This window comes from Aegilops tauschii, chromosome 2, assembly GCF_002575655.3.
Source record: "Aegilops tauschii subsp. strangulata cultivar AL8/78 chromosome 2, Aet v6.0, whole genome shotgun sequence".
NCBI lineage: Eukaryota > Viridiplantae > Streptophyta > Magnoliopsida > Poales > Poaceae > Aegilops > Aegilops tauschii.
Window position 1 is genome coordinate 624,968,296 of NC_053036.3, and position 117,554 is coordinate 625,085,849.

Genomic DNA, 117,554 nt, shown 5'->3' on the forward strand with positions numbered 1-117,554 from the left:
ATGTTTGCAGATGTTGTTTACCTTCTCTCTGTCAGATTGCATGACTTGCCTTATCTCTGCTATTTTAGTCATACTTTATCTAGTATTTCCGTTAATAAAATCATATGGTAAATTGCTCATATTTCCAACAGGTTCCACCACAAGGAACCTAACCATCTGAGCTACGCTTAGTTTGCACCGTCAACGTGTTTCTGACTGCTTGCTGGATGACCATTTGGCTTTTCTCTCTCTGAAAGAACCAAAACTCCATCCTATCAATGAAACACCAGTATTAAATTTTAACTAACACTAGTGCAGTATGGTCCAACACAAATGGTTAAAATTCCCTTTTGTTGGCACAGTTTCGAACCATCGTCTTGCGAAGATGTGCGATAGAGGAGAGTTCATAGTAGATGGTTGCCTTTATTAGCAACATAGATGCTCAAGCGGCGGCGGCGGTGGTGTGCGCGGAGGGGAGGAGGACGGCCTGAGGAGGAGGAAGGAGAGGGAGAGAAGGAGGACGGCGGGGACGGCGAGCAGGGTGGGGCGCTTCATGGCCGTCCGCCGGATCTTGCCTGGGATGGGAGGCGACAGCATGGTGGGAGGGAGAGGGATGCCCTCTGTTGTTGCTTCGCCTAGATTTTGTATGTCCTGTATCTGAACTCGAAATCCAGTTCAGTATTCGTGAAAACTTCACAAACAAATTGAATAGAGAAAATACCAGTATTTGAATACTTCTAGCATATGTTGTTTTGAGCATCTATAAGGTTATACTCTAACGAGTATTTGTATGAAAATATGTTGGAGACGGGGCGGATACAAGCAAAACAAATGAAACCTGGAGCTTTAGATCCCTTGTTGGATTGAGTTTTCCATCAAATGTAACAAATGAAGAAAACACAACAAACACAGCTTGCTGCAACTACATGCAAAACAAGAATGCAACACCGAGCGATACTAATTTGACCAAATAATGCAACTGTATCACAACATACAAAATATTAGCTCAACGAAACACTAACACCTTGCGCGTCGGTGTGTCCTGCTAATACGTTGAGCGAATGTTTCACGACGTAGGCACATAACACCCAAATCCCTGGTTTGTGCAATTGCGTGTGCCTTCAAGTTCAAGATATTGTCCTAGATGGCATCACAGTTGTATAATCCAATAAGGTAGAGACCATGTCAAACTTGTGGTTTACTTCACTGGAAAACATTAATGCACCATGACACATCTTAGGATTGGTCAAATCGTTTTAGCTTACTATCTCACATAATACAAAGCTCACTGGTAGCTTCCCAAAAGTCAAGAACCAAATCTTGGATCCTCACACTTTGAGACATGGGGCAGGTTCCACTTGAAGCTTTTCACTGCTTGAATCCGATGTTGTCTTCGTGCGGAGTTCTTTGGCCTTTCCATAGAGGTACATACACAAACCACTGAAAACCAATGCACTACCCAACAAGCTACCATATAACAGTAAAATGTAAGTGTAAACGTTAAGACAAGCAACTATCAAGCTATGATATTTGATGTAATTCTAGTGAAAATGTAAAACTAAATCACAACATTCGTTAAGCTAGATCACTAGATGGCCATAGGGGTCACTACATTTACACAACTCATCAATTATACACAGGGACTGAGCTAGAGGCGCTGGGGCCATGCCCCCCCCCCCCCCCCATGTGATCATTTTCTCAAACAACCACCTCTTTATTAGCTCAAAATAGTCTAAAATCTTGTGTTTGCCCCTGTATACATTCACTGATCATATTGGTTATAAGACACGCTTCACACGTATGTACATACATGATAATAAGCACACATATATTTAAACACTATTTTCTTGAAATTAAATAAAGGCAGTTTTATATTTGTAATAAGGAGTTCTCCCTAGGCTATTTTGTCTTCAAGTCACACTTTACAATTTTGTGTAACTTTGTTGGATAATGATAGTTACATTGAGAATACGCACACCCCGGGGGCAGATACATTATGTTCGATTATAATACCTACATACGTACAAGAAAACAAAACTATTTGAATATGAGTCTGAATACTAGATGAAAATATATGTACCTCCCATGCTTTCTCCTAGTAATAACGCCCCAAGAACCATGGTGAAGAAAATCGATAATGTGCTGAACATTGGTGGAAATACAGGGCCCCACTTTTCCACAACATATAGATTCAACCAATACTTAGCGGTTGTGCCAAGTCTAGCCTACGTTCAAAATCAAGTATGTGCCACATTATTTCCTATTGTTTTCAACTATCAAGTTAAGACATAAAATATAGAAACAAATGCTTTTAATATTCAACATCATGAAGCAGTTGGATCTCGAACCATATAGGGAGTCCTTGTAAGCAAGTTTTTACAATTTTGAACTTAGTTAACATTTAACTATTAACAATGATATGCCCATTGGGATCCTTTGATTCAAAGGATTTTCATAGGAATTTTGAAGGATTAGAATCCTTAGAATTTTTTCCTATGTTGGTTGTTGATTCATAGGATTGAATCCTATAGGAATTTTCCATAAGGATTTCTTTGTACAACTTCCCATAGGATTTCTAGCATGCACTCAAACCTCTTTGAAAGAATACTTTGTTTTTCCTCTGATGCAATCAAACCAAAATCCCATAAGATTGAGATGAGCATGCCATTCCAATACTTATTCCCATGTTCTTAGAATCCTGCCAATCAAATAGGCCCTGATTCTGGTAGATAGAATAAAGGTTGAATACACCACAAAATAATTTGTAACCAATCTTTTCCTTACAAGTTCTACTATATCTAGAATCAGAAGCTATCTTGCTTGGGTTGCTTGATTTTTGCTCGGTAAACTAATATTAGCTTATACGTATAGTGAAACTATCAATTAGATTTGACAAAGTAATGAAAGTTCAAGCAATAGCAAGGGATTTGTAAAATTGAACACATTCTGGAAAAGACTTACCGAGTAGACAATTGGTAATAGTTGAATGTTCCATCTTACTTGCCAAGCAAGTTTGTCCCTTCACAAAAATATTCCTATGGCACATATTTGCAAATCACCAAGAAAACAGGTCAGATGCCCAATGTTTCCATGGGTACACCTTTAAGTACCCTTCATTATCGTTGGTCAAGAACAAGGATACAAAAATTCAAATAATGTTATGCCTATTAGGGGAAATCATAGATACAAGCCTTAGTACAAAAACACGGCACATGGACGAAGTTACTAGTAATTGTAACTATTCAGTAGAGGAAAGCCATATTGGGCGCGGGGGGGGGGGGGGGGGGGGGGGGGGGGGAGCGCCCCCTAGGATAGTTCATCGACCATATATGCCCGACAAAAGCATTGATGAAGAGCCACATATATAAGAGCCTTTGTATCCAATTCTTTCCACTTCCCTCAGCAGATTTGTCATACATATTCTTGAGTCAATGGTTAAAAGTTATAGTAGTATTTCCATGATAATAATCTATTTTGTTAACCAAATTTATGAGAAATAAAATTCTTGACCTTTCAAGGATTAGGGAAAATGGCAAGATAAAAATGACACCTAGAATGCTTCTATAACAGAGCAAAGAGAATAGAAACATGCCACCATCAACTGCTACCTTGCCTAACAACATAGTTCCTGTGTTCAAGAGCTCCACAAGGACAACACAGACAATTGGTTTCCACCTGCTTCCTGTGCATCAGTTTCATTTACAATAGTAGAAGTAGTGCACATTCACCCAAAGAAAAAAAATACATTTTATCCCAATTCTAAAAGTAGAACATCGTCAACATTCGTACAAAAACATTATATGAGATCCATATATAGATGCACGAAGTGGATAGACAGTTTGTTGTGACGCACATATATACAGAAAAAAAGCCATATCCCATGAAGAACGTGTCCCTTTACATGGATACATGGGGCATACTCTTAATCTAGGTCTCCTTTTTTCCATTGATATAAACATTCACACTAGAGGATACACCGCAAGTTGTTGCACGAATTGATTGATGAAATTTTTGGTCCATGCATGAGAACTAAAATAAAAAATACATATGACTTATTATATTTGATTATGTATAGTTGTAAAATATTTATTGAGTATAAGTAGAATAATTGAATTGAAAACATTTTCCCATGTATGGTTGAATGTTGTGGTGGTTTTTTTCACTTGCAAGATTGCATGTTGAGGTGGGCTGTATCCCATTTATAATTATATGATGAGGCGGCATGCTTGCATGTTGAGGTAAATAAGTTAGTGGGGATGTCTCTTTTAGGTATATAGGATTAATCTTAAACTTTTTGCAAATATGAGAACTGAAAAGCAATTAACCTCGCACTGTATATTTAGTTGAGCTTGCAAATATTGAAATGCACTTTCCCACTTTATTTAGGTGATCGAACTGAGCTTCTGAGAATGGATGATATTTCCAAATGTAGGAAATTACTTCGCAGTGGCTGAAATCCAGCTGCTTTCAAGCAAGCAAAAAAAAAAACTTTGCACGAAACAAAGTATGCCTAGTAGTACTGGACATAGATTTGGTGAACATGTTGGTTCGGTGGAGACCCCTTATGAATAGTAAATTCAAAAAAATTGCTAGGAAAAATTGAAACATATGTGGTTGGCTGGTATACTCGTGTATGAAGTTTCATGAAGAAATGACATCCGTGATATGCTGGGCAAAAAATGACAAATCAACTATATTTGAAAACACTGTTCAAATGAATAGCATGGTCGGATTGCATTTTTCTCACTATAGAATACCTCAGGTGGCATTCCTTTACAAAACTTCACACGAGAATAGAATAGAATGGCCCGTCAAGTTTGATACCCCAAAATTTCATCTTTTGTTTCTAGTATTTTTTCCGAATTTACTATTGAAGTGGGCGTGTGTAGAATAACAACTTTTAAATTAACGTCCTAAACTCCTAATAACTACTATGTTCACCGTACACAGTACACTTTATACCGTGGAGATGGATGGTGGTGTCCTGCCCGTGGACAGTAGTAGCGCACGCCACGGTCGTGCCATGGCCAACGCCCTTTGATGAAGTCCAGCTCAATCCTGTGTCAGCTCCGGTCGTCGCCGGCGGGCGAAGTGCCAGGGAGCGCAGCTGGCCGGGCGAGCGGGAGGCAGCCAGGGCGAGGGAAGAGACGGGCAAGGTGGGGGTGAGCTTGGATGCTGCCATGGAATTGGCAACGGTGCGAGAGCCGAGAGGGAAGAGACGGGCAATGTGGGGGTAAGCTTGGATGCTGCCATGGCAACGGTGCAAGAGGGGAAGATATATAGCGGGGTATACATATCAAGTGACTCAGTAACTATACTAGTCGGTGGATATATGGGTCGAATTAGTAGTCAGGGGTCGAACGTGACAGGTTGAATTAGTGGAGTAGTCCAGTTTTGGGACCATTTTGAGAACCGCGTGTGCATGCATGTGCACGGTTTTGGTCCAGAAACCGAACACCGAGCGCAGGCAAGTGGTAGGTTACAGTGCCTCGTATTTGATTGACGCCAAATCGTTGATCATAGCAGGCGCGCTCATCGTCTGCAGGCACTTGTTACTGTCAATGGTCCATCACAGTACGTACCTAGCACACGTCGGCGACGGCGGAGGGCGGGGGAGAAGATTCGGCGACCGATCGCAGGGGCGGCTAGTGCATAGTCGCCACCGGCGAATGGTGGCAATTACAGTGACAGATAGTCTGAGCCAGCACGTCGACCAGCCTCAGTAATGGTTAACTTGGATCATTCCAGAACAAATTATGAATTTGGCGTTGACCGCTAACGTGGTTTTTCCAGCAAGTACAAACGTAGATGTCTACAACACGCACATGCATTCTCCCGATGCACATGCACACACTCTACCCTTGTGATCACCTCCGAGATATTGAGCTGACACAATATTATTTAAATTGATGAAGTCACCATAAGCATTTTCATAGTCGACGAAAACGTCTCATTCCACTAAACGAACATCGCCGGAAAGCCTAGAAGAAATCCCGAAAAATGCAACCACCAATGCAAAGTTTAGGATTTAAACCCTTGTGGCTAGTTCCACCACAAAGAACTGAATCATCTCAGTTCACACTATCAACGTGTTTTTGGTTGCTGGCTGAACGACCATCTCTCAACAATATCCTATCAATGAAACACCGGTATTCGATCCATTGCCTTGTGAAGGTGTGCGATAGGGGAGAGGAGAGTTCGTAATAGATGGTTGCATTTACTAGCTTGTAGACTCATTTTTTATTAAATATTATGTCATGTCACAAATATGTCAATTGATATTGTATGAGGATGCATAATACTACTTACATTACTCCCGTTATAATTAGTTAACAGAGAGTGGACCTAAGAGCATGGCTAATAGTATAACCAACAGCCGGCTATATGAAGTTGCCACATCAACTATAGCCAACCTAATACCTCACTAGTACAATACTTACTTATACTAGTATATTATATCATTAATATGTGGCCCACTACTTTTGTCTCATAAAGAGTGTTATAGCCTCCGGTTATAATTCTATAGTCTGCTTATCTTCTTTCTCATCCTGGTTCTCTCTTCTTCAACTAAGTATGAATATTATATTTAAATCCTTATAGTCCATCTACATCACCTTATTGTACTTGCTCTAACTGTTTGGATGCCCTCTGGGCTCAGCACTCCACTAACTCCTCATGTGGAATCAGGCAAATGCCCCAGCTTGGATTTATGAAGTTGTGTTAAACCGTTGTATAATTTGGAGGAGTTCAAGAAGCTGATAAGTGAAAATTGACTAGTTCAGATGCCTTCAACGAAATTACATACGAGTGCCACTGCAGTGGGTCAAGCTGGCCTTTCTTACCTCGACTGGACCCTCACTCGTCCAGTTCTTCTCGTGACTCCACCCCACAAATAATCCTAGCCCAGCCGAGGCAACCCCGACGACGCCCAACCACCGCCCGGCACACTCTTCTCCTCTTGAAGCAAGCCCGACGAGCATAGACCGGCTATCTCCCTCTTCGAATAAGAAGATCCACCGCCACCCCGTGCCACTCAGCTGAGGCCTCGACTACACCCATCAGCTACCTGGGTGTACCTGGTGAAGCCCAGCCAGTCCGTTTTCAACCTGTCCTCTCTCCTCATGCAAAATGGGCCCCTTTTCCCAGGCCCGAGCTATGCAGCACAAGCCATCCCTTCCTCACCGACGGATTGCTAGCCCATTTAGTGGGAGATGAGCTGGACTTGGCGTCCACGGCATGGCTCGTGGACAGAAGTTGGGGCACATCCTCAAAAAAGAAGAAGGACAGAACTTGGCGCATGACACCAAGCGCTAAATCCAGTGAGATATGGAAGTTGTTTGACTTTTGAACAAGCCCTTATGTGATAGAGGATTTATAGCACGCATAGACGGGGGCACGCGGGTTGTAGGCCGCACAATTGCGTCAAGTTTCGAAAAATGGTAAATGTGTTCATGGCTTAATTACTCTATGCATGTAATTTTCATGCAGCGTTTGGTAGAGACTGCATGCCCACCGACCCCACCTCCCATGATTTTTATTTTGACTTCTATATTTGAATCTATTATATATGAACCAAAGGTTCAATCTATAAGGTTATATATTATATTTGAATCTATTATATATATATATATATATATATATATATATTTGAATCTATTATATATATATATATATTTGAATACTTCTCGCATATGTTGTTTCCACCATCTATAAAGTTATAATCTGACAAGCACTTGTTTGAAAATGTGGTGTAGATGCTTAGGCATCTCCAACACCGACACGTAAACCACCTCCATCCGTCCGGACTCGGCACTTCGGACCCCGGAGGTCATCCAACGCTCACCCCCATCTGTCCTTGGCGCAGTTTGGATCATGATTTCCGCGCAAACCGGAACCAAAACGTAGGGGGTTTGCGGGAGTCTGGACACGAGCGACGTTGGACTCTGACCCCCTGGCCCACCCAAAAGGAAGATGGAGCCCATGCATTTGTGGCTACCCGGACTGCTTCCATGCCGAAATCCCTAACTATTTTTTCCATCCCCCGTCGCTCTCCACCCAATTCCGCCCTTTTTTCCCACCCTCTCATTCCTTCCACTGTCGACGAATGGAACCAGAGGAGAACCTATCTGAAATGGCGGTGGCAGAAGTGCCAGAGGATCTGAGCATCACGCTCGCCCGGAAGATCAGCTCGGCTACGCGACAAATTCGCCGCGTCAAAGCGATGTTCGCAAAGGAGGAGAAGCTACGAAGCAGTTGGGCGCCCTTGGGCGTGGTGGTTGCAGACGTTGTGGAGGTCACGGCCTTGGCCGCGGTGCCCCGATGAGCGAGCCCATCGTACAAACGGCACCATGGCCGGAGCATTAGAAACCTCCGTACTTCTACACCGCCAAGCAGCTCGGAACCGCCGCCGGGAAGGTGCCTTACATCGTGGATGTAAACGCGGCGCCGCTCTTCTCCGAGTGTTCTTCGTCGCAGCTCGTCTGAGCGCGGACGGGTGCCCGCACGCTGTTCGCTGCAATACCTAGAGGCGGGGAGCCGCCATACAATGACCCGGACTGGGAGATGCTTGACATCATCCACGAGGGTTGCGGAGGAGGTGGAGGTGGCTATGAGTACGGGCAGGTGGAAGCCTCGGATCCCACCCAGTCCGATAACTGCACGCAGCAGCAGTCCTATACCAAGACGAGAACGCAATAGTCCTACACCCAGATCAGCGTGGGCACACAACAATAGCATCATTGGACTGTAGGACAACAGCAGGATGAGGAGGAGGATGGCGAGGACGATGATCCGGATGATACTGTCGGCGATCTGAAGAAGAAGGTTAGAGGAGAAAGGTTCAACATGCGGGAGGACAAGCTGTTGTGCGATGCATGGTTGGCCACTAGCCTCGATTCGATACATGGCATGGAGAAAAAAGGGCACAACTTTTTGGAACAACATTCACACTTGGTTCATGAACACATGCATGTCGTCTCCTACTCTGACGCGGTCATCCGCAACCATGAATCAAAGTCCCTCAACCATCGATGGTATACCATCCAAGAGGGCGTGTCGAAGTATTGCGGGCACTTGAAACATCTCATCGCACGGTGACCTAGTGGCCGGCGCACAAATCACCGAGCAAGTAAGTTGATCACTAGCCGGATATGCATAGTATTGTTGATCACTAGTCGGACATACATACTTTTGTAGCCGGATATGCAAAGTTTATTGATCAATAGCGTGATATGCATAGTTTAGCTGAATATGCATAATTTTGTTGATAAGTAGCCGGATATGCATAGTTCTGTAGCAGGATCACTAGCAGGATATGCATAGTTTTGTTGCTCAGTAGCGAGATATACATACTTGACAATGTTTAACTTTGTAGCCTTCTCGTGCTTGTTTGGTGTTCAAGAAGTTGGAGAAGAAAACTTTCACTGTCATGCATTGTTGGTTGAAGTTGAATGGGCAACTGAAGTGAAACCTTTTCATATCCAAGACCACCGCCCAAGTCACCGAGGAGCAAACCAGTGACCCTACCGACTCAGTCCAAGAACCGCCGAAGAAGGTTATAAGAGGGTTTCGGGAAAATCAGTGGGAGGAGGAGACGGCGAAGCGAGAAGGTGCGGCGGCCAAGAAGGCGGAGGCTGCCTATGCGGCGGCGACGACACCTTGATTGGGGAGGAAGGCTGGGATTGCCGGTCATGTTGATGTTCTTATGGATTCGGGCATGTAAAAACTAAGCATAATTGCCTCTTTTTGGTTGTGATCGGGCATGTGATTCGGTGATGGTATGATCCGTCGCGCCGTGTGGATTGGACTATATTTGAATTTCGAATTTCCCTTTACTAGAGAGCATATACATGATAGTATTGGATGGCCACCTCCCATATCCTTCAATGCCGGGGAGAATTTGCGGGTCGGCGTTGGATATGCCCTTAGACACTCTTTTTACAAGCAAAACAAATGAACTTGAAAGTTTTGACTTTCGATCCCTTATTGGGTTGATCTTTCCATATAATGTTAAAAAAATGAAGAAAACACAATAACAAACACAGCTTGCTGCAACAACATGCAAAACAAGAATGCATCACTGAGAGATACAAATTTTACCAATAATGTCATTGTATGACAACATACAAAGTATTATCTTAACAAAACACTAACACCTTGCGCGTCAGTGGGTCCTACTAATACATTGAGCGAACGTTTCATGATGTAAACACATAAGACCAAAATCACCAATTTGTGTGCATGTATTGTGAAGTTGAAGATATTGTCCTATATGGTATCGCAGTTGTACAATCCAATAAGAAAGATACCCTATAAACTAGTGGTTTACTTCACTTGAAAATAATAATGCACCATCACACATCTTAGGATTGGTCAAATCGTTAACAAAGTGGTATCAACTTCTAACATAAAGCTCACTCGAGACTAGCATCCCAAAAAATCAAGGACCAAATCTTGGAACCTCAAACTTTGAGTCATGGGTAGGTTGCGCCTGAAGCTTTTCATTGCTTCACCCTGATGTCATCTTCGCACGGAGTTCTCTGGCCTTTCCATAGAGGTACATATACAAACCACTGAAAACCAATGCACTACCTAACAAGCTGCCATATAATAGCAAAATGTATTACTTATGGAACAAAAGAGTATGCAAGTGTAAACATTAAAACAAGAAATGATCAAGCTATTATATTTGATGTATTTCTAATGAAAATTTTAAACTAAGGGCCAGTTCGTTTGGGTGGCTTAAAAATAAGTTGCCTCTTCCCAGCTTAAAAAATAGTTGCCTCCAAAATTTGTTGAGAAATAGTCGCCTCCAAAATTTGTTGAGACTTATAATTAGTTTAGAAGCCCCAATAAATAAGAGAGATGGCTTATGGGAAAAGTTGGGAAGCAGGTGGCTTATTTTTTAAGCTGCCAAAAGAACTGACCCCAAATCACAACATTTGTTAAGGAACATTTTTTACTCTCTCTATACCAATCCACTAGATGGCTATAGCGTCGCTACATTTACGCAACTCATCAATTATACACAGGGACAGAGCCAGGGAGCATGTTGAGGTCATGCCCCCTTAGCTTTTGTCTCAAACAACCTCCTATTTATTATCTCTAAATTCTTGTGTTTGCCCCCTCCAAAATTTTATATCTTCCCATTGCCACCCCCTTGTATCACATTACTAGCTCCGTCCTGATTATGCATTCACTAATCATATTGATCACAAGACACACTTACATGTGCATACATCATGATAAGCACAAATATATTTAAGCACCATTTTATTGTAATTTAATAAAGGCACTTTTATATTTGTCACAAGAATGAGCTCGCCCTAGGCTATTGTGTCTTACAGTCACACTTAATAATTTTGTGTAACATTTTTAGATAATGGTAAGTACATTTAGAATACACACACCCCAGGGTAGGGACATTATGTCCGATTACAATACATGCATAAATACATATACGAAAAAGCAAAAGCTTTGAATATGAGTCCGAGTATTAGAACAAAATACACGTACCTCCCAACTGTGATGCCTTCTCCTAGTAATAATGCCCCAAGAACCATGGTGAAGACAATCGATAATGTGTTGAACATTGGTGGAAAAACAGGTCCGCGCTTTTCCACGGCGTATAGATTCAACCAATAATTGGCGGCTGTGCCAAGTGCAGCCTACATTCAAAATCAAGTATGGACACATTATTTTCTATTGTTTTTAACTATCAAGTTAAGAGAAAATATAGAAACAAATGCTTTTAATATTCAACATCATGAAGCAGTTGGATCTCAAACCATATAGGAAGTCCTTGCAAGCAAGCTTTACTACTTTGAACTGAGTTAACTTTTAACAGCGATATGCCCATTGGAATCTCTGATTCAAAGGATTTTCATAGGAAATTTGGAGGATTAGAATCCTTAGTAATTTTTCCTATGTTGGTTATTTATTCATAGGATTGAATCCTAGTTCTGAATTATTTCTTTGCACCACTTCCCATATGATTTCTAGCATCCACTCAAACCTCTTTGAAATAATACTTTGTTTTTCTATGATGTAATAAAACCGAAATCCTATAAGATTGAGATGGTCTTCACATTCCAATAGTACGTCTTTCCTATTCCCATGTTCTTACAATCCCGCGAATCAAACATTCCCTGATTCTGGTAGCTAGAGTAAAGGTTGAATATACCACAACTCTAATGAATCTTGTCCTTAAAAGTCTCCTATGACTACAATCAGAACCTATCTTGCTTGTGTTCCTTGATTTTTCCTTGGTAAACTAAGATTAGCTTCTACATATAGTGGAGTTATCAGTTAGATTGAACAAAAGTAATGAAAATTCAGGCAATAGCAAGGGATTTTCTAAAATTGAATGTATTCTGGAAAAGACTTACCGAGTAGACAATTGTTAATAGTTGAATGTTCCATCCTACTTGCCAAGCAAGTTTGTCCCTCCTCACAAATATTCCTACGACACATGTTTGCAAACCACCTAGAACACAAGTCAACGTTGATGACCAATGTTTCCATGGGTACACCTTTAAAACTTTCACCTGCATTATTAGAAATTCTTCATTGTTACCAGTCAAGAACAAGGATAAAAAACTCAAATCATGTTATGCCTATTATGGGAAATCTAAAGGAAATATGCCCTAGAGGCAATAATAAAGTTGTTATTTTATATTATATTTCCTTATTCATGATAAAGGTTTATTATTCATGGTAGAATTGTATTGATCGGAAACTTAAATAAATGTGTGAATACATAAACAAATATCATGTCCCTAGTAAGCCTCTACTAGACTAGCTCGTTGAACAAAGATGGTTAAGGTTTCCTAACCATAGACATGTGTTGTCATTTGATAGTGGGATCACATCATTAGGAGAATGATGTGATGGACAAGACCCACCCGTTAGCTTAGCATAATGATCGTTCAGTTTATTGCTATTGCTTTCTTCATGTCAAATACATATTCCTTCGACTATGAGATTATGCAACTCCGGGATACCGGAGGAATACCTTGTGTGCTATCAAATGTCACAACATAACTGGGTGATCATAAATATGCTCTACAAGTATCTCCGAAGGTGTCTATTGAGTTGGCATAGATCGAGATTAGGGTTTGTCACTCCGAGTATCGGAGAGGTATCTCTGGGCCCTCTCCGTAATACACATCATAAGAAGTCTTGCAAGCAAAGAGACTAATGATTTAGTTGCAGGATGATGTATTATAGAACGAGTAAAGAGACTTGCCGTTAACGAGATTGAACTAGGTATGAAGATACCGACGATCGAATCTCAGGCAAGCAACATACCTACAGACAAAGGGAATAACGTATGTTGTCATAACGGTTCGACCGATAAAGATCTTCATAGAATATGTAGGAGCCAATATGGGCATCCAGGTTTCATTATTGGTTATTGACCAGAGACGTGTCTCGGTCATGTCTACATAGTTCTCGAACCCGTAGGGTCCGCACGCTTAACGTTCGATGACGATATTGTATTATATGAGTTATATGATTTGGTGACCGAATGTTTTTCAGAGTCTCGGATGAGATCACAGACATGACGAGGAGTCTCGAAATGGTCGAGAGGTAAATATTAATATATAGGACGATAGTATTCAGACATCGGAAGCGTTCCGAAAGGTATCGGGTATCTATCGGAGTACCGGAAGGGTTACCGGACATCCCCCGGGGAATATATGGGCCATATGGGCCATGAGAGGGGAGCAAACGAGCCCACAAGGGGTGGGACGCCCCCCTATGGAAGGAGGTCGATTGGGATAAGGGAAAAGGGGGTTCAGCCACCCCTTCATTCTCTCTTCCCCCTTCCCTTTTCTCTCTGGTGAATTATGGAAGGGGGGCGCCACTTGGGGAAACCCCAAGTAGGAACCCTGGCTGCCTCCCCTCTCCCTCCCACCTATATATATATGTGGGGGGTGCCCCTAGCACACCCAAGGCAATTGCCTAGCCGAGTGCGGCGCCCCCTCCACCGTTTACCCCCTCGGTCATATCTTCGTAGTGCTTAGGCGAAGCCCTGCGAGGATCACTTCACCATCACCGTCACCACGCCGTCTTGCTGACGGAACTCATCTAATACCTCGACAACTTGCTGTATCAAGAAGGCGAGGGACGTCAATGAGCTAAACGTGGAGGTGCCGTGCGTTCGGTACTTGATCGGTTGAAGCACGAAGAAATTCGACTACATCAACAACGTTGTTTAACTCCTCCGCTTATGTTCTACGAGAGTACGTAGACACACTCTCCCCCTCGTTGCTATGCATCTCCATGGATAGATCATTGCATGTGCGTAGAAATTTTTTGTTTTTCATGCAATGTTTCCCAAACAGTGGTATCAGAGCCAGGTTTATGTGTAGATTTTATGCACGAGTAGAACACAAAGAGTTGTGGGCGGTGATAGTCATGATGCTTACCGCCAACATCTTATTTTGATTCGGCGGTATTGTGTGATGAAGCGGCCCAGACCATCCTTACATGTCCATGCACATGAGACCGGTTTCACCGACGGACATGCAACTAGTTTTGCATAAAGGTGGTTGGTGGGTGTTTGTTTCTCTTACTTTAGTTTAATCGAATTTGACTGCAGACGGTCCTTGAAGAAGGATAAAATAGGAAACTTGACGAAACACCAGTGTGGTTTGATGCGTAGGTAAGAACAGTTCTTGCTAGAAGCCCGTAGCAGCCACGTAAAACTTGCAACAACAAAGTAGAGGTCGTCTAACTTGTTTTTGCAGGGCATGTTGTGATGTGATATGGTCAAGACATGATGTGATATACGTTATTGTATGAGCACGTTTTGTAAAAGTTATCGGCAACCGACAGGAGCCTTATGGTTATCTCTTTATTGTATGAAATGCAAACGCCATCTAATTGCTTTACTTTATCACTAAGTGGTAGTGATAGTCGTGGAAGCAATAGTTGGCGAGACGACAACGATGCTACGATGGAGATCAAGGTGTCAAGCCGGTGACGATGGAGATCATGACGGTGCTTTGGAGATGGAGATCAAAGGCATAAGATGATAATGGCCATATCATGTCACATATTTTGATTGCATGTGATGTTTATCTTTTATGCATCTTATTTTGCTTAGTACGGCGGTAGCATTATAAGATGATCGCTTCACTAAATTTCAAGGTAAAATTGTTCTCCCTGAGTATGCACCATTGCTATAGTTCGTCGTGTTGAGACACCACGTGATGATCGGGTGTGATAGAGTCTACGTTCACATACAACGGGTGAAAGATAGTTTTGCACATGCGGAATACTTGGGTTAAACTTGACGGGCCCTGAGTTTTATATAAGGCAGATGCCCTAACAAGGAAAAAGGAGTTTAAACTACAAGGGCACTGGAAAATATCAGATCTAACTAGTCATTGGTATTACTGAAGAGGAACAAGGAAGAACAGCTCCAAGAGCTTCGAAGAACTAGGAAGAACACTGAACCCTAATGGTGGATCTGGAGTGAGGAGAAGAGGAACTTACTGGTGCTGAGGAAGCAGTGGAAGATCGCCGCATTTCTTTGGTGCGGTCAGGTTGATGCAGCGGCCGTTGTTGAGGCAGAGGCGAAGGTCGACGGCGGCGGCAGAGCTCGAAGGTTGGTTGGCACGAGGAAGAAGAAGATGCGAAGAGGCACGGGGGGGGGGGAGTGAAAAGGACCCCTTGGCCTTATTTATAAGGTGAATGGATAAGTGGCAGGCGCGAGAATCGAGGAGCCTGAAAAATGGGATATGTGACAGCTCTATTGCCTCGATTTGTCGGAGGCCCATTAATAAAGGTGAGTTATGCGAAGTTCCTAATAACAGATGACGTCATGGCGATTTATCATGGTCCTGGAAAGTGACGTCATGGCGGTTTACAAGATTTTGTGAAGATGATGATGCGTTGAGGATTGACATGAACCAGTTCAAATCAATCTGGGGCCTAATGTTGGGGATATTACTACTGGGCGTAAACCGGCCAGGAGAGGCCGGGTTAATCCCATAATGGTTCACTGTATCTAAAGCCCATGAAGACAAAGACGGTGACGATTTATGAAGGCCCAGGGCCCAAAGCCGGTTTAAGGCCTGTAGACATAAACCGGCATTGATATGTAAACTTGTGTTGTAAGATAGAAAGAGCAGAGACCGAGCCGGACACGTTTATGAGCCGGCCTTGGGATTCTGTAAACCGACGGGCGTCAACCCATGTATATAAGGGGACGACCCGGTGGCAGTTTAGGACGACAGACAACAACTCGAGACCCAGGCAAAGCGTATTTGCTCCCTGGTCATCGAAACCCTAGCAATTCCACAACAACTGGATTAGGCTTTTACCTTCACCGCAAGGGGCCAAACCAGTATAAACTCTCTGCGTCCCTTGTCCGCTTTAACCCCTTTAAGCTAACCCGTAGCGATGGCTCCACGACTAAGTCCTTTCCTTAGGACATCTGCCATGACAAAACCATGACAGGTTAAACTTGATGGGCCTAGCATGTATAGACATGGCCTCAGAACACATGAGACCGAAAGATCAAACGTGAATCATATAGTACATATGGTCAACATAGAGATGTTCACCATTGATACTACCCCATCTCACGTGATGATCGGACATGGTTTAGTTGATTTGGATCACGTATCACTTAGATGACTTGAGGCATGTCTATTTAAGTGGGAGTTCTTAAGTAATTTGATTAATTGAACTTAATTTATCATGAACTTAGTCTTGATAGTTTTGCATGTCTATGTTGTAGATCAATAGCTCGCGATATAGCTCCCATATATTTTTGATATGTTCCTAGAGAAAACTAAGTTGAAAGATGGTAGTAGCAATGATGCGGACTGGGTCCCTGATCTGAGGATTATCCTCATTGCTGCACAGAAGAATTATGTCCTTGATGCACCGCTAGGTGACAAACCTATTACAGGAGCAGATGCAGACGTTATGAACGTTTTGCAAGCTTGATATGATGACTACTTGATAGTTTAGTCCGCCATGCTTTACGGCTTAGAATCGGGACTTCAAAAATGTTTTGAATGCCATGGAGCATATGAGATTTTCCAAGAGATGAAAATTGGTATTTCAGTTCATGCCCGTGTCGAGAGGTATGGGACCTCTGGCAAGTACTTTGCCTACAAGATGGAGGAGAATAGCTTAGTCAGCGAGCATGTGTTCAGAATGTCTGAGTACTACAATCACTTGAATCAAGTGGGAGTTAATCTCCCAGATAAGATAGTGATTGACAGAGTTCTCTAGTCACTATCACCAAGCTACTAGAACTTCGTGATGAACTATAATATGCAAGGGATGACGAAAATGATTCCCGAGCTCTTCGCAATGATAAAATTAGCGAAGGTAGAAATCAAGAAAAAGCATCAAGTGTTGATGGTTAACAAGACCACTAGTTTCAAGAAAAAGGGCAAGGGAAAGAAAGGGAACTTCAAGAAGAATGGAAAGCAAGTTGCCACTCCCATGAAGAAGCCCAAAGCTAGATCCAAGCGTGAAACTGAGTGCTTCTGCTGCAAAGGAAATGGTCATAGAAGCGGAACTGCCCCAAATACTTGGCGGATAACACTACAGGAATCAGCTATTTTGCCGTCTGCCACGGCGGACGGCAAAGGCATGAACGGTGGGCGGCAAAGACCTTTGCCGTCAGCCGCGGACGGCAAAAGGCTCCGGCAAAGTAGGCTACGGTAAACAGCTACTTTGCCGTCTGCTTCCTGGCGGCTGACGGCAAAGGCCCTTTGCCGTCTGCCGCGGACGGCAAAGAGAGCGGACGGCAATAATTGCGCTGTTAGTCCGTTAAGTGGCTAACGGCAGGCCTTTGCCGTCCGCCGCTGACGGCAAACTTTCTAGTGCCTTTGCCGTCCGCTGCTGACGGCAATAACAGTTTGTTTTTTTTTCAAGCCAAATTACCTAAACAACACTAAAAAAAACTACTCGGCGTCGCTATCAAGGTCAATCACGGCCGGGCCGTTGCCGCCGTCATCGTCGCTGCTGGACCGGTTCGCGACGTCATCCGAATCCTCTTCCTCCTCCGCTATCGCCGCCTGCGGCGCCGCCATCGCCTCGGCCGCCTGGATTGCGGCCGCAATCTCGGAGGCTTCCTCGGCCTCCCACGCCGCCGCCGCGGCGGCTTCTTCCGATGACCGCGCTAGGGCCGCGAGCAGTCCGGGCGTGTCCTCCGGGTCGCCGTCCTGTCGGAGCGCCGCCACCTCCGGCGGGATCACGGCCTCGGCCGGGGCTAGTGGGGCGGGGCCAGGAGGTGGGGCGTGCCCGCGCCCGCGCAGGCCGGAGGGCCCGGCTTCGCCTGTGATGTCGCCGACGGGGAGCCCACGGGCGGCGCGCTTGAAGGCGCCGATAACGTCGTTGAACCGCTTGCCCTTCCAAAATCGGCGGCGGTTCTTACGGTTGAAGCGCCCACCGGGGTGCGCGCTCAGCTCGGCGTTCGTCGCCGGCGGGCCCTGCGTGGGGTAGCCGTCGGCGGAGATCCTCCACGGCCGCGGCACCTTCGCCGCCGGCGGCACGAACAGCCCGAACCGGAAGAGATCTTCCGTCTGCCCTTGTGTCAGGCTCGAAGGCCAGACGCCGCCCGGTGCCGCGCCGTCGGAGTCCGAGTCGCTGGACGCCATCCCGCGCAGATCGGTGAAGAGAACGCGCATGTGAAGAGGGAGAGGAGGGATGGACGGGCGGTGTGACCAAACTCGCCGCGCAGGGCGGGTTTTATAGCGCCGGGAATGAATGCGCGGCAGGTGAGGCGCCGTGGCGGGGCGGAGCGGGGCATTAAACTGCGGCAGGGAGGCGACGGGCCGCGGCAGCGGTGGCGTGCGGCAGGCGCGGTCTCCGACGGCGCAACGCGGTCTCCGACGGTGGCAGCGGCGCAAGATGGGACGGGGCGGCGCGCGGAAGACGAGATCCCATGCAGCCGCGTTGACCGCGAGCTGCCGCGTTGATCGCGGGCGAGTGGATAGACCACGATGGTAGGCGTGTGCGCAGTGGCCGGCCGAGTCGGTTGGACTACTAAATATCTACGCGTGGGCAGGCGGGTTGGCCAGACGAAAAAACTAAACTAAAAGTAATCTAAACTAAAAAACAGAAAAAAAGAAAAAAAAAGGAGAAGAGGGGTGGGGCTCACCTGCGGCAGGGGTGGGGCGCTCGCCGACGGAGGGCGCTCGCCGATGGCGGGGCGGCGGGGCGCTTGCCGACAGAGGGGCGGCGGGGGTGGCGCTGGCCGGGCGGAGGGGTGGGGAGCGACGGGGCGGAGGGGGCGACGGGGCGGCGGGTGGGGGGGCGACGGGTGGGGTGGCGACGGGGCGGCGGCGGGCGGCAGCGGCGGCGGCGGTGGGGTGGGATGTGGTGGCGGGGCGCGTCGGGGAGGAGAGAGAGGTAGAGAACGGAGAGTAACGGGCGGGGGGGGGGGTACGGGCCGTTAGGTACTCTCCTCTTTGCCGTCCGCCTGTCTTTGCCGTCCGCCTTTTTGCCTCTTTGCCGTCTGCTAGCAGACGGCAAAGAGGTGGGGCGTTAAGTTTTTTCCAAACGGGCGGGGGGTGGGCCACCTCCCTCTTTGCCGTCTGCCAGCGGACGGCAAAGAGCTCGCGGATGGCAAAGAGCTTCTTTGCCGTCTGCCATTTCTTTGCCGTCTGCTTTTAGGCAGCTGATGGCAAAGAGCTTCTTTGCCGTCAGCTAGCAGACGGCAAAGAGCTGGCAGATGACAAATTAGCTTATTCCAGTAGTGTAAGAAGGATGGCACAGTGAACAAAGGTATATATGATATACATGTTATTGATGTGTAATTTACTAGTGTTCATAGCAACCCCTAGGTATTTGATACCGGTTCAGTTGCTGAGATTAGTAACTCGAAACAGGAGTTGCAGAATGAACAGAGACTAGTTAAGGGCGAAGTGACGATGTGTGTTGGAAGTGATTCCAAGGTTCATATGATCACCATTGCACACTCCCTCTACCTCCGGGATTAGTGTTAAACCTAAAATAAATGTTATTTGGTATTTGCGTTGAGCGTGAATATGATTAGATCATGTTTATTGCAATACGGTTATTCATTTAAGTCAAAGAATAATTATTGTTCTGTTTACTTGAATAAAACCTTCTGTGGTCATACACCCAAGGTTGATGCCAAAAGATGCAAAGTTGATAATGATAACGCAACATATTTGTGGCACTGCCGTTTAGGTCATATTGGTATAAAGCGCATGAAGAAACTCCATGCAGATGGGCTTTTGGAATCACTTGATTATCAATCATTTGATACTTGCGAACCATGCCTCATGGGCAAGATGACTAAAACTCCGTTCTCCAGAACAATGGAGCGAGCCAATGACTTATTGGAAATAATACATACCGATGTATGCGGTCCGATGAGTGTTGAGGCACGCGGCGGGTATCGTTATTTTCTGACCTTCACAGATGATTTGAGCAGATATGGGTATATCTACTTAATGAAACACAAGTCTAAAACATTTGAAAAGTTCAAAGAATTTCAGAGTGAAGTAGAGAATCATCGTAACAAGAAAATAAAGTTTCTACGAGTTACGAGTTTGGCCTTCATTTAAAACAATGTGGAATAGTTTCACAACTCACGCCACCTGGAACATCACAGCGTAATGGTGTGTCCAAACATCGTAACCGTACTTTATTAGATATGGTGCGTTCTATGATGTCTCTTACCAATTTACCACTATTGTTTTGGGGTTATATATTAGAGACAACTGCATTCACGTTAAATAGGGCACCGTCTAAATCCATTGAGACGACACCGTATGAACTGTGGTTTGGCAAGAAACCTAAGTTGTCATTTCTTAAAGTATGGGGTTGCGACACTTGTGTCAAAAGGCTTCAGCCTGATAAGCTCGAAACCAAATCGGAGAAGTGCGTCTTCATAGGAAACCCTAAGGAAACAATTTGGTACACCTTCTGCCACAGATCCGAAGGCAAGATCTTTGTTGCCAAGAATGGAACCTTTCTGGAGAAGGAGTTTCTCTCAAAAGAAGTGAGAGGGAGGAAAGTAGAACTTGATGAGGTAATTGTACCTTCTCTCGAATTGGAAAGTAGCACATCAGAGAAAATCGTTCCTGTGATGCCTACACCAACTAGAGAGGAAGCTAATGATGATGACCATGAAACTCCAGATCAAGTTACTACTGAACCTCGTAGGTTGACCAGAACGCGTACCGCACCAGAGTGGTACGGTAACCTTGTCCTGCAAGTCATGTTGTCAGACAACGGCAAACCTACGAACTATGAGGAAGCGATGATGAGCCCAGATTCCGCGAAATGGCTTGAGGCCATGAAATCTGAGATGGGATCCATGTATGAGAACAAAGTGTGGACTTTGGTTGACTTGCCCGATGATCGGCAAGTCATAGAGAATAAATGGATCATCAAGAAGAAGACTGACGCTGACGGTAATGTCACCATCTACAAAGCTTGACTTGTCGTGAAAGGTTTTCGACAAGTTCAAGGAGTTGACTACGATGAGACCTTCTCACCCGTAGCGATGCTTAAGTCTGTCTGAATCATGTTAGCAATTGCCGCATTTTATGATTATGAAATTTGGCAAATGGACGCGAAAACTGCATTCCTTAATGGATATCTTAAAGAAGAGTTGTATATGATGCAACCAGAAGGTTTTGTCGATTCTAAAGGTGATAACAAAGTATCCAAGCTCCAGCGATCCATTTATGGACTGGTGCAAGCCTCTGGGAGTTGGAATATACGCTTTGATAGTGTGATCAAAGCATATGGTTTTATACAGACTTTTGGAGAAGCCTGTATTTACAAGAAAGTGAATGGGAGCTCTGTAGCATTTCTGATATTATATGTGGATGGCATATTGGTGATTGGAAATGATATAGAATTTCTGGGTAGCATAAAAGGATACTTGAATAATAATTTTTCAATGAAAGACCTCGGTGAAGCTACTTAAATATTGGGCATCAAAATCTGTAGAGATAGATCAAGACGCTTAATAGGACTTTCACAAAGCACATACCTTGACAAAGTTTTGAAGGAGTTCAAAATAGATCAGTCAAAGAAAAGGTTCTTACCTGTACTGTAAGGTGTGAAGTTGAGTAAGACTCAAAGCCCGACCATGGCAGAAGATAGAGAGAGAATGAAAGTCATTCCCTATGCCTCAGCCATAGGTTCTATAAAGTATGTCATGTTGTGTACCAAACCTGTTGTGTACCTTGCCATGAGTTTGGCAAGGGGGTACAATAGTGAACCAGGAGTAGATCACTGGACAACGGTCAAAATTTATCCTTAGTTACCTAAGAGGACTAAGGAAATATTTCTCGGTTATGGAGGTGATAAAGAATTCGTCGTAAAGGGTTACGCCGATGCAAGCTTTGACACCAATTCGGATGACTCAGAGTCTCAATCTGGATACATATTGATAGTTGGAGCAATTAGCTAGAGTAGCTCCATGCTGAGAATTGTAGACATAGAAATTTCCAAAATACATACGGATCTGAATGTGACAACCGCGTTGACTAAACTTCTCTCACAAGCAAAACATGATCACTCCTTAATATTCTTTGGGTGTTAATCACATGGTGATGTGAAATAGATTATTGACTCTAGTAAACTCTTTGGGTGTTGGTCACATGGCGATGTGAACTATGGGTGTTAAATCACATGGTGATGTGAACTAGATTATTGACTCTAGTGCAAGTGGGAGACTGAAGGAAATATGCCCTAGAGGCAATAATAAAGTTGTTATTTTATATTATATTCCCTTATTCATGATAAAGGTTCATTATTCACGCTAGAATTGTACTGATCGGAAACATAAATACATGTGTGAATACATAAACAAATATCGTGTCCCTAGTAAGCCTCTACTAGACTAGCTCGTTGATCAAAGATGGTTAAGGTTTCCTAACCATAGACATGTGTTGTCATTTGATAGAGGGATCACATCATTAGGAGAATGATGTGATGGACAAGACCCATCCGTTAGCTTAGCATAATGATCGTTCAGTTTATTGCTATTGCTTTCTTCATGTCAAATACATATTCCTTCGACTATGAGATTATGCAACTCCGGGATACCGGAGGAATACCTTGTGTCCTATCAAATGTCACAACATAACTGGGTGATCATAAATATGCTCTACAAGTATCTCCGAAGGTATCTGTTGAGTTGGCATAGATCGAGATTAGGGTTTGTCACTCCGAGTATCGGAGAGGTATCTCTGGGCCCTCTCCGTAATACACATCATAAGAAGTCTTGCAAGCAAAGAGACTAATGATTTAGTTGCAGGATGATGTATTACGGAACGAGTAAAGAGACTTGCCGTTAACAAGATTGAACTAGGTATGAAGATACCGACGATTGAATCTCGGGCAAGTAACATACCTACAGACAAAGGGAATAACGTATGTTGTCATAACGGTTCAACCGATAAAGATCTTCGTAGAATATGTAGGAGCCAATATGGGCATCCAGGTTCCGCTATTGGTTATTGACCGGAGAGGTGTCTCGGTCATGTCTACATAGTTCTCGAACTCATAGGGTCCGCACGCTTAACGTTCGATGACGATATTGTATTATATGAGTTATGTGATTTGGTGGCCGAATGTTGTTCAGAGTCCCGGATGAGATCGCGGACATGATGGGGAGTCTCGAAATGGTTGAGAGGTAAAGATGGATATATAGGACGATAGTACTCGGACACTGGAAGCATTCCGGAAGGTATCGGGTATTTATCGAGGTACGGGAGGGGTTACCGGACACCCTCGGGGAATATATGGGCCATATGGGCCATGAGAGGGGAGCACACCAGCCCATAAGGGGTGGTGCGCGCCCCCTATGTCAGGAGGCCGATTGGGAGAAGGAAAAGAGGGGGTTTGCCCCCCCCTTCCTTCTATCTTCCCCCTTCCCTTTTCTCTCCGGTGAATTATCGAGGGGGGGCACTTGGGGAAACATCAAGTAGGATTCGGATCCTACTTGGGGCGCACCCTGGCTGCCTCCCCTCTCCCTCCTACCTATATATTTGTGGGGGCGCCCCTAGCACACCCAAGACAATTGCCTAGCCGTGTGCGGCGCCCCCCTCCACCGTTTACACCTTCGGTCATATCTTCGTAGTGCTTAGGCGAAGCCCTGCGATGATCACTTCACCATCACCGTCACCATGCCGTCGTGCTGACGGAACTCATCTACTACCTCGACAACTTGCTGGATCAAGAAGGCGAGGGACGTCACCGAGCTGAATGTGTGCAGAACGCGGAGGTGCCGTGTGTTCAGTACTTGATCGGTTGAAGCATGAAGAAGTTCGACTACATCAACTATGTTGTTTAACGCTTTTGCTTATGGTCTACGAGGGTACGTAGACACACTCTCCCCCTCGTTGCTATGCATCTCCATGGATAGATCATTGCGTGTGTGTAGAAATTTTTTGTTTTCCATGCAACGTTTCCCAACAAAATCATAGATACAAGCCTTAGTATGAAAACTCTGTATCATAATTTGACATACCTGTATGGGATACCAAAATGCATAACATATGCAATCACCCAACAAAAGCAAGGTTCCCCTCATATGATGTTGTCCTCCTGCTACTCCATTAGAACTCTTAGTGATGCCTTTTATAACCGGGGTAAAGAGATGCAGTTCCTTTCCGCTGTACAGGCTAAGCAGCAAAGCCCCACCAAAACATAACAATGCACCAACCACCTTCGCGCTGCCCTCTTTGGATTTGAGGCGCAAGCTCTCCATACTGCAAAATATATCTTGAGAGTTGTAGTTTTTAATATCCAGTAATTAAGGTAAGTAACTAAGTTATTTATACACAGGGACGAAGTTACTAGTAATTGTAACTAATTAGAAGACTAAAGCTGGATTTGGGTAGCTCTAGTAGATTGGAGGAAAGGAGTCCGAGTATGTTTTTGTACGGTGGAGGAAAGGGTTGCTTATTACCCAAGCAATATTGACAGGACAAACGTGAAGAGCGGAGTCAAACTTGAGAAGATCACACCATAGGAGGCGCTTGTGTCATGTAGCCCATAGTAATACATTGCCAAAGGCAACGAGTATCTGTACAATGTAAGGATAACACTATCAATATCAATATACCTTATTCCTTAATAATATACTCAAACAAAAAGTAACTAAATCACATTTAACATTTGGTCTATATAATTGACTATGAAATTTTAAACATAAGTTTTGCATCAACCTGTTAATATTTTGTTGTGGTTACGGAGAAATAAAAAAGGCATAAGATATTTGAATAATATGGCACACAATTTTTCCATTTGTTTCGAGGAGGATTTGAAAAAACTTTTAGCATATGGGGGTTGTAGACCAGTCGGGTTCCATTTAATTTTTGGCATGGAGCCAAAGAGTTGACTAAGTTAGTTGGCTAATGTATGCTTGGTCATTTTCAGACCAACGTATAACCAATTCGTTTGACTGATTTTGATGGAAACAAAATATAGAGTTACCAGATAAAAAGAAAATAATAATTTTATTTTAGTTCAAATGTATATAGGATAGTTCATCGAGTGTATATACCCGACAAAAGCATTGATGGAGAGCCACACAAGAGCCTTTGTATCCAATTCTTTCCACTTCCCTCTGCAAATTTATCATACACAATCTTGAGTCAATGGTTAAAAGTTATAGTAGTACTTCCCACGATAATAATTTGTATTGTTAACAAAATTATCGAGAAACAAAATTCTTGACCTTTCGAGGAGTAGGGCAAATGGCATGATGAAAATGACACCTAGAATGCTTCTATAACAGAGCAATGAGAATATAAACATGCCGCCATCAACTGCTACCTTGCCTAATAGTATAGTTCCTGTGTTGATGAGCTCCCCAAGGAGCACACAGACAGTTGGTTTCCACCTGCTTCCTGTGCAGCAGTTTCAGTCACAATATTAGAAGTAGCGCACATTCCCCGCAAGCAAAACAAATGCGTTTTATCCCAGTTTAAAAAGTAGAACATCGTCAACATTCGTACAAAAATCTCCATATAGATGCACCTAGTGGATAAATAGTCTGTTGTGACGCACAGACACGGAAAAGATTTCCATATCCCGTGAAGAACGTGTCCGTTACATGGATCTAAGCATCCATTTTTTTTCATCGAAATAGCATTCACATAATCAGTCATAAACGTTTGCAAATATGAGCACAGAAAAGCTATGAACTTTCCACTGTATATTTTGTTGAGCTTGCAGAAATTGAAATGAACTTTCCCACTTTGCATCAGAATGGATGATATTTCCAAATGTGAGAATTAACTTCTCAAAGGCTGAAATCCAGCTGCTTTCAAGCAAAAAAAAACTCTGCATAAAAAAGAATATCCCTATTACTGATACTGAGCGTGGATTTGGTGAACATGTTGGTTCCACGGAACCCCTTACGAATAGTGAATTCAAAAAAATAGGTGTGTGTGCGTGTGTCCCTCCTCCTGGGAGGTTGTACCTGTACTGCTGTTCTCTTCCTGTTCAATGAAATGAAACGCAAACTCTTTTGCGTTTTCTCGAAAAAAAATAGGGAAAATAAAAAAGCTGATTTTATTTTCTAACATATGTGGCCGACTGGTATACTTGGGCATGAAGTTTCATGAAGAAATGACATGCATGCAATTCTGAGCAAAAATACTACTATATTTGAAAACACTACACTAGTAGAAAACAGGGCTTCGGTCACAGCTCAATATACACATTAGTCCCGGTTGCCGTAGGCCTGTTTGCAAATTTTTAGAATCCTCAAATTCTAAAAAGAAAAAAGTTATGCTCAAATTTCAGTTTTTTTGAATTTTGGTTAAATCTGGTCAAACTATGGTCAAACTACTTATTCAATAAGTATTAGTGTTACTAAATAATTATTCAAGAATATTAGTGTTACTAAATAATTATTTCGGTTTTTTTTAAATTTTGGTCAAATCTGGTCAAAGTGTGGTCAAACTATGGTCAAACTACTTATTCAAGAAATATTAGTGTTACTAAATAATTATTGTTTTTTAAAATAATAGTTTCAAACTCAAACAGTGAAACGTGTGACTTAATGCTCAAGCTAAACTCCTGAGGGTTAATAGGATTGAATCTTACTATTGTTAGGAAAACAACAAGTGCAGACTTGGAAACGAGGGGGAATAGAACACGAAAGTTAAGCGTGCTTAGGCTGGGGTAGTGAGAGGATGGGTGACCAGCGGGGAAGTTAGATGATTTGAAATGATGAGGGGTGATTAGAGATTAGAGGTTAAATTGATCAGTGATGAGGGGTGATTAGAGATTAAATTGTAAAAAAATCAAAAATTGGAAAATCAGGAAAAAAATTAAATTAAAAAAATCGTAAAATTTCCTTTAGTCCCGGTTGGTAAATTGTAAAAAAATCAAAAATTTGAAAATCAGGAAAATTTTAATTTAAAAAAATCGTAAAAAATCGTAGAGGTCCAGACAGCGGTCACGTGGAGGGCCTTTAGTCCCGGTTCGTAAGGGGGGGCCTTTAGTACCGAACCTTTAAGCAAGGTCGGATTGCATTTTTTCACTATGGAATACGTTAGAGGTGGCATTCCTTTACAAAACTTCACACGTGAATAGGATGGTCAATAAAGTTTGATACCCTAATTTTTCAGATTTTTTCTAGTATCTTTTTTAGTTTACTATTCAAGTGGGTGCACGTTGAATAAGAGTATCTACAACCGTACATATACCTAATACAAGTTACCAAACACCCGTGGGGGCGTCCGAGCGCGTCTGCGAATGGCTACCAGGCATACCCCAAATTTCATCACAAACAACCACAATAGACATATCGGATTACCATTTTCATACAAACTCATGCAACGTCATATGATCTACATCTACTGCTATCAACTACTAAACTACTAGTCCTCATCGTCGGAGATGTTGATGATGTTGGTGCCGGAGCCGCCGGCCTCATCGTCATTGGTGGCCGGGCACACGGCCGGCCCGTCTTCCTCCTCAAGCTTGGTGAAGAGCTCGGCGATTCGCCTCACCTCGTGCTCCGACTCGAAGGACTCGAGGAGGGCAGTTGCTCCGCCATCTCCGTTTGGGCCCCCTCAAACTCCGCCATGGCGTAGGCCATGTCGAAGCGGCAGAGACCGGATCCGCCTCCACCGCCACCTCCGGTTCCTCCTCGAACGCATCATCCTCCGGCTCCGGTTCCTCCTTCTTCATGGCAGTGTCGTCCTCATCCGGCTCCGCCGGCTCTAGTTCCTCCTCCTTCATGGCAGCATCGTCCTCATCCGGCTCCGCTGCCTCCTCCTTCTCCTTTGGCTCCGGTGAATCCGATGAAGGGCGACAGTGATACGAGCAACACGCCAGGACCGGATCTCCTTCGGCAACTACAAGCGATGCTCTGGCGTCAATATGGTGTATGTGGTGATCCTCTGCCCGGCCATGTCTAGCGGCTACGACGAGCAAATGAAAGTTGGTGGTGTGGGTGGGAGGGAGATGGAAGGAATGGGACGGGCTAAGGTTGGGTTGCCACCGTCCGACTTAAATAGTCAGACTTGCTCCCTCGGGCGGCATGCTGTAGCGGCGCCACGCCGCATGGAAGGGAAGCAGGCGGCCGTCAGAGCAACGGTCTCTGTGTGTCACCGCGTGGGCCCTTACGGTCAGTCCTACGTGTCGCCCACGTCCGGGCGCGTCCGAGCGTCCCCATATCTGCCCTAGATATGCGCTAGATACGAGGAGTGCCTGTCAGTCCGGGTATTTGTGCCGGATTTGCTAGACGCGACTGCATGTTTGGGGTGGGTACGAGGGGCTGGTTGTAGATGCTCTAACAACTTTTAAATGAAGTGTAATAACTGCTAAGTACACAGTACACTTTAGGCTGGCCATAGTGGGGGTAACATAAGTAGTATCATGCACTTGGGACTCGCAAATATGCTTATGTGGCAGGTAATTAAAGAAAGAGAAAAGTATGTTTTTGTCCCTCAAGTTCCCACAAAGTATAGACATGATCCCTCAAAATTTTTAGGTATACATTTGGTCCCTCAAGTCTCAAAACCGGATAAGCTTGGTCCTAAACCAGATTTTGAGCATGTTGACCGGGTTTGACCACCACAAAACCGCCCGATGAATAGTAAATTTGAAAAAAAAAACTTCAAAAAAATGACAAAATTTTTGCAAGAGCCCGTCCGATCTCATTTCAGGACAAAATTTTCGTCGCACCTTGCGCACTTAAGCATATTGGACCCCAAAAAGTTTCATAATTTTTTGATTTTGTTTTGATTTTTTTCGAATTTACTATTCATCAGGCAGATATTTTTGTTTTCTTTTTGCCACGAGCTCCTCGCGTGCCGAAAGAGCCTGAAATTTTGTTCGCATCTTGCGCATGTAAGCATATTCGACCCCAAAAAATTTCAGATTTTTTTGAAGTTTTTTTTCCGAATTTACTGTTCATCGGGCGGTTTTGTGGCGGTCAAAACTGGTCAATATACTCAAAATCTGGTTTAGGACCAAACTTATCCAGTTTTGAGACTTGAGGGACCAAATGTATACCAAAAAATCTTGAGGGACCAAGCCTATACTTTATGGGAACTTGAGGGACCAAAAACATACTTTTCTCTTAAAGAAAAGAGATGGTTATAGTAACATAAGTAGATACCGTAACATAATAAATATGATGCTACTATGTGTCATGCATGACAATAAATGAGACCACTTATGATACTAATTTATGATACTATGCACTATGGGTGTAGTATTATACACAAGTATCATATACATGATACTAGTATATGATACTCCCCACTATGACCAGCCTTATACACATCCAAAGGGACTCTTTACCATGGCCATGGATGGTGGTGTCCTGGCCGTCGACACCAGTAGCGCACACCACGGTCGTGCCGCGGCCAACGCTGTTTGATGAAGTCCAGCTCAAGCCCGTGTCAGCTCCAGTCGTCGGCGGCGAGCGAAGGGCCGGGCCAGCGTGAGGCGTGGGGGCGAGGGAGGAGATGGGCAAGGTGCGGGTGAGCTTGGATGCTGCCATGGCAACGGTACGGTGCGTGTGCGTGAGGGGAAGATGGCTCGAAACGATGGATCTGGCGGGGTAATATATACATATCCAGTGATACAGTGAATACACTAGTCAGTGGATACATGGGTCGAATTAACAGTCGTGGGTCGAACGTGACAGGTTGAATTAGTGGAGTAGTTCATGCATTTTGGGCGTATATTTTCGTCCAGAAACCGAACCCCGAGCGCGGGCAAGTGGTAGGTTACGGTGCCCCGTACGCCGTCTCCCGGCACCACCCATGCAGTCGACCGTACTAGCGCATGGTGGCGACGGCGGAAGGCGGGGAAGAAGATTCGGCGACCGATCGCAGGGGCGGCTAGTGCATAGTCGCCGCCGGCGAGTGGCAGTTACAGTGACAGATAGTTTCCGCCCGCAAGTCGACCTGCCCCAATAATTATTAACTTGGGACATTCGAAAACAAATGAATTTATAGGGATAAATGTATATGCATATTACTATCTACTATAAATTACATACGAGTGCCACCGCACTGGGTCGTAGAAGAATACGAATTACAGAGGCTCGGGATAGTTTGGGACTATGTTAAATGGTTCCAACTTAAGTATGCCTAGTACTACATGTGTCTTTTGGGAGTGATCCCCTTTTTTATCTTGCAAGATATTATCTTTATTTCAAATTATAAGACATTTTGTATATTTTAATATGAACAATATACAGACTGAAACAAGTGAACAATCACACTAAACTATATACTTTTGATTCATAAAAAAGATTAAACTCAAAACATCTTATAATTTGGAACAAAGGAAGTATCTTGAATGACGTAACTCCGTTGAAACCATAACGAAATGCGCCATATGCATTCCCCTAATAAAATAATAATAATAATAGTAATAGTAATAGAATAACAGCCTTTGATCTGTAACTGCTACGTAGAGTTTACACCCCAACGGAATACTGGATCCATCCATATACCTTGGTCCTGGATGGTGGTGTCCTGGCCGTGGACAGCACACACCACGGCCGTGCCAGCTCCAGTCGACGCCGCCGGGAGGAGGGTTGAAGAGCCCGGCTGGCCGCGGGTGGCGGAGGAGGGGAGCGCGCGAGAGGTGGAAGCGATGGGGAGAGAAGAGTCGAGCAAGGTGTCGGTTAGCACATACGCTGCCATGGCAGGGCAACGGTGGGAGGGAAAAATATGGATATGGCTGGAAACCATTAGTAGTCATGGACGACCTGGATTTAGTGGCTAGCACGTTCTGTTCTCCCTCCCTGTCCCTGGTGAGTAACAGCGCCCACATTTACGCCACCACACAATAACACAAGCAGATGTGTAGCTAGATAATTTTTTCAATGTGGACGTACCAACCATATCTCTTGCTTGCTCGTAAAGGCTGATAGAGACAAGGAGAGATACAGTAAGCACGGCGACTATGTCTCGCATTAAGCCAGAGGATAGAACATCTCTCGCTGAAGGAGTCTGTTAATTGGGCCGGCCCATTCGCTGGCAGTTAATGAAGAAAAGAGGGGAAGAAAAATGGAGAGCAACTAGTCAACGAGCGCTCCTTCGGGAGCCTCGCAACGATCAGCGCTACTTGACGCGCTCTCAGCCATTTGTCCCGTGTCGCGCTCTGGACACTCCCTCCAGATTTTATTTTTTTATTTTATTTTTCCGCGTGCGTTTTTGGCTTTTTAAACGGGTTTTTTCTTGGTTTTGGTTTTCCCCCGATCTTCCTTAGCTTTTCGACCAAAAAAATGTTCGAAAAAAAAATTGCACGAAAAAACGCGCTTTCTTTTTTTCCCTTTCGCGAAAGTCACGGTTTTTCTTCCGCGAGAGGCACGGTTGTGCTTTAGCGAGAGTCACGGCCGTGCCTTTCGGTAACGAAAAAAAACACGTTTCTGTTTTTTTTTTCTTTGCGAGAGTCACGGTTTTACTTCCGCGAGAGGCACAGTTGTGCATTCGCGAGAGCCACCGCCGTGTCTCTCGGAAAGGGAAAAACAAATCACGTTTTCTGTTTTTTTTTTCTTTCGTGAAAGTCACGGTTTTGCTTCCGCGAGAGGCACGGTTGTGCTTCGCGAGAGTCACGGCCGTGTCTCTTGGAAAGGGAAAAAATTCGCGTTTTCTTTTTTTCGCGAGAGTCACGGTTTTGCTTTCGCCAGAGGCACGGGCGTGCCTCTTTCAGAAAGGAAAAAACGCGTTTTTTTTCCTTCCATGAGAGTCACGGTTTACCTTCCACGAGAGGCACGGTTGTGATTTCGGGGGAGGCACGGACGTGCCTCTTTCGAAAAGGGAAAAAACCCATGCTCCCGGTTTGGTTTTTTCGTCTGGTGTTTTTCATGAAAAAAAGTTCGTCAAAACCTATTAACATGGGATCTAGTTTTGAAGATCTCGACGCGAGGAATCCAATGGTGAAAACGGTTTGAGATTTGGACACACGGTTTAAGAGATAAAACGTTTTGAATAAACGGATCTACGAAAAAAGGGAAAACTTTCAGGTTGCGACAAGTGGCGCGCTGCATGTGCGCCACTTATCGTGACTTGGGAAGGTGGAATGTTCTTTGCAACGAGTACTCTTTAATTAGTGATTTTGAGAAAAATGAGGGAGACGATACAACGTCTCTCGCTAAAGGAGTCCGTTAATTGGGCCGGCGTCATTCGCTGGCAGTTAATGAGGAAGAAAGGGGACGAAAAATGGGGGCTCTCCCGGTTCATAACCCGAATTAAGCCTGGATTTTTACTGTTTATTCTCAGTTTTTCCAGTTTTTTCTCTCTTTTCTCTATTTTTTGTTTCTCTTTTGGTTTTTCTTACGTTTGTTTTCGTTTTCACTCTACATTTTTTTATATGTCAAAAATATTTTTTTAATAAGTGATCAATATTTTTTGTATACACGTTCAACATTGTCCGAATGCTTATTCAACTTTATTTAAATACCTGTTCAACATTTTTTAAATACTTGTTCAACATTTTTTAATATGTATCCAACATTTTCTAAATACTTGTTCAACATTTTTAATACTTATTCAACATCTTCAAATACTTGTTTAATATTTTTTAAATTCTTGTTCAATATTTTTAGAATGCTTGTTCAACATTTTTCAAATGCTTGTTCAACATTTTTCAAATACTTGTTCAACATTTCTTCAAATCCTTGTTCAACATTTCCAGAATGCTTGATTAACACTTTTTTCAAATAGTTGGTCAACATTTTTCAAATACATATTCAACACTTTTTGAATGCTTGATCAACATTTTTCAAATACTTATACAACATTTTCCAAATTTTTTTGTAGAGTGTTTTTGTAATATATATTTATAATATTTGAAAGTATAAACAAAAATGCAAAAATAAAGCAAAAAGCATAAAAAACAGAAAACCAGGCTGTGGCTTCGCGCGCGTGGGCCAGCCCATGTTGCTCGCACCCTTCAGCGAAGATTGCCTTGCTCTCGCAGAATGCGAGATATAGGGGCTCACTACATAAAGAACTGGATGAGAGCATCTACATACCGGACCCCTAAAATTCCCCTAGGGCGGATGGGCCGGTCCGACACCACTCAAACCCAACCCAATCTAGGGTGGAAGTGTGGAGGCCCTGACGGGTTCGTCACGTTGGATCCGATAGACCGGACTCAAGCCAATTCCGTTCAAATTGTTCCCAACCTTCTCCGACCTATCATCTTCCTCTCCTCTCTTCCGCCTCGCCCGCGTCGGCCCATCCCTAGCTTCGTCGTCGTCCCGACCCCACGGCACCACCACCACTGGCAGAAAACCCCTCCTTGCCACCCCCGCCGCCCCTTAGGTTGCCGCCGCGGTACGTCTTGCTCCTCCGGTCAGACATCTTGCCCTCTGTGTGTTCGACAAAAGGTCACGATGGATTCGTCGGATAAGGAGTTTCACAACAATGAGCTTGATGCATTCATCCAAAAAGAGTTTGTGGATTTGTCGAATTCGTTGGACAAAGAGGTCATGATGATGATAAGCACCCAGGAGCAAATGGAGAAGAAATCGGAGCATATTCTAAACTATAAGGGTTCGTCTCTAGTTCCGCCGCCGTCCCAACCCCACAGTGCCACCACCACCAGCACAAAAACCCTCCTCGTCATCCTCGCCTCCCCTCACAGTTGCCGCCACGGTACGTCCTGCTCCTCCGGTCATACACCTTGCCCTCTATGTGTTTGACAAAATGTCTGAGCTGTTTTTTTTAATTGTAGGTACATCGTCGGGTAAGGAATTTCAGAACAATGAGCTTGATGCATTCACTCAAAAAGAGTTTGTTGGTTTGTCGAATTCGTTGAGCATCCAGGAGGAAATAGAGAAGGAAATGAATCATATTCTAAACTACAAGGGTTAGATGAAGGGGAGGAGAATTGTACGCCGGGATAGGATTGTTGGCACACAACTGCTCTACAAGGACTACTTTCAACCCAAACCAAAGTTCCATGATGGAATTTTTTTTTTGGTGTCGCTTCCAGATGAGAAAACCCTTGTTCCCGTGCGTGGTGGAGGGCGTGGAGGCACAGGATCCCTACTTCAGTCTCAAAAAAGAATTGATGTAGGGCTAAGCCCTGATTTACCCGGATCTTCACAAATTGGAGTTACTTTGCAAGAAACAAAGTATGTCATCTACTTTCAAAGTTGATATAATAACAACTTTTAAGCTGTACTCACACGGTACACTTTACACACCCAAAGGAAATAATTGGTCCATGCATATACCTTGGACTTGGATGGTGGCGTCCTGGCCGTGGACGGCAGTGGCACACAGCACGGTCGTGCCATTGCCAGCGCCCTTCGAAGTCCAGTTCAAGCCCCTATCAACTCCAGCCGACGCCGCCAACGAGTGAAGGGTTGGGAGTGCAGCTGGCCCGACGAACGAGACATAGCGAGGGCGAAGGAAGAGATGGGCAAGGTGGGGGTAAGCTTGGACGCTGCCATGGCAACGATGCGAGAAGGGAAGATGGCTGCTGGGGTATACATATCGAGTGACAGGTTCAGTTCACTGGCCAATGGATACATGGTCGAATTAGTAGTCATGGACGGGAGACATCAGTTTTGGGTCCGTTTGTCCACAGTCCACAGACCTCAGTAATCATTCTCCCTCTGCTATTTGAATACGGTCTGCATATATTGTTTCGAATTCTACTCCCTCCGTCTCATAATGTAAGACGTTTTCTGACACGAGTGTAGTGTTGAAAAAACGTTTTACATTATAGGTCAAAAAACGTCTTACATTATGAGATGTGATAGAGTTTACCTTGTTGTCTAGGTATTCATCATGTTTATTTCATCGCATTAGTTCGTTCATGCACGTAGTCATGTCCAACCAACTTAGCTGCGGCCATGTAGTCGCCTGAAGATGAGATCATGTGTACATGCAAACTAGTACTGGGTTAGACAATTAGAAAATAAATGCATATAGATTAGGGAAGATGTACTTGAGCACGACAGGTTAGTCATGTCAAGTTGTGAGCGTCACATGGCGTCGTGTGTGTGGCACAAATGTGTGTATGTGCCGTTGCATTAGCAAGTAGTCTATCTGCATGGATGTGTTAGCTAGCTAGCTGCGTTCGCTGCGGAGCCGGAGCGGCTGAGTCGCGTGGCAGATCGACGAGGAGAAAGAATCGGGAGCAATCAGTTGTGGCTTGGTCCTGTGCGTGCATATCCAACGTTCTGCAGACTTGGTTGCTACTCAAAGTGAAGCTAGCCGGTTGAGTAAGAGTCGGAAGTAGTTGCGGGCTTTGTACGTGCGTCTGCGTGCGTGGAGTTAGTGGGTGAGTGGCTGCGTGTTGGCTGTGTAACACTGGCTACTTAAGCCCATGTATTTGCATTGTGTCAGGTGTGGGAAGAAATAGAGAAAAGGCAAAGTTGTGTGTGCCAAGAGTCTCTGTGCGTATCTTCTTCAACCTCTAGACTTGTGTTCTTCTATCTTTCGTGTGTGAGAGTCTTCTTCCTCCTCCGGCTGCGCCAACATTGAGATGGAGGGAGTACAAGGTTATGCTCTAATGAGAACTTGTGTGAAAATGTGTTGGAGATGCTTAGGCATGCACGTCCGATGAGGCACTTGGGCACTCCTTTTGCATGCAAATCAAATGGAACCTGGAGGTTCCAATCCCTTGTTGGGTCGAGTTCTCCATTAAATGTAAGAACCGAATTACTTTGTGTACGATGGTTTTCCATCCGATTCCTGTATGACAAGAGAAGGGCCCGCTTCCATATGTTGTGGCCAACAACACTAGATCAATCTGATCCTACAAATGTCATATGAATTTTCATCATATGTGTAGTAACTCTCATGTAAGAAATGCAGAAAACATGATAGTAAACACAGCTTACTGCAACAACTTGCAAAACCAGAATGCAACAATGAGAGGTACTAACTTCACCAAATAATGTTACTGTACCACAACATACAAAATACTAGTTCAACAAATTACTAACACCGTGTTTGACCATGTTTCCTACTAATACATAGAGGGCACATTTTGTGACGTAGACCCATAACACCAAATCACCAATTTGTGCAATTGCGTGTATTCTCAAGTTGAAGATATTGTCCTAGGTGGCATCACAATACTATAATCCGATAAGATACATACCTTGTAAACTAGGGTTTTACTTCATTGGAAATCATTAACGCACCACGAAACATCTTAGGATTGGTCAAATCATTTTAGTTTACTATCTCACATGTTAAACATAGTTGGTTTCAACTGCTAATTTGAAGCTCATTAGAAGCTTGTTTCCCCAAAATTAAGGACCAAATCTTCGATCCTCACACTTCGAGTTGTGGGTAGGTTGCGCCTGAAGCTTTTCATTGCTTGAACATGATATCGTGTTCACATGTATCTCTTTGGCCTTTCCATAGAGGTACATATACAAACCACTGAAAACCAAAGCACTACCCAACAAGCTGCCATATAACAGTAAAATGTATCACTTACGGAATAAAAGAGCATGTAAAGATTAAAATAACTAACAATCAAACTATGGTATATGATGTAATTCTAGTGCAACAATGTATAACAAAATCACAACATTCATTAAGCTACATTGTTCAATATTTCTGTTTCATCATACGTTACGGTACAATTTTTCACTATCTCTATTCCAAACCACTAGGTGGCTATAGGAGACACTGCATTAACAAAACTCATCAATTATATATTGATTGATCATATGGATCATAAGGCATGCTTCACACGTAGGTACATACACCATGATAAGCACAAATATATTTAAGCACCATTTTCTTGAAATTAAATAAAGGAACATTTATATTTGTCACAAGAATGATTTTTCCCAGTGCTATTGTGTCTTCAAGTCATGATTTATAATTTTGTGTAACTTTATTAGATAATGATAACTACATTGAGAATATACACACCCTAGGGATAGAGACATTATATTATGTCCAATTATAATACCTACACATACATAAAAAAAAGCTTTGAATGCGAGTCCAAATACTAGACAAAAATACACGTACCTCCCAACTGTGAGGCTTTCTCCTAGCAATAAAGCCCCAAGAACCATGGTGAAAACAATCGATAATGTGCTGAACATTGGTGGAAAAACAGGACCTCGCTTTTCCACAGCATAGAGATTTAACCAATACTTGGCGGCTGTGCCAAGTGCAGCCTATGTTCCAAATCAAGTATGTGACACATTATTGCCTATTTTTTCAACTATAAAGTTAAAAAATATGGAAAGAAATGTTTTGAATATTCAATATCATGAAGTAGTTGGATCTCGAACCATATATGATGTCCTCATAGGCAAGTTTTTACAATTTTGATCTAAGTTAACATTTAACTTTTAAGAATGATATGCCCGTTGATTCTTGTAGCTAGAATAAAGGTTGAATACACCACAATCTCTAACAAATATTATCCTTACAAGCTATCCATATCTATGTTGAAAACATATCTTGCTCGGGTTGCTTGATAAACTAAGATTAGCTTGTAAATGTAGTGGAATTATCAACTAGATCTGAAAATGTGGAAAGTAGTGGAAATCATGCAATAGTAAGAGATTTCTAAAATTGAGCAGATTATGGAAAAGACTTACTGAGTAGACAATTGTTAATAGTTGAATGTTCCATCCTACTTGCCAAGCAAGTTTGTCTCTTCTCAAAAATATTCCTATGGCACATGTTTGCAAACCACCTAGAGCACAGGTCAACACTGATGACCAATGTTTCCACGGATACACCTTTAAAACTTTCACCTGCATTATTGGAAACCCTTCGTTATAGAAACAAGACTTAGTCTAAAGCCACCGTATCAGAATTGGACATACCTGTATGGGGTACCAAAATGCATAGCATATGCAATCACCCAACAAAAGTAAGGTGCCTCTCAAATGGTGGCATCCTCCGGCTACTCCATTAGAACTCTTAGTGATACCTCTTATAACTGGAGACCAGAGATGCAGTTCCTTCCCATTGTATAGGCTTATTAATAAAGCCCCTCCAAAGCATACCAATGCACCAACCACCTTCGCGCTACCTTCCTTGGATTTGAGGCGCAAGGTCTCCATGCTGCAAAATATATTTTGAAATTTTATTTTTTAATCTCTAGGATTAAGGTACATAACTAAGTTGTTTATTCGCGGAGACGAAGTTACAAATTAGTAGAGGAAAGCAGGATGGGGGGGGGGGGGGTCCATCCTACATTGGAGAGAAGGAGTTATGGTGTTGTACGGTGGAGGCAAGGAGTTTTTACCCAAGCAATATTGAAAGGACGAAAGTGAAGAGCGGAGTTAAACCGGAGAAGATCACACCATAGGAAGCAGTTGTGTCATGTAGCCCGTAGTAATACATGGCCATAGGCAACGAGTACCTATACAATGTCAAAATATCACTGTCAATATCAATAAACATTATTCCTTAATCATATACTCAAAGAAAAAGAAACTGTATCATACTTGACATTTGGTCTATATAATAAACTATGAAATTGATTAAACAGAAGTTGTGCATCTCAACCTGTTCATTTATTTTGCAATTACAAATGAATAAAAAAGGCATAAAACATTCGATAAAGAATCTGGTACACAAGTTTTCCATATGTCCGAGGAGGATTTAAAAAAGTGTTAGCATATGGGGGTTAGAAACTCATTCAGGTTCAGTTTAAGCTTTGTACTTGTGTTGAATGAATTAGTTGGCTAATGTATGCTTGGTCATCTTCGGACCAACGTAAAACCACTTCCCCAATTCGGTTGATTGATTTTTTATGACAAGATACACATATATAAACATTGAACAAAATATAGAGTTTAGAGGATAAAAAACAAACAAACTACAAAACTAATTATATTATGTTAGTGCAAAGGTATATAAGATAGTTCATCGAGCGTATATACCCGACAAAAGCATTGATGAAGAGCCAACCAAGAGCCTTCTTATCCAATTCTTTCCACTTCCCACTGCAGATTTGTCAAACATATTATTTAGGCAATGATTAAAAATTATATTATTATTTTCCATGAAAATAATATGTTTTATTAAAAATAATAAAGATAAAAAACTCCTCACCTTTCGAGGAGCAGGGCAAATGGCAAGATAAAAATGGCACCCAGAATGCTTCTATAACAAAGCAATGAGAATACAAACATGCCGCTATCAACTGCTACCTTGCCTAGCAGTATAGTTCCTGTGTTGAAGAGCTCCACAAGGACCACACAAACAGTTGGTTTCCACTTGCTTCCTGTGCGGCAATTTCAATCACAATATTAAAAAGTAGAACTTGTCAATCTCTATTTCATGCCAGAACCACATATGAGCTACATATAGTTGCACCTACTAGATAAATACTCGTATTACGTTGTGAAGCACAAACACAGATAAGATTGCGTATCCCATGAAGGACGCACCCGGTACATAGATACATGGGGCATACACTCAACCTAAGTATATATTTTTTTCATTGACATAAACATTAAGATAATTGGCCATAGGTTTTCACAAATATGAGCACAAAAGAGCACTGAGTTTTCCACTGTATATTTAGTAGAGGTTGCAGAAATTGCAATGTACTTTCCCACTTTACTTAGGTTATCAAGCTGAGCTTTGCAGAATGGATGAGATTTCAAAATGTGCGGACTAAGAGCATCTACAGCCGGGCAGCCCAAATCGGCCTCAAATGCCTGGGTTGCCCGCCCGGTCACTGACCAGTCACGACTTTTTGACCCAGACGGGTGCCTCAAATGTCCGGGCTGTCCGGCACGCCTCATATCCAGCCCAAATATGGGGCGGATATGAGGGATCCGGGATTGTCCGCCACGTCAGCCCGGCCCACCACGACCCCACGCTTGTCCTCACATTTACCCCCAATCCGGAAACCCTAGCTCACTCCGCTCTCGCTCCGTCCCTTCTTCTCCCCTCCAATTCGATCCATCCGACAGCTCCGGCGACCATGTCGAGCGCTGGCAGCCGCTCCGACTCCGACATGGACATCGACGAGGAGCTCGCCCTCCGCATTTCCCTCAAGAGGTCCAAGGTGGACATAAGGGGCAGTTCCAGATTTGTAGCGTCGCCTCTCCCCCGCCGGCGCAGCGAGGACACTGACGCTGGCTCTTCCCGTCCCGCGCACAGCTCCGCAAGGGTAGCGCAGTCCGCCTCGACCCCATGCCGTCCCCTGCCCCCTCCCCCCGCCCCGGCTGCTGCTCCCTCGCGTGGGCAGCGTTGGGTGCTTGTGCCCGCCCCGCCGGCACGGACGCGCACTGCCTGCCGCGAGAGGCAGCGGGCGAGGGAGAGGGACGGCAGCGGAGAGCTCTGCCCACCGCCGCCGCGGGTTACCGGCGGAGCCCGACGAGGACGAGCAGGTTCTCACGTGGGTCTACTGTCGGTCGCTTACGACGGCAGAGACGAACGCTCGGCGGCTCCACCAGAAGAACGTGAAGGCTCTCTGGCTTGCCATCGAGCAGTCTGAGCGGGAAGCGAAGGAGAAGGCGACGGAGGCGGCTCGGCTGGCCAAGCTCAGGTGCCAGCAGAACCGGGCCGTCTAGCTCCTGAAGGGCCTCATCATCGTCTCCTCCTCCTCGTCCGAGGACCACGGCTCCTCGTCTGACAAATCGGACGATCCTCCACCAGTCGCCGACGACTATAGCTGCGTCGGCGACCAGAAGGGGAAAGGGCCGTCTCGAAAGTGGTGAAGTTCAATTTCATTTCAAGTTTTAGATGTAGTATAAAGTTGTCTGTCGTTTATGTGAACTTTGGTGGACCTTTGAACAGCCGTTCGTGATCTTTTGGTGAACTATTGTGCTATCCTATGTCTGATTATATGTCCGGTCAGCTGATAAACGTAGTTTCATCGACGTTGCATGATTTAGTATGGATATAGGGGTTCGGATATGAGATACACGGATGTGGACGATGGGATTTGTGGGGTGCCCGGTCAGTGCCCGCGGACGCGTCTGCGGACGTTTGAGAGGCCGGATTTGCCAAATCCGGTTGTAGATGCTCTAACTTCCCAAGGGCTGAATTCCAGCTGCTTTCAAGCAAAACAACATAAACTTTGCACAAAAAAAGTATGGCTAGTAATTTCGAAGTTGATAGAATAACAACTTTTAAGCTATAGCTGCTACGCACACGGTACACTTTATACACACCCAAAGGAAACAATGGGTCCATGCATACCTTGGACTTGGATGTTGGTGTCCTGGCCGTGGACGGCAGTGGCACACAGCACGGTCGTGCCACGGCCAACGCCCTTCGAAGTCCAGCTCAAGCCCATATCAGCTCGCGCCGACGCCGCCTCCGGGTGAAGGGTTGGGGAGCGCGGCTGGCCCGACGGCGAGCGAGAGGTGGCGAGGGCGAGGGATGAGACGGGCAAGGTGGGGGTAAGTTTGGACGCTGCCATGGCAACGGTGCGAGAGCCGAGAGGGAAGATGGCTTGACGGACTGGAAGGGATGGAGCTGGCGACGTATACATATCGAGTGGCCAATTAGTAGTCGATATATGGGTCCAATTAGTAGTCGAACGGAAGAATTCGGTTTTTGGACCGTTTGTGAGCTGCATGTGCATGCATGGCACGTTTGTCGTCCAGGAACCGAAGCCCGATGAGCAGGCAGGTGGTGGGTGCATACTTCCGTGCTTAATTGCCGCCGAATCGTTGATCGTATCAGGCGCGGTCGTCGCTTACCGACACTTGGTCCACGCATGCACCCGACGACGAGGCGAGTCGTCGGGGCGGGGGAGAAGATGCGGCGATCCATCGCACAGTGCTAGTGGCCACCGGCGAATGGCGATTGCAGTATGTACAGCCGCCGAGAGACAGATAGTCTCTGCCAGCACGTCCATCGACCGGCCCCAATAATTGATAACTTGGCCCATTCGAAGCTCAAAGCAACCGAAATACTCTGTACTATCAATGACTTACACCGGTGCTAAACTGTAACTGATACCAAAGGGAACAATGGGTCCATTCATGTACAATACTAGTACATTGTTTTTTTTTAACACAGTACAAGGCCATATACACATACATAGACTCAGCCATATAGACGCACGCAAACCAGCACATCCGACATACTAAGCCGGCATCACATTTTGAGATTGACAAAGCCACTATAGACACCTCGTGGTCGACGGGAGCGTCTCTCCCCACTCAACAAATATCACCAAAAAAATGAAATAAATTCAGAAAAATACGATAGCTAATGCCAAGTCTAGAACTTGAATTTTGATGGGCTTGTTCCATTGTTATGAAACCTCTCAAGTTCGCCATTGTAGGCTTGGAGTTGGATGTCATGTCATGGACGGCCTCGATCTGAGAGCTCTTTTGGTCCAAGAACCGAACCCGATGCACAGACAAAGTGCTAGACTAATGACAGGTACTATAGGATCTTTTAATTAGTACCTCCAAATCATCGATCTAGTAATCTCTCTGTTTTTATTTACTCTGTATATTAGATTTGACGGAAGTCAAACTTTTCAAAGTTTGACCAAATTTATAGAAAACAATACAAACACATTTCATTTGTACCCCTGGCAAACTCGAACTTACTATAACAAATCTATATGATGTGAAATTACATTAAAAAATGAATCTAATGGTATTGACTTATTAGTGTATATGTTAATATTTTTGTTTATAATCCTTGTCAAAGTTTATAAAGCTTGACTTTGATCAAAACTAATACGCGGACTAAATAAAAACGGAGGGAGTACCTCCAAATCGTCGATTGTATCAGCGCGCGATCTCTTCTTCCCGTCAACATGTTCCAAACTGCAGGCGGGCTGGACGGGGATGACCATTCCATACGGCACATAGAGCTAGTTGCAATCAGTGCTACAGGGTGAAGCTGATTTAAAATGGACTTTTATCTATTGCGGGGAGATGTAAATTAAATTTTCTGCCTTAACACACATTATGTCAACATAACAAATTTTAACAAAATATAGGACAACTGTTTTGAAAGTTTGAAATTCACATGAAGTGCAGCCGTTGTGGAGCTTGGGATGGGGCAGGCTGGGTGACGACGTTGTGATCCCCGTCGAAGAGCAGCCGGATAGGGGGAAGGATAAAGCACGTAACATGGAACCCAGATCCGGTTTCGCCGGCAGCGGAGCTAGCCGGATCACAGACATCAGGGTGGTCGCCGCCGCCCTACACTGCGTACAGTGTGGTCGCGAGAGTGGGCTTCATGTTCGCATCACAAAGCAAAAAATTTATGTTCTTTTTACGACGGCTAGGGTTTTCTTCTTTGGATCCCTGGAGGCACCCCACTCGCATCTCACTTGGCGTACATGGGCTTCGATGCGCGTCAAATTATTTGCTTGGCTAGCGATTCAAGACCGATGTTGGACGGCTGCATGCCTCTCTCGTCAAGGGCTGCCTCATGCTCCGAGCTGTGTACCGTGCGACCAGGCTCCTGAGATTATGCATCACTTGCTCATCGGTTGTTCTTTTCGGTGCGTGTTCTGGCATGGAACTCTCTCCGCCTACATGTTAGCAATGTCCATGTCGGCTGGAGAATGGAGATGATGAGTTCCTTGACTGGTGGGCGTCATCTACGGCGGCTGCTGCAGTCGGTCTCTGGAGAGGCCTTGCCTCGCTGGTTATTCTCGTTGCTTGGTACATCTGGAAGCACTGAAACGCCCTCCACCTTCGACAATGAGCGTCCTACTACTGTGCGCCTGCTCCAACTCATCTGCGATGAGGTGCATGCCTGGGCTTCTGCCGGAGCCAAGGGCCTAGCTGCTATACTTCCGAAGAGACATCCCTAAACACTTATTGGGTAAAAAATATATAAAGATGATAACAAACACAGCTTGCGGCAACCACTTGAGAAACAAGAATACAACACCGAGACACGAAATTCACCAAATAATGTTATTGCATCGTTACAACAAAAATATTAGTTCAACAAAAAAAAACTTACGCCTTGCCCATCGACATGTCCTACTAATATATTGAGCACATGTTTCGTGATGGAGACACCATCACCCAAATCACCACTTTGTGCAATTTCGTGCATTTTCTCAAGTTGAAGATATTGTCCTAGCGAGCATTATAATTACATAATCTGATAAGATAGATATACTCTGTGAAGTAGTCTTTTTCCTCGCTAGAAAACATCAATAAACCATGACACATTTTAGGATTGGTAAAACCATTTTAGTTTACTACCTCACATATTAACCTGAGTTGGTGTCTAACTGCTAATTCTCAAAGCTCACGAGAGTAGTTTCCCCAAAATTAAGGGCGAGATGATGGATCCTCACACTTTGAGTTCTGGGTAGGTTGCACCTGAAGCTTTTCATTACTTGAACCTGATGTCATCGTCACGTGTAGTTCTTTGGCCTTTCCATAGAGATACATATACAGACCACTGAAAACCACTGCACTACCCAGCAAGCTGCCATATAACAGTAAAATGTATCAGTTGTGGAATATAAGTGTTTATAAGTGTAAATACTAAAAGAACCAACGGTCAAACTATAATGTTGATGTACCACTAGTGCAAAATTGTACACCCAAGTCACAACAAGCTAAGGTACATTGCTCAGTATTTCTTTTTCACAATACGTTAAGCTACATTTCTTTTTCACTATATACATTCAAAACCACTAGATGGCCACAGGGGCCACATCATGAACAGAACACATCAATTACACTGGCCATATCACTCATAAGACTCGCTTCACACGTAGGACATACATCATGATAAACACAAAATATTTAAGCATCATTTTCTTAAAATTAAATAAAGGCACTTTTATATAGGACACAAGAATGATTTCTCCCTAGGCTATTTTTCCTTCAATCATGCTTTATTATATAATGGTAACTATGTGAGAATACCCACCCTCTAGTCACAAAAACTGTACAACTATAATACACACATATGTGTAAGAAAAACTAAAATATTTGAATATAAGTGCAAATATGAGACAAGGTACACGTACCTCCCAACCGTGAGGCTTTCTCCTAGTAATAATGCTCCAAGAACCATGGTGAAGACAACCGATAAGGTGTTGAACATTGGTTGGAAAACGGGGCCTCGCTTTTCCACGGCATAGAGATTTAACCAATACTTGGCTGATGTGCCAAGTGCAGCCTGCATTCCAAATCAAGTATGTGCCACATTACTGCCTATTTTTTTCAACTATCATGTGAAGAAAAAACTCAAAACACATGTTTTTAATATTCAACGTCATGAAGCAATTGGATCTCGAACAATATAGGAATTCCTCATAAGAAGGTTTTGCCAATTTTGAACTAAGCTAAAATTTAACTTTCAACAATGATATGCCCATTGATTTTGATAGGTAGAATAAAGGTTGAATACACTGCAAAATATTATCTAACAGATACTTTCCTCACAAATTCTTCTATATCTACAAATCAAAACCTATCTTGCTCGGCTTGCTTGCCTTTTGGCTGATAAACTAAGATTAGTTTATAGATATAGTGGAATGTCAATTAGATCTGACAATGTGGAAAGTAATGAAAATTCATACAATAATAGGGGATTTTGAAAATTGAGTCATTCTGGAAAAGACTTACCGAGTAGACAATTGTTAATAGTTGAATGTTCCATCCCACTTGCCAAGCCAGTTTGTCCCTTCTCATAAGTATTCCTATGGCACATGTTTGGAAACCACCTAGAACACATGTCAACATTGATGACCAATGTTTCCATGGGTAAACCTTTAAAACTTTTACCTTCATTATTAGAAACCCTTAGTCGTTACCGGTCAAAAACGAGGAAAAATTGAAATCATGTTATGCCTCTTAGGGGTAATATAGATCCAAGTGTTAGTTAAAAAATACCATATATATCAAAACTGGACATACCAGTACAGGGTATGAAAATGCATAGCGTATGCATTCACCCAACAAAAGCAAGGTACCCCTCAAATGGTGGTGTCCTCCGACAACTCCATTAGAACTCTTAGTGATACATTGTATAACCGGGGACCAGAGATGTAGTTCCTTTCCATTGTACAAGCTAATCAACAAAGCCCCACCAAAGCATACCAATGCACCAACCACCTTCGCACCGCCCTCCTTGGATTTGAGGTGCAAGTTCTCCATGCTGCAAAATATATATTGAGATTTCTATTTTTCTAAATCTTTATTGATTAAGAAGTTGCTTATTTGTAGGGACGAAGTTACTAGTAATTATAAATAATTAGGTAGAGGAAAGCAGGATGGTGTGGTAGCACCCCCTAGTTGTTGTATTCTACATTGGAAGAAAGGAGTTATGGTGTTCTAAGTTGGAGGAACGGATTGTTTACCCAAGCAATATTGACAGGACAAAAGTGAAGAGCGGAGTCAAACTTGAGAAGATCACGCCAAAGGAGGCGGTTGTGTCATGTAGCCCATTGTAGTACAAGGCCATAGGCAACGAGTATCTATACGAAGTAAAGATATCATTGTCAATATCAATATACCTGATTCCTTAACCATATACTAAAATAAAATTAACTATATCACACTTAACATTTGATCAATATAATGCGCTATGAAATTGATTAAACTGTAGTTGTGCATCTTAACCTCTTAATTCCTTTTGTGGTTATGAAGAAACAAAAGGCATAAGATATTTGAAGAATCTGGCAGAAAAGTTTTCCATTTATTTTGAGGATTTGAAAAAAGAAGTGTTAGCATATGGGGGTTGGAGAATCAGTCGGGTTCAGTTTAAGTTTTGACATGGAGCCAATGTGTTGATTGAATTAGTTGACTAATGCATGCTTTGTCATCATCAGACCAACATATAACCACATCTCCAAACTGGCTGATTGATTTTGACGGGAACAAAGGAAAAAATGCACATATATAAGCATTGAACAAAACATAGAGTTTAGAGGAGCGAAACTACAAAACTAATTATTTTATGTTAGTGCAAAGGTATATAAGGTTGTTCGACGGTGTATATACCCGACAAAAGCATTGACGAAGAGCCAGCCAAGAGCATTCTTATCCAATTCTTTCCACTTCCCACTGCATATATTTGTCATGCATATTCTTGAGTTAATGGTTAAAACTTACAATATTACTTTCCATGAAAATAGTAGATTGTTTCAAAAAAAATCTCACCTTTCGAGGAGTAGGGAAAATGGCAAGATGAAAACGGCACCTAGAATGCTTCTATAGCACAACAATGAGAATACAAACATGCCACCATCAACTACTACCTTGCCTAGCAGTATATTTCCTGTTTTAAAGAGCTCCACAAGGACAACACACACAATCGGTTTCCACCTGCTTCCTGTGCGGCAATTTCAATCACAATATTAGAATATAATTCCTATTCCCACGCAAGAGTTTTACTTAAATCTTACGTACTGTGAGAGAAGGAATAACTACCTAGAGCAAAACGTGCTAATACCGTCACCCAAGTGAACTACTACATAGGATTTAAGTAAACATATTACATAACAATAGCATTACTCATGTTAGAAGTAACACACATCACCCCTCCCCCAAAGTATTACCTCGTCAATCTCTAAATTCATACCAAGACCTCATGTGAGGCCCATATAGTTGCACCTACCAGATAAATAGTTCGCTCTGAAGCATGAACATAGATAAGATTGTGTATCCCATGAAGAACGCGTCTAGTGCATGTATACATGGAGTATACGTGCAACAAAGGTATCGATTTTTCATTGGCATAAACATCAAATTAATTGTTTCCATAACTATGAGCACAAAAAAGAATGAACTTTCCACCGTATATTTAGCTTGCAGATGTGGCAACGAACTTTCCCACTTTATTTAGGTGATCGAGATGAGCTTCCAAGAATGGATGACATTTTGAAATGTGAGGATTAACTTCTCAAGAGCTGAAATCCACCATCTTTCAAACAAGAAAACACAAAATTTGTGACAAACAAAGTATGTATAGTACTTTCGAATTTGATAGAATAACAACTTTTAAACTCTAGGTACTACGTAGACGACACAATTTACACATCCAAATGGATTGGGTGCACACATATGCAATACTCCCTCTGTTTCGAACTAATTGAAATTCCAGATTTGTCCTAAGTCAAACTTAAATAAGTTTACCAAGTGTATATAAAAACATATCAACATCTACAACACCAAATTGATATTATAAATCTTAGTAGATTGCTCTATCGATTTGTTGATTTAGGACAATCCTAAAACTTATGTTATTTTGGAAGGAAGGGAGCACCTGCTTGGACATGCTGGTGTCCTACTCATGGACAGAAGCAATGCACACCATGGCCGTCCCATGCCAACGCCCTACGAAGTCTAGCTCAAGCCCATGTCAGCTCTAGTCGATGATGTCGGGCAAACGGCTGGGGCGGACTGCTGGCTGAGCGAGCGGGAGGTAGCGAGGGCGGGGAAAGTGTAAAAGGATTAGAGATGAGAGGATTGGCGTAATGCGTTGTGTGTTGTATTAAGCCTTGAAAGAACAAGACTTGGAGGGCAAGAAGCCTCGTAGCCGTTGTTGGAAATATGCCCTAGAGACAATAATAAAATAGTTATTATTATATTTCCTTGTTCATGATAATTTTCTATTATTCATGCTATAATTGTATTAACCGGAAACCGTAACACATGTGTGAATACATAGACCACAACATGTCCCTAGTGAGCCTCTAGTTGACTAGTTCGTTGATCAATAGATGGTTGTAGTTTCCTGACCATGGACATTGGATGTCGTTGATAACGGGATCACATCATTAGGAGAATGATGTGATGGACAAGACCCAAATCCTAAGCATAGCACAAGATCGTGTAGTTCGTTTGCTAGAGCTTTTCTAATGTCAAGTATCATTTCCTTAGACCATGAGATTGTGCAACTTCGGGATACCGTAGGAATGCTTTGGGTGTATCAAATGTCACAACTTAACTGGGTGGCTATAAAGGTGCACTACAGGTATCTCCGAAAGTGTCTGTTGGGTTGGCACGAATTGAGACTGGGATTTGTCGCTCCGTATGACGGAGAGGTATCTCTGGGCCCACTCGGTAATGCATCATCATAATGAGCTCAATGTGACTAAGGAGTTAGCCATGGGGTCATGTGTTACGGAATGAGTAAAAAGAGACTTGCCGGTAACGAGATTGAACAAGGTATAGGGATACCGACGATCGAATCTCGGGCAAGTAACATACCGATGGACAAAGGGAATTGTATACGGGATTGATTGAATCCCCGACATCGTGGTTCATCCGATGAGATCATCGTGGAACGTTTCGGAGCCAATATGGGTATCCAGATCCCGCTATTGGTTATTAGCCGGAGAGGTGTCTCGGTCATGTCTGCATGGTTCCCGAACCCGTAGGGTCTACACACTTAAGGTTCAGTGACGCTAGAGTTGTAATGGAAAATTGTATCTGGTTACCGAAGGTAGTTCGGAGTCCCGGATGAGATCCCGGACGTCAAGAGGAGTTCCGGAATGGTCCGGAGGTAAAGATCGGTATATTGGACGAAGGGTATTGGAGTCCGGAAGTGTTCCGGGGGTACCAGGCTATGGCCAGAATGACCGAAAGGTGTTTCGGGGGCCCCGACAAGTGTTGCAGGGCCTCATGGGCCAAGGGGAGGGGGCAAACCAGCCCACTAAGGGGTTGTGCGCCCCCACACCCTTTCCCACGTTGCTTGGGGAGGTGGGACGCCTCCACCTGACTTGGGAGGCAAGCCTCCACCTGGCTTGGCTTGGGGGGCAAGTCTCCCTAGGGTTTCCCTAGGGAGATCCAATCTACCTTGGCCGCCGCCCCCTTGGGGAAACCCTAGGGCGCCTCCCCCTCTCCCCTTCCCCCTATATATAGTGAGGGGGTGGGAGGGCAGCAATACCCCTTCACCTGGCGCAGCCCTCTCCTCCTCCAACACCTCCGTAGTAGTAGTAGTGCTTGGCGAAGCCCTGCAGGAGAACCGCAAGCTCCACCACCACGCCATCGTGCTGCCGGAGTTTTCCCTCAACTTCTCCTCTTCCCTTGCTGGATCAAGAAGGAGGAGACGTCCCCGTCTGTACGTGTGTTGAACGCGGAGGCGCCGTCCGTTTGGCGCTAGATCGGATCTTCCGCGATTTGAATCGCCGCGAGTACGACTCCATCAACCGCGTTCTTGTAACGCTTCCGCTTAGCGATCTTCAAGGGTATGAAGATGCACTCCCTCAGTCTCGTTGCTAGCATCTCCTAAATTGATCTTGGTGACACGTACGAAACTTTTGAATTATTACTACGTTCCCCAACAACAGTAGCACTGCGAACTACAGTGTTGCGGATGGTCAGACTGGAGAGAAATCGAAGGTAGAAGCCGATAGGCTAACATACCCCCATAGTCGTGTTGGGGAACGTAGTAATTTCAAAATTTTCCTACGCACACGCAAGATCATGGTGATGCATAGCAACGAGAGGGGAGAGTGTTGTCCACGTACCCTCGTAAACCGAAAGCGGAAGCGTTAGCACAACGCGGTTGATGTAGTCGTACGTCTTCACGATCCGACCGATCAAGTATCGAACGCACGGCACCTCCGAGTTCAGCACACGTTCAGCCTGATGACGTCCCTCGAACTCCGATCCAGCCGAGTGTTGAGGGAGAGTTTCGTCAGCACGACGGCGTGGTGACGATGATGATGTTCTACCGACGCAGGGCTTCGCCTAAGCACCGCTACAGTATTATCGAGGTGAACTATGATGGAGGGGGCACCGCACACGGCTAAAAGATCAAGCGATCAATTGTTGTGTCTCTAGGGTGCCCCCTACCCCCCGTATATAAAGGAGCAAGGGGGGAGGTGCGGCCGACCAGGAGAGGCGTGCCAGGTGGAGTCCTACTCCCACCGGGAGTAGGATGCCCTCCCTTTTCCTAGTTGGATTAGGAGTGGAGGGGGAAAGAGGAGGGAGAGAGGAAGGAAAGGGGGGGCGCCGCCCCCCTCTCCTTGTCCTATTCGGACTAGGGGGGAGGGGCGCGCGGCCCTGCCCTGGCCGCCTCTCCTCTTCTCCACAAAGGCCCACTATGGCCCATTAAGCCCCCGAGGAGTTCCGGTAACCCCTCGGTACTCCGGTAAAATCCCGATTTCACCCGGAACACTTCCGATATCCAAATATAGGCTTCCAATATATCAATCTTCATGTCTCGACCATTTCGAGACTCCTCGTCATGTCCGTGATCACATCCGGGACCCCGAACAACCTTCGGTACATCAAAACATATAAACTCATAATATAACTGTCATCGAAACGTTAACCGTGCGGACCCTACGGGTTCGAGAACTATGTAGACATGACCGAGACACGTCTCCGGTCAATAACCAATAGCGGAACCTGGATGCTCATATTGGCTCCCACATATTCTACGAAGATCTTAATCGGTCAGACCGCATAACAACATACGTTGTTCCCTTTGTCATCGGTATGTTACTTGCCCGAGATTCGATCGTCGGTATCTCAATACCTAGTTCAATCTCGTTACCGACAAGTCTCTTTACTCGTTCCGTAATACATCATCCCGCAACTAACTCATTAGTTGCAATGCTTGCAAGGCTTAAGTGATGTGCATTTCCGAGTGGGCCCAGAGATACCTCTCCGAAATCGGAGTGATAAATCCTAATCTCGAAATACGCCAACCCAACAAGTACCTTCGGAGACACCTGTAGAGCACCTTTATAATCACCCAGTTACGTTGTGACGTTTGGTAGCACACAAAGTGTTTCTCCGGTAAACGGGAGTTGCATAATCTCATAGTCATAGGAACATGTATAAGTCATGAAGAAAGCAATAGCAACATACTAAACGATCGAGTGCTAAGCTAACGGAATGGGTCAAGTCAATCACATCATTCTCCTAATGATGTGATCCCGTTAATCAAATGACAACTCATGTCTATGGCTAGGAAACATAACCATCTTTGATCAACGAGCTAGTCAAGTAGAGGCATACTAGTGACACTCTGTTTATCTATGTATTCACACAAGTATTATGTTTCCGGTTAATACAATTCTACCATGAATAATAAACATTTACCATGATATAAGGAAATAAATAATAACTTTATTATTGCCTCTAGGGCATATTTCCTTCAAGTCGTAGCGGGAGTATCATGGACGGTGTCGCGTTACGGCTCGTTGACTAGAGAGGAGGCCGAGGAGTTGTTCAAGTAAGGTCATAACCCTTTGTGCCGATGTTAAGATAGTTGAGAGCTTAGGACGGTGTAGCCGTGATAGAGGTAGACTTGTGAGAGATGTCGTGGTCGATCTCGAGTCGGGGTTGCCAATGTCTATGTAGTCGCGGGCGCAAGGAAGCGCCATTTAATCAGAGACGCAGTGGTGCCCCAGGAAGAAAACGATGATACGACCAATGCAGTCGTCAAGGAGGGTGTCGATGTTGAAGATAATTGTCTAAGCCATTTGTAGACGACGCACCACACAGGGTTTTTTCAAGCCCGAGGACGAAGGCATGCATTCGTGTTGTCAGCACCAGGCATGCGTAGACGGGGACCAGCAAGAATTGTATGCCATGTTGGAGGGAGCAGCAGAGATCCTCCAGGATGGTTGCGAGTTGCAGGGTAAAACGGTGTAGGGTAGAAGGTGCCAAATGTTGCCCGCGGTTGCCGGAGTAGACGAAGTGGTCAAGAAGATGACGGGGACGTTTGTGACGAGCAAGTGCCTGACAAAGACGAATAATTGGTCAATGGAACCAAATATAGCTTGCGCCATGGTAGATGTTAAAACGCACGGAGACAGCGAGGTAGACTGAAGGCGCGATGCTTCGGCAGTTTGCGTGTCGGTGCGACGGTGAGGAGGACCTCGTGGCGATGATGGTGCGGCCCGAAAGGACAGTGTAACGGCAGCCCATTGCTGGATTGATGAAGAAGCAGGCGTGCTCGATGACGATCTTCATGTGATCCAAGGAGATGCGCACGCCGCGTTCATCAGATCGGACATGCGACAGACGGCCGACCGTGACAGGACCATGCATTCTGCCCAGAAAGAACACGCATCGGATGCGAAGGCCGATCCAATCACGTACAACTGTGCAAACATCGAATCGCGCGTGCTCGTAGCCAACACCTACGGGGAAGGCGAGAGTAACCTGGGCCACGCAGCGCGGATCGACTGACCGGCACAAGCGGCCGACGCAGCACCGGCACCCAGGATGCTGTGTCGTGTAACATATACAGTCGGACTTGCCAAATCCGGCCCCTCAAACGTGTGCGGATGTGTCCGGACGCCTCTGCAAGCACTGATCGGGCACCTCTCAAATATTGCGTTGCACATTCACATACAATAAATTTTGATCCTCAAGTCCATACAAATCATGCACGTCGATCATACGATATAAACTGTCCGAATACCAAAGTTCGAAATAAAGCAAAGCAAATCGTAGTTCAACAAACCAGACATGGCAAAATGAAATCAATGTCCGAGCGTGACAGATGGCCTCGGATCACTGTTGGGCGCCTGCTCCGAGCGAAATGCGTCCTGCTCGTTCTGCTCCGCCTGCATCCGGGCCGCCTCCTCCGATTGCTTCCGAGCCGCAGCTGCCCTCGCCGCCTAGTTCTTCCTACGGTCGTTGATCTCCATCTTCTTGTCCGCAAACCACTTCTTCGAATGCTTGTCATAGAGGGTCTCGTCCGCCAACGTGATCCTCGCATCTTACGCGTCCCGTGCGAGTTGCAACATCTCCTTCTCAAGCTATATGTCGCCAAATGTCTTGGCCTTCTCGAGCTTCCATTTGATCGCCGCTTGTTGCATTCATCATCAACAAATGAACTAGTGGTCTATGCTAAAATATGATCGGACAAGAGTAAAGAAAACGTACAGACTCTAGTTCGGTCATTCCGTCAAACATGTTGTGGGCAGCCCAGGCAATGCCGGAGCCCGTGCTCATCCGCGCCCGAACGAGCTGCGGCGAGTCACACACGTCAACCGCCGGCATTTGCGTGGGCGGAAAGGTCTCCGGAATGGCCAAGTTGGCGCTCGGATCATCCTGTGTCCCAAAGGGGGCGAACAGCGTAATCCGCGTAGGAGCTCGGAGGGAAGGGGTGCAGGGATCCAGGCGTGGCGGAGGAGACAACTGCTTCACCACATCCAAACCTCCCTGCGACGCCGTCGCCGCCTCCCTCTCTCGCTGCCGGCGTCGCCGCAACTTGCAGGCGACGTTCTCCGCCTTGCAAGTCGCCGCCGACGACACCGCGCCTCCCACAGACGAGGCGGATTGCGTCTCCGTCGCGGCAGTGTGGCTCGGGCTGGACGACATCTCCGGCAGTGGATCGGGACCGGGGGTGAGGATGGGAGCAACGGTGGAGGCCGGCGAGGGTCCGGGCGCGGGAATGGTTGAAGGGCGGTGGGAGGAGGAGGAATGGTTTGGTGGATTTGGTGCAATTTGGAGTGGGATCGGATTTGTCGGGTTCGACGTGGCGGGCGTGCCCGGGCGCCCTCATATCCACCCCATATTTGGGCTGGATATGGGGTGCCGGTCAGCCCGGGCATCTGAGGGCCGTTTGAGAGACCCGTTTGGGTTAAAAAATCGTGACCGGCAGTGAGGGCCGTTTGAGAGACCCGTTTGGGTCAAAAAATCATGACCGGTAGTGACCGGACGGTCTGGCTGGGCGTTTGAGACGTGGTTAAGGGATCCAGTTCCAGACGTCGAGAACGTCCCGTCCAGCAGTTGTATCGGCGCATGCAAGATCCAGAAGGCATGTATGCGAGGTCGTTAGCATGACACGGAAGCTCGCTGGATGTGAGTGGCGGACGGAGCACCCGGCCACACGCACCTACGCTGGATCACCTTGGATGCAACGGGATGAATCATGAATGAGTTGGAGGTCGGTTTAGTCGAAGCCAGTGTGGCGCACATAGGGTCAACAAACGACAGGCGGCGCAAATCTATCTTAGAATGAAAAACAAAACAGAAACATATATCGGTCATTGGATGAGTGAGAAAAATCTCAGTCGAAGGATCAAGAAAAGACTTTCTAGGGCTGACAGTCAATACAGTCGGCGCTGAACCCTAGCTACGGCTTGCTCCCCCCCCCCCCCAGATGAAAACAATTTCTATCTAAATCCGTGCAATCGGGCAAGATGACTCGACGGAGTGGAAGCGGTGAAGCGGTCGGGATATGCATATCAAAACTTTGAGATGCATGCTGGATAGCGGTCCTATGGTGGAGCAATAGTAGTACATGTAATTGTATTAACGATCTACTTGCCTATATGGGATTAGTTACGTCATGAATGATCATAGTCATACTCGTTGCTATTCTTATCAATTGCTCAACTGTAATTTTTTACCATGCCGTTCGCCTTCTTTTCAAGAGAAATACCTCTAGTGAACCTATGGCCCTGGGTTTATTCTTCCATCAATATAAACTCCTTCAAAATTGCTTTTTCATATTTGTCTTACTTTTTTCGTATCACTACTTCTCTATTTGCTTTTAATCTTGTAACTCGCAAGACAAAGGGCTTGACACCCCCTTGCCAAGTTGGGTGCAAGTATTATTTTTGTTTGTGTGCAGACACTATTTACCTTGCTAGCAAAAAGGTTTATATTTAAAAACGGAGTGACTACTAACTATTGGATTACTACAAATGAACGGTCCGTATCAATTTGGGACTGTCTTAAAAGAAAACGCAAATAAATATATCCTGGCCTTTGATAGATCATCTTTTTTGTATTGCGAAAATATTACTATATCGGATCACTATATGGTCTTTTGATAAAAAAGACGCTGATAGTAGACGACTGAAAATAATCTTGGATCATGTTTCTGTCCATCTAGAACTTTCATACTTGATATTACTATACTGTTCACCCAAATTGAGTACCTTGGACTTGGATGGTGGTGTCCGGGCCGTGGAGAGCACACACCGCGCTCGTGCCAGGTCCAGTCAATGCCGACGGTAGGAGGGTTGGAGTGCGCGGCTGGCTGCGGTTGGCGATGGACGGAAGCGCGCCAGAGTCGGAAGCAATGGAGAGGGAAGAGTCGAGCAAGGTGTCAGTTAGCGAGGATGCTGCCATGGCAACCGTGCTAGAGAAAGCTGGTTGTAAGCGATGGCTCGAATTAGTAGCATGGACGACCTTGATTGGGCAGCTGGTAGTACGTCCCCGTTGGGCAACAGTGCCCACATTTACGCCACCGCCCAAACACGTGCTGGCCAGCTGAAATAATTTAACGTGGTGTCTCTACCGATATTTAATGTGTACCAATTTATCAAAAAATAATCAACGTGTAAATAATTATGTGGACAATCTCCACCTTGTGTGTCTCTTCCCTCCCGTCTCTCCCAAGCATTGCCAGCATTGGTGTCTGTTGAGTATTTAACCAAAAACTACCACATTTCACGGAAACGTGACAGAAAACTACCACTTTACGATTTTATGCGGAAAACTACCACTTTTGTCCTAATCCGTGGCAAAAAACTACCAAGTCTCGAAACCGGTCGCTTGGCCTGCACCAAGCACCAAACTAACCAGCCGGTCCCACGTTTCAGGTGCCACGGTGGCCAACCGACGCCCGCCGCGCGTTAACGGCGCGTCCGCGGTCGGAAACGGCGTCGTCAGAGGATCAGCATCAAATGGTCGGTCCCACATTTTGGTGCATTGAACGCAAACTGACAGCCGCCGTTAACGCGCGGCGGGCATCGGTTGGCCACCGTGGCACCTGAAACGTGGGACCGGCTGGTCAGTTTGGTGCTTAGCGCGGGCGAAGCGACCGGTTTCGAGACTTGGTAGTTTTTTGCCACGGATTAGAACAAAAGTGGTAGTTTTTCGCACAAAATCGTAAAGTGGTAGTTTTCTGTCACGTTTCCTTGAAATGTGGTAGTTTTTGGTTAAATACTCGTGTCTGTTCGACACGTCCCCGTAGGGTGTCCATTGTATACAAATCATCATCGGTAAAGGATACGGTTGATTCATTCTCGCAAAGATTCCTTTATAGTATATATGAAAAAATAAAAACACATTACTCTCTGTTCAGAGAGAGAGGCCATCCAGACAGTTTGTTGGTGCAATATTTGCCCTCTTGTGTTTTGAAGATTTTCGAGGAAGTTCATCGAAGAATATCTACGTTGCAGAGAAGAATGAGCTACATCTATTGAAAACATGCAGGCGGGAAGATTCATGTGAAGGAGTTAACCCCTCGAGAATTTATTGCTGATGTGAAGCAATTTAGTTCGGAGATTCCGTCTGAAGAAAATTGACTGCAGCGAATGAAAGTCGAAGACAAAGTGAAGATGTAGTATTCATTTTGTTGTTCTTCTTTCATTCATTTGAGTCAGATGACCTCCATACTATTAAGAGGGGTATAGGTTCTCGAAGCTTAGATCCGCTGTCAGGCCCGTCGATGAGGGCGGCCAAGATGGGCGACCGCACAGAGCCCCCAAAATCAAAATCATGGGGCCCCCAGCGGAGAGAAAATCGGGAAAACCGCTTCAGTTTGGCCCTCACGTCCGTATGTGTAAACCGCACGAGTCGATGCTATTCCCTGCAATCTCGGCGAACGCCTGCTGCAGCCTCGAGCCCTAGGAACGCGGCCCTCCCTCCCATACGCTCGCGCCGCCTCTCGCCTTCTCCCGTGCGACGAGGCGATGAGTCGATGGCTACTGGTCTGCTGCAATTCACTGGCATCCGCTGCTCTTCCCCAGTCCAGCCCCGCCTGCTAGCCGCCGTTCTGATGACGGATGCTGGCTCCTACGGCTGCATCCGCTACTCTTAGGACTGGTTGCGCCTCTAAAGCCAAGAAACTCAGGCACCGGTGGACTGGGCTACCTATCCCCGGGCAATTTTTTGGACTGAGATAGGCAGAAAATAATAGACGTATTTGAACTGCCATTTTGTATGTCTAGATTTCTAAATTGATGTTGTATGTGTTGCTTTCAAAAGTGATGCATTCGAACATTGAACTGAAATTGATTTGAAAAAGAACCGTGTATCATCCATTGAACTCAATTTGAACCATTTTTATTTCAATTTCATTTCACGTTGTAGAAAAACAAGATGAAGATATCTTTACATCCGTGTCTGATATAGGAGTGTCTACACATATGCAAGGCGCAGATGAAGAAAACTGATTTGGTACCCTTTTATATCTCTGTGTTATTAATTGTATTTTTTTCTTATTTTATCTATTTTCTTCAATCGTTGAGCATTGAGTTTCAGTTCTACATACACGGACGTGGATTTTTGAAGGTCAGGCTTTCAGACACCTCTTATCCTTACCCTTCAGTCTTGCTTTGAGATCTGTGCTACACAACTAACCCAATACATAAAAATTTCTCTTTTTTGTTTCTTCAAAACTAAACAACATACGAACTTCGAACTTTGTAGGACAACAAAACATTCTTACTACAATGTGGGTAAAAACTTCCAGATTTTTTTATCCAAAATAAATATACAAATGAGATTTTTTGGAGTAAAAAATTAATACTTTCAGTATATATGATTCATGAAAAAATCTAAAAGTTTTTTCTCACATTCTAGTTTGAATGTTTTGTTGTCCTGCAAACTTTCAAGCTCATATGTTGTTTTATTTGGAAGAAGCAAAAAAGAGGAAAGTTCTTGCACGAATCTTGATGAAGAAATGGATGGCTAGATAAGGGGGTGTTCCAAAGCCTATGCTTTCTGAAATGTTAACCCTACATACACTATGTAGTCCAGCCAAACAACTTACGCTTTCGAGGTTTCTTAGATAGTTAGACGTAATTTTTTGTGATAGTTCTTCAATTTTACAATTTTTATATATAATTTTAGGGCCACATTTTATATTTTTTCCTGGGGCCTCAAATTCTTGGAGACGGCCCTGTTCGCTGTGATGCTTAGCTCAAAACCTATGCAAGACTGAGAGAAATCTCTTATGTTTCGAATGATTACCTGCCAGTAGTAGACGGTGTTCTTCGTGCTCCAGGAGATATCTTTCAAACTGAGGAGTTGGCATTACTTGCTCCGCAAGGAATGCTACCGTTGTGCTCAATTTCCGACCGTTAGACTCGTGTGGTTCGGCCATTGGCTGCTCCACATGTCCAATTTGGTCTTTTCCCTTTAGGGAAGGCTGTGGCTACATATAGCCACCCCGCTCCAACGTTGCCCATTGGCTGCTCCGCTTAAGATTTCTGAGAAGATTGATTGAGCATCCCCTCTCTGAGTGATTTGAGTTTAAAATCCACCAAGAGAAAAATCAAGAGCCGAAACTTAGATAGTGGTTGAGGATAACAGTAGTTCTGAGTTAAGAGTTCTTGTACCTATTACTCTTGAGAGTTGCGCACTCTCTAGATGGATAGGTGTCAACTCGAGTGTTGAAGAGTTATTGTCTTCACCGAGCAAGATCTTCAGCAACCAAGAGTTATTGTGGTTCGCGAAGAGGTCTGTCGAAGGTTTGGAGATCGGCGTCAAGTATCTACCATGAGTGAAATCAACTGGAGTCTCATCAGCTCCGAGTTGAAGGAGAATAGGGTGAAGAGAGTTTATCTTCTGTGTTAAATCACAACCCCTCCAACCAAACGTAGTCCTTTGGCAGAAGGGTGAACTGATCTACCAAATCCATCTGTCGCCATCAAGAACGATTGGTTCACCTTACCTTACTGCATTACCTTCAGCAGTTTAGTTTCATGCTTTGTGACGATGGTTTATCTAATCAATCATTGACTGGCGCATATTATTCATTTATGTCATCTCTGTCGTTCCCATCTGTTAAAGTTCGTTGCTCACCATGTTGCATTCTCATCATTCAGTTTAGTCGTCTCAGTCGTATAAATTTCTCTTCGCATTTATCTTATTAAGATTGGTGTGATTTCTCTGTGTCGCTTTCTTTCACCTCGTCACCTTTTTTATTTGCTTTTCCTTCGCAGTTCTTACCCTGTTTTCTCTCATGCTACTGTTGGAAATATGCCCTAGAGGCAATAATAAATGGTTATTATTATATTTCCTTGTTCGTGATAATTGTCTATTGTTCATGCTATAATTGTGTTATCCGGAAATCGTAATACATGTGTGAATGCATAGACTACAACGTGTCCCTAGTAAGCCTCTAGATGACTAGCTCGTTGATCAACAGATAGTCATGGTTTCCTAACTATGGACATTGGATGTCATTGATAACGGGATCACATCATTAGAAGAATGATGTGATGGACAAGACCCAATCCTAAGCATAGCGCAAAGATCGTGTAGTTCGTTTGCTAGAGCTTTTCCAATGTCAAGTATCTTTTCCTTAGACCATGAGATCGTGCAACTCCCGGATGCCGTAGAAGTGCTTTGGGTGTGCCAAACGTCACAACGTAACTGGGTGACTATAAAGGTGCACTACGGGTATCTCCGAAAGTGTTTGTTGGGTTGGCACGGATCGAGACTGGGATTTGTCACTCCGTGTGACGGAGAGGTATCTCTGGGCCCACTCGGTAATGCATCATCATAATGAGCTCAATGTCACTAAGGAGTTAGTCACGGGATCATGCATTACGGTACGAGTAAAGAGACTTGCCGGTAACGAGATTGAACAAGGTATTGGGATACCGACGATCGAATATCGGGCAAGTAACGTACCGATTGACAAAGGGAATTGTATACGGGATTGATTGAATCCTCGACATCGTGGTTCATCCGATGACATCATCGTGGAACATGTGGGAGCTAACATGGGTACCCAGATCCCGCTGTTGGTTATTGACCGGAGAGGCGTCTCGGTCATGTCTGCATGTCTCCCGAACCCGTAGGGTCTACACACTTAAGGTTCGGTGACGCTAGGGTTGTAGAGATATTAGTATGCGGAAACCCGAAAGTTGTTCGGAGTCCCGGATGAGATCCCGGACGTCACGAGGAGTTCCGGAATGGTCCGGAGGTGAAGAATTATATATAGGAAGTCCAGTTTTGGCCACCGGGAAAGTTTCGGGGGTTATCGGTATTGTACCGGGACCACCGGAAGGGTCCCGGGGGTCCACCGGGTGGGGCCACCTATCCCGGAGGGCCCCATGGGCTGAATTGGGAAGGGAACCAGCCCTTAGTGGGCTGGGGCGCCCCCCTTGGGCTTCCCCCTGCGCCTAGGGTTGGAAACCCTAGGGGTGGGGGGCGCCCCCCTTTGGCTTGTGGGGGAAGCCACCTTCCCCCTTCCCTTGGCCGCCGCCCCCCATGCAGATGGGATCTCCCAGGGGCCGGCGCCCCCCCCCCCCCCCGGGACCCTATAAATAGTGGGGGGAGGGAGGGCAGCAAGACAACAGCCCCTGGCGCCTCCCTCTCCCCCTGCAACACCTCTCCCTCTCGCAGAAGCTTGGCGAAGCCCTGCCGAGACCCCGCTACATCCACCACCACGCCGTCGTGCTGCTGGATCTCCATCAACCTCTCCTTTCCCCTTGCTGGATCAAGAAGGAGGATACGTCGCTGCTCCGTACGTGTGTTGAACGTGGAGGTGCCGTCCGTTCGGCACTCGGTCATCGGTGATTTTGATCACGGCGAGTACGACTCCATCAACCCCGTTCATTGGAACGCTTCCGCTCGCGATCTACAAGGGTATGTAGATGCACTCCTTTCCCCTCGTTGCTAGTATACTCCATAGATGGATCTTGGTGAGCGTAGGAAAATTTTAAATTCTGCTACGATCCCCAACAGTGGCATCATGAGCCAGGCCTATGCGTAGTTACTATGCACGAGTAGAACACAAAGCAGTTGTGGGCGTAGATGTTGCCAATTCTTCTTGCCGCTACTAGTCTTATCTTGTTTCGGCGGTATTGTGGGATGAAGCGGCCCGGACCGACCTTACACGTACGCTTACGTGAGACAGGTTTCACCGACTGACATGCACTAGTTGCATAAGGTGGCTAGCGGGTGTCTGTCTCTCCCACTTTAGTCGGAATGGATTCGATGAAAAGGGTCCTTATGAAGGGTAAATAGAAATTGGCATATCACGTTGTGGTTTTACGTAGGTAAGAAACGTTCTTGCTAGAAACCTATACAAGCCACGTAAAAACTTGCAACAACAATTAGAGGACGTCTAACTTGTTTTTGCAGCATGTGCTATGTGATGTGATATGGCCAGAAGATATGATGAATGATATATGTGATGTATGAGATTAATCATATTCTTGTAATAGGAATCACGACTTGCATGTCGATGAGTATGACAACCGGCAGGAGCCATAGGAGTTGTCTTTATTTTTTGTATGACCTGCGTGTCACTGAATAACGCCATGTAAATTACTTTACTTTATTGCTAAACGCGTTAGCCATAGAAGTAGAAGTAATCGTTGGCGTGACAACTTCATGAAGACACAATGATGGAGATCATGGTGTCATGCCGGTGACGAAGATGATCATGGTGCCCCGAAGATGGAGATCAAAGGAGCAAAATGATATTGGCCATATCATGTCACTATTTGATTGCATGTGATGTTTATCATGATTTTGCATCTTATTTGCTTAGAACGACAGTAGTAAGTAAGATGATCCCTTATAATAATTTCAAGAAAGTGTTCCCCCTAACTGTGCACCGTTGCGAAGGTTCGTTGTTTCGAAGCACCACGTGATGATCGGGTGTGATAGACTCTAACGTTCACATACAACGGGTGTTGACGAGCCTAGCATGTACAGACATGGCCTCGAAACACACGCAATACACTTAGGTTGACTTGACGAGCCTAGCATGTACAGACATGGCCTCGGAACACAGAGGACCGAAAGGTCGAACATGAGTCGTATAGAAGATACGATCAACATGGAGATGTTCACCGATCTTGACTAGTCCGTCTCACGTGATGATCGGACACGGCCTAGTTAACTCGGATCATGTTTCACTTAGATGACTAGAGGGATGTCTATCTGAGTGGGAGTTCATTGAATAATTTGATTATATGAACTTAATTATCATGAACTTAGTCTAAAATCTTTACAATATGTCTTGTAGATCAAATGGCCCACGTTGTCCTCAACTTCAACGCGTTCCTAGAGAAAACCAAGCTGAAAGATGATGGCAGTAACTATACGGACTGGGTCCGGAACCTGAGTATCATCCTCATAGCTGCCAAGAAAGATTATGTCCTAGAAGCACCGCTAGGTGAGGCACCAATCCCAGAGAACCAAGACGTTATGAACGCTTGGCAATCACGTGCTGATGATTACTCCCTCGTTCAGTGCGGCATGCTTTACAGCTTAGAACCGGGTCTCCAAAAGCGTTTTGAGAAACATGGAGCATATGAGATGTTCGAAGAGCTGAAAATGGTTTTCCAAGCTCATGCCCGGGTCGAGAGATATGAAGTCTCCGACAAGTTCTTCAGCTGTAAAATGGAGGGAAATAGTTCTGTTAGTGAGCACATACTCGGAATGTCTGGGTTACACAACCGCTTGTCTCAGCTGGGAGTTAATCTCCCGGATGACGCGGTCATTGACAGAATCCTTCAGTCGCTTCCACCGAGCTACAAGAGCTTTGTGATGAACTTCAATATGCAGGGGATGGAAAAGACCATTCCTGAGGTATATTCAATGCTGAAATCAGCGGAGGTGGAGATCAGAAAGGAACATCAAGTGTTGATGGTGAATAAAACCACTAAGTTCAAGAAGGGCAAGGGTAAGAAGAACTTCAAGAAGGACGGCAAGGGAGTTGCCGCGCCCGGTAAGCCAGTTGACGGGAAGAAGTCGAAGAATGGACTCAAGCCTGAGACTGAGTGCTTTTATTGCAAGGGAAGTGGTCACTGGAAGCGGAACTGCCCCAAATACTTAGCGGACAAGAAGGCCGGCAACACCAAAGGTATATGTGATATACATGTAATTGATGTGTACCTTACCAGTACTCGTAGTAGCTCCTGGGTATTTGATACCGGTGCGGTTGCTCATATTTGTAACTCAAAATAGGAACTGCGGAATAAGCAGAGACTGGCAAAGGACGAGGTGACGATGCGCGTCGGGAATGGTTCCAAGGTCGATGTGATCGCCGTCGGCACGCTACCTCTACATTTACCTACGGGATTAGTTTTAAACCTCAATAATTGTTATTTAGTGCCAGTTTTGAGCATGAACATTGTATCAGGATCTCGTTTAATTCGAGATGGCTACTCATTTAAATCCGAGAATAATGGTTGTTCTATTTATATGAGAGATATGTTTTATGGTCATGCCCCGCTGGTCAATGGTTTATTCTTGATGAATCTCGAACGTGATGTTACACATATTCATAGTCAAAAGATGTAAAGTTGATAACGATAGTCCCACATACTTGTGGCACTGCCGCCTTGGTCACATTGGTGTCAAACGCATGAAGAAGCTCCATGCAGATGGACTTTTGGAATCTCTTGATTACGAATCATTTGACACGTGCGAACCATGCCTCATGGGTAAGATGACCAAGACTCCGTTCTCCAGAACAATGGAGCGAGCAACCAATTTATTGGAAATCATACATACCGATGTGTGCGGTCCAATGAGTGTTGAGGCTCGCGGAGGATATCGTTATGTTCTCACTCTCACTGATGACTTAAGTAGATATGGGTATGTCTACCTAATGAAACACAAGTCTGAAACCTTTGAAAAGTTCAAGGAATTTCAGAGTGAGGTTGAGAATCAACGTGACAGAAAAATAAAGTTCCTACGATCAGCGTGGAGGAGAATATTTAAGTCACGAATTTGGTACACACTTAAGGAAATGTGGAATAGTTTCACAACTCACGCCGCCTGGAACACCTCAGCGAAATGGTGTGTCCGAACGTTGTAATCGCACTCTATTGGATATGGTGCGATCCATGATGTCTCTTACCGATCTACCGCTCTTGTTTTGGGGCTATGCTTTAGAGACTGCCGCATTCACTTTAAATAGGGCTCCGTCGAAATCCGTTGAAACGACACCGTATGAATTATGGTTTGGGAAGAAACCTAAGCTGTCGTTTCTAAAAGTTTGGGGATGCGATGCTTATGTCAAGAAACTTCAACCTGAAAAGCTCGAACCCAAGTCGGAAAAATGCGTCTTCATAGGATACCCTAAGGAAACCATTGGGTATACCTTCTACCTCAGATCCGAAGGCAAGATCTTTGTTGCCAAGAACGGGTCCTTTCTGGAGAAAGAGTTTCTATCGAAAGAATTGAGTGGGAGGAAAGTGGAACTTGATGAGGTGATAGTCACCCCTTCCGAACCGGAAAGTAGCGCAGCGCGGGAAGATATTCCAGTGGTGCCTACACCGGCTGGGGAGGAAGTTAATGATGATGATCATGAAGCTTTGGATCAAGTTACTGCTGAACTTCGTAGGTCCACAAGGACACGTTCCGCACCAGAGTGGTATGGCAACCCTGTCCTGGATATCATGTTGTTAGACAACGGTGAACCTTCGAACTATGAAGAAGCGATGGCGGGCCCGGATTCCGACAAATGGCTAGAAGCCATGAAATCCAAGATAGGATCCATGTATGAAAACGAAGTATGGACTTTGACTGACTTGCCCGATGATCGGCGAGCCATAGAAAATAAATGGATCTTTAAGAAGAAGACAGACACGGATGGTAATGTGACCATCTATAAGGCTCGACTTGTCGCTAAGGGTTACCGACAAGTTCAAGGGGTTGACTACGATGAGACTTTCTCACCCGTAGCGAAGCTGAAGTCCGTCCGAATCATGTTAGCAATTGCCGCATACTATGATTATGAGATATGGCAGATGGACGTCAAAACGGCATTCCTTAATGGCTTCCTTAAGGAAGAATTATATATGATGCAGCCGGAAGGTTTTCTCGATCCTAAGAATGCTGACAAAGTGTGCAAGCATCTCGGAGTTGGAACATTCGCTTTGATGAGATGATCAAAGCGTTTGGGTTTACACAGACTTATGGAGAAGCCTGTGTTTACAACAAAGTGAGTGAGAGCTCTGTAGCATTTCTCTTATTATATGTGGATGACATACTATTGATGGGAAATGATATAGAATTCTTGGAAAGTATAAAGGCCTATTTGAATAAGTGTTTCTCAATGAAGGACCTTGGAGAAGCTGCTTATATATTAGGCATCAAGATCTATAGAGATAGAACAAGACGCCTCATTGGTCTTTCACAGAGTACGTACCTTGAAAAGATATTGAAGAAGTTCAATATGGATCAGTCCAAGAAGGGGTTCTTGCCTGTATTGCAAGGTATGCAATTGAGCACGGCTCAATGCCCGACCACGGCAGAAGATAGAGAAAAGATGAGTGTCATCCCCTATGCCTCGGCCATAGGGTCTATTATGTATGCCATGCTGTGTACCAGACCTGATGTAAACCTTGCCGTAAGTTTGGTAGGAAGGTACCAAAGTAATCCCGGCATGGAACACTGGACAGCGGTCAAGAATATCCTGAAGTACACGAAGAGGACTAAGGATATGTTTCTCGTTTATGGAGGTGACGAAGAGCTCGTCGTAAAGGGTTACGTCGACGCTAGCTTCGACACAGATCTGGATGACTCGAAGTCACAAACCGGATACGTGTATATTTTGAATGGAGGAGCAGTAAGCTGGTGCAGTTGCAAGCAAAGCGTCGTGGCGGGATCTACATGTGAAGCGGAGTACATGGCAGCCTCGGAGGCAGCACAGGAAGCAGTCTGGATGAAGGAGTTCATTACCAACCTAGGGGTGATTCCCAATGCGTCGGGCCCGATGACTCTCTTCTGTGACAATACTGGAGCTATTGCCCTTGCGAAGGAGCCCAGATTTCAGAGGAAGACCAGGCATATCAAGCGTCGCTTCAACTCCATTCGTGAAAGTGTTCAAAATGGAGACATAGATATTTGTAAAGTACATACGGACCTGAATGTAGCAGATCCGTTGACTAAACCTGTCCCTAGAGCAAAACATGATCAACACCAGGATGCAATGGGTGTTCGATTCATCACAATGTAACTAGATTATTGACTCTAGTGCAAGTGGGAGACTGTTGGAAATATGCCCTAGAGGCAATAATAAATGGTTATTATTATATTTCTTTGTTCGTGATAATTGTCTATTGTTCATGCTATAATTGTGTTATCCGGAAATCGTAATACATGTGTGAATGCATAGACTACAACGTGTCCCTAGTAAGCCTCTAGATGACTAGCTCGTTGATCAACAGATAGTCATGGTTTCGTGACTATGGACATTGGATGTCATTGATAACGGGATCACATCATTAGGAGAATGATGTGATGGACAAGACCCAATCCTAGGCATAGCGCAAAGATCGTGTAGTTCGTTTGCTAGAGCTTTTCCAATGTCGAGTATCTTTTCCTTAGACCATGAGATCGTGCAACTCCCGGATGCCGTAGGAGTGCTTTGGGTGTGCCAAACGTCACAACGTAACTGGGTGACTATAAAGGTGCACTACGGGTATCTCCGAAAGTGTCTGTTGGGTTGGCACGGATCGAGACTGGGATTTGTCACTCCGTGTGACGGAGAGGTATCTCTGGGCCCACTCGGTAATGCATCATCATAATGATCTCAATGTCACTAAGGAGTTAGTCACGGGATCCTGCATTACGGTACGAGTAAAGAGACTTGCCGGTAACGAGATTGAACAAGGTGTTGGGATACCGACGATCGAATCTCGGGCAAGTAACGTACCGATTGACAAAGGGAATTGTATACGGGATTGATTGAATCCTCGACATCGTGGTTCATCCGATGACATCATCGTGGAACATGTGGGAGCCAACATGGGTATCCAGATCCCGCTGTTGGTTATTGACCGGAGAGGCGTCTCGGTCATGTCTGCATGTCTCCCGAACCCGTAGGGTCTACACACTTAAGGTTCGGTGACGCTAGGGTTGTAGAGATATTAGTATGCGGAAACCCGAAAGTTGTTCGGAGTCCCGGATGAGATCCCGGACGTCACGAGGAGTTCCGGAATGGTCCAGAGGTGAAGAATTATATATAGGAAGTCCCGTTTTGGCCACCGGGAAAGTTTCGGGGGTTATCGGTATTGTACCGGGACCACCGGAAGGGTCCCGGGGGTCCACCGGATGGGGCCACCTATCCCGAAGGGCCCCATGGGCTGAAGTGGGAAGGGAACCAGCCCTTAGTGGGCTGGGGCGCCCCCCTTGGGCTTCCCCCTGCGCCTAGGGTTGGAAACCCTTGGGGTGGGGGGCGCCCCCCTTTGGCTTGTGGGGGAAGCCACCTTCCCCCTTCCCTTGGCCGCCGCCCCCCATGCAGATGGGATCTCCTAGGGGCCGGTGCCCCCCCCCCCCAGGGACCCTATAAATAGTGGGGGGGAGGGAGGGCAGCAAGACAACAGCCCCTGGCGCCTCCCTCTCCCCCTGCAACACCTCTCCCTCTCGCAGAAGCTTGGCGAAGCCCTGCCGAGACCCCGCTACATCCACCACCACGTCGTCGTGCTGCTGGATCTCCATCAACCTCTCCTTTCCCCTTGCTGGATCAAGAAGGAGGAGACGTCGCTGCTCCGTACGTGTGTTGAACGCGGAGGTGCCGTCCGTTCGGCACTCGGTCATCGGTGATTTGGATCACGGCGAGTACGACTCCATCAACCCCGTTCATTGGAACGCTTCCGCTCGCGATCTACAAGGGTATGTAGATGCACTCCTTTCCCCTCGTTGCTAGTATACTCCATAGATGGATCTTGGTGAGCGTAGGAAAATTTTAAATTCTGCTACGATCCCCAACAGCTACTACATCTGTTTGCATATTGCATTACCATCATCATTTGTCAAACCTATGATATCCTATGCTCAAACTATTGTTGCTTCCTACTTCGATAGATACGTTCCTCAATAACGTACTTGATTAAGTTCATTTATACCAAACCTTATTTCTGCTGTTGTGTTTGGGATCAGTTCATAACATTCGTAAGAATTTTTTAATCGCCCATTCACCCCTCTCTGATTGATATACTCTCGGTCCTAACACATTTATTACCCACACACAGCGGCAGAAGGCCACCATTCATGGGTTGAGATCCTCTGCAGTACCGTACGGTGTTGTATTGCGGATGACATGTGGGGCCAGGTCCACGCGGCAATGACTATACTGCATGGTGCGCTACTGCAGAGGATCCTAACCCCCATCCATGGCAAGACGGGGACAAAGAATCACGGTGACCATGCTCATTGCTTCGGCAGAGTAACAATACATCGACGGAAGAAACGGGCGAGAAGAATTGCCTCTGGTTGGTGCCATCACCCTCGGCACTGAACGCCGGGGCGAACCAGGTTTTCCACGGGAGAATGCATGGGTCTATAAGGAACAAATATGGAGTTTTGTTTCTTGAGAGACCTCATCGCGGAGGGCAAGGGGTTTTTGCATTTCATTAAGAAAAGACAGATGGTCTAGTTTATGAGAAAAAACGGACCCAAGAACTTAACATTCTCGGTTAATTAAGAAAAACTAAATAAAAACCCAAAAAATGAAAAAAAATGAGAAAAAATCACTAGAGTTTGGGGATAAGGACAAGACAAATGCAACATCAAGGAACGTCGTTAGAGCTAGACACCGGAGTGCCACGGCCCAAAGCAGTTAGACGTGGCTCAAGTGCAAACAAACTGACCACTGTTCACTGAAGAGAAACCATTCATATCGTATGGCTCTTCTGGATCAGCCTAGAAGCAGAGTGTGCTAACATTATCGGGTGAAAAACATCCTGCAAGACGCATCTTCTACTTCCCCGCGATGCCCGCCAAAGTGCTCAACGCCTCGATCACTTGCGGTGAGAGCGGTTTTTTGTACATGTCCAGCATGTTTTCATATTTTCCTCGCGCCCTCCGCTCTGCTCATCTTCGGAAGTTCTCCAAAAGCCTCCAACAACCTATGCTCCATGTGCTTGGACGTTGAAATGTTGTACACATTTTTCTTCTTTCCTAGACGCCTGCTTTGTCGCCAGTCATCCTCCTCGCTGTGCTAAGAGCATCTCCACTCGTTCGGCCCCCCAGCACACCGCCCGGTGCTATTTTTGCCCTTCGGCCGGCGCTTTTTTGGCCCTGGGGGCGATCTACTTCCCAGCCACGCCCCCAGGTGACGCCCCCAAGACGTCATAAATTTGAACTTGTCATTCCCGCTACCCAAAAAACGCCGCAAGTCCGGAGATCAGCGCCACAAGTCCGGCAATCAGTTTGGCGATCATCATGCCACAATTCGGCGATAAATAAAAAGTTCGGCGTTCAAAAGGAAGGACGCGTAGGCAATGCATAAATGGCGGCATCGACCTCCGGTATCGAATTAGCAGGAGTCGGTGTCGGCGCGGCTTCTGTGCTAGGCGTCGTGGAGGCATCATCGCTCGGGCTCGGCGACGGTGTTGGGGTCGGCGAGGGAGTTGGCGCGGCCGCCGACAAAATCTGGTTCGGGACGAGGCCACGCTCCGCCAGGTACCATGCCTTGACCTGCTCGTCCATCATCGCGGTGACGTTGGTCCGGAGCAGGTCGAGCTTGACGGTGGCGCCCTCTGCTTCCTCTTCTTCGGCTGGGTGGCATCGGCATCGGTAGCGGCGCGAGGGGCCGTGTACTTCTTCGGCGGCATGGCGGCTGGATGGAGGGGAGATGGAGGAGAATGGCGGGAGAAGAGGGGCAGAAGGGGGAATGGAGTGAAATTGAGGGGAAAAGCGGGGGGGTCAGCGGGAAAAGGGCCTTCTCTCGTCGACAGAACGGACCCACGCGCCTTTTCGCTTCGGCCGGCGCCCCCGGGTGATCCCCGGGGGCTTGGGTTCACCGGTTGTTATTTCGGCCAAGCCTGCGATAAACAAGGCCCTGGGGGCACGACTGGGCCGACTTTTCGGCGCCGGCGCTAAAAAAAGCCCTGGGGGCATGTTGGGGGCGCGAGTGGAGATGCTCTAAGGCATTAGTGTCCCAAGAAGAGGTTGTGGGACCACGCAAGTAACCTTTTTGAGAAAATCCTTCAGAGATAATGGTGGTGCTTTAGCCTGCGCCACCTCCGCAACAACACCGCTCACCTCAACCAGAGGCTCAACTAGAAAGACAGGCTTGCTAAAGGCATTGGAACCAAGTGGTTCCTATGAACAATTAGACATGTTAGAGACTGCACATCGGAAGATGAGGAGCAGCCATCGGGGCAGGACAACCAGAACTTAGCCTCCAAGCACATTGTACAAACGGATTCCTCAGTCCTCATCGATGATCCACCAAGGGTCAACCACACATAATCACCCCAAGCAGAGCATCCCACAAGATAGTTGACGGCAGACAACCCTTGAGTAGATGGCACCAATGCTTCATCAAGCATAGGATCACGATGTTGCAGATCAATGGCCACCATCCTAATCGAGAGCATAGCAACAAGGAGATCATGTTCGAAAGGAGGCCTAGGAAAGATGCAGCAGTGCATAGCACGGGATGAGCGATCTCCAAGGAATGGCACCAAGAGAGCCTCATCGTATGAATGCAGCCTAGAAGCAAGGTTGTCTAGCACGCCACAACCACCCCCAACACCGAGTCAAGGACAGGAGGGAGGCGCCGATAAGGCGGGACTCGATGAAGGGCCAGGGCACTGACTGGCAAGATGGAAATCCTTGTAGCAGCACGAACACTTGAGAGGTTCCTGGCAGTCCGCCGCAAAATGTGCTCAGAGGGCTAATCATCGGACGCAGATGCAGATGCGCAACCCGCCTGCTTGTAGCAGCATCCGGGCATCCCCTGCTCCCCCATGCGTCACCCCAGTCTCCATAGTCTACGGCAGCCAATGAATCCCCTACCCCAGTCGCCACTGCTTCATCCTGGAAAACCACCGAACTGAGGCGAGGCCGCGGAGGGGAGGGCGAAGTAGCAATAGCATCTTCATCTGGACTAACCCACTCACTACAGGCACCCCATGGAAGGACGACAGCGACCCGAGCAGCAGACGACGACCAGCAACGCACATCGCTGTGGCGGGCTCCCTGACCACCAGAAATTTGAGGCGATACTGAGGGGCAAAGGCAGGCGAGCAAGCCGTGTGGAAGGACGCGGAGCGTGACTGCACAACATGACTACCCTATACGCATCCAAAAAATCCTTGGAGCCCTTCATCTTAACCCAGCCACCTCTGCCAGCGGTAGCCGAAGCTTCTCCCCGGATGACAAGGCATGCTCCCGAACCACCACTGACTTAAGGCGGTCCCTCAGAGCGGAGGCGGTTGTAGCAGAAGCAGCTTATCGGGGCAAAAGAGGAGAAGGAGGCATTCGGTATGAATAGGGAGCCAGAGCATCAGGCACGCAATAGGTGCCACCCACCGATATGTCCGAATCTAGGTGCTACAAGGACGAAGCATCAAGGGTCGGATCCGCATGGCAGCATCCCCAGCACCAACGCGACATCATCTCCATCATGGGTGCACCGACAGTGTTAGCAGCGCGAGCTCCGACATGGGCCATCCCTGACAAGCCGGTTAGGATTTGGAGAGTTGACGGCGTCTCGGGGACCTCGCTGACCTCCCCTTTATTCGAGCTCCAAGAGAGGGTGCTCCGATGATGGAGATTGGGTGGGGTGGGGGATCCGCCAAGCAGGGCTGCTTTCGGTGCAGGGGATTGGGATGGGGAGGGGCTTGCTCGTGGGTGATAGCGGCCGCGCAGCCAGGCTGTCTACATGATAGGGGACGAGACACGAGTTTTTTTCCTATCTCTTCATAGGCCCCACCAACCTTAGAGCACCATTGATATGGAGTTTTCATATTAGAAGAGATCTTCTCATGATCGTTTAACCATTGATTTGATTGTTAATTTTCTCTTGCATGTCTCTTCACTCATGCGAATCTAGTCCATCCAAGCCTATAGACAAGAAGAAAAGAAGCACCATCGCCCGACCATCATTCAGGGCATCACCGATCTTCTAGGCTGCATTCACCGTTTTTGCGGATCGAGATGGCCCCGAAGAGAGAAACGTAAGCTCCTCCTATCCCTCCAATTAGTTTTTGCAAACTTGCTTCCGATTCGACGCATTATTTGCTTGAAATCCCTCATGTTTTTAACTTAGATTGGAATTTTTTTCACCTAAGATTGATTGTAGTTGTAGTTCTTAGTTCTTTAGTAACTGGTGGTATTGGATATGAACTCTAATCAATAGTTCATATCTTAGTGTGAAGATGAACCCTAGTTCATAATTTTTTTTGTTAAAAAAATTATGATGTAATGTTGGTATGAGGATGAACCCTAGTTTGATGATGCATGTTGATATGATGATATGATCTAGTGTGAAGATGAACCCTAGTTTGATGATGCATGTTGATATGATGATATGAAGATGTTGTTTGGAAAAATTTATTTAAAAATATGAAGATATGATGTATGTTGAAGGTTTTTTTTGATATGATGCATGTTGATATGATTTGATCCATCATGTGTAATAGATGTTGTTGGAGGAATATGCTTAAAATTTTATTTTGATATGATGCATTTTGATATGATTAGAGTTCATTGTTTGTTTATGTATGCTTATGCTTATGGTGCTTTTGTTTATGAAATTCTATTAAGGCGGCCACCTCTTGCGGACAACATCGGCCAACGGTACTCCATGCTGGACTGGCATTCGACAAGGGTCATCGTGCCCGTTTCATAGAGAACGGAGAGGTAAGTGATATGAATGAAATATTGATCAAAGTTTTCAGATTGATGAAAATGATTTCCTAACTTTTGGCGTTCACTGTTTGACAGATGCTCCAGCCACTGCGCATGAGGGGTCACGGGGTTCATGGGCATATGGACTACGACGAGCGCTACGCGCCGTTCTTCAAGAAAGCCCGTCTGTTGGGTTTCGTGTTGCAGTTCAAGCGTCAGCCGCCGACGCTTGTCCACGCAGCTCTCACAGCTCTGATTGACCGGTGGCGACCGGAGACCCATTCTTTCCATCTACCATGCGGGGAGATGACGGTGACCCTAGAGGACTGGGGGATGATTACTGCCATGCCGATCGAGGGTCATGCACTCACCGGTCGAGTGGAGAGGACCAACTGGCAGGAGAGGGTCACCACCCTCATCGGCGACTGGCCTGGTGCCAAGAGTAACCGTACATCCGGTGTGCCGTTGACCTGGCTCTCGGAGCACCGGAAGACATGCCCCCAAGGCGCAGATGAGGCGACTGTGGAGTTGTACGCGAGGGCCTATCTGTGGTATATTCTCTCGGAGGTCGTGTTTCCAGACAGCTCCGGGAACTCTGCCAACTAGGCGTATCTGTTCTTCCTAGCGGACTGGGATGCAGGGTACAGTTGGGGGACCGCATCTCTCGCCTACCTATACCGTTCGGTAAGAGAGTGTCTAATTGCCTACCTACCTACGAAAGTGTGTCCATGACATTTTCTTATATCTGATCCTCATTTGATGTTTTGCAGCTTGACGACGCAACGCAGAGGACGGGAGACAAGTCCAATATGGGTGGCTTTGTCTGGGCCTTCTCCATTTGGATGTGGGAGCGGCTGCCGGTGGGGCGTTCGGAGAAGTTGCGAAGACGCCCATGGGAAGACTATAGCGAAGACGGCGACGAGACTCGAAACCCCACCGTAGCTTACGAGTGGGACGTTGTCAAACTCTACACTGGCCTAAACAAGACTTCGTACAAGACCTACACCAACGAGTTGGACGCTTTGACGCATACGCAGGTATATGAACTCGCTCAACACCTTTCTCTTTGATTCCACTTTTGACCGAGAGTGCGAACTTACCAAGGTATATGCAATAGGTAAACTGGTGGCCGTATCGACAAGACCGACAGTGGGACTTTGATCTGAACGTGATGTGCGATGCGGACCGTGGTCTCTGGCGGTGCATCGTGCCCATGATCTGTGTGTACGCCGTCGCGTGGCCACGCAGTTTGGGATTTATCAGCATACCCCATCGGGCCAGCCCATCGATACCGGCGGCCACGCGCTCCACCTGTGAGCGCTTTGTTCTCCGTGCCCATGATTTCATTACGCTTATCATGTTTCTTATGATGATCCCTTGCATATGCCTTGCAGGATGAGCCGGCAGAAGAATCAGTCGATCACAGACTGGGGAGAGGAGCATAAGACTTACGTGGTGGCGTGGGACCGACGGAGGTACCGGAAAGACGTGGAGAGGAAAGTGACTGACTGGGATGCTTACTTGGGCCGACACATGAGGTGGTACGATGATGGCCAGAAGCATTGTCTTCGTCTCAGGCCTCGATGGACGGCGGAAGACATCGCGGAGCTGGAGAGGGATGACCCCGAGGAAGAGGCCTACCAGACCGGCATCAGAGACATGCACAGTGGATTTAGAGAGTTTGCATCCCTCATCAACAGAGTGGTAAGTTTGAACCGACGGTTGTATCTAGACTATTTTATTCGTCATCGTGACTGACTTATGCTGTTGTAGTCCGGTGAGCTGAACAGATGCATCCTTGAAGCCTCAAATGCACTAGGTGACTCCCCGGGAGCATAGAATCTGAGACCAAAGTGAGGGGGACGATGAAGGTACAATTTTAGCCTCCTCGAAACAGATGCATCTTGTTCACTTGCAATCAGTCGATCTGATACTTATTATGACCTTGTTTCATTGTGAGTGCAGAAGTTCGTGTAGCGTTGTCGCAAGCTGGTCGGGCTGCTTGGGTGTGCTGGAACTGGGTCAGTTGAAGCTTATCAGCCTGTAGCCACACAGGGTCTCATCGGCTCATCGAGCCATGCTCCCTCGTCGTCTAGGTTGGTTGGGGAGGAGGATGAGGAGGAGGAGGAGGAGGAAGAGGATGAGGAGGAGGAGGCCACACATGAAGAAGGGGAGGAGGAGGAGGATGAGAGCAACGGGGAGGAGGAGTACGATGAAGATTATGGACCTCCACCAACTCAAACATCTCAAGCATCTCAGCCGCCGAAGAAGAGGAATCCGAAGAAGAAGGATTTGCTGAGTCCGGACCCTTTCCAGAAACCAGTTCCTCGCCAGCCCAAGAAGAAGACCGTAGAGACTCGTTCAAAGAGTAACGAGGACCGTACCTCCAAGAGGGGAAGGAGCAACTGATTATGCTTTTCGATACTTGGCTCTTTTAGTTTGGTTGAACTTCGTTTGGTTGAACTTGTCTAGTGGTTGTGAAACTACGTGGAACTATGTGTTTGCTATTTGTGGATCTATGTGTTTGCTACTACGTTTGAAATGTTCTATGCACTTCAAGTTATCTTAATATGGATCTATGTGATGCCCAAGTTTAATTATTTAAAATCTATGATATTGCTGTCATATTTGTGAAACTTGATGTGATATTGCTGTCATATTGAAACTGAAAACAAGCAACCAAATGAACTTGAAAAAACAAACAGAGGACCCTACCGCCAGGCAACCTGGCGGTAGGGTTACACAACCTACCGCCAGCCCCCATGGCCGTAGGGTGAACCTACCGCCAGGGCCCTTGCATATTTCGTTACAGAAACTTTATACGGCAAAACACAGGACCCTACTGCCAGGCACCCTGGCGGTAGGGTCAGACAGCCTACCGCCAGGGCACGTGCATATTTCGTTACAGAATGCCTGTACGGCAAAACCCTGCCACACCTTACCGCCAGGGTCTCGGGCGGTAGGGTTAGACAGCCTAGCGCCAGGTTGCGTGGCGGTAAGGTACTTATCCACGTCAGCGCCGGTGACGGCCACCGTCCCCCTCCGTCACACCCTACCGCCAGGGACTCTGGCGGTAGGCTGTCTAACCCTACCGGCTCTGGCGGTAGCAAAAGGGTCAAATCCCGAAAATATTTCAAAGTGGGGTCAGACCCCGATTTTGTATGTCAAAAGGGTCAAAACACGAAATTCGGCCCTGAGGGGGTCGATGGTGACCATGCAGAGAAAACAGTTGACCTCCGCTATCGCTCGGTTAGGCTGGCAAATGCCAGGAAGGCTAGGACCTAGGTTGTCTTGTCCCATTAGGAGAATTTGGCCCAATGGCCGAAAGGAATGAGGGCTCACATGCTTCCTCTGATGCGTGTTTTTCTTTTGCAAGAAAACTTCCGATCTCTTCATCTTCAATTATGTTAAACGATGAACACCAAAAATAAATAAAAATTACGTCGAGATCCTTAGACCACCTAGCAACGACTACAAGCACGGAAACGAGTCAAAAGCACACCACAGTCATCGCGAGAGGCGGGCAAAACTTATTGTAGTAGACAGTTCGAAAGTCGTCGTGCTCCGGCCCCATAGAACCAGCGCACCAGAACAGCAACCGCCACGGAGGAAGAGTAGCGTAGATCGGAAGAATCTACTCTGGAGACACACAAATGTAGACGAATGCATGTAAAGTCCCCGAGCTCGCAGAGCTGCAACATGCAAACAGACAAAACTCAAATAATAAGCTGATATCGAACAGCTAGCAACGAGCTCATCAGAGGGGCGTGGAGTTTCTGCTTGCGAGTTCATATGCACCATTGTGAACAGGAAAAAAAGTAAATCAATTTTAAAAAACATATTATTATTTTTAGAACAAACGACAAATTTCGAATATGCGCGCCAGTTTTTATGAAGAAACAAGATTCCAAAAATGCTCCCGATAAAAAAATTAATGCTCCAAAGAGTCTTTTTTTAGCATCAATTTTTCTAGTGATGGAAGCGTTTTGGAATGTTTTTTCCTCCTGAAATTTGCACACATCTTGAAAATTCGTAAATGTTTGTCTAAGAAAGATTCAGATTTTTTATTTGTTATACTAATTTTTTTTCTATTTTACTGTTCATGAGGGTGCATATGAGCTCGCGAGCAGAATGGTACTTTAGCTGACCAGGGGCTTTGATATGTATCACTTATAGTGATACTTAGGAGCGATCGTCTACAGCCTCGCTCACTCGGTAGTGTGGGTGGCTCAGCCCTTTTGTGCGATATAAGACTGCTCGCTCATGTCCATTGCTCATCTGCTCGCTTTTAGTGTGTTTCTTTTAGTTTAGTTTCCTGTCATGGTTCTTTAAATGGTCATGAATTAAAAAAACTATTCAGCAATTTAAAAAATCCACATGAATTCCAAAATCAAGAGCATTTTTTGAAAGTTTCTGAACAATTTTTGGAACCGCAAGCATTTTTTGAATTGGTCAACAAAATTTGAAAAACATGAATATTTTTTGAAAATCCAAACATTTTTCAGAATTCCTGAACAAAATTTGAAAATGGGACTATTTTTCACAAGTTTTTTTGAAAAATAAACATTTTTGTAAATTCCCAAAAGCATCTGAAAAATTGCCTTTTAGGAATATTTGATAAATTTAAAAAATGTTCACAAATTAAAAAATGTTTGCAAGTTGAAAAATTCTTCAAAAGGCAAAAAAATGTTAATAAAACCGAAATTACTCAAAATTTCCTGAAAAAATCAGTTACTGGTCCACCGGAGTTAGATTAGATTGGAGGGCCAAGAAATTAAACTCATGTTTTTTAAATTGTTATAAATATTTTGTAACTCTGGTCGACGCGTTGACATGTCAATCAAATCCCACGTCACAACACCCTTACTTTGATTACTCTTCCTTCATGTTACAATAGTATATGTGGACTGATTTTTCCAAGTTTTCCAATAGTTACAACATAATATGATGATCACTATGTATATCTGCAACCCTTCATTTTCTAGTAATGATCACTTCCTTAGTCATCAATTGTGTATGATTTATTTACATTGTTTGTCTCTGTGACATGCATTGCCCGTCTATCTTTGCTATTCTATGAAAAAGAGAGTCTCCCTGGCTATTGGATATAAGCTTGTACGCATGGGAAAAGCAATACAAGAGACGACCTCTACGTTAGGCAGGAGGACTTCTAAGTCAGGAAAGAACACTTCCACGACATTCTCTATGTAGACTGCATCATTATCAGTAGTGGTGGAGCTAGGAATTTGCCAAAGTCTGTAAAAATGCGACATCACACATGTAATACAAAGCTTACCAAGATAACAATGTAAATAGCTTAATGAAGTGTCATGACATTATTGTTCACTGAATATGTCAGAAATTCGCAAAAAATACAATACAAATATTGTTGGAAAGAGAAATAGTCTTATATGAATAAAAAATAACATGAGTAAAAGTTATAACACTAGCTACTTTTACGCATTCACTTTGCCATGAAAGCATCAACTATATCATCTTTGTTTACTTCCAAAAATAGAGCTCCCCCATTAAAAGTCACTCAGCAATGGCTCAATAGATTATCACCCATACTATTTCTCAACTTATTCTTCACCAGGATCATTTCTTGGAACTATTTCACGGCTCTCAATGGCCACCATTAAGTTTATTCCATTTTAAAAAACACAATTTTTTTAAATCCCAAAAAATTTTAAACACGAACATTTTCTGAATTTAGGAATTATTTTTAAACGCGAACATTTTCAGAGACGTTAACAGTTTTTGAAAAAATTAAAACAAACATGAAAAAGGAAAAGAAATGAAAAAAGAAAAAAAATGGAAAATGGAAAAAGATTGGAAAAAATAAAAAGGAAGGTGAAAAGCAAAGGAGAAGAAGAAATAAATAAATGAGGAAATAAAAAGAATAAAACTAAAAAGATATAAAAACATGAAAAAGAATAAGAAAGACCGGTAAAAGGAAAAAAAATCAATCGGTCAGTTGCTCGCTTGTGTGTAAAGCCATCAGTTTGCGCAACACGCGTCAAATCGGCCTCTAAAAATCAATCGCATGCCCACCATCTCATCGGCACGCGCTGCGCCTATCCAATGTTTTCAATTTTTGTTTTGAACTTATTTATCCAAGTATTCATGTTACCACCTTAATGAAATACCCCTCCGTCCGAAAATACTTGTCATCAAAATGGATAAAATGGGATGTATCTAGACGTATTTTAATTCTAGATACATTTCTTTTTATCCATTTTGATAACATGAGACAGAGGAAGTATATTACAACCGATTCTCAGAGTAACGCATCATCATCTAGTCAAGAAAACATAGGAATACGGTTTTATCCACAAGCCAAAGCCAAGAGAATATACTACTCTCTGGCTACGTATAATGTTACAGAGATATTATTACATTATTGCAGGATAAAGCATCCCGTATAACTCATCAGTGTAGCGAGCGACCACTTGGAGACGAATCAGACATCCCCTTCATTAGAAGGAATCTGGGCATAGTCGTCACAAGGCACCGCCTCCTTGCTCTCCATGGCTTCGTAGTACAACACCGTGGCTGCCGCCAGATAGACCAGCTGCAGCGCACCGAACAGAAGAGCATACCCAGCGAGCACGCACAGGCCCGCCGCCATGCTCCTCCTCGAGTACATAAGCGCAGCCCTGTACACCGGAGCCACGACGGTAGGCAGGAGGCACGCCAGGACTACCAACAGGAGGCCCTCCTTCCTCCTCACCCGCGTCATGAGCCGCCACGCCTGCCTGAGCGCACGCACACCGCGGGGCTCCCCGTCGACCACCGACGCGGCGACGCTCACCAGCGCGACCACGGCGAAGCAGAGCTCGGCGAGGAGCGTGAGGAGGAAAACGAAGCCCTGGACAGAGAGAACGCCCGAGCGGCGGCCAAGCATCATCACGGTGGTTGTACGCACGGCGACCAGCACGGCCGTCCACGCCAGGCCGAGCGCGGTGACCACGGCGAAGGTGATAGCAGGGCCCTTCAGGGTGTTCCCCTTGCACATCACCTTGCGGACGAGCTCGGCGAGGGAGTAGCGGTCGCCGGAGTAGGTCGTGGAGGCTGCGAAGAAGGCGAGGGCCTTCTTGACGAAGCCAAGCGCCAGCATGAGGATCACTTGGGCGATGGAGATGAGCATGATCCTTCTGGCGCCATCTTCGAGCTTGGCGCACTCTGCGCAGGAGATGCCAGTGTTCCTCATCTCGATGAGATAGATGGACCTGGCCATGTCGTCCGCGAGAGGCTGGATGAACACGACATGGACTGAGCGGACAAGGAAGGTGGCGACGGCCAACAGGAGGAACACGGGCGCGAAGAGCTTAGGGTTTCGCGTGGGGAGGATCAGGGCTTCCTTTAGGAAAGCAAAGCACGAGCTTGGGGTTTTGGCAGCCATGGCCAGTTGTTGAAGCTTCTTCAAGGTGTGGGAAGAAATTAAGGATTGTGGATCGACTAGATAATGCCGTGGAGGTTTATATAGTTGAGGGGAAACCGCTGATGTGTGCTCAGCAGTTAGTGGAGAAATTAGAAACCTTGGGCACGTTGTTGTACCCAATGGAAGACTTGGAAAAATCAGTCCACGATACTACTATTGTAACATGAAGTGTCACCAAAGTGATTAAGTGTCTTGTAATGTGGGATTTGATTAGTCCAACAACTCTAAAATTATGTTGAATATCTAAAATTTTGTCTTAGTGTTCCTAATTACACATTTCATCCTGTAATAACACCGTAATGATTAAGATATACATCTTCAACCTTTTTTCTAATAAAGATTATTTCCTTAGTCATGAACAATGTATGATTTGTGTTCATTATTTGTCTCTGCGACGTGCATTGCGCGTCTACCTTTGCTATTCTATGAAAAAGAGAGTCTTCTAGAAATTGAATATAAGCTAGTAGTCATGGGGAAAGTGATACAAGGGATGACCTCTACGTTAGGCAGGAGGACTTCTAAGTCAATCAAGACCACTTTCACGACATGATCTATGTAGACTGCATCATTATCAGTAGTGGTGGAGATAAGAATTTGCCACAGCCTTTAAAAAAAGGAATTTGCCACAGCCTTTAAAAAAAGGACCTGGCCATGTCGTCTGCCAGAGGCTGGATGAACACGACATGGACTGAGCGGACAAGGAAGGTGGCGACGGCCACAGGAGGAACACGGGCGCGAAGAGCTTAGGGTTTCGCGTGGGGAAGACCAACGCTTCCTTTAGGAAAGTAAAGCATGAGCTTGGGGTTTTGGCAGCCATGGCCAGTTGTTGAAGCTTCTTCAAGATATGGGAAGAGAGGATTGTGGATCGACTAGATAATGCTGTGGAGATTTATATAGTTGAGGGGAAACCGCTGACATGTGCTCAGCAGGAGTAATGCTACATTCACGGACAATTACAGGAACACAACATTTATTGAACATATAAATCCTTCTAGACTCGTAGTCACGACCGCGCTCTCCACGTCGCCCCGTATAATCGCTATGCCGCCGCTTGTAAATTCTGCACCTCGCCGAGGGCATTTTAGTCTTTTCAGCGGGCCAAAAAGGCAGGCAGCGCGGGCAGGAGCGAGACCGCGTCTTCCCCATGAACCCTCGCCTCCTCCTCCATCCGCGCCGCCTCCTCGTCTCCTCCTCCATCCGCGCGCCGCCTCCTCGTCTCCTCCTCCATCCGCGCGCCTCGGCGGCGACCCCATGGAGGGCGGCCGGGTCGGAGCGGTCCCCCGCGTCCCTCCTTCCCCGCTCGGCGCTCTCTACTCCCAGCGCAACTGCCGCCTCCCTCCGCTCTTCCCATCTCGCCAGAGCCGCCGCACCCGGAGGCGACCGGCGTTACTCCATCTCGAGCTGCCCGTTCCCTTCTCCTCCTCACGGGCATGGCCGCATATGGAGGAGTAGGCCGTGGTCATGGCGGCGCGCGGCACTGGGCTGCGGCGATGTTCGTCGCGGCGGAGGTGAGTGGCTGCGGTGATGGCAGATGCATGGGGAGGAGGAGGCCATGGACCCATGGTCATGGCGGTGCGACGGAGTTCGTACCCGGCCGGCGCGGCACCAGGCTGCGAGGGAGAAAGTTAGAGGAAATAGGAGAGGTAGCCCCGACAACAGACGGGAGTGGGTCGCCGGCCGGCGTCGGCCTGTGCCGGCGAGGTCGCTCGCCTGGTTGCCAAGGAGGGAAAAGCGATGGGACCGGCATCCGGGGCGGTGGCGGTGGCTGGACTCCAGAGCTGGCTGAGGTGGTTCTCGCCAAAGAAGCAGGCGGTAGCGCAAGGTATAGAAGAGGGCTACCGGGTGGTTTGTTCTCTGTTGATCTCCTTCTTGTGATCTAATTTCGTGGTGCCTAATTTTGGGGGAAAAGAGAGATAGATTTGGGAGTCTTTAGTTTCCCCTTTGGTTTGTAATTCTGTGAACACCCTTTCTTGATTTCAAAAACCATCCGACGACAGGGACGTGATGGGAAGTGGCAAAGACTCCCAGTATGTCGACATGAATATTGAAAAATGATACAAATTTATTTGCATTTTTGCATTACAAATCTATTGGGGGGACTAATTGGAATATATCATAATTGTGTCTAGATATTTAGACAAGTTTATCGCTACGCTGGCAGCGTGGCGTAGCAAGCATGAGCTGCTTGAGAGTGCAGATGGCAAGGCAGGAAAGGAAAAAGGCTTTTGTGGTGATCGGGATCAATACCGCCTTCAGTAGCAAGAAGTGACATGATTCTGTCAGGGAGACATTGATGACTCAAGGTTCGTTACTTTGCAATGCTACCTGATTATCTCCCTTGTTTTGACTGTTTTGGCCTAGCTATTGCTTTCTGCATTTCTTGTTCTTAGTTATAACCGATGCAGAGGAATGTGTATTTAATCAACTAGGATTATGCCGTGCAGATAGCAAGGAAATTACAGAGAAATATGCAAGTATGGAATCAAGGGATCAAATAGGATCATCTATCGTCCCAGCAAATAGAATCAACTATCGTCCCATGTTGTTTGGATCATCTATCGTCTCGCACCGTCTAGCTGAAATGGCCAAATGACTTAGGAACGACCAAGGTTTTGGTTACCGAATGAGGCAATTTTACCGAAGGGGACGGATAAATGTGGTTACCACGGTTACCGAGAAATACCGAGAATATTTCGAGCGAATTTTATAGTTGAATTTTGAATTCAAATAAGTGAATGAACGAATATTCGAACCAGAGACCTCTCAAAACAGGAACTAGGTTGCTACCAACATGCCAGAACCAACTCTCATGGTATTAATTAGATCCTACGTACTTTACTGTAAATCGAGTGTTTAAATTCAAAAATTTCAAAAAACTGGTATTTTTTGCTCGGTATGGCGATTTACCGAGGGGTACGGAAATACGCGGTAACCATGGGAAATCTTGAAATTTCGACCGGTAACCAAAACCTTGGGAACGACATATAATCATTTTTTGCTCTTTTTATCCCTTGAAAGGTGAGATGCAGCATTATGAATTTGCTTTCATTTGCAGGGCTAGGTGTCCTTCCTCCTCTTGGTGACATATAAGAGGACCTGCAACACTGAGCCGGGAAGTCCTTTTTTAGGCAGTGGTCATGGAGCAACAATATATGATTCGTGCCATTGCAGGTTACTTTCCACTTTATGTTTCAGTTGTTATATGTTCTGCTACTGAGAGGAAGTTAATTTTCCATGTATGTAAGGTTCAAGGAATGGAAGTAGCTATATCTGAGATCTGATATTATCGTTGGCAACTTCACTGCTCACTGGAAGTCATATTTCAACTGTGTTAGGGGGTGGGACACACATTTCTTGCCGATGATGTTATCATATCTCTCGAAATTTAGCAGTTTCTTTTTTCTGCATACATTTGGGCGTGCTTAGTTATTTCAGGCGAGACGTCTCCATGAATCCTGCATGTTTCCAGAGTTTCTCTATACATTCATTTGGGGGGAATGCTATATTATCTTATTCCAACTTGACTTGTCATATCAGGTTTTATTTCTGAAACTTGTAATAGGGCTATATCCGAATCTTGAAATAGATCTACTATACGGCTGGCTTCTTCACTTCACGTATGTTTGGTTTAGCTACCTCTGCTATAGATGGCTTTGGTACTCAAATCTTATCGCTGGTCTGCTGACATAATTTTGGGAGACATGATGTTGATTTACTTTCCTACCATGAGTGAACGTTTTTTTCTTCAGTAACTTGTGTCCTAGAATGTGCCAATGATTATGATAGAAAAAGATTTGAGTCATCGTTATAACAGACTCTCATACTAGCTTATTATTAGGGGCACCTAATAGAAAAGCATGAAATCTGCCAGCATACACTTATATGCCGCGCTTATAAATATCTGAAAATCTTAAGGCATTTCGTGTGCACGTGTGCCAGCGTACACTTATAATGTGCCCGCACAGTAATGAAACAAAGGAATTTTTGGTAAGTGCCAGGTAAAATCTGTAGCATCAATGGCATCTATCATTGCAAGACATACATAAATGCCAGCTACTCCCTCCGTTCCTAAATATAAGTTTTTGTAGAGATCCACTAGATGGACTACATACGGAGCAAAATGAATGAGTCTAAACTTAAAATGCATCTATATACATCCGTATGTGGTTCATAGTGGAATCTCTACAAAGACTTACATTTAGGAACGGAGGGAATAGACCATATGCATGTGTGTGATGGCTGAAAAGCAAGCTGGCCAATAATTGGCGTGCATCTGAAATGTGAAATTTCCGCTTTCCTAAAATTAACCCAAGCCATTCTTTCTCCCCCAATCAATCCCGCAGCATTCTTCACCTCGCAGTGGACCCTTAGTGCCTCCCTCACTGCTACATCGCCGCCACTCATCCCTCACCTAGCCCTCATAGCCTGCCGTACCATGTCATTGCCCCTGTCTCACTGGTGCCCTCTCCCTTCGAGCCATACATGAAGGAACTGCTTCATTGCATTGTCTTTTCATGACGTGCAAGTTTTTACTCTAGCGTCAGACAAAAAAATGTCTTGACAAATTAGTAAATATGCTTAGCATAAGTTGTTGGCCTGTTAAGTCGGCAGAATAAACTTCAAAGTGGAAACACAAATGTATGACACACTAAATTTTCTTTGAGGGGGGTTATCACCACTTCTACATCAAGATGTGGAAAAAAACGCTAAGAAAGTTAAGTGCAACTTGAAATTGTTTGGTAGCACTTGAGGATTTACAGTTTAGGAAATGACCTGTTGTGGTGAGAAAAGTGCGCAGGAGAGAGAAAGAGGAGAGGGATGTGTGGCGGCGGACGGGAAAGGGTCGACCTCGCGGTCGGTGGCTGCTTGATCTGAGAGAAAGAGGAGAGGGAGGTGTGGCGGCGGACGGGGGAGGGCCGACCTCGCGGTCAATGGCGGCTCGATCTCTACAAGAAAGAAGGGGTGTGAACTCCTCCCCTGTGTAAGCTCCTTCTTCTAATTCCTATCTCCTTAAATTAATTTATATTTCGCAGTTAGGGTTTCGGTGTTTGGTTTTAATGATGGGTGTGCAGGAGCATGGGAGGGTGAGAAGAACAGAGCTGGAGGCAGGACCGCGATGCCGGAGCTCTAGGCGTCGCTCGCGTTGTCGTGGAGTGGAGAAGTGTCGCCGGCCATGACTGATGGTCGTTGCTCACCGGTCGTCGTCCCCTGTCCCCAATCCAGGTTGCACGTCCTCATACCGCCCACCCCCCTACCTCTTGATCCCCCCAGTTCTCTTTTAATCTGATTTCGATTTCTTTATTTTTGTAAACATGATGTGCAGATCTGAGAAAGAAGAGGAGAGGAAGAATCCTGAGGAAGAGTTTGATGAAAGTGTACTCTCTCTCTCTCTCTCTCTCTCTCTCTCTCTCTCTCTCTCTCTCTCTCTCTCTCTCTCTCTCTCTCTCAAAGTCAAGTTTTTTCTGCATTCTGATATTTGTTTGTTTTAGCCATGTTTAGATTAGTTTCTATGTATGCCAACTATTTTGTTTGCTTATATTCCAGCGACCTATGTTCCATACTGAATGCATATTTGTGCAGTGGTTCTTAGTTATATTCTGATAAAGAGAGAAAGAATTGGGGATAGAGGTATAAGGCCTTAGATTCTTTGCCTCCAACAGAAGAAATGATTCATGTGTGCCTCCCTTTTTGTTATATCTTACATACTTTTTTACCTGGGTTTCCATCACAGTTTCTTTTCATGATTCTGTAGCACTGGAATGATTAGTTTGTTCTTCAGTAACTTCTTCTTCAGTATCATAGTTAGTAAACATATGAGGTTTGGCAAGTTAGTATTTACCATTGATGCTTGAAATAAATAGCATGACTGGTGTTGCACCATGTGTGTGTAGGTTTTTCCTTTTAGTTTACTTATATATGCCTCTCCTATATTCTAAAACAAATTCGAACTGTTAGTATTTACCTTAATCTCTTCCACATGGAAGATAGGAAACTACATACGGAAGGATGAGTTCTATAGCGTATCAAATTCAGGCATTTGCACTATTTTCTTGATTACCTCACTATGATTATTGTTGTAGACTTTTAGTATATTCCTCACAGGCGAACCCGTATTTTCTTCAAATCTATAGCACACATCTTTTCGCTATAGTCATTTCGCCATGCATGCAACAGTCTAGGAAAACAAGATACCTGTCTGTTTTCATTCATTTGCCTTTTTATGTGAGAAGTGCCTCCATGGGATTAGCGAGGTGTATTTATGCTTACCCCTTTTTAGTGTTTGGTGAAGCCGATGGACTGTGAACATTATGTACCACATATTGTGGCCTTTTGCCTTTTTATTATTTATAATATGTCATGACAATTTATTTTCCTGAGCCATTTAGTCAACTAGCCAGTCAAGGATAGCCAATGGTCTTTTGGCTATTTGTTTGTTCATTTCATTCAACATGCATGTTTCTGGAGTAGTCTTGGCGCAAGACACCTAATCAAAGTTGATTTTCTTATAAGTTGATCATCACATAGCTAATTGGTAGTTACACTAGCTGAGCTTGTCCTATGCTCATTGTACAGGATAGATAAAGTGTATGTGATCTTCTTGATGAGGAGAAGTCTTTTTAGAGATTCCAATACAAATTACATACGGATGTATATAGACATATTTTAGAATGTAGATTCACTTATTTTGTTCTGTATGTAGTCCGCATTGAAATCTCTAAAAGGACTTATATTTAGGAACGGTGGGAGTTGGATACGATTAAGTATTTAAATTAACCATATGAGCACTATTTCTTTGAGTGCCACAAGGATGTCATCTTTATTCACATGTTACGTGTTATGTGTTATGTCACATCAACTTCTGCCCTTTTGTTTTCTGCAGAACACGACAACTGTTCGTCACCTAAAAGGACAGGATGACACCAAAGGAGTTATGATAGCAGCACATATAGGCATTGAGGAATTGGCAAAGAGATTACGCTTCATAGGTATGAAGTTAGAACAACGGCTAGAAACTATGAAAGGCCGTTAATAATTACCTTTGTTGGATCTGTCTTACCTACAATGCATGTGTGACCTCTGGAGAAGCCACTTTTTCTTTCGTCTGCAGTATACTCCATGTTTAGTTCCAATGATGCCCTAACCCTTTTGTTCCTGCTCTGAAGAATAAGACATGTATAGGCTTCAGATTTTTGTAATCATCTATGTGCTAAACATCCCTTTGTGGTCATGTGTTTTATATGTAATCAAGTATCTATCCATGATTATATATATGCCCAGCTAATGTCTGAAAAGACCCATCATCTGTATCACCACTGCTGGATAACCGCTATAAATCTACTAGCAGTACCGGTCATATAAAATAGCTACCGTTACTGATCATTTGTATTACCACTGCTGGATAACCATTATAAATATATCAGCTAATGTTTCTTTCATTTATTTGATTTAACTTTTTATTTTTTGATTTGACATCTTTTTTAGACAAAATAATTTAGTTAGTTGTACCAATTCAAATTTACACCATGTTGTTGGGCTTAGAAAAAAGGTAAATAATAAATTAAGTTTTGTTGTGTTGACATGGGCACCAGACACGGTTGCTGACGCCTTGACCTTATCAATCCCCTTCTTCCCTCCGTGTACCAAACCTTCTCTCGCTCACCCTTTCTCGTCCAGACCATCGTCGTTGTTCCTCAACTTCGATTGCAATATCAACACGTCAGTTCCTCAGGTGGATCCTCACTGAATCAGATCGCTTAATAGGCGAACCTTTACCAACATGGTATTATTTCAATTTTGAGTTAGTGTTGTTCCTTAGACATGGTCAAAGACTGAGAAATTTTAGATTTGCTTGCATCTTTGTTTGCCCGTGACTGAAATCAATATTTCTTCGTTGCTAACAAGAAAAGATCAGTCATCTCATGCAGATGCATACCCTGTTGATATGTTACTGCTCATTTCAGAAGTGTTTGATTCATCCTAGCCAATTCAAGTTAACCTGGGTACAACAATAGATAGACATTTATTTATGGACAACAATAGTAGTGAGCAGGCAATGTAAAATGCATTTCTCTTAGTTCGACGAAACTGACGGTACTTTGTTCTTGCTTCTATATCCTGATTTGGCAATTTTATGATCGGTCTCTAAATATTTCAACTTGCATGGTTTGAATTAGTTTCACATGCTAAAGTATATAGTCTGAACATAGGTATTCCTTAATTTTTCATATAAAAGGTTTAGAATTATTACCCTTAGTGCTTGCTAAAACTCGAAGTTACTAACAAATGCAAAGGTTTCTGTTACAAAAGGTTTAGAATCATTACCCTTGATGCTTGAATTTGGACCTCGCACCTTACTTGGGTAACATAGAGCCAAATGGCACATTTCCCAACACTAGTAGAAAAAGAGGCTTCCATACGCCCCCATTAGTCCCCAAAATAATCGAACCGCGACCAAAGGGGTCTTTAGTCGCGGTTCGGGAGGAGACCCGCGACCAACTATCTGGGCCCAGCGCGCTCGGTCGACAGCTGGCGGACGGGAGGGGCTTTAGTCCCGGTTGGCCTGGCCAACCGGGACTAAGGGTCCTCAGGCTGGCCCGAAGGCCTTTAGTCGCGGTTGGCCAGGCCAACCGGGACTAAAGGCCCATCCCTATATATAGGACTCAGCTCACTTCACTTCACTCAGCTCACTTCACAATATTCAGAAGGGGGGTGGTGGGTTTGCTTTTGGTTCCTCCTATGCACACAAGGTGTTCGATTAAATGCCCGAGAGCATGAAACAAACATGATATGAAGTGTCCGAGCCACACTTGAGCTTTCTCATTTATTTTTCCTCCGCGATCGCGGTTAGCAACTTGAACCTTTCATGTGTCATTGATAAAATATGCATGTGTGTAGTTCATTGTTTAATTTGTATTATTTCTAGCTAGTTAGTTTAACAAATGCATGATGGTTAATTATATACTTTATATAATAATAATGCAGATGAATCGGCAATGGATGTACGGTCCCCGACTCTCCGGCGAGTTCACTACGGGTTTGAAAGATTTCCTCGTAGTGGCAAATGCGAACAAGCAGCGAGGTTTTATTATCTGTCCATGTGCTGTCTGTAAGAATCAGAAGGGTTACTCCTCCTCAAGAGACGTTCACATGCACCTGCTTCGGCACGGTTTCATGCGAAGCTATAATTGTTGGACCAAGCATGGAGAAAGAGGGGTTAGAATGGAAGAAGATGAAGAAGGGGATGATATCGATGACAACTATCATGATCATTTCGGTGATACTTTCATGGAGGATGATGCTGAAGGTGGGGAAGGGTTAGGTGAAGGTGAAGAAGAGGCACATGATGAGCCCGCTGATGATCTTGGTCGGACCATTGCTGATGCACGGAGACGCTGCGAAACTGACAAGGAGAGGGAGAATTTGGATCGCATGTTAGAGGATCACAAAAAGTCGCTGTACCCAGGATGCGATAATAGTCTGAAAAAGCTGGGCTGCACACTGGATTTGCTAAAATGGAAGGCACAGGAAGGTGTAGCTGACTCGGCATTTGAAAATTTGCTGAAAATGTTGAAGAATATGTTTCCGAAGAATAACGAGTTGCCCGCCAGTACGTACGAAGCAAAGAAGGTTGTCTGCCCTCTAGGTTTAGAGGTTCTGAAGATACATGCATGCATTAACGACTGCATCCTCTACCGCGGTGAATACGAGAATTTGAATGAATGCCCTGTATGCACTGCATTGCGTTATAAGATCAGAGGCGATGACCCTGGTGACGATGTTGAGGGCGAGAAACCCAGGAAGAGGGTTCCCGCCAAGGTGATGTGGTATGCTCCTATAATACCACGGTTGAAACGTCTGTTCAGGAACAAAAAGCATGCCAAGTCGTTGCGATGGCACAAAGAGGACCGTAAGTCCGATGGGGAGTTGAGACACCCCGCTGATGGAACGCAATGGAGAAAGATCGACAGAGTGTTCAAAGATTTTGCAGCTGACGCAAGGAACATAAGATTTGGTCTAAGTACTGATGGCATGAATCCTTTTGGCGAGCAGAGCTCCAGCCATAGCACCTGGCCCGTGACTCTATGCATCTACAACCTTCCTCCTTGGTTGTGCATGAAGCGGAAGTTCATTATGATGCCAGTGCTCATCCAAGGTCCAAAGCAACCCGGCAACGACATCGATGTGTACCTAAGGCCATTAGTTGATGAACTTTTACAGTTGTGGGGCAGACCTGGTGTACGTGTCTGGGATGAGCACAAAGAAGAGGAATTTGACCTACGAGCGTTGCTTTTTGTAACCATCAACGATTGGCCTGCTCTCAGTAACCTTTCGGGACAGACAAATAAGGGATACAATGCATGCACGCACTGCTTACATGAGACTGAAAGTGTACGTTTGGTTAATTGTAAGAAGAACGTGTACCTGGGTCATCGTCGATTTCTTCCCCGAAATCATAACGTAAGAAAGAAAGGCAAGCATTTCAACGGCAAGGCAGATCACCGGCCGAAGCCTGCGGAACGTACTGGTGCTGAGATATTTGATATGGTCAAGGATTTGAAAGTCATCTTTGGAAAGGGTCCTGGCGGACAATCAGTTCCACGGGGAGTTGACGGGCACGCACCCATGTGGAAGAAGAAATCTATATTTTGGGAGCTAGAATATTGGAAAGTCCTAGATGTCCGCTCTGCAATCGACGTGATGCATGTTACGAAGAATATTTGCGTGAACCTGCTAAGCTTCTTGGGCGTGTATGGGAAGACAAATGATACAAAGGAAGCACGGCAGGACCAGCAACTTTTGAAAGACCCAGATGACCGGCATCGGGAATGGTTTCAAGGTCGTGCCAGCTACGCTCTTACCAAAGAAGAGAAGGTCATTTTTTTGAATGCCTGAGCAGTATGAAGGTCCCGTCTGGCTTCTCGTCGAATATAAAGGGAATAATAAACATGGCGGACAAAAAGTTCCTAAACCTGAAGTCTCACGACTGCCACGTGATTATGACGCAATTGCTTCCTATTGCTTTGAGGGGGCTCCTACCGGAAAATGTTCGAGTAGCCATTGTGAAGCTATGTGCATTCCTCAATGCAATCTCTTAGAAGGTAATCAATCCAGAAGATCTACCACGGTTACAGAACGATCTGGTCCAATGCCTTGTCAGTTTCGAGTTGGTGTTCCCACCATCCTTCTTCGATATTATGACGCACCTCCTGCTCCACCTAGTCGAAGAGATTTCCATTCTCGGTCCTGTATTTCTACACAATATGTTCCCCTTTGAGAGGTTCATGGGAGTATTAAAGAAATATGTTCGTAACCGTGCTAGGCCAGAAGGAAGCATCGTCAAGGGCTATGGAAATGAGGAGGTAATTGAGTTCTGTATTGACTATGTTCCTGACCTTAAGCCGATTGGTATTCCTCAATCGCGGCACGAGGGGAGACTAAGTGGAAAAGGCACGATCGGAAGGAAATCAACGATATGTATGGACGGTCATTCTATGACTGAAGCACACCACACAGTTCTGCAAAATTCCAGCTTGGTGGCTCCGTACTTCGAGCAACACAAGAATATTTTACGCTCGGACAACCCGGGGAAGCCTGAATCCTGGATTAGAAAGGCCCACATGGAGACTTTCGGCAGTTGGTTGCGAAAACATTTAATGAAGGACAATGATGTTGGAGATCAGCTGTACATGTTGGCCAAGAAACCATCTTCGACTATAACGACTTTCCAAGGGTACGAGATAAATGGGAATACATTTTACACCATCGCCCAAGATAAAAAGAGCACCAACCAAAACAGTGGTGTCCGCTTTGATGCAGCAACGAGAATGGGCAAAAGGTCACATATTATGGTTACATAGAGGAGATATGGGAACTTGACTATGGACCCTCCTTTAAGGTCCCTTTGTTCCGGTGCAAATGGTTCAAGCTAACAGGAGGTGGGGTAAATGTGGACGAGCAATACGGAATGACAATGGTGGATTTCAACAATCTTGGTTACCTTGACGAACCATTCGTCCTTGCCAAAGATGTCGCTCAGGTTTTTTATTTGAAGGACATGAGTAGCAAACCGAGGAAATGGAAAGATAAGAAAACGACAGTACATCATGCGATGATCCAAAGCGCCACATTGTTCTTTCAGGTAAAAGAAACATCGTGGGAATGGAGGACAAGACAGACATGTCAGAAGATTATAATATGTTTGGTGAAATTCCGCCCTTCAAAGTGAACACTGACCCAAGCATTAAGTTAAATGATGAGGATGCTCCATGGATACGGCACAATCGTAAGCAAGCAGGGACACAAGGGAAGAATTGATGTGTAATAATTTATTGTACCAAACTTTGTTGAATGGATCATGTGAATTAAAACGTATGATGGCGAATCCGGATGATTTGTATTTGGTCGATGAACTGAATGATGTATCAAACCTTTTGTCAAACCTTCAAGGGATCGAGGATGTAGAACAAAACAATCGGTATCGCCATCATACAGCCCTGTCGTGGCTACTGAGTGCATATATGCATACCAAATGCACGGCAGGACGTATGATGGCGAATCCGGATGATTTGTATTTGGTCGATGAACTGAATGATGTATCAAACCTTTTGTCAAACCTTCAAGGGATCGAGGATGTAGAACAAAACAATCGGTCTGAATTTTTAAAATGAATTAGTTTTATTTTTCTGGATTTTTTGATATATTATTTGTATTTTAAGATTTTAAAATGAATTAGTTTTATTTTTTGGAATTTTTGATATATTATTTGTATTTTTAAGATTTTCAAATGAATTAGTTTTTTTTTTTGCATTTTTTGATATATTATTTGTATTTTTAAGATTTTCAAATGAATTAGTTTTATTTTTTTGAATTTTTTGATATATTATTTCTATTTTTAAGATTTTAAAATGAATTAGTTTTATTTTTTTGAATTTTTTGATATATTATTTCTATTTTTAAGATTTTAAAATGAATTAGTTTTATTTTTTTGAATTTTTTGATATATTATTTCTATTTTTAAGATTTTAAAATGAAAAGTATATGAAAAAGGACCTTTAGTCGCGGTTCGTGACACGAACCGCGACTAAAGGCTCTTTCCGCGCGGCAACGAAAGCGGCGCGAAAGAACCTTTAGTCCCGGTTGGGGACACCAACCGCGACTAAAGGGTACCTTTAGTCGCGGTTGGTATCCCCAACCGGGACTAAAGGGGGGCATTGGTCCCGGTTGGTGCCACGAACCGGGACCAATGCTCTGTCTATATATACAGCACTTAGTAAATTTTCCCCCACCTCCCATTCTCCTCTCGACGCCGACGCCCTGCCCCGACGCCGATCGACGCCGACGCCGCCAGGCTACTGCTGCGCCGCCCTTCCCCGAGCCTGCACGCTCCCCCAGTGAGCTCCGCCGCCCCCAGTGAGCTCTGCCCCCACTTCCCCTGCCCTACGCCGCCGCCCTTGCCCTGCACTGCCGCCGTCGCCCCTGCCCTGCCCTGCGCGCCGCCGCCACCGCTGCCCCTGCCCCTGCGCGCTGCCGCCGCCGCCCCCCAGTGAGCTCCGCTCCCCTTCCCCCTGCGCCGCCGCGTGCTGCCGCCCCTTCCCTGTGCTGCCACCGCCGTCGCAACTGCCCTGCGAGTTGCCGCCGCCACCGCCCCTAATTAATAGAAAAGGAAAAAGAAAATGGCATAACTAATTAAAAGAAAAGGAAAAAGAAAAGGAAGAAGAAAAGGAAAAACAAAATAAGAAAAGGAAAAAAGAAAAGGAAGAAGAAAAGGAAGAAGAAAAGGAAAAATAAAAGGAAGAAGAAAAGGAAAAACAAAATAAGAAAAGGAAAAAGAAAAGGAAGAAGAAAAGGAAATTTATTTGGGAATAATTGTATAAATCATTAAATTTGAGCGACGGCGGAGGAAAAAGAAAAGGAAAAAGAAAAGGAAAAAGAAAATACTTGGCAGTGCTCAAACAAAAACTTCTATGCAAATTAGTGCTCAATAAAAAACTGAAAAGGAAAAAAGAAAAGGAAAGAGAGAGCAGAGAGGAAAAAGAAAAGGAAATTTATTTGGGAATAATTGTATAAATTTGACCAAAAAAACATCAATTTTATTTTTTAATAGCTCTTAATCATTCAACCGTCGCTGCTCCTCCTCTATGTCCCCTTAATCTTATTTTTTAGTTCCTTTATACTTAATTAATTTTTACTACATGCAGGAGTGACATATGGCGGACGATAGAGCCGAGCCGCTTAGGGATCCGGAGGCTGAACGTTATTTAATGGGCATCATAAACAACGAGATTCCTTATGTGCTGGGCTCAGCAGATGAGCAAGAAGAGGATGTAGTCTCTTCTTTTCTGAACCTTGACGGTGGAACAGACATTGTCGATGATCAAGAAGGTGAAGGAACGGACATTGTCGACGGAGGTCAACCGTCAACAAACGACGATCTCGAATTGCAAGTAGCAACCACCTCCGGCGAGGTATATATATACATTGAGCCTCTCGTGATACAAACTTACTGAAATGTGAATACATATGTATTAACGCGCGCGACTCTCTTTCTTTTTTTAGCCCTCGGTCGGATCGAGTACGACAAAGCGTGGCAAATCCAAGGCGATGAAAACAGGAGAAACATATACCATTGATTTTGTCAGTGAAACCGGCAAGCCCCTACAGCACACCTCAAAGTTTATCAACCAATGCGGATTCGTTGTTAGAGACAACGTCCCGATCACCGTCCAGGAATGGAAGGAGCCAAAGAAGGCACGTCTTGGTTTCAGTTTTGTCGACAAGAGAACGAAAAAGGATTGCTGGAGAAAGCTTATGGAACATTTCATTCTACCTCCGGAATACAACAAAGTCGATGAATTCGGTAACGAGGTTCCGGGTGGACGTGAGAGGAGGAGGCTAGTTAAAGAGTTCGCTCTTCAGAAGATGGCCGAAGCATTCTGGAACTTCAAGAAAAATTTAACCCGTGACTATGTCAACAAGGGCAAGACTCCGGATTTCAATGGACAACATGAGAAACTGAAAGATGATTGGCCAGAATTTGTGAGGCAAAAGAAATCGGAGCATTTCAAGGAAATATCGAAAAAGTAAGGATAATGCGAGTAAGAAAAAGTACCATCATATTATGGGGCCAGGAGGATACCGCCTTTCGGAGCCTAAGTGGCAGAAGATGGAGGAGGACCTGAGGGTGCGAGGAATCCCTCTAGGTATAGAGGGATGGGACCCAAGGACCAAAAGCTGGTGGTACGGGCATGGGGGATCGCTAGACCCGGAGACAGGGGTGTGTGTTCACCGGAAGAAAAAGTTTGCTCCCACCCAAGCCCTTATTGACGCAATGACCCAAGCTCAAGAGGGCTTGATCAAGTTCAACAGAGAGAAAGACGCACTGACAACAGCCCTCGGGAATGATGAACACGGAGGACATGTACGAGGCAAAGGCAGAATTCCGTGGAAAGTAGGGTTTTCCCAGGACAATGACCCGTACTGTTACAGAAGCCGTAAGGAAAGACGGACCGGGATGCAGATCTTTTGGCGAAGTTTGCATCGGAACTCCATGAGTTGAAGCAGACCGTGCATGAACTAGTAAAAGAAAAATCGGTTGCAGGGCCGCATGAAGATCATGAAGCGGATCGCGGAAGCCAGCAGCGGAGAAGCAGCGTGGCTTCCACGGATGCCCGCCTGGTGCTAATGCACCGACGATCGAGATTCGTGCACCGGAGCCTCACTACCCCGTGGATGATGTAAAGGAGATGAAAGAATGTGATCTGCATTATCCCGTGGGGAACGTTTCCACTAAGGTAGCTACCGGCAGTGCTTTACCCCGTACACCTGGAGCACTCCACCACAACAACCCCATTGCATATGGCTATGCTCGTGTCACGGTGGAAGACATAGTCCAAGAGTTTGAGGACCTGGAGATTGACAAAGCTACACCCGAAGGGGAGAGAAGACTTGGAGATGTCAAGCGCCAGATCATTCTATGGAAAAAGAAGTACATAGTGTTTCCAGGCGAGGCGCCAAGGCTAACAAGTCCACCCCCCTCCGATGGTAGTGGTGGTGGTGGTGGTGGCGGTGGTGGTGGTCGTGGTGGTTCACCTACACCTCCTTCACGCCATTCGACGCCGTCCCCCGATCCACAACCTCCGGCGGGTAAGCAGCTGCCGCCCCCCAATCCTCCTCCGGCGGGTACGACGCCCCCCAATCCTCCTCCGGCGGGTACGACGCCCCCCAATCCACCTCCGGCGAAGAAGCAGAAGCAGGCGGACAGCAAGGAAACCCGCTCCTGGACTATTAACCCGGACCCTTATGTACCTAAGACCACAAGGGTACCGGAGCCATCACTGAAGCCTCTCCTCCCAAGGCCTTGGGAACTTAGTGAAGTTGAAACCAAATTGGCCGCGTCTGCTCATTATGAGAAATGGAAGGCGGATATGAAGGCGATAAAAGAGCCTGAGTCCAAGCAAGTATTCACTGAGAAGCAAAAGAAGTGGGCTAAGGATTTTTTGACGACACCGTCCCAAGCCGAGCTGAATATGCCTGACGACTATGGACATGAACTTCGTAGGCAAGCAAAAATATTGAAGGAGGGGAAAGAAGAAAGTAAAAAAAGCGGGAAACAAGTTGACCAGCTCGGGATGCAGAATAAACAATCGATCCCCCCGCTCATAGTGAAAGCCGGTCCGGAAGAGGACCCCGAGATCATAGCAGCTGCGGCAGCACTTGGATTGACTGTAGCGAGTGCCATGAAACAAGCGTCCGAGATGGGTTTGACTCTTCGTGCCTTGTTAGGCCTTGAGGATGCGCCAGTATGTGAGATAGCATTACAATATGTGCGGAATGGGCCTCTCGTCGAGCCTGCGCGGGAAAAGAGTCTACCACCACAAATGCGAAATCTGCTACGTTGGTACAAGCATTTCATAATATGGGCCGACAAAGAATATGTTTATGAGGATGTTACAGAGGAGCATCACACCAAACGGTCCTCTGTACAAGTTCATATGAGTGAATTGTTCCAGCTGTTCAATCTGCGCGACCTCGACAAATCTATCCTGAGTTGCTACGTTCTGTAAGTGATTTATTTCTATCTCATCTCGTTCTTCATTGCCTGCACTATATATATATATATATATATATATATATATATATATATATATATATATATATATATATATATATATATATATATTGTCCTAACTATATTGTTGCGTACGCTATTATGCAGATTGAAGATTTGGGAATGCAAAATAAGAAACATCCATGATGTTGGGTTCATTGACCCACATATCGTTAATGGACATGTGTTACAAAATCACCACGAAGACGTGGAGAAAGACTTGTACAAGTTTCTTAGAAAGCATCAACTCAAAAGTAATATTCTATTTCCTTACCATTTTGGGTGAGTGTTTCTGTCTTGTGCCCATTCTCTTTTGTTTACTCCATGCATGGTATGTCTAATCGATGAGTTATGCATGACTGTGCATGTAACGTGTCCGCAGGTTCCACTGGATTCTGCTAAATATTGAACTTCACACCTCCAGAGTTCTAATCATGGACTCTATGGATTCGGATTCAAAGCTTTGGGCCGACATGAGAAAAATGCTGCAAAAGTAATTATTTTCAATCATTTGAGCTCTATATCGATCGGTCTCTTTCGTTCATTTCCTAATATCAAGTAACTAATAACTCCCTTGTTCATTTAATTTTCTTTGCCCTATAGGGTTTGGAGACGGTTCTCAGAAGAAATTGTCGGTGAATTCAAACATGAGCTAGATTTTAGAAGGTTAGTTAATGTGGATAAGCAGCCACCGGGGACCAATCTATGTGGATACTATGTTTGTGAGAACATCCGGAGACACACCTCTGAGCGGAAGGCATCGGATAGCGTGCGGAAGGCGACGGATAACTTGCAGAGGAGGCTTAGTCCAGAAGCTCGCTTCCGACCAATTCAAGATGATTTAGCAGGATTTTTCATGAGGGAAGTCATCAATCCTAAAGGAGAACACTATTCCGAGGACGAAGACATTTATATGCATACCCGAGATTGAAACTTGTTCAAAGTTGTATATGGTCATCCATCCTAATTGTGTATGGAAACTTGTTCGAAGTTGTATATGGTCACCCGAGATTGAATATATATTATATATTCCTCTTGAATTCTTATTGTTTGAAATTTCATATGCATGTATATAGTAGCGTAGAATATGTGTACTGAAACTTCATCAAAATTAAAATAAAACACAAAATAAAATATAAAAGAAATAAAACACTACAAATTAAAAAGAAACCAGGTTTAGGGGGGCTAAAACCCTAAACCTGCGGAGGAGGCCTTTAGTCCCGGTTAGCCACGAGAACCGGGACTAAAGGTCCCCCGCCCCGACGGACTCCTGGCGCCCACGTGGACGGGCCTTTAGTCGCGGTTCGTAAGAGGCGCGACTAAAGGGGGGGGCCTTTAGTCGCGCATATTTAGTCCCGGTTGCACAGCCGGGATTAATGGCCTTTGCGAACCGGGACTAAAGGCATATTTTCTACTAGTGCAAATACACGTTCAAAACACTTCGGGTTTGACATGGTCTCTAACCTTGATCAAACATAAAGTTACTATAAAAGGCAAATATTTTTCAACATGAACATGGTTTCAAATGGGTCTTTGCGCCATTTGGCGCACCGGGTCATCTAGTAGTGGAGAAATTAGAAACCCCTAGGGCACGTTGTTGTACCCAATGGAAGACTTGGAAAAATCAGTCCACGATATACTATTGTAACATGAAGTGTCATCAAAGTAAGGGTGTTGCAATCTGGGATTTGATTGGCATATGCATGTCAATGGGTCAACCTTAGTTACGGAATATTTATACCGATATAAAAAGAACAAGTTTAGATTTCTTAGCCACCCATTCTAATCTAACAACTCTAAAATTACGATCAATATCTAAAAAATTGTCTTAGTGTTCCTAATTACACATTTCATCCTTTAATAACTCAGTAATGGTTAAGATGTACTTTCTCCGTCCCAAAATAAGTGTCGCTTATTTAGTACTACAAAATCAACGACACTTATTTTGGGACGGAGAGAGTATATCTTCAACCTTTTTTATAATAAAGTTCATTTCCTTAGTCATAAACTATGTATGATTTATGTACATTATTTGTCTTGCGACGTGCATTGCCCGTCTACCTTTGCTACTCTATGAAAAAGAGAGTCTTCTAGAAATTGGATATAAGCTAGTAGGCATGGGGAAAGCGATGCAAGGGACGACCTCTACGTTAGGCAAGAGGACTTCTAAGTCAAGCAAGACCACTTCCAAGACATGATCTATGTAGATTGCATCATTATTAGTAGTGGTGGAGCTAAGAATTTGCCATAGGCTTTAACAAAAGGAATTAGCCAAAGGGTATGTTAAAAAAATTGTGATGTCAGACGTGCAATACAAATTTTATACGAACATAACAATGTGAATAGCTTAATAAGGTGTCACAACATTATAGTTCACTAAATATGGCAGATATGCGGAAAAAAACAATACAAATAGTTGGCAAGAGAAGCAGTCTTATATGAATAAAAGATAACATGTGTAGAAAGTTATAACACTTAGCTACTTATACGCATTCACGTTGCCATGAAAGCATCAACTATACTTCCAAAAATAGAGCTCCCCCATTGAAAGTCGCTAAGCAATGGCTCAATAGATCATCACCCGTACTATTTCTCAACTTATTCTTCACTGGGCTCTTTCCTGGAACTCTTTTAACGCTCTCAAAGGACACTGTTAAGATTAATACCAATTTGATAAGTAAATAAATGAAATCGTAAAGCACACGATTTTTTTCGACAAGCTTAACAGAGAGCCCACTAAGTTTTTTAAGGAATATGCACCTATAATGTTTTCTCATACCATCAACAGAGTTGGCAAGTTGGAATTCAAATCATACCAAATTAGTACTTGACATGTTATTGGGATTTAATTCGGTAATTATCATTAATTACAATGTGTGCATCACAAGAAGCAAATGAATCAAAGGGATTCAAAGCTAACATGTAAATAAGAAACTCCGTATTGAACTCATTTAATCTATTGTTAAGATGTTGGCTAATCTAATAACATCGAGATATACTTTTTCCACTAAAATGACCATCATTTATCTGTATTGGATTAAACCAGTTTGATCTTCAACAAGATTTGTGTATGTAAGAATAAGAAGCATCACACACTACTTTTTTCTACTCGCGTGACGTGTAACATATCATTTCTCATACTTATGAGTACTCAAAGTATTGTTGATACACGCTAATAAAGTAATCATGTGAACATTAGTTCTATAATTATAAAACCACCAGGTAACAATAGGTCTAGATAGCCATCTCTTTATTTAATCCACGTCCGCCTCCTATTTCACCCATTACAAGTGCTTCAATTTTATTTTATTTTTTGAGATCTCACATCTTGACGCATGTCATGATCCTTACAAGAAACTATCAAAATATTGAGCAAGTAAGAAACATGGTTAGAAAAACTGCACACAAGCATCATTACCCTTTGCCAGCCAATAAGAATCAATTGGTGTTGATGTGCAAAGCTATGGATGTAATAAGCAGAAGGAGATTGTTTGATGATCAATAATTTTTCAGTCTGTTAATCTCTCCTTTCTTCTTACGATCCCCATTTATCCTTGTCCACGGATTTGAGTAAGAGTCAAACAGTAATTGCAACCTTAGAGCATCTCTAAGATCCCTTATAATCAGTTACTGAAGAATAAACTCACGTTTTCTCCTCTAACATGCACCTAACCGGTCACTTATAACGGGTTGAGGAGGATAATTTATCCTCAGTGGCCTCCGCGACCCTAAAATATACTCATCAGCCCACGCTTGGAGAAAAAAAATTGCCTCCATTCTCGCCCACCGCTCTACCCCACTCGGCCGCATCCACTCCAGTGCTGGCCACCTTGCCTCAACCGGCTACCACACACCACCATCGACACCCCATAGCCCCGCGAACCTCCCGCCGTCCAATTCCGGCCAGATCTCGGCGATCTTTTTTCTTTTTTTTCATCATTTCATCGCATCCGGCCATGCGGCGCTCGTCCTCATCGTCCCTAGCCTGGCGGCCCTCCTCCCATCACCCCCACCATCAACACCCGACCGCACGCCACCGCCTCCCCGGTAGCAGCTCCGGGAAGTGATCGAACGCATATACAGACGAGCTCCACTTCGTCGTGTCCAGAGAAGCACGGCCACGGGAGATTTGTTCTGGATGGTGGCGAGGTGGTGCTATCCAGTCGCCAGCGCTGCCAAAGAAGCTCGTCGTTTATGTAAGTGGGAGCATTGGTGCCACCGGTTCCGGCACCACGGCAGTCACCCTGCCGCCGGTTGGTTCTGCAACACGTGGCCACATGATCAAGAGTCACCTTCTAGCTTGCATGTGTGTTGTGTGTGCTGCATTGCAAATGTTCGACGAAATGCATGAGCCAAATATAAGCTATCGAGGGTTCAGTTTAGCGGTTCCGGTTTGGTTAGAAACCACACTTTTTTAGAGGAGCAGATATACTCCTCTAAAGAATAGAAGGGTGCATGTTTTCTCCTCTAAATTATAATGAATCTGTCAGAGATACTCTTAAGTGGTACTGAAGTTGTATTGACAACATGAATGACACCAAGGAACCGCTCACATATACTTCCCAATGGTCATCGTGGTATCTTTCTCTAACAGTGAGTACATCAACATGAATCATGCTACTACATACTTGTGAGATACATATGTTTGCTACTATTTAGCAATGTCAAGAGTTTACGTCCAATACTCCATACTTGATGTTGCTATGATCACAGTCATATCTTATTTATAGATTAAAATAATCCCAATAGTGCTAACTATTCAGATAAAGGTAGACGACGAGTGTGAGGAGGAAGATGAGACCCTCGACAGAGAACACCCCAGAGCGGCGGCACGTCATGGCAAAAAGCATGGAACCCAGAAGTGCCATGCACGTGAACCCAAGCACGTCGGCAACGTCGATGGTGATCGAAGGGCCCTTCAGACTGCTCCCCTTGATCACCTTGCGGATGATATCGGCGAGTGAGTAGCGACCACCGAAGTAGCCCATGGAGCGCAAGAAGAATGTGAGGGCCTGCTTGGCGAAACCAAGCGTCAGCGTGACGAGCAGGAGGGCGATGTTGATGACGACGAACTTCATAACATCTTGTTTTATCTCATTCAGGAGCCTGGCGTGCTCGGCGCTAAAGGGGCCGGTGCTCCTGATCGCCATGAGGTGGCTGGGCCTGGCCATGTCGTCCGTGAGAGGCTGCATGGACATGGCAAGAAAAGGGACGAGGAAGGCCGTGATGGCCAGGAAGAGGAGGTGCATGGGTGTGATTGTGAACAGTTTGTGATTTTGCCTAGGGAGGATCAGGGCTTTCTTCTTTATAGGGAAGTAAAGTGTAAGTTTGTTTTGGCAGCCATGGATAGCTAGTTGAAGCGTGAAGGAGTGGGATGAAGAAAGGTTGTAGATTAGTTGGCTAATGTTGTGGAGGCTTGTAGTCGGGGGCAAATAGCTCCTGTGTGCTCAGCGGTCAAAGAAGACTTTGGCAAACTTTGAGAGTTGAAAAAAAGGGTAAGTGATTGCCGTTCTAGACTCGCCGAGGGAGGACTTGGAAAACTTTGAGAGTTTGGAAAGGGAGCAAGAGCTTGCCGTCGTAGACTCGCTGAAGGAGGACTTGGAAGTCAGTCCATGGTACAGTTATTGCAAACGATTAAGAAGTTTCCAGGTACTAACTGTGCGAGCACACGCAAAAATTGCACTTCTCTATCCTAATTGAGTAAATAGCATAAAACTACTAGTTTACAAGCTATAGTTTCAAAAAGCTATCACTTTTTAATTTTTCTCAGAAACCTACCAGTCGCGCGCACCGCTGTTTCAAAAAACCCAAAACGCCCGTGACTAGCGATTGAACCGTTTTTCTGACCGTCTGGACCCACATGTCAGGCCACCTGGCCACGCGCGCTCACGGCGCAGCCGTTGACGGCCGTTAGCCCTCGCGGTCCGGTCGGAACGAACCAGGGTAAATTCCCCACCATGCTCCCACTCGCTGCTCACTCACTCCCCTGCTCGCTCTCTCCCCTGCTCCAGTACGAGCTCGCCGCCGCTCGCCGTCTTTGAGGTCGGTCGCCGTCGACTTCCTTGCCGCCATGCCTTCCTGGAACAACGAGGAAACGAGCTCGGAGGAGGAGTGCGAGGTCGTCAGCATGGACATGGGACTTATGGTAAGTTCTTTGCCACCTAGGGTTAGGGTTAGGTGCTAGTAGGCCTAGGCTACCGCCATGGATCTTGCTAAGTGTAGTGTTGCTGTTGTAGGATTCTTGTTCAATAGTGAGGCTGGGGTTTGATTGTAGGATTGATGTAAGCTAGGGTTCATCTCTGTATAGTGTTAGGGTTCATGCTGAGTTGGGGATTTTTTTAGTGTTTAATGAACTGTGCAAGTTGATTCTGGTGTTGAGTGCAGATTGAAAACTAGTGTTTGCTGGTTATTTTGGTTGCAGGAGGAACCAGACACCACTGTGGAGCCCCTTTTCTGTGGCCAACTTGAGCTTGCTCATCCCAAGTGTATTCTGCATCAATTGAGGCCTATTAAGCGTGTTGCTTTTGAAGGGCCTGTAACAGGAAGGCGTTTCTATGGCTGCCCAGTCCAGGTTAGATGCCAATAAACTTTTCTGCTATGTATGTTCACTGATGTTTGATATGATGCAGCACTTTGTTTGATATGACAGTCACATATGTAATAACTTATCATATCTCATTTATGTTATTCATTGTTAGAAATTATGAAGTCTATACAAGTTAATCATGGAACTGAAATAAGCTCCTAGTCCATTTGTAATAACTTATCACATTTATAAATGCAGGAAAATGGTGTGAATTGTGGTGTTGTAGAGTGGGTTGATGGGCCTTGGCCAACTGTTCTTCAAAGATGTCTGTGCAAGCTATGGGAGATGTTCCATGAGCAGAACTTTGGAAGGGTACAGGACAAGCAGAAGTTTGAGAAGGAGTTGGCCAGGCTTAAGAGTGAACATGAAAGGGAGTTGGCCAAGCTTAGGACTGAAAATGACAAGCTTTGCATTGAGTACACCAAGCTTGTTGATGATGTATCCAAGATGTTTGATTGGCAGGATGGTAGGGTGGACAAGAAGGTGTACCAGAAACAAGTGGAGGAGGAAGAACTTGAGAAGAAGAAGAAGGAGCTAGAGGAGAAAGCTATGTTGGAGGTGCAGATGGAAAAGCTCAAACTTGCAAAAGAGCAGAGGTGCATTTTGCAGAGCCAAGCTGATATCATCAAGAACACCAGGAAGGCTATGAAGGCTGTTGAAGTTGACAGAGATGTTCTTAAGAAGGAGAAGGCAAAGCTTGAGCTTGTTGTTGCTGAGCTGCTGAAAGAAGGGTATGGCAGCAAGGAGAAGTTAGAGCAAATCAAGGCCATCCTTGAGTCTTGAACTTGTTGTGATATGTTGGTGAAGTAAGTACATCCAAAGGCCTTTATATAAGGATGTGGCCTGGCATGACTGCAAGTGATTATGGGTGTACATTTTGGGGGAATGTGAAGTTTAACCTAGTGTAAGAACCTTATTTCCTATGTTGTTAAGTTGTAATGGATCACCTATGCTATTAAGTGTTGTAATGGATCTCCTATGCTATTAAGTAGTGGAAATGGATCTCTGATGCTACTAAGTTGTGGAAATGGATCTTGTATGCTATTAAGTGTTCAACTTGATCTTCTATCTTTTATATGTTATTTGTTAGCCTACATACCCAATTTCTGTGGGTAATTGGGCTTAGTGGCCCACTATTCTCTGACCAAATGCAACCCTAGGCCTACTAAACCCAACCCCATCCATCTGTCAATATAAACCCCTCCCCACCCCCACCCTTTCCCAGTGACTCCACCAGCCGCCACCCAAAAGAAACCCTACAGATGGATCCTGACATGGGAGATGTCACAGAGGAGGAGGGGGAGGTTGTGGAGGTTAGGACAGCAGCAGCAGCACAGAGGAGGAGGAGGCGCAGGAAGAGGGCACTAGAGGCGGCCCAGGATGAGCAGCAAGAGGAGTTCAACCGCCGACTCTCCGACAAGGTACTGGAGAAGTGCAATGATGAAGAACTGGAGCTGGTTTTCACTGGTGGCAGGGGAAGGTCATTCATGGAGATCATTAGGTGGGCAAGGGTGAGGGCAGTCATGGCTCCTCATCCAGCAACTAGGGCCAAGTGGGTCCGTTTCTTCGAGCGCTATGACTGATATGTCAATCTCATCTCATCCATCTATATATCTTTCCATGTTGGTGTTCTATGTAAGATCTGGTGTACTATGTAAGATCTACTCTATTCTATGTAATAACTGGTGTTTGATGCTATTCTGAACCAATGAATCTATGTATTTTTGCTACTGTCAATGAAATTATGCAGTGGATATGAAATGTATTGACTGAATTAACTGACAGAAGATACACTGACTGAAATGTACTGACTGAATCAACACAGGAATGACTGTCTGAATGAACACACCGCATAGTAGTTATTACAAACCATGGTAGTTCAACTGACTGAATATCTCTGAAACAAAATAAAGTTTAGTCATTACAGACCATAGTACACCCAAATCCATCCATATTTGTTCACTGACACTAACATAACCATGCCAAATGAACTCAAGTTACCCAAATCCAAGAGCTAGTTACCACTTGTATAAAAATAGTCTTTCAGCCTCCCACTTGGCTTCCTGATCCTCTTTGACCCCTCCTGGACAACAGTTGAATTTGATTGCCTTGGTGCAATGAAAGTTCTTCTCTGGGCACTTGAAGATCTGGTGTTCTTTGCTGGAGAAGTTGTAGATGATCTGGTGTTCTTAGCAGGAGAAGAAGTGTTAGTCCTGCTCCTCTTAGCTGGTGGTGCTTATGTTGTAGCTGCTGGAATAGTTGAAGCAGCCCTTTTTCTTGCCCTAGAAGTAGCAACTGGAGCTGGTGAAGGTGCAGAAGGTGTAGCTCTTGCTGTAGCTGGTCTTGCTTTAGGTGCAGTAGCTTGTCTTGGAGGCCTCTGAGCATTTGTAGCCATAGAAGAACCAGCTTGAGAGTAATTGGCTCTATTTTCCTACACAATTAAGAAACATTGTAAGAAAATGAACAATGAAATGAAACAATGAAATGAAATGAGACATGGCCTCAAATGACCTGGTGCTTGTTCATCCTCATGTAACTTAGGCTTCAAAGGGTCACCACAGTTGCTGAACCTATGCCCTTGCTTCTTGCAGTTGCTACATGTGACAGTACCAATTCTTGAGGTATCTTTTTTGCTGGCACCTCAAATACACCTTTCCTCCTGGCAGTTTGCTTTTTTCCCTTCTTTTCTTTGAACACTGGTGGAGATATGTCATGTCCAGGTGTATGAGGCCAGTGGTCAGGACCTGGAACTGGGAAAATTATATGTTTGTATGTTTCATAGTACATGGGCTTTTTGAAGAAGTCATTGACAAAGTCTTCAGGATGTAGCTTCACTTTCTGCATTGCAGCAATGGAATGACTGCAAGGCACAGCAGTCATGTCCCACCTCCTACACTCACATGTTTGGTTGTTGAAGTTAACACAATATGTGTTCTCAGAGCTACTAGTCACCTGCCAGATGCCTGGACCTGCCATGTATGCATCACAGTACTTAGCCCACTTCTTGCCTTCTTCTAAAATTTCTGAGTAGGTTGGTGTGATCTCCCATCTACATGACTCTGTTTTCTCTCTGGTTTTCTGACACTTGATCATCAACTTTGTTCTTATGCCCTCCAGCATAGTCCTGATTGGCTTGTTCCTAACATCCAATATCATTCTGTTGAAAACTTCACTGAGGTTGTTAACAACCAGGTCAGTTTTGCAAACAGTATCCATTTTATATCTTGCCCATGTATGGTCTGGTATCTGTGACAACCACTGCCAAGCTTCAAAACTTTCTTTCTTCAAATTTTCCATCCCTTTTTCATGACCACTCTTAGTGAAGGAATAGGCAGCCTGATCTAAGTGTTTCTTGAGTTCCTCCCCTCTAAAACCAGCAGATTGAAAGTTGGCATATTTATGTCTAAGACAGAACCTCTGTGGGGAGTCAGGGAATACATCATTGATTGCATTCAACAATCCCTGTTAATTATGAATTAATGATGGCTTAGAATGATGGATAAGTATGATGGTAAGTTTAAAGTGTGGTTGTCATGAGTACTGGAGCACATACCTTTTGCCTGTCAGACATAATTGTGTACTTGCCAAACTTGTTCCCACTTCCAATAACAGTTCTTAGTTGTGTGAGAAACCATGTCCAGCTACCTGTGTCTTCCTTGTCAACAACACCAAATGCAATGGGGAAGATGTTGTTGTTCCCATCCCTGCCAGTAGCTGCCAATATTTGTTGTCCAATGCTGAGCTTGATGAAGCAACCATCTAAACCTGAAAATATGATCACCTTAGTTGTAAATAACATGAATCCAACCATCTTAGATATATGTGTAAGGATCATGTACCTATAAATGGCCTGCGTCCATTCAGAAAGCCCTCTTTGCATGCAAAAAGGCAGTAGAACATGTAGTGGAACCTGGGGGTAGGAGCTGGATTTTCTAGGTCCTCTTTGGTTGTCACTATGCATCTACTGCCTGGATTAGTATCTAGCACACACTGTAGATAGTCCCTTAGTCTGTGATATTGGAGTCTGTGATCTCCTTGCACAACTTCAACTGCTTGCCTCCTTGCCCTATATGCCAAGCTTTTAGGCACATGAACACCAAATGTTTTCTTTGTGTATGACATAATTGTCTCAACACCGGCTCCAGGGTTTGATCTAATGGTATCCTCACAAACCTTGGCAACCCAGTTTACTGTAACCTTGGTGCTCTCTCCACTTGCTCCACAAGTGTGATCCAAATTCATCTTCTTGATGCTGAAAGTAGACTCATTAGCTATTCTAGAGGCCACTATATAAAACTGACAACCTTGCTTTCTATCAGAGCACCAAGCAATAACCCTAGTTGGTTCAGTTCTGTGATACTCAAAATTCCTAAGTGTCCTGACATGGAAATTTCTTAGTGCTTCTCTGAACTCCACAACATTTAGGAAGCACAAATGCAATGCAAACTGCTCATGTGCATCAGGGACTGATGGATCATACCACCTCCTCTCCTTCCTCTTCTTCAACCTTCTCTTCCTACCAGAAGGCAACCTTGGAACTTCTTCTTCATCACTAAGACCAAAATCACCTGGAAAGCAGTATTCATCAGGTTCAGGCACCCAATCTTCAAACTTGGTGTGTTCAGGCTCACTGTGTGACTTGCTAGTTGGGCCTGGTTTTCTGACAGGATTAAGCTTCTTTGCTCCTTTCTCTAGTACAACTGAGGGTTCTTCATGTTCAGAAAGGATTTGGTCTTCCTCCCAAAACTCAGATGGTTCTGAGTTTGCTCCACAATAGTGATCTGCAGGTTCTTCCTCTCCCCTAGTCTTATGGCTTGTCCCTGCCTCATCTTCACCCCTACATCAAGCCTTGTATGATATATTCTGCCCTTTGTAATCGCCCCTAAAAAACTCAAAATCTGAAGAGGATTTGTCCATCTCATCTTCATCTTCATCTTCATCATGTTCTACTTCTACATCTTCTTCTTCTTCCACAACAATTTTCCCCTTGTTGAAATTACAACTATGTTGTGTGTTAAGATAGGGTTCCTCAGGGATTGCTGGTGCCGAAGTTGCATTATGGAGTGGATACAGGACACCTTGTTGGGAAACACTATAAACAACAGGTTCACCAACATGATCAATGGGGATCTGCTCCTCAAGCATGATGTGATCCATGTTAACATCTGCTGGGCTTGGATTAGTAGGCTTTCTGACAGTGATGTTCAGGATCTTTTTATCAACAAACAAGTCAAGCATTTCCTCTAATGCCTCCTCACTATCCAGGACCTCCACCCCCTCCAAGCCCTCTCCCTCTTCCTTTACATAAGTCAGACAAGCATCCATTCCATAACCCTCCAACTCACCAATGCTAATATGGTCAGATAACTAATGTCTGAAGAAACGGAATACTTTCTCTCCATGTTATCTGTTCCTTGAAAATGTAGCCTCATGTCCCAAATCTCATCATCTAAGCTGTAGGATTAAATTGACAAATAATTAATCTTTAACTCACTAAAACTTAAAACAATGACCAAATGTACTGAACATTACTGAACTTTCTACTAATTACAGTGAATGCACTCACCAAATGAACTAACCAAATGCACTTTCTTCTGCAGTGACTTAACCAATAAAATAAAGTACCATGCCAAGAACAAACAATTACTAACCCTAGTTCTAAAATGAACTAAAGGACCCAGAAATTTGTAATTTGAACTAAAAGTATGAAGGGCCCAGAAATTTCTTACCTCACTCCACCAAAGGATGAAGCCCAAGTGTGGCCGCCATCTGGATCAGCGTGGATGGACTTCGCCACTGCCCTAGCCGCGCGGACTGCCGGATCGACCTCAGCCGCGGGCGGTGATGGCTGCTGCAACCGTTGCGCCGGGAAGCTCGAGCTGCCTCGCCCTGGGGCCACCTCTGGATGTCCACCGCCCTCCTAGCCGGTGACGCCTTGGCTCAATAGCTCGCCGCCGACGGCATTTGGCTGCGCCGCCGCCATCGCCAACCTAGGTCACTGCGGGGGAGAGGGGAGAGGAGGGGGAGACTGAGAGAGAGTGCGGCCCGACCAGCTCCTTTCGTTCCGACCGGACCGCGAGGGCTAACGGCCGTCAACGGCCGCGCCGTGAGCGCGCGTGGCCAGGTGGCCTGACATGTGGGTCCAGACGGTCAGAAAAATGGTTCAATCGCTAGTCACGGGCGTTTTGGGTTTTTTGAAACAGCGGTCCGCGCGGCCTGTAGGTTTCTGAGAAAAATTAAAAAGTAGTAGCTTTTTGAAACTATAGCCTGTAAACTAGTAGTTTTATGCTATTTACTCATCGTAATTAGAGATATACTAGTTGTAGCTAGGCAACGTGGAAAGAGATATTAGTGTTTCTCTTTTTTATTAGAAAATACTACTAGTGTTGAGAACAAATGTTGATTGATTGGTAATTGATAGCAGATGAAATAAATTAGGAAAATAAATATACTTGTGAAAACAGTTTGCTTTTCGAATTACGGCCGTAATGGGTAGTATCATAATTAAGTTAGTATCATGGAATGTTCATTGATTGGCTGTAGTGTTGCATATAATAATTAATAAAAGATGAAATAAAGTATGAAGATAAATATAATTGCTAAAACAGTTTGCTTTTCGAATTACTGCCTGTAGTGGGTAGTATCATAATTAAGTTATTATCATGCATATGATACTATATTCGTAATGCATAGTACTATAGATCAATATCTGAGATGATTTTATTTGTCGCCGCCATGCAAAACCTATAGTAGTACAATATTATTATGATACGCAACCCCTTTCTTTCTTCATTTAATTCTATGACACCTCATCAAAATTATCTCATTGGCATGCATGATACTCCCTCCGTAAAAAAATATAAGAGCGTTCAGATCACTATTTAGTGATCTAAACACTCATATTTCCTTACGGAGGGAGTACTAGCTATGATGCTCCCATTACAGGTAGCCTTATATGAATTCTGTATCGACGCTCATTTCATTGTTAACTAGTTACAACGTGGAGTGCGTTATGTACTCAGAGGAAATGAGGCAGGTCATTTTATTCTATATGATGGAGCTTTATTCATTTAAGTTGTCGCTTTGATCGATACAAAATCAATGAGCACACACCATGCTTCTACATGATTAGGATGCACATAGCCAGACACACGCATACACAGTTTGTAATTTTCTAGGATGAATTAGCTCACGGGCTTGCAACATCAGCTACAAGAGAAACGTGCACCAAGTAGCACTTACAATTGTTCATCCATTTTCTTAGTTTCTCTCACTTGCAACCGATATTCTTTCAAATATAACATCTCAAGGAACGCAACAGGCCAAACGTATCATGTCTTGGAAACTAGTAAAAGTATATTTTAAATTGTAAGACTGCCCATGGAAACCAAAACTGTGTTAAACTACCCAGCGAGCTACTTAGACTTGACCGTGAGAGTTGCAATTTTTTTTTTCGAATGGTCACCCGGGGGGGGAGGGGGGGGGGGAGGATCCCCACCTGAATATATTCAATCGAATTTTCCTAGAAGCCTCGCGGCTCCATACAAGATAGGTTCAAATGAACCAGAGTACACAGGGAAAACAAGAGAAGAGATGCAACCAAAACACACACACACATCCAACAGAACCATCGGAAGACCCGCCGAGAAAAGGGCACACAGGGAGAAGAAGGCCTTTCAACGATCCGAAGCTGGACGCACCAACACCACCGACCGCCATCACAAATCTCATCAGCACAACCTGCCAGGAGGAGGACCTCAACTTACATCTTCATCTGACCAAGTAAGGAGAGCCTTGAACGTTGGTCGTCTGGTCGCCATCCAACAACACCCAGCAGAGGTAGAGGTGTCATATGGGAACGAGGTGATCCATTGAGTAGGATAACGACCCCGCTAACCTGGCTTCGGATGAAAATCAGAACCAATCCAGAGCAAGGCTGAGCCATGATCTCGCATACAGAGCACCACCTCCTCGCCAACAAAGCGCAAACCACCATCAACGCCAAGCCGGCCGCACCACCACAACCGTCAAACCCGCAGCGAGCAGCCACCACAGAGACCAACCGAGCCTACCCCAGACGATGACTTCAAGAAGGGATGCGACACGATGACCGCCGCCATCGTCCGTTCCAGATGGACTTGGAACATGGGTTTCCCCTGGGATGTGAAGGAGTAGTCACCATGACAGCGCCGCCTCCAAGGAGGTTAGCGGCGCCCGCAGGCGTCGCCGGCGCCGGCTCCGGCAGGAGCAGGGCTTTCGCCCAAATGAGCAGACCACCTCCAATAAGCATCAAATTGATCTCGTAGCACCGCTCCCTGCACCACCACAGAGAAGGGTCACTGCAGCCCCATCGCCACACATGACCAAATCCGGGTCGCCGCAGGCCAGATCCGGCAGGATCCAACTTGCCCCCCGCCGCTCCCCACCGGATCGGGCCAAGCCGAAGCCGACAGGCGCGCCGCCCACGCCAGCGCCGCCAGAAGGCAGAACCACAAGCCAGAGCGGACGGCGGCGCCTCGGGGAAGGGCGAGCACCACCACCCCGCGCCTCACAGCGCCCTCCGCTGGACACATCTGAGCCGCAACCAGCAGCCATCCCCGACGCCCACCGGTCGCCAACACAGTAGGGAGACGCTGATTCGGGGAAGGCCAGCGGAAGGGAGCCGCGAACGCATCCGCCCCACTGTCTCCAACCACAATCAGCAGAAGCGACGCACGCCGGAGTTACGCCGCGCCGCCCGCCGCCCCACGGAGCTCCCCCGGCCCGCGAGCGGTCTGCACGAGGAAAGACGGCCCGCCGCCGCCAGATCCGCGCGGGCTTCGCCCGGCAGAAGCTTTTGGCGGCGGCGTCTGCCCATTAGTTCAGGCTGTTGTTGCACCGGATGTGCTACCTCCTGCACCTCGTCGGTTCCGTCGGAGATTAGAGGCCGCGCTTTCGTTAAAAAAAAAAACTAGGGTCCGCCGCTGCTGCTCCTGCAACGCCGCTGCCCCACGGGGTGTCTCCATCCCGGACAGCTTCTTCTTGAGCTTGATGTTCCAGTGGTTCTTGACGTCCCAGCTCGTCCGCCCCGGCAGCTGGGCCGCGATCACCGCCCACCTGCATGCCAACGCCAACGCGCTGATCAGCAAAACACAGAGAGGTGCAGCTAGCTAGCTCTGCTCGGACGAGGAACGAGACGGCGTGGATCATCGTGGGGTACCTGTCGCTCAGTACGGAGTGCAGCTTGATGATGCACTGCTCCTCGGCGTCAGTGATCTCGCCGTGCTTGAGCTTGAGCCGCAGGTAGTTGGCCCACCGCAGCCGGCAGCTCCTCCAGCACCGCTGCAGCCCTGTCACGCGCGGCAAGCAGTGCAACGACCTCGTTCAGCGGCAACGACATTCCACTTCACTTAACCAGAGCGCTCCGCGGACGTACTGACCGGCGTTCTTGGGGATGAGACGCCAGTTGCGCGCGCCGTACTGCATGATGTAGGAGAGCAGCTTGTCCTCCTCCTCGTCCGTCCACTGCCCGCGCTTCACGTTCTCCTTCTCGCAGCATGGGATCCGGCCCATGTCGGCGCCTCCACCACCTCCCGGGCCGCCTTTCGCGCCGGTGGGCGGTGCGTCGCGCGCCCGCGCTGCCTTCTTGCGAGTGTGTGTCTGAATTTTCGATCGGCGTGCGGCCATTGTATCTGCCGGCGAGCTGGGAAGTACATAGATGTATAGGTGCGGGCCGCGCGCTCGGGTGCGTGATGCTGGCGGCACGGGATGGGCGGGCCGGGGCGCTGGGCGAAGGAGGCAACGCCCGCCCAACGCGTGAGCACCCTGGGGGACGGGGCAGGTTGCCCACCCGCACGGCGCCGGGTGTACCCCCAGTCCAAGCAAGCACGGCGGCGTCCGTCGCGTTTTCGCCATCTCGTTGATGCTCCGCTCTTCTCTGCTCGGTCCGCGTGCAAAGTCCCGTGCCGAGTGCGTGCGTGCCTAGAATTGTATACTTACACGTACCCCTTTGTGTCAAAGCTGACCTACAGTCAATTCAGCTCGCGAACAAGCAAGAGAATCGCCGGAGTAGTATCGGATAGGTTTGAGAGATGTTTTCTGCTCTCTTTGTAACGCCCACTGGCTATTACTGAATAACAGAAATATCCTGAATTTTCACAGGTTTCTCGGCAAGCACATTCATTCAGAGAGAGCGAGAGAGACTCCAGATTTTATTTTATTTCAAATACTTTCAGACGTGAATTGATCGTCTACGTGGTTGGCTGGCCAACTGGATTGTGGATTGGTCTATTTTGCAGAAAAAAACCAGAACAAAGCCTACTGACGCTGGGGACAAGCTAATCGAACGAGTAGCAAGTGAGATTTACAAAGCATCACAGGGATGGAGGGCTGGGGTGCTACGGCTGACAGACTGAAGCAGATCGACTTCCTTCCCTGAAGCTTGTCTTTGATCTTTTTGCTCTTCTCTGATGAGGCTGCGCCCTCTTGGTCTCTTGCCGCTTGTGGCCCTGATGCTTTGGAAGTTTCTTTGTTATGCTTTGAACTGCTTAGAGCATTTTCAACAGCCGCGCCAAACTAGCGCCGCGACGCAAAATTGCCCGTTTTAGCGCGCGCGCAACTGGTATAGTCGCTCCAGCGGGCGCACAAAAATAGCGCGCGGCATATCTAGTTCAGCGCGCGGGCCAAAACGGGATCACGCGCCGCTTATTTGCTGCGCCCGCTCCCGCGCGCTCGCTCGCAAATCCCACCCCCCCCCCCCCATCCAGCCGCGCCGCCGCCGCCGCCCGCGCCACCCGGCGACCGTTCCGGCGCTTCCCCGGCCTATCCCCGCGCCGCCGCGGCTTCTCCGCCCCCCCTAGTCCTGCCGCCCCTCGCGCGCGTCCGTCGTCCGACGAACAGCGCCCGCAAGGTGTTCGACAAAACGCCTGCAAGGTATGTATTGCTCAAACGTCATGAATTTGGTGCATGTTGATTGTAGTTTTTATAGCATAGTATTGAACATTGTAGATGAGTTCGTCGTATGATTCTTCCGAAGAAGAATTTGATATGGAAGAGGAGGAGGATCTTGCAATGATCCTAGCTATGCATATCAATAAAAAACCGAAGCACGGTGGTTCGGTTATGGGTCGGCAGAAAATTTGGAGGGATAGGATCGATGCCCATAACAGATTGATGAGGCACTATTTCGTGGAGAATCCCACATACCCGGAGTCGTACTTTCGTCGCCGGTTTAGGATGAGCACCGAGTTGTTCAGGCGCATTGCAGAACTAGCGAGCCATGACCGGTTTTTTAGCAAAGGAGGAATGCCGCCGGAGAGCTCGGGCATAGCACCTTTCAGAAGGTGACAGACGCTTTGCATATGTTGGCATACGGTATCCCGGCTGATCTAGTTGACGATCACTTGGCTATGGGTGAGAGTCAAGCCATCATGTGTGTCAAGCGCTTCGCAGTCGGAATTGTGCAAGTGTTTGGCGAGGAGTATTTGAGATCTCCCAATGCTGAAGACGCCGCAAGGCTATTGGCGATGAACAAAGCTCGCGGCTTTCCTGGCATGCTTGGCTCAATAGATTGCATGCATTAAAGTTGGAAGAATTGTCCAAAGGCATGGCATGGGCAATTCCACATGCAAAAAAAAGGTTCCACTATAATCCTTGAAGTGGTGGCCGATCAAGAGACTTGGATTTGGCATGCATTCTTTGGAATGCCTGGATCTTTGAATGACATCAATGTTGTCAACCGGTCACCACTGATGAGTAAGATTGCAAATGATGAGTTGCCACCGGTGCAGTTTGTAGCAAATGGCCGTACATAAAACTATGGCTATTATCTAGCGGATGGCATCTATCCAAAGTGGCAAACCTTCGTGAAGCCGTTGAAAAAGCCGGAAGGTAAGAACAATCTTGATTTCCACAATGCTCAGGCGGCGGCTAGAAAAGATATGGAGAGAGCTTTTGGGATTTTGCAAGCCCAATTTGCTATTGTGAGATGACCGGCTAGATTTTGGGATTAAAAAATGCTTTGGTACATCATGCACGCTTGTGTGATCATGCACAACATGATCATCGAGAATGAGCGTGGCCAAGATTTAGACTACTCACAGTATGAGCTCTTGGGACATCCCGTGCGAGTGCGACGGAGGGCTGAAAGGGTGGCCCGTTTTGTTGCCTCCTATCATGCCATTCGGCGTCTCGCAGCGCACAATAATCTTCAGAAGGATCTCATTGAGGAGTGGTGGGCATGGCATGAACGACAAAGAGCATGATTTGTGCGTTCGACATTGTATTTTTCATGAACTATTTGTTGTGTTTATTGCACTATTTGTTGTACTGAACGATAAACTATTTGTTTGGGTTGTAATAACGAAATTGAACTATTTATTGTTGATTTATTTTGTTATAGTTTGATCATTTTTGCTTCTATTTGAAATGCATATGTTGTTTGTGCGAGTCGCGCGCTGTATTTTTTGCGCGTTGCTGGAGCTGCGCGCGCTGCATTTTAGCGCGGCTGCTGGAGCCAGCGCTGCCCGCCGCGCCAAATCAGGCGATGGGCGCGCGGCAAAGACGGCTGTTGGAGATGCTCTTGGACTGATAG

The 117,554-nt window shown here is 45.4% G+C and overlaps 4 protein-coding genes and 1 long non-coding RNA gene across 6 annotated transcripts; 1 reads left to right on the top strand and 4 right to left on the bottom strand.

Annotated features, from left to right (window-relative positions):
• Window positions 1-10,050: 10,050 nt before the first annotated feature.
• Window positions 10,051-31,231, bottom strand: LOC109765951 (WAT1-related protein At5g64700). Of its 2 annotated transcripts, none has more exons than XM_020324716.4 (8): window positions 30,941-31,231; window positions 25,688-25,859; window positions 25,514-25,576; window positions 24,917-25,033; window positions 24,476-24,716; window positions 12,366-12,524; window positions 11,494-11,645; window positions 10,051-10,577 (listed from the first exon to the last, which is right to left on the bottom strand). In XM_020324716.4, exons 1-8 carry the CDS (start codon window positions 31,179-31,181, stop codon window positions 10,487-10,489), a joined length of 1,236 nt encoding a protein of 411 aa, XP_020180305.2. In that variant the 5' UTR covers window positions 31,182-31,231; the 3' UTR covers window positions 10,051-10,486. The 2 variants fall into 2 exon arrangements, with proteins under 2 accessions (XP_020180305.2, XP_040256022.1); XM_040400088.3 differs by lacking the exon at window positions 30,941-31,231 and adding an exon at window positions 29,776-30,103.
• Window positions 31,232-36,268: 5,037 nt separating this feature from the next.
• LOC109765952 (WAT1-related protein At5g64700-like) lies at window positions 36,269-41,849 on the bottom strand. Its single transcript, XM_020324718.4, has 8 exons — window positions 41,601-41,849; window positions 39,498-39,669; window positions 39,326-39,388; window positions 38,686-38,802; window positions 38,261-38,501; window positions 38,030-38,188; window positions 37,449-37,600; window positions 36,269-36,872 (listed from the first exon to the last, which is right to left on the bottom strand). The coding sequence occupies exons 1-8, from the start codon at window positions 41,821-41,823 to the stop codon at window positions 36,713-36,715; spliced, it is 1,287 nt and encodes a 428-aa protein (XP_020180307.1). The 5' UTR covers window positions 41,824-41,849; the 3' UTR covers window positions 36,269-36,712.
• A 2,436-nt stretch (window positions 41,850-44,285) lies between these two features.
• LOC109765953 (WAT1-related protein At5g64700) lies at window positions 44,286-56,412 on the bottom strand. Its single transcript, XM_020324719.2, has 8 exons — window positions 56,215-56,412; window positions 47,513-47,684; window positions 47,354-47,416; window positions 46,711-46,827; window positions 46,268-46,508; window positions 45,977-46,135; window positions 45,376-45,527; window positions 44,286-44,825 (listed from the first exon to the last, which is right to left on the bottom strand). The coding sequence occupies exons 1-8, from the start codon at window positions 56,405-56,407 to the stop codon at window positions 44,666-44,668; spliced, it is 1,257 nt and encodes a 418-aa protein (XP_020180308.1). The 5' UTR covers window positions 56,408-56,412; the 3' UTR covers window positions 44,286-44,665.
• Window positions 56,413-80,147: 23,735 nt separating this feature from the next.
• On the bottom strand, window positions 80,148-81,283 carry LOC109750112 (uncharacterized). Its single transcript, XM_020309068.3, has one exon. The coding sequence runs from the start codon at window positions 81,249-81,251 to the stop codon at window positions 80,310-80,312; it is 942 nt and encodes a 313-aa protein (XP_020164657.1). The 5' UTR covers window positions 81,252-81,283; the 3' UTR covers window positions 80,148-80,309.
• Window positions 81,284-86,081: 4,798 nt separating this feature from the next.
• On the top strand, window positions 86,082-86,716 carry LOC141042121 (uncharacterized). The gene is made up of 3 exons (XR_012203942.1): window positions 86,082-86,271; window positions 86,363-86,513; window positions 86,614-86,716. It is a non-coding gene; the product is annotated as an uncharacterized lncRNA (long non-coding RNA).
• Window positions 86,717-117,554: the final 30,838 nt, after the last annotated feature.

What these genes read in the sequence shown, in the direction of transcription:
- LOC109765951 (XM_020324716.4), bottom strand. Translation starts at nt 31,181, where the DNA reads ATGGTTTCCAGCCATATCCATATTTTTCCCTCCCACCGTTGCCCTGCC. An exon ending in TCCATCAATGCTTTTGTCGG is followed by an intron (nt 25,034 to 25,513) that starts GTATATACACTC and finishes TACATTGTACAG; the next exon opens with ATACTCGTTGCCTTTGGCAA. An exon ending in GTCCTGTCAATATTGCTTGG is followed by an intron (nt 24,717 to 24,916) that starts GTAATAAGCAAC and finishes TATATTTTGCAG; the next exon opens with TATGGAGAGCTTGCGCCTCA.
- LOC109765952 (XM_020324718.4), bottom strand. Translation starts at nt 41,823, where the DNA reads ATGGCAGCGTCCAAACTTACCCCCACCTTGCCCGTCTCATCCCTCGCC. An exon ending in GTCCTTTCAATATTGCTTGG is followed by an intron (nt 38,502 to 38,685) that starts GTAAAAACTCCT and finishes TATATTTTGCAG; the next exon opens with CATGGAGACCTTGCGCCTCA. An exon ending in CATTTTGGTACCCCATACAG is followed by an intron (nt 38,189 to 38,260) that starts GTATGTCCAATT and finishes CCAATAATGCAG; the next exon opens with GTGAAAGTTTTAAAGGTGTA.
- LOC109765953 (XM_020324719.2), bottom strand. Translation starts at nt 56,407, where the DNA reads ATGGCAGCATCCTCGCTAACTGACACCTTGCTCGACTCTTCCCTCTCC. An exon ending in CACCACCATCCAAGTCCAAG is followed by an intron (nt 47,685 to 56,214) that starts GTACTCAATTTG and finishes ATTGCCGCACAG; the next exon opens with GAAGCAGGTGGAAACCGATT. An exon ending in TATTAACAATTGTCTACTCG is followed by an intron (nt 45,528 to 45,976) that starts GTAAGTCTTTTC and finishes TTTGGAATGCAG; the next exon opens with GCTGCACTTGGCACATCAGC.
- LOC109750112 (XM_020309068.3), bottom strand. Translation starts at nt 81,251, where the DNA reads ATGGCTGCCAAAACCCCAAGCTCGTGCTTTGCTTTCCTAAAGGAAGCC.